Source organism: Taudactylus pleione, unplaced genomic scaffold (genome assembly GCF_031769625.1).
Source record: "Taudactylus pleione unplaced genomic scaffold, aTauple2 ptg000367l, whole genome shotgun sequence".
NCBI classification, from domain to species: domain Eukaryota; kingdom Metazoa; phylum Chordata; class Amphibia; order Anura; family Myobatrachidae; genus Taudactylus; species Taudactylus pleione.
Genome location: NW_028284768.1, coordinates 1,358,733 through 1,502,911, shown reverse-complemented (window position 1 = coordinate 1,502,911; position 144,179 = coordinate 1,358,733). Strand labels below are relative to the sequence as shown.

Below are 144,179 nucleotides of genomic sequence, written 5' to 3'. Positions count from 1 at the left end.
GTCTACAATGCCCTTCATAACCTCACCTTTGTTCATCCCAAACATCTTAAAATATTCTCCCTTGACCTGACCTGTTCCCTCACTCCTCTTGGATTACTTCTGCTTGCAACACTTCTCCCATGTCACTATCCACTGATAGAATGACCTACTGTGGGCCTGATTTATTATCGGTGGTCTGTGCAGGTGTGTGAATCGCGCTGTGCATGTGTCAAGTTTCGTTACTGACGTTGCTCATATGAGGACTTCTTTGCAAAGTGATTAACAAGCAGAGGCCATTTGTGTGCAGCAACAGGGAGGTAGCACTAGCAACCCAAGCGCAGTCGTGTCACAACTGTTTTCGGGGCGTGTCCCTGCCTGCGACTGCGATTTAGTACGCAGTTAAATTGGCTCCGGTGTCTCAGTTCCTACGGACATTCTGCGTCACCACAGGGTTACTCAGAAGTATGATAATCGACTGAAATACGAACAGAGCTGCCTCTTCATACCCAGTCGCTTGGATTTGTGAAGCCACTAGTGGGCGTCTCAAATCAATTCCCGGGGCCTGCGACATTTGCATATTTTGCACAACCGCTGCGTACAATTCGCAGCTGTGGAAACATTAGCTCCATCTCTGAATCAGGCCCTATGACTGATCAGTCTCGCCCCAGCCTTCAAATCTTCAAACACTCTCTGAGAGCCACCTCCTTAGTAGAGCCAACCCTACTCCCATCTATAGTATATTACTCCCACTGTTATACCGTAGCTGTTGTCCCAATCTCCACTCTGAGACAATCTCACTCCTCTAGTGTCAGCTCTGTCCTTTCCCACCAAATTGTAAGCTCTCAATATCAAGGGTTATTACTGCCACTGATTTATGTACAGTATCTTCCCCATTCTATGGGGTCAATCCAATTCGGTGCAAATTGCGAGTTGCGACTTTGTTTCTTGAAACTCGCAGACTTCACACTAATGCGCGCTGCCGACAATTCTCCAATCCAATTAAAATCCCTATTCATGGTACTCACAGCGAAGGTTTGTGAAATGACTGCCAAATGAGATGTGAGAGAAGTGCATGAAAAAGTGGATCCCCCAAAATGTATAATTTCATTAGCCGGACCCTATAGAAGGCTGTTTGTGGGCATTCGGAAGTTACTGTAGGTTTTTAAATGGTGTCAAATGGCTGATTTGTGGGGTTCTTTTTATTAAATGCAAGAAAATTATTAAAAAAAAGAAATAACTTTTTTTGTTTCATCTCAAACGAAGTAAACGAAAAATGTAAAAAAAAAAGTAGAAAAAAAAAAGGTGATTTGGGGTACTTTGAGGGCACCCTGAATTTTTTTTTTTTTAAAAGGATAAAAAAACAATTACTTTTCAATGAAAAAAATATAGTAATTAAATTTGGAGTGCCTAAACTAACGGAAAAGTTGATTTGGGGATAATTTGAGGACAATTTTTTTTTTTTTACCCCAAAAAATGACATGTAATTATAGGACTAATTAAGCTAATTGGAAACTTACAATTGCCTAATTAGTCATTAAGGGGCATGTCCAAGGGGTTCAGCACAGTGACTTGTAAGGCACTGTGGCGCCTTACAAGTCAGTGACAGTAATAATAGAAACCATCAGTGAGGTTTGACTAACAATCACAAATATGTATTTGCATGATGTCATTTCAGTCTTTTGCATAGTTATAGTGGTGGATTTACCAATATCCAGATTCTTGCCCAATAAGTTTCATTTATTATCGCAGTTTATCGTGGTAATAAGAAATGTTGTATCAGGGTAATTTGCCAAAGCTTTCTTGCCATGACCAAGCTCTGAAAAGAGCCCTTGTCGGTGAAGGCTAATCTCTTTACTTCCAGGTTCTGATTCGACTGAGCAACTGATTAATGCGCATGACAGCCCATAGACTTGGTAAATAGGGCATTTTCGCAGTCCCCATATAAACTTATGAGTTCAGGATTTGTGATCATAAAGACGTGGGACTGCAGCAGAAATCTCCAGTACCTGCTGTGGGACCCGTTGGAATTTAACAATATTGGATCAGAACCTCTATGTACCCCTGCCTGTACCTTCTAAAATCCTTCCTATAAACCTCTAAGGATGACGCTAATTTGTGTACGCAGTTACACCATAAATAAAGACTTAGACATAGAACCTGTGGTTCCAAAGCACAAGTGATATTCAGGTAAAAGTTCAGACAGTTACACGCAATTGATCAAGACACAATTTAGGCACAAAAGTAAATCATACAGACCACAAGTACAGTATACGTACGTAGGCGCTTCTGGACCCAGAGATAGGCTTCAGCAAGAGACCCCTCGTCATTCAGCATTCAGCACAAAGAATCCCAAATAGTGTCCGTGCACCCATACTTATACCCCCCCAGTATAAACAAGACAAAAGGTATGTCTGTTGCTGATGTCATTGGTTCTCAGAGGTGAAGCATCTGTTACAGTGCATCTAACAGGCTGGTTTAAACAGACTTTCCCTGCCTCTAACAGCTAGGGGTCTTCCTCCTCACGCCTTCTTCAGCATCCTAACAGTTGAATCTAAAATATACATTTTGGTTGCTTGTAGGTTCTGCGGTCCATAACTCGAGAATGCATAATGCGATCTCCTCACCGATAGCACCGGGAAACTGTGGAAAGAGTATGCATCAGAACAACTCCAAGAATGACGTGTTTATCTTGTATAATTCCTTAGTTAACAAATATCTTTATTTCTTAGCATTTAAACTAACTGAACCTTCTTGAATCATACACTTTAAAGCTTATTGAACCTTATGTATGAATATGAAATGTGTGGGTATTCAGGGTTTGGTATAAAGACATTTAATGTGTGTATGAAAATGCATTTGTCTCTAACTGAGTGAACATTTTAGCAGTGTGGCATGCTGGGTTAGATAGTTCTACATGTCCTGTCAGCAGCCCCCCCCCCCCACCACCACCACCACCTTTCCTGTGTTCAAAGGGAAAGTACCTCCTGTGTGAAAATGCAAACTACAAGAGACATTCTAGCCAGACCACCCGTAGTGAGCAAACACTATGCAGGAAACTTATCTACACAAGCCAGTTGTCACCTGGCCACTTGCTTATCAATACTATAAAGCCATTTCTGGAATATATCCTTTATAATACGTAAAGTAATGAAATAGGCTTTTAGTGATTCACCGTAACATATGATAATGGTCACAGATGCATTCATATGATGCTAATGGTATTATCGCCACATGTACTAAAATGTGAGTTTATCTAAAATGGCGCTTAGGCAGCCATTTCGCAAAATGGCGTCTTGCGGCCAGTCGCAAGATGGTGTCGCTGCGATTCAATTTTAAACTGAACTTGTCTCAGCCAATTATTCAAATTGCAGCTGAGAACTGCGGCAGTTCACCAAAAACAAAATTCTACAGAGGATTTACCGTATTTTTGGGCTTAATAAATAAGCCCCATAGTTCCGTATGTGGGTTTGTGTCCAAAGAGTCTGAATGTTTTCAAACTTGGAATGACACCCTCTATGGGAATATGTGGTATTGTGAAATGGTACAGGACTTTCTTATTTATTAATGGCATACACTGGGATCTAAGTGGCTTAGCCGGAGGCTTCCAGCATCTGCCTAAGATTACAAGTGCGAAGAACAAAAGATACTGCTGGATCGTCACTCAATCAAAGAACACAACAGAACAAGGGTAGAGGGACCTTACTGTATACATGTGTAAGCATTTCAGTTGGAAATAATGTTTTCATGTGTAATAAACTCAGTGAACAATGTTGAATTGTGTCATTTGACGTCTTACTCTAATGGCTAAAGTCTACGGTAACTCAAGAAGCTTTCCCATTCATTATCACTTATGGGACCAAGGTCATCCTGCGCCTTCATGTACAGTACTTAGTGAGAAGTCCAGCGCACATGTCAGGTCTAATCCTCAGGGGTTGTCTGACAATATGTCACCACGCCATCACAGTCAGTCTACCATAATTGATTTTGTCATGTTGCTTTGGATCTTCAGGAGAGCGATCCTAGCAGCAATAAGCGGATGAATGTGGAAACACACTACGTACATCAGAAGAAATATCACTAAAATGATTATTATTATGAACAGTAGATAGTGCAGTAAGACTGGATACACAAACTATTTTATTTTGATTTCTACTCTACTGTATGTCTCATTCTTGGGTATTTTTATCAGCATAGAAGTCTTTTGAAATGTACCATTCAGTAATGAATACACATGTACACCACCTAGGAGTTCTGGAAAACATGCATTGTAAGGGGTCCCCAAGGAGTAAATTTGGGAATCACTGCTATAGACCATCTATGGTATTGATTAATGCTGTATTACGGGATGCAGTCTGGAAGCCGACTGTCAAATCCCGGCAAGGTACTAATGACAGGCGTCATTTAGGCTCCGGGGAAGGGGGGGTTAGGTTTAGGCACTTAGAGGGGGGTAAGGGTTAGGCACTAGGGAGGGAGGTTAGGGTTAGGCACCCCTAAAGGAGGGTTAGGTGGGGGGGGTAAGGTTAGTTAATGCTTACCTTTGGAGCTGTCGGTATCTTCATTGGTGCCGGTCTTCCGGCGTCAGGATTTGAACTGATCCCTGTATTACATATGCTATCCAGTGTATAACAAGACCAACATGTGTATACATATCCAGCGCCAGTGCTAGGTTTTTCCTCCTTCTTCTTGAATGGAGATGAACAATTGAGGATAAAGAAATGCAGAGTTGGGTGACAAGATAGATAAATTACACACAGGGCCGGCTCTAGGGGTGTTCAAACAGGGGCGCCACCCATATAGTAGGGTCCCGCTGTTCCACCCGTGGGCCGAAGTGGCCCACGGGTGGTCAAATCATGGGGTTGGGGACCCCCACCACCGCAGCTGTGCGGCGATGCCAGGATCCCGGAGTCTGAATGGATGCTGCGCGCATGCGCACAGCATCCATTCAGTGCCATGAGAGGGCTGGGGGAAGCCCAGCTAGTGAGGCTCCCCCCAGCCTAATGTTATTTGGAGATGTGCCATGCGGGCACGCCCCTCAGATTACACAGATCGTGTGAGAGCATCCCTATTGGGGAGACATTGGAAGACACCAACGAGTTGGAGAATCAGTTTGGTGTTGGAAAATATATATATGGCTGATTCATGCTGCTGCGTCTTGCGATTTTTATCATGGTGCGTTCTCCCTGGCTGAGCATATGCGAGTACGAGATACAGTATATAAAAGCGAGAGAGTGGTGCTATAATACAAAGTAGCTCTGCTGTGATAATGACGACAATCCAAGATTCAATCACCAAAATATAAAGTCTATGAAGCATATAAAGAAAAAATGTGTAAGACAAGTACCATAAGCATTAAAGAATTCTAAAAGTATGACGCATCAATAGACCAAATACAGAATGCTAAAATATAGATGTAAATATATTTCTTTCTATAAGTCAGAAAGGTAATCCAAAGACGGTATAACTTCAAAAGGAGTACTCAGTGTTAATATACCATATAGATCTCATGTAAAAAAAAATTCAAATGAGCAACAATGTATTAAATTGGTACATCCAGATCACATTCAGTCCGCCATAATAAGAATATGTAACATGACATATGGTAATATATATAGATCAGAAAATCACCTGATTAACTGCTTGCTCCGTTTGGGAGATCAGAACGGGGATGATGGTGTGTCCAAAATTTTCAGTGTTGGAAATTATGTGTGTGCTGGTGTTGATATTACAGAGTTATGTAGGCACACACCAGCGGATGACTCAAACTACGAGCAGCCCAGTTACTTAACCAGTGGTGTTGGTTTATTGATAGATTGGAGGTTCAGCTGTACTCACTTTTACATGTACACTGGTAATGGAGCGGAGCAGGGTTCTATACAATTCACAAGCTAGTGAGTCTATGCTGAAAACGGGTAGCAGTGCAAGGATGCTGGAACAGTTTTAAATGCAGCTATTAACCAGGGCTCTCGGTTACACAGTACAGACAAGATAGCCATGCACATACTCAGTAGTGATCACAGTGGCCATCTTGGGACTGGGCAAGAAGTCTCCCTGGAGAACAGGATGACTGGAGTCTGAGCAGTAGCATACTCCTCTTTGAACACCCCCGCCCCTTGCTACAAGCTTCTGCATGTTACAAAGACACTTTCGTCTTTTCTCCTGTGGTATATGCACATAGGCCAACCTTCCAAAGGTTTTGAAATGGCTTACACCTGGTTTTCGTTTTAACCACTCGTCAATAGGTGTTTTGTCCTTTAGGGCAACGGCAGGAGAACAGTTCTTGAGATAAACTGCTGTGGACACAGCTTCCACCTAAAACTGGTAGTCTAGGCCTGCGTCCTTCAGCATGTCTTACTCTCTCTACTTGTGTATGGTTTGCTCGTTCACTGACACCATTTTTCTCAGGAGTATAGACTCTATTCCTTATGGAATAGAGCATCAATGGGCCATCTTGAAGATGCTCCGGGCACTGCTGCATTTCTGGGTGCTGGCTATTGCACATAAGCGGTTATCAGACCCCACAGGTGCAAGCAGTCAGTGCCATATAGGAATCCTTTGAATCCCTCTCCCAGTAAACTGTTTGGAAACTAGCCCACAGTCTATAATGGGTAACGCATTTCGGAGTATGATAATTTTGATATTTTAGCAGCCCCTATAGAAACCAATGGAGACTGCTTTTGCATTTGATATCTGCTGCAGTCCTCCCTACATCATGCATGCTGATTATTGGCACAGCAGGGTGCATGGCTCAGCGTAGGTGGGTGGTGCGGGGGCATGGTGGCGCATTTGTGTCATTGTCGCCAATATACAGTGTCGAGAATACAGCCATTGTAAAGCGGGGCCATGATGATGCGATTCAGTGCAAAACGTATCATTCCTCCCCCTCCGCCCGGCCTGCCCGCATGCTCAATAAGTGGATGACTGCGGAGACTTGCCTACCCTTCCAGGCAGCTGGGAGCACCACCCAATTTCTGGGAGAGTAGACACTGGCAGGTATGCCCTACATACATCCCAGGATGCTTAATGTTTGCAGGGAACTTTGGTACACGGGGACTTTTGGGGGATATCAGGAACGTATTTTTTTTATAAATATAGCCCAGAGAAAAGTCTGACAGAAATATATATTCAATCTACCACTTTCCCTGTATTCTTAGTAAATAGGGGGTGACTACTATTAGGAAGCAGAACAGTGAGGTGACTTTTTTTTTTACACTTTGTACCTTTGGCATTTATAAATGCATTCACTAAATTAAGCACATTCTCCTTTCTTTTACAACTGCAGTTCCCAAAAGCAGAATGTGGTAGTGCTCCATATTCTTTTTGCAAAAAACGAAGGGCCTGATTCAGAGCTGCTCGCAGTTTTTTTTTTTTGTATTTATTTTTTTCTCCTGCCCGCTCACTTAGCTGTGGGTGCCCACCCACAGCTTGTGGGAGTGGGCTGGAGATGGTCGCGATTATCGCGACCATCGGGCTTGCGAGGAGACCCTGTGGTAGGGTCTTGGCTCCCGCAAGTCCGAGTGGACTTCCTGCTCTAATAGACCAGGAAGTCCACTACAGAAAACACGTTTGTGCAGCCAACCCACCCTCCCCGCCTACAAAACGGGGCGAGCTGTCACTCACCATCGACAGCCGCCCCGTCTTGTAGCGAGCCTCGCTCGGTGAGGTTTGCGCTTGCGCACGCCAGATGCGGCGCATGCACAGGGGCCAAACATCGACCCGCTTGCGAGCGCTATGCGCTTGCGAGCGGGTCTGAATCAGGCCCTAAATGCACTGTGCTTTCTGATATTTTCAGGTTTTAAATGCCAATTACAAAAAAATAAATCTCTATTCTACATAAATAAGTCCTAGTGTCTGGTATCGAAGCAGAAGCGCTAGGCATGTGGTATGGAGCTGGAGTGCCATCAAGTGGACATTTCTAGGTATAGCACTACAGAATTTGTACAGGCTGTGAGCTTTTTTTTGCATCATAATTATTGTATCATAAATTTGAAAATTAAAAATGTACATTTGTCATATTGTTATGGATTGGAAAAAGGAGATATATATATATATATACACATATATACACACACAATCTGCAAATGCCGACATTCCCTATTCTCTTGCAGATCAATATGCGTCCAGTGCCTTCCAATTACCTTTGCTCCAAAAGAGAAGGAAAATTATAACACACTCACTCGGTGGCACTCCAGGATGTCTTATAATGAAAACACTTTAACAACGTTTGAGAACTATATTTCCAGTTCTTTCATTAGGTAACCTGATGAAAGAACTGAGAGAATTGTTCTGAAACGTTAAAATAAGGCTCAGTGTGTTCATTATAAGACGTCCTGGAGTGATACTGAGTGAGTGTGTTTACTCGTATAAGCTGTGTTAGGGCTACAGCTCAGAGTCTCATTACCTAGGGATATCAAGCAGTCAAGCTTGTTCAAGGGACACTGTGACATACCCTTTGTAAGTACTGTGCATATGCCTATGTTGCGGTGAGGGCAAAAGGCCCTGCCATGTTGAGAGAGGGAACCTGTTTGTTTAGTTAGTGCCCAGATGGGCTAGGATTTATTTTTGTTATTTAGTTTTTATAATGCACAATAAAATCTAGCTCCGGCTAGCTTGCACGAAAACCCTGGACTGGTGTGCTGTTTTCTGGCTGCTGTATGTTAGGAGGTGTCCAACTACCCCAGGAGAGAGACCCCCTACCCCGATCTTATTACAAATGGTGGAAAATACGGGCAATACACACTGAAAATTGCAACAAGAGGAAAAGTTCTAAATCTAAAATTGAAAGTGACAGACACCAATTTATCATTTTGAATATCAACTCATGTTCTGTGAAGTCTATGGAGGTGGCATTGGCAGATGCTTAGGGAAGCCAGATTCTGCTTCAAACCTACACCCAAAAACAACATGGAGGACATTGTTAATGCCTTGCTCGACGCTATGGCAGCTCAGCAGGAAGCTACCAGGGCTCAGCAAGAATCCACCAGAGTGCAACTGTTGGCCTTTGAGGCATCCCAGAGGCAACAACAAGTGGCCATAGAGGAGAACCATCAGGCCTTAAGAGACGTGGTACAGCAGCTGGTAGCCAGGTCTGGAGATGCTTCCAATGACGTTCCAACTAACACTCGCTCAATACGGGCCAGCCACTTTCTGCAAAAGATGACCCAGAGTAATGATGTGGAAGCGTATCTTACGGTCTGTGAAAGAACAGCTGAAATAGAGAATTGGCCTAAAGAGCAGTGGGCAAGTCTTGTGGCACTCTTCCTGTCTGGAGAGCCACAAAAAGTACACTTTGACCTGTGCCTGACTGATGCTAAAAACTATGATAAACCAAAACAAGAAATCCTAACTTGATTGGGAGTCACAGTGTTTGTTCGTGCCCAAGGAGTCGACCGCTGGGAGTTCCAAACCGAAATGCCCCCACACTCTCAAATGCATGACCTCATCCATCTGACTACAAAATTGCTGCAGGCAGAGACTCTAACAGAACCACAGATTGTGGAAAGGGTAATTAATTATTGATCGATACCTACGATCTCCTGCAACTCTGCGCAAGTGGGTGAGCCATGTGGACCCTAAAACAGCAGACCAATTGTTTGAACTGGTGGAGAGGTATGTGGTGGCTGAGGAACTGTTGAGTGTGCTCCACCGAGACCCAATTCCGCAATGGCGATCTCTCGTGATCACTGGTAAGAATGTTCCAGGGGAGATGGGTGCTGGGCAGTGGAATGAACCTAAGACTGTAGGTTTGGAACCTGTAAATAGGCCAGCAGTGCCAGGAAGGTTCCTACCCCGTAAAAGACTTGATAATAATGATACAATGAGGTGGTATAGGCCATATTGCTGCTACTTGTTCGCTTACCTCTGAACCTATGCAATGTGATACTGCTTATGTCAATCGCAGGGTATCTTTCTTTGCACAACCAGTCTGTACTGCTGACTGACAGGCTGAAACAGATAAGCAAATGTGTATATATATATAGAAGGCAACCGGGTAGAGACTCTGTTAGATTCTGGTAGCCCGGTTACTCTTATGAAAGCTGAACTGGTGAACCGCTTAAATCGTAAAGGAAAAACTGTTGTTGCTGTGACTTGCATACATGGGGATACTCTGTATTATGTTACTGTGGAAGTGAACATAGACACGCAGTGTGGTTCCACTGTAGTCTCTGTGGGTTTGGTTCATGGCTTGATGTATGATGCAATATTGGGGAGAGACTTTGCTCACTTCTGGAAGTTGTGGGAAAGCCGATTTGTTACAGAAGTAAATAACCCCGACCCATTTGAGAAGGTTGCTGACACAGTGGCAGTGGGAGTTTCTCCCGAGTCTGAGATGTTCCTTTTTTCTAGCATGATTGGTGAACTAGAGAATACCGAGAGTGATGGTGGGTTGCCGAATGATGTGCTTCCCACTGAGATAGAAATGTTGTTGAACCAGTTGGTCATCTGCCTGATCTTGAAGTCAGAAAAGAGATCTTTGACGTGGAGTAGTTAAATGACCCTACTCTGGTAAAAGCCAGGGAGAATGTAAAAGTAATTGATGGTAACCCCGACCATGATAGTCAGTTGTCATATCCTCACATGGCAGTACACCAGGATTTTTTGTATCTGGTAACAGAAAAATGGGAAGATATTGTGGAACATTAGTAGTTCCCAAGGCATATAGAAGAACAGTGTTAGACTTGGCTCATGGTCACATAACCGCAGGTCACGTAGGGGTAGAGAAAACCATCAAGCAAATTTTACAGAGGTTTTTCTGGCCCAGAGTCCATAAAGAGGTATCTGAATATTGTGCATCCTGCCCTGAATATCAGTATCATGCTCCAAGGCCACATTTTAAAGTCCACTTGTCCCATTACCATTATTGAGGTTCTGTTTGAAAGAATAGCTATGGATTTGGTTGGACTTTTAATGAAATCTGCCCGGGGCCATCAATATATTCTGGTGATAATGGATTACGCTACCAGGAAAACTGGAAGTGATACCATTGTACGTCAACAAAGACCATTGCTAGAGAATTAATATATAGAGCACAGTGTAACCTTGGACGCCTTAACACTTTATCAGCAGCAGATCGGTTATTAATGGTTATATCCAACAATAACCAATCAAATTGGAAAGAACAGTGATTATAACAATAGCTAATCAGCGCTAGTGTCATAAACTCTATTCAAAAAGATATAGGATACTTCCCTTAATTCTTTATATTTAAATCATAAGTAGTCTGTGTTCATTCCAGATATATAGTTCATGTAAAACATAAAATCATACATAAAACCATAGTGCAATAAGGTTAACAGATTTATTTCTTCTAAAATATAAGGTTCCAATGTTAAAACATCAATGTGCAAATGATGCTAAAGTGCATAAAATGTAATCTGATGCTAAGTAAGATAATATGATGGGGAATTACCAGATATTCCTCATAAAAAGGGCACGTAGTTGGTATAGGTTGGAGGCCTCCTGAAACCTTGTGAGGACACCTTCTATCCGAGGAAAAGCTGGAATCCTTCAGTCCTTCAATACAGTCAACTCTAACCAACGCGTTTCGAGAGGTTCAACTTCTCTTCTTCAAGGTAGTGAAGAGAGGTTGAACCTCTCAAAACCCTGTCTGCTGTTCAACAGCAGGAAGTTAAAGAATTTCAGATCAGAAATAGGGTTTTGTTTTCAGACATACCGGGTAAAACTACAGTCATTAAACATGACATAATCACTGACCCAGGGGTTAAGATTAACCTAATTGCCAGAAGCCCAAAGGGAATCAGTGTCCAAGAAATAAATAAAAAAATAAATTAGGTATAATTGAAGAATCGCATAGTGATTAGTGATGGCACCTGGAAGAGGCTCATATCAGCTGTGTTAGGGCTCTGACTCAGAGTCTCATTACCTGGGGAGATCAAGCAGTCAGGCTTGTTCAAGAGACACTGTGATATACCCTTTGTAAGTACTGTGCATATGCCTAAGTTGTGGTGAGGGCAGTAGGTCTTACCATGTTGAGAGAGGGAACCTGTTTGTTTAGTTAGTGCCCAGACGGGCTAGGAGCTCCTGCCAGCTTGCATGAAAACCATGGCCTGGTGTGCTGTTTGCTGGCTGCTGTGTGTAAAGAGGTGTCCAACTACCCCAGGAGAGGGACCTCCTACCTCGATCTTGTTTCTCTCTCTCTCCCTCTCTCTCTATATATATATCTATATATATATATATATATATTTTAAAGTTCTTGTTAAAACTGTTAATATTCAGTCCATTCAATTTGCATGCAGTGCCATTATTGGGTTTTGGGCAATGCCTCTAATGCACCTAAGGCATAATACTGAGTTGGGCGCAATGGCTATATTCATGCAAATTGTTGATGAGCCAAACAGTCGCGCAATGAATGCGTGCCATGGTGTGTATGCAGAGAGTCACACTATCCTATCAGAGTTATGGTACGTGTTATGGAATATTGCAGGCATGTGGCATAGCTAGTGGAGAACTCAAATGCTTACACTGGACTCCATACTATATACATGGGGCAGGTGCTAGTTTCGATGCGTCTGATCGTAGCCCTAAGAAGCACCAAGCAAGATAGTTACATGTAAAGATGCACAAATTTGGCATCTCAGTCCTTGCACATTCAGATGCACGGCTGTACACCAGGGGAGGGCTTTTACTAGCATTAGCTCAAAGTCGCGGACATGATTATGGTAAATGACGCTAAAGAGGTAGCAACAGCGCGTGACTTAGAATCAGTCCCCTAGAAAATATGACTGTTCATTACTTGTGTTGCGATTCCTAGGCGGAATCAAAGCTGAATATAATTGAGTGGAGGTCTGTGCAAGGATGATGGTTGGGGTATCCTTTGAGGAAAGAAGAATAGATAAGGTCACTGGTTGAAAGAGGAATTGATTGTTGATAATTGATGGTTGATAATTGATGCTTGATATTGATAGTTGATAATAGATACAGCCTCTGGCCTGAGTAGTGGTGAAATTCAGAGCTCTGATTTGGGATCTAGTCTTGCAACAGCCTTGAGGGCTGGAACCCATGGCGAGTAGTGGCCTTTACAGTCTTGAGGGCTAGAAAACCTTGGCAAATTGAAGCCTTTGGGCCGTGAAGCTGAATGTGACCTTTGGGCCATGTAGCAGCCTTGAAGGCTGAGAGACTTGGCGAGTTGTCGCTGATGTGTGACTTTTGCCCCAAAGGTTGACAGAAGCAGCAGTTCACTGGCTTGCGTAAACCTGACGCTGAATTACGACTTGTTCCGCCGGATGTTACAGGCAGAAGTACACTGGTTTGCATCCCCTTGACGCTTGATGTGCAGCTTGTGCCGCCGGGTTGACACAAGCAGCAGTACACTAGCTTGTGTATCCTTGATGCTGATGTGCGACCTGTGCCGCCGGGTTGACACAAGCGGCAAGTATGCTGGTTACGTACATTTGCCACTGCAGGATGGCTTGTGCCGCCAGGTTCACACAAGCGATAGCATGCTGGCTTGCGCACACTTGATGCTGCAGTGTGGCCTGTGCCGCCGGGTTGACACAAGCAGCCACACGCTGGAGACAAAACACTGAGTGCCGAGGCTAATGCCATCTGGATGTTACAAACGGCAGGAGACTGAGGTGCGGACTGTGCCGCCTGGATGACACAAGTGGCAGGAGCAAAACAACATAGACTGAGGGAACTGGGTATTCGCCTGGAACAGGAGACTCACAGCAGAACCGGAAACACGGGAAATGCTATAACCGGCACCTAAGCAAGGCACCAGCAGGGTAGAAAAAAGGAGGACGCACCAATCCTGTCCCAGCAAAGATGATGTCAGCCAGAAGGGAGGACTTTACAAGCTTACAGCGTGGCATCTCCATCTCCCAGCAACCGGCCTGTGAGAGTCGTTATCCAACAGGAGGTGACTGCGGCTTGTGACAACTCGCCTATACTCCTGGAACAGCTGTGAGGCTCCTGGTGGCCCTACTAGCCGCCTGCAAAAGCAACCAAGTCTCCCGGGGCGGCTGCTCCTACCCCGGCCCGCGTCTCACCACTTCCCAAGTAAAGTGGACGGCATTCGTGGTGAATCATGTCATCTTGGCTCCCGCCCCCGCTTTACAATGCTAGTAATCTCGGCATTGTCTAGCAGGGGGGGGGGGGCGAGGCCCAGATTATGCGTTTGCACGGCCCTGGCATCACCCACTTCAGATGCTCCATGCCCCCTGGCAGCCTATAGCTTGGCAGGTATGCAAAGTGCACTTTATAGCCCTGTGTTCTGTAATTACATCATACCCTTGTGATGATGCCGGGACTGTACATACAGTATGATATTATGTTGTATTTACAGCTATGATTATTGGTTGCCGGGTGACATTATGTGGTAGATGTTTCCATATTTGTATCCTGAATCGATAGAAACCACACAACGCTAGGGGGCTCATTCATTAATGATCGAATTTGCAATGCGATCTGGGCACAATAATAGCGCCCATGATCACATTGCAGGATGCGATCACAGGGCTGGAATGTAACAAAGAGCACCCGCAGGGACTGGGAACCCGGAAAGAAGCCCGTCCCCTGTGATGTTCAGGGAGTGAAGTGACCATGCCAGCTTATTATTATTATTATTATCCTTTATTTATATGGCACCACAAGGGTTCCGTAGTGCTTTACACAGTACAGAAACAAATGAGCACACAAGACAAGAGTTATTAACAGTACAGACGATGCAGGACAAGTACATGATTTATAAACAATGCTGTATAACATCTAAATAAGCAGAAGGGTGTCAGTAACCAAGTTTTAGGTGCCATTGTAAATGAAAGTAAAAGGCAAGAAGAAGCACGTGAGGGAAGAGGGCCCTGCTCGCGAGAGCTTACATTCTAAAGGGGAGGGTCAGACAAAAAGGGGTGACACAGATGGGCTAGATAGTGAGGAAGGAGCATAGAGTAGTGGGTTAGGATGAGCACTGGAAAGCATTGAGGAAGAAATGGGTCTTGAGAGCCCATTTGAAGATTAAGAACTAGGAAGCCAAGTGATGGAGGAATTTTGAGAGAATGCCAGGGAAACGAAAAAAGGCAGCTACTCGAAGAAGTTGGAAGAGGCAAATGTCATGAGTGTCGAATAGAAAGAATGAGATGGAGGGTTTAGAAGGTAAGAGTTGGTAGGACTGACCCAAGTGTCACAGCCCGCAACAGAGACCTCAGACTCAGACCCCGACACTTACCTTTGCGGGTCCAATCCCGCTGCGCTTTCCGGCTCCCACGACGTGCAGCGCTGCCCACTGTCCTCTCTGATGGATCCTGCTGTCTTCTCTCCTCCACGCCGGCTACAGATGGCCACTCCGGCTCCAATACTGCACGCTGAAACATGCTGTCCTCCGGTCCATGGACACGGCCATCTTGGATTGCCCATGTGACGCGATCTCCTCCAATGAACATCCAGCACTCCCTATAAAAGGATCTCCACTTCTCCCAGCAAGTGGCCAGTGCAACAAGTCCCCTAGTTTAACTAGTGAGCCTCACCACTGCGCTCCATAGGTGTTGTCGCTGCTCCAAGTAGCGTCCGAGCTACCGCCGTCTCCATATGGCTACCCAGCCACTCCAAGTAGCTTCCAAGCTACCACCATCTCCATACGGCTACCCAGCCATTCCAAGTAGCGTCCGAGCTACCACCGTCTCCATACGGCTACCCAGCTGCTCCAAGTAGCGTCCGAGCTACCATCGTCTCCATACGGCTACCCAGCCGCTCCAAGTAGCGTCCGAGCTACCACCATCTCCATACAGCTAACTAGCCGCTCCAAGTAGCGTCCGAGTTACCACTGTCTCCATACAACTACCCAGCCACTCCAAGTAGCTTCCACGCTACCACCGTCTCCATACGGCTACCCAGACCTCCAAAACTTTGCCACGAACTGTACACCTCTGTCAGAGATGATTTCTTGTGGTAGACCATGAAGTCGAAAGATCTCCTTTATGAAATTCTGGGCCAGTAGAGATGCAGACGGAAGCCCAGTAAGGGGTACAAAGTGGGCCATTTTAGAAAACCTGTCCACAATAACCCAGATTGTGTTGTGACCCAGAGATGGAGGAAGGTCAGTGATGAAATCCATCGACAAGTGTGTCCATGGCTGGGAAGGAGCGGCCAATGGTTGGAGTTGTCTGGAAGGAACCTGCCGAGGTACTTTGTGCTGAGCACACTTCACACATGAAGAAATATAGGAGACAACGTCCGCTTTCATTGAAGGCCACCAAAAAGATCGCCGAACGAATTCAAGAGTTTTCTCAATACCATAGTGTCCAGAGAAATGAGACGCATGTGCCCACTGTAACAACTTTTTGCGGAGATGAGATGCAACAAACATTTTTCCGACAGAAGGCGTCAAGAAGATGCTGGCAGTAGCAAAGGACCTTGGATCCAGGATGGGATGACACTGCTCAGGAAGCTGCTTGGAATCGCTTTCCATGGAACGAGAAAGAGCATCAGCTTTACAATTTTGTTATCTGGGACGATAGGAGAGTTTGTAGTTGAACCTAGAAAAGAACATCGCTCATCTGGCCTGCCGAGGATTCAAACAGTTAGCAGATTTTAAATAAAGTAAATTCTTGTGGTCTGTGTAAATAGTGATCAGGTATAGAGCCCCTTCCAGAAGATATCGCCATTCCTCGAGAGCCAATTTCATGGCGAGTAACTCTTGGTCACCGATGGAATAATTCCTCTCCGCTGGTAGAAATTTCCGGGAATAAAATGCACAAGGATGGAGTTTTTCATCTTCAAGACGTTGAGAGATGACGGCTCCAACTCCCTCAGAAGAGGCATCGACCTCCAGAATGAAGGGTCATGTTAAATCTGGCTGTTTCAATACGGGGGCAGAGATGAACGCCTGTTTCAGAAGTTGAAAGGCCGAGGCAGCTTCCACAGACCAAATGGTTGGATCCGCTCCTTTGTGGGTGAGAGCGTTGATGGGAGCCACCAACATGGAGAACCCTTTTACAAACTTGTGGTAGTAGTTGGCAAATCCTAAAAACCGCTGTATCGATTTCAGAGATGTTGGAGCAGTCCAATCGAGGACGGCTTGAAGTTTCACAGTGTCCATCTGAAGATTAGTTCCGGAGATGATGTAACCCAGAAATGGCACACTGGTTACTTCGAATACACATTTTTCCAATTTGCAGAAGCGTTGATTGGAGCATAACCTCAGGAGGACTCTTTCACTTGGATCCGATGGGTCGTCAAATCCCGAGAGAAGATCAGGATGTCAGCCAAGTAGACGACCACACTCTTGTATAGGAGATCCCGGAAGATTTTGTTGACGAAGAATTGAAAAACAGCTGGGCATTACAAAGGCCGAAGGGCATGACGAGATACTCGTAGTGCCCATCTCTGGTGTTGAAAGCTGTTTTCCACTCATCTCCCCGGGACAAATACGGATCAAATTTAGGCCCCTCTTAAATCAAGCTTCGTGAAGATTGTGGCCCTTTTGACTCTGTCAAATAATTCAGTTATGAGAGGAAGAGGGTAACGATTTTTGATGGTTATATCGTTGAGCCCACGATAGTCAATGCACGGACGTAATCCCCCATCTTTTTTTTTTTCCGAAGAAAAATCCGGCCCCTGCTGGGGACAAAGAGGGCCGAATAAATCCTTTGTTTAAATTTTCTGCGATGTACTCAGACATGGCTTGAGTTTCAGGGAGTAAAAGCAGATAGGTGCATCCTCGCGGAGGATTCTTCTGAGGAATTAAATCTATGGGACAGACTAGGGGATGAGAGGCTTTAGGAATCACTAGGAAAGACAAATTGTCAGAGTGGAGAACCCCGATGGTAAGTTCAAGTGGCATGGTGCGATGGGTGATGGTTCCACCATTAATTCGACTACCATCAATGGCTGTCAAAGTGATGACATGTGATAGTGCTTCGACAGGAATCCGATATTTATGGATGAAGTCCGTAGTCATAAAATTTTGTGCCGCTCCAGAATCTAGAAGAGCTGGAACAACTTTAGGACCCTGTGGGAGTCTCAATTGAGCCTGGATAGTGGAATCTGATTTCCTGGGTGATTCGATGACTACTCCTAACTTAACCTCTCTGTGATAAGTTAGGAGGAAGTGTTTCTCCATACGGCTAACCAGCCACTCCAAGTAGCTTCCACGCTACCACCGTCTTCATAAGGCTTCCCAGCCGCTCCAAGTAGCGTCTGAGCTACCACCATCTCCATAAGGCTACCCAGCCGCTCCAAGTAGTGTCCGAGTTACCACCATCTCCATACGGCTACCCAGCTGCTCCAAGTAGCGTCCGAGCCACCACTGTCTCCATACGACTACCCAGCCACTCCAAGTAGCTTTCACGCTACCACCATCTTCATACGGCTACCCAGCCACTCCAAGTAGTGTCCAAGCTACCACCGTCTCCATATGGCTACCCAGCCGCTAGAAGTAGCGTCCAAGCTACCACCGTCTCCATACGACTACCCAGCCGCTCCAAGTAGCTTCCACGCTACCACCATCTCCATACGGCTACCCAGCCACTCCAAGTAGCATCCAAGCTGCCACCATCTCCATACGGCTACCCAGCCGCTCCAAGTAGCGTCCAAGCTACCACCATCTCCATACGGCCACCTAGCTGCTCCAAGTAGCGTCCGAGCCACCACTGTCTCCATACGACTACCCAGCCACTCCAAGTAGCTTTCACGCTACCACCATCTTCATACGGCTACCCAGCCACTCCAAGTAGCGTCCAAGCTACCACCGTCTCCATATGGCTACCCAGCCGCTAGAAGTAGCGTCCAAGCTACCACCGTCTCCATACGACTACCCAGCCGCTCCAAGTAGCTTCCACGCTACCACCATCTCCATACGGCTACCCAGCCACTCCAAGTAGCATCCAAGCTGCCACCGTCTCCATACGGCTACCCAGCCGCTCCAAGTAGCGTCCAAGCTACCACCATCTCCATACGGCCACCTAGCCACTCCAAGTAGCGTCCAAGCTACCACCGTCTCCATACAGCTACCCAGCCGCTCCAAGTAGTTTCCACGCTACCACCATCTCCATACGGCTACTCAGCCACACCCAGCAGCCCGTGCTGCCATCTTTATCATATGGCTCCTTAGCTGCACCTAGCAGTCCGTGCTTCCACCATCCACTACACGGCTTTCCAGCCGTATCAAGCAACTCCCATGCTCTATCAACCCTCTACCAGTCTTCTGCATCCTCTCATGCAGAGGAACTTCATCAAACCTAGTCTCCTCCAGCGAGCATCTGAGCTAAGTAATACAGGTCCAAGGCCCAGCTTGGGAACACAGGGCTTAATTCAGAGGCGGCCGTATGGTCTACGACCGCACGGCCGCCTCGATGTTTGGCCAGTGCGCATGCGCACGAGGGAGCCGGCTCCCTCGTGCGCATGCGTGAGACCCGCTACGACCGACAGTGCCGGTCGTAGCGGGTCTCTTTCCAAAGGAGGAAGGCGTTTGGAAGGCGGGCCAGGGGGGTGGCAGCCCAAACCCACATAGTGATGTCAGTGGAGAGCTTCCGGCTCTGACAGAGCCAGAAGCTCTCCGGGGCTTACGACAAGTGAGACCCTACCCTAGGGTCTCGTCGTAAGCACCGATGGTCGCGATGGTCTCTGACCATCGCGACCATCACCCGAGCGGTCGTTAGAGCTGTGGGTGTAAACCCACAGCCTAACGACTGAAACAGAGGTGGGCGGTCAGGATGCAAGCGGCCACCCAGTTTCTGAGCGACCGCTTGCATCCTCCGACCGCCTCTGAATGAGGCCCACAGTCCCAGAATCCCACGACTCTGACACCAAGGATAGAAGGACCCCAAGACCACCACCATGGAAACCTCCAGGCCAGGGTGTGTGAGAGAATGTGAGGCCTCCAAAGGAGATAGCTGCAGGATTGGTACATCCAGGGTTTGGTGATGGCAAGGAGAATCAAGGCGTTGCAGATAAAGCGCTCATGAACAGGGACCAGTTTATTATAGACAGAACTGGCTTTCCAGAGGGAACAGGAGAGAGGGACAGATTTAAGAGGCGGATTGGAGAATGAGATTATTAGGGTTGATGTAGTGTGGTGGTGATATTGATCTAGAGCAGGGGATGTGGGGGTATGTGGCTGGCTTCTGAATGAGGAAGGGTGACAAAAGGTGGTGGGTAAGGTGGAGGTTTAGTGTGATGTGGGGGGAGAAGAGGACAGGTAACTTGGAGAAAAGAGAGGGTGCAGGATTTAGTGGTGGTGCAGCAGGACCATGGTGGAAGAGAAGTGAATAATACTGGAGTTGTGGGAGATGCAGTGGAGAGACTTATATCTGATGAAGAGAGACAGAGGAGGGGAAGGAGTGGAAGAAGGTAGAGGGGACTATGGATGGAGAAAAGAGGTGAAAATTGGTGGTAGAGGAGAAAATTATTTAGCTGCTGAGTGAGGGAGGAGTAGAAGAAAAGAGACAAAGACCCTCATTCAGACCCGCTCGCAAGCGGGCCGATGGTGGGGCACTGCGCACGCGCCGCGTGCACAAGCCCCGGAGCGAGAGAGAAATTCACTCGCTCCGGGGCTCGCTACAAACGGGGTGGCTGTCAATGTTGATCCACAGCTCGACCCGTTTTGTAGGCGGGGAGGGGGGGTGGCTGGCCAAATGGAGGCGTTCCCGAAGGAACGCCTGCCATTTGGGGGCGACCCTACTGACATTACAAGTGATGTCTGTAGTGAGCTTACGGCTCTATTAGAGCCGAAAGCTCACTGGGGCTTGCGGCAGACGAGACCCTACAACAAGGGTTGCGTCGCAAGCCCCGATGGTCAAGACCATCACGACCATCACCTGGCCGCTCGCTAAAGCTGTGGGTGGTCACCCACAGCTTAGCGAGTGGCCAGGAGGCCGGTTTAAAAAAAAAAAGCGTCCACCCTCATTCAGAGCGAGTGCTTGGTTTTTTTGCGGCTCTGAATGAGGGCCATAGTGTAGATGAGGCAGTTGGGGGGGGGGGGGAAAGTCAGTAGTAGTAATGAGTGTGAGATACAGGATCAGTACAGTTCAAGTGTCAAAATCAAATAAAAGGAAGAACAGTGCTGGAAGATGTAAAGGAAGATATAACAGTGTACAAAACATAGCTTCAGCTGTGGGTAATGGATGGGGTTCCTCAAACTATCAAAGCTGAATTGAGACTCAGGGTAAATCTGTGAAATATACTTTACCTTCATGGTTTACATATATAAATGCAAATGTTGGGGTTGCAGTGTTATACACTGTGCTGCAACGATGGAACCAGTGACCAGCATGGGACTAGAGCAGAGGTTCCCAAACACGATCCTCAAGGCACCCTAACAGTCCAGCTTTTAAGGATATCCATGCTTGACCACAGGTGACTTAATTAATACCTCAGTCAATTTGATTTAATCACCTGTGCCCAACCATGGATATTCTCAAAACCTGGACTGTTAGGGTGACTTGAGGACCGAATTTAGGAACCTCAGTCTGGACTGGTCTTCTAGAAGCCACAGGTGCACGATTGCTCTAATCCCACCAGCAAGAAGGTTGAACATTTTGCTGTACTAGAGATAATCCCATAATACTAGAGCAATACAGAAAGGTCGGTGTAGAGCTATAAATATACCACCACCCTATAATTATCAGCTTCTGATGCAGGCCTCAGTGTACTGTCTATCATTCATCTCTTTATGTAGAGTTTTATTTTTTTTCAACAAAAATGACTTGTTGTATGTAACTGATAATGTCAGTGCTGATAAAAAAGAAAACGCTGTTCTAAATAGAAAGTCCACATTGTGCTTCAGCCATTCAGCCACGCACGAACAACAACATATACACCTCTGTAATAACACAGGGTAACCTATCTGCAGAACAGGCTTAGCCGAGACCTCTCACACACAGCGACTCCTCAGTGCGCCTATGGGTACATTTAGGGGCATATTCAATTACCGGCAAAGTTGAGAAGCGATGTGCGGCTGCACTGTCAATATTTATGGCAGCCCAGCATCATTCATTTTACCGTGTACCCCTATAAGTCCATTTTTACGGATGGATCTGCAATTTCTAGCAACTGCCCATGCGCAGAGCGGCACACAGCTCGGTCGCACCTCACTTGGAGCTAAATGGTCTAAACTGGGTGGCATCAGAGTTTTCATACATAGGCAGTTGACAGTATGTAAATCATACTTGCCTACTTTTGAAAATGACTTGCATAAGGTCAATCCTTACTGAGAAATTGCTAACCTCATCGCATGCAGTGAAAGGCCAAGCTGCGTATGGCATCGCAGTGAATAATTTATCCACCCCCCTGCAATGGCGCTCAAATGCACTGGCATGCCTGCGTTTCACCAACCAACCCCGTCACCTTCCACAAACGTAGTCACTGCGATCGTAGTGGCTGGTTTGCGCACGTGTACTGAGATGCATGCGCAGGACTCGACAATCAGTCGAATCAGGCCCAATGATCCCTATGGCTACATGCATATTCTAAAAAGTATCACTGTTTTCATCAACATGGAGATCTTCCAGCTTTGGGGCTCATTTACATGTTTATGTAAGTCAATGTTATGACACGCCTCTCAGATGTAGCAGTACACGCCCACTTTACCGACACGCTCATAGGTGCTGCTGTCACAATTTCCCTGAAATGTATTTTCAAAATTAGGCAAATATGACATGCACAAATCTCCGGGTGCCATGTTTTCTGGTGATTTATGTCTGCAGTGTCGGGTGATGCAGGACCCCGGAGAGGTAAGAATAATTGTGTGCACTGTGGGCCCCCTGGACAAAGGGGTCCCGTGTGCTCCGCACAGCCTGCACCTATTATAGATATATGCCAATGCATCAGGGCATGGTCTAAAAAAGTATTATTCAAATAAAAATAACTTTTAGTTAGAACAAATATTACACAAAATGACATATAAGCCATTTATAGAAAACTATTTACATATTTCAGAACTTTGTACGAACCTAGGGCCTAATTCACTATGGAACGCAACTGCGAATGCAATAGTGATTACGCACACAGTTCAACTGCGATAGTATGCTAATCCATTGCGATCTCTATGCCGCCGCAGCACTACATAGGGACGCCCACCTTACCTTACATACTTCAGTAATGTTTAGCAAGACTGCAAAACCATCGGTACAATCAAGTACCATCGCAGCCTCACACACACTTGCACAAGCTCTGACCTTACTCAGGAATTGCTAACAACCACGCACGCTATGAGACCTCAGGCTGCGTAGGCCATCGCAGTGGCTAATTCATGCGCGCCCCTGCAACATCACTGAAATACACTGGAAAGCCTGCGTTCAGCCGACCACCCCCCTGTTACCACCCACAAACGGCACTTCCTGTCAATCACCATGCAATGGGTCTGCGTAGTCACTGCAATCGCATTCCCAATCGCAATGGCTAGATTCCGCACGCGCATTGCGATGCATGCGCAGCACGCAACAATCGGCTGATTGCGTGCATGTTAGCAACTGCAATCCAAGCTGAATCAGGCCCCTAGCAAACATCTTTATTATACCTAGGTTTAATAAATGATGAACAATCTTAGGCAGAGTTCCTTTGCTTGGTTTATGTAATGGTGCCATCTAGTGGACATTTCAGATTTTAGTGCCTTGCACAACAGCAGCTCCTGTGTTTAAGACGTAATAACCATATAAAGAGGGAGATAATTTATCAAATCTTACAGAAAGATAAAATGGAGAGAGATAAATTACCAACCAATAAGCTCCTAACTGTCATTTTACAGGCTGTGTTTGAAAAACGATAGTTAGAAGCTGATTGGCTGGCACTTTATCTCTGTCTACTTGATCTATCTACAAGGTGCCCATTCATCCATAATCACATACTCATTGCAATCTGAGCACAATATTATTAGTGCCCACGATCACATTGCAGTATGCCCAGGATCACATTCCAGTATGCCCAGGATCACATTGCAGTATGCCTATGATCACATTGCAATATGCCCAGGATCACATTGCAGTATGCCCACGATCACATTGCAGTATGCTTATGATCACATTGCAATATGCCCAGGATCACATTGCAGTATGCCCACGATCACATTGCAGTATGCCTATGATCACATTGCAATATGCCCAGGATCACATTGCAGTATGCCCAGGATCACATTACAGTATGCCCACGATCACATTGCAGTATGCGATCATATCGGCCAAATGTATAAAAGAGCACCTGAAGCCTGTCCCTGTGATGTGTACTTGTTCCTGTGCTGGTAGTCCTGCACATGTGTGGCTGCAGCCTTTGGCGGGGGGAGGAGGAATGAACCTATCCCGGTCAGATGTGTGGCCATAGGCTACAGCAGCACAACACCATATTTAGATGCTGTTAGCTGCGGGGGCCAAACTCCAGAATAACCTAACAGCATTGCATGCCCATAGAAGCCTATGGGGGTTGCAGTGATAGTGTAAATGGGGGGACAGCAGCAGCATATGTGGGAGATACCTGCTGTGCTGCCTCCACAATACATCTGGGGGATACTAATAATTTGTGGTTATACCCTGAAAGCGGGGAATATGCTGCAAATAGTTACTGATAAATGGACCCGCAAGCCTTGATAAATCTCCCCCTAAGTATTATATTAGTAATGTCATATTGCCATGTCCAATTATTATTGTAACATGACAAGTGTGTATTTATAGTGTAGTCCATACTTACCGACTGAGCGTATCCTCCATGTTTTAGATCTGCACATTCTCCGGAGGTAAGTGTACGCAGGCACAAGTGCAGCTGCATCGTACGTACTTCAATCTGAACATGGGACTGATAAGACATAACTGGGCTGTAATGGGACAGCGCCACGTAGGCAAAGGTCGGTGAAAGCGCGTCTATGGAAATGCGGGCTGTGCAGAGTTGGGCAGAAGCGTATCATTTACCTAAAGGATAGGCTGGTGTAAGTGTGCCGTGCTGATGGGTAACTAGCCATCCGTGCTGACAGGTACGGGCACATTGCAAAGGGGATGCAGTCAATAAGCCGGCGGTCGGCATTTCGACCGCCGGCTTCCCGACTCTCAAATCTCGGCAGGGGACTAATGACAGGCGTCAAAATCCCGACGCCTGTCATTATATCTATGCCGGGAGCCCGACGCCCAGCATACCGAATGAAGGTAAGCCGGGTGCTGGGTGCGAACAGCTGCGGGGGGAAAGGGTTAGGTTAGGGGCTCCTGGTGGGAATTTAAGGTTATGCACCCCCTGGGAGGGTTGGGGTTAGGCTAGGGGAAGGGGGGGTTAGGGTTAGGCACCCCCGGGGTGGAGGTTAGGGTTAGGCACCCCGCCAGGAGACTTAGGTTTAAGCTGCGGGGAAGGGGGGATAGGTTTAGGCACTTGGGGGGGGGGGTTAGGCACCAGGGGGGGAAGTTAGGGTTCGGCACCCCTAAGGGTGGGTTAGGGTTAGGGGGGGAAAGGGTTAGCGATAGAAAAAAACTTACCTTGTCGGGATCTTCATCTTCGACCTTCCAGCGTCGGTATTAGGTCTGCCGGGCTCACGTCCGGAGGTATTTAATACCGATTCCCTGCAAGGATGCGTACAGTTCTGCATACAGGAAAATATCCACATAAAGATCTGTGCATGTAATGCTCTACCAAAATCCAAACACGTAATCTTACATGTGCATGTGATGACCACATGTGGCTTCTTGAAGGGCTCTGTGTGCGCCCCAGATCACCTGTATTGGACCAGAAAAGACATGTGGTCTCATCTGAAACTGGAGTGCTGTGCAGCGGATCATGAGAAACTTGGGCCATGGCCTAATGGTCTGGAAACTTTGGTAGGTTACCCTGTTAAACCTCCCAGTAGTCATGTTCTGCTGACCTAATGTGGTCTCACATGGAAAGAGTGATGCCCAGACCAATTCGAGGATGTGACTTAATGATTTCTGATTATCCATTAGGGAATGTTGAGGGGGTATGATCCATCTATCTACTAGGGATGGGTATAGGAAGCCGATAGTTAGTAATCACTGATGTTCCCGAGCCATAAGATGCAGCTTTCCGAATTCCAATCCGCTGGCTAGCTGCTTCTGTGCAGCTGCGGACACCTAGAAGTGGTGTTTACAGCTAATGGGCACTGCTCTGAATGCTTCTGCACATGTGCACAGTAAAACCATTAATTGTTATATCATCAAATCAACCATTTTAGTGTGATGGCTATAAGCCATCGTATCCAGGGGCGCAGAGAGATGATGGAGTAGGTACTAATTACCCAGTCCTAGACTTGTTGCAGGGGCCCAACGTGGGCTTGGGTCTACGGCACCCCCACCCTTCCTACCTGTCAGAGGGTCCAGGGGGGCCGCTGCCACTGAGCGAAGTAGCCGTCTCCTCTGCTTGCGCCTGCATGATGTGTGTGTGTGGGAGGGGAAGGAGGGGGTTAAGGGAGTGATCACACTGATCGCCCCCCCCCACCCCCCCCCCTGAGTCCACTGAGGGACAACCCGCACCACTGTGCAACGGCAAACATATTATTTTTTCATAGTTTTTTTTTTGGAGTGGGCGTGGCCATGCCTTCTTGATTAGGCTACGCCTCCAACAGTACCTGGGCCTGGCCCAACTCTCTACTGCCCCGATCACATCTCTGGCTTTAATGTCGGTAGCCCGACAACCATTCCATGCCAGACTTCCGATGTCCGTCCCTATTATCTACCAATCCAGGGAAGAAGTTTTTTGGTAAAAAAAAAACCTTTTGTATTGTTAAATTATATCTTGCTACTACAAACAGAAATAAAGGTACAGAGCAGCGTTATGCGATGGCTTCTAAGCTAAAGTGCAGATAAACACTACAGAGTAAATTAACTATTGCTGCCAAATAATATTGAATACGGTTATCTGAATGATATGCCACAGTGCCAAGACAATCTGGCATTAAGATTAGGGGAACCTATCTGGCACAAATATCTTAACGCAACATTATACAAATATTGTATCACTAACCCCTAAACAAAATGGCATTCATGATCCAAAATACATTGCTCTTTCTAATAATGTCAGATCTGATAAGAAACATTTGTATTAGCTGCCAAAATACAGGGTCAACAAATTCTAGTTATCCTCCAGCACAAGGCTGCATTATAACACCTGGCTACAACACCGGCATTTGGTGTTAGATAAGAAATGACAGCAAGTAACACACATCAGCCCCTGCACAACACTATCTGTATTAACTCAAAATCTCAGTCATCAAAGCCCTTATTTATTATTTTCAGACAAAAGTAAAAGTCTTAAAAATCAACCAGAAATGACAGAATTGATGCTGGAAATGAAACACTGCCCTCTTGTGGATAGTTTGCATATTAAATTGTAAATGTTGAATGGGCTAAACCAGCGATTGTTACCAGGGGCGTAACCAGAACAATATGGGCCCCAGCAACATTTTTAAGGGGCTCTAGCAGTTGTTCATGTTACACCTCATATAATTGGAAAATTGGAACAACATATTGTCCATATCGCTGAGTGTGTACCCTCAATCGTGCGTTCATGTACGTCGTCAACGATGTCGTACCATCTGAGGTGCTGCACGTCAGATGGGCCGACCATGCTGATGACAGCATGCAGGAAAATGGGGGACTGAAGGTTATATCGTGCAGTCGTACACTGGATTGTGCAGTGTGTATAGCCGCACGATATATCCTTCCATCGGGCGTCAAGTTGGCTAGGGCACGTTCTGATGTGCATCCAGCCCAAGTTGATGTGTTATACCCATAGTAGTGCCCTAGTTAATGTTATGCCCCACAGTAGCGCCCTTGTTAATTTTTTGCCTTTCATTTATCAACTTATTTGAAATGGTGATGCTTCAAGTGCTCTATCCTTAATGAATCTTATACAATAGCCCTACATCTGCAGGACAGAGAAAATCGCAGTTTACAGGTCCTACCTGAGGGAGATACTTCCTAGTGCAGGAGATTGAGTGGAAAACTTCTTAAATTTGTAACACTGCCCCTTCCTAGGACAGTTCTAATCTCGAAGCTCAAACTCCACCTCCCAACTCATTTCACATAGGCTGTAATCAGGGAGAAGTCATCACTCCAGTTCTGGGCTCACTGATTAGCACAGCTTGTGCCTGTGGGGGTGAAATGTGAGTGTGGGAGATGGATCCTATCAGTGTAGAGCTTTATGCCACGTACACTAGGCGATTTAAATGAGCGATTGAACGATTACTACATCGTAATCATTCAATCGCTCATTACTCGTGCATTAATCGTGCACTATAATGTCGGAAACGACAAGCGATGCCCGCTCCCGCTGGTCATTTCCAGCATCAATCATCACCTGAATATTTCGGTCAGTCGGCTGATAACGACAGATTGGGCATGTTTGGGGATGATGGAGGGTGCCTGCACTGAACGACATATGGTTTAGTGTAGGCACTGCACATTATGATTAGAGATGAGCGGTTCGGATTCTGTGGAATCCGAACCGCTCCGAACATTGGGGATCCGAGTCCACCCGAACCCTGTTCGGGTGTTCACCGCCTGACTCGGATCCCCGTTCGGGGCCGAACGGCGGCCGCCTGATGTCGGATTCTCACTAGAGAATCCGACATCAGGTCTCCTCGCGTGTAGGGCAGAGCGCAGTGATAGCGCTCTGCCCTACACAGACACAGACACACAGCCGCCAGCGGCAGCTGTGTGTTTGTTACAGCAGCCAATGAGAGTCACACAGACTCTCATTGGCTGCTGCACGGAGGGAGCCGGCTGGAGCTCACACATGAGCTCCGTCTTCCGGCTCCCTCCTCAGCGTGTGACAGAGCGGACGGCGCGGGAGCGGGGAATCAGGTAAGTTTTATTATTTTTATTTTTTTACTTGTCAAAGGTCCGGGGGCGCTACTGGGGGGGGGTCTGCACTACTGGGGGGGTCTGCTACTGGGGGGGGCTATACTACTGGGGGGGCCATACTACAGAGGGGCCTGCTACTGGGGGGGGCTATACTACTGGGGGGGGTCTGCACTACTGGGGGGGGTCTGCTACTGGGGGGGGCAATACTACTGGGGGGGCCATACTACAGAGGGGCCTGCTACTGGGGGGGCTATACTACTGGGGGGGTCTGCTACTGGGGGGGCCATACTACTGGGGGGGATCTGCACTATTGGGGGGCCATACTACAGAGGGGCCTGCTACTGGGGGGGGCTATACTACTGGGGGGGTCTGCACTACTGGGGGGGTCTGCTACTAGGCGGGGCTATACTACTGGGGGGGCTATACTACAGAGGGGCCTGCTACTGGGGGGGGCTATACTACTGGGGGGGTCTGCTACTGGGGGGGCCATACTACTGAGGGCCTGCTACTGGGGGGGCTTACTACTACTGGGGGGGCTGCTACTGGGGCAGCCTACTACAGGGGGGGCCATACTACAGGGGGGGCCCATACTACAGGGGGGCTACTACTGGGGCAGCCTACTACTGGGGGGGCCTGCTACTGGGGCAGCCTACTACTGGGGGAGCCATACTACTGGGGGGGCATACTACTGGGTGGCATGCTAATGGGGGGCATACTACTGGGGGGGGCTGCTAATGGGGGGCATACTACTGGGGGGGGCCTGCTAATGGGGGGCATACTACTGGGGGGCATTCTACTGGGGGCACTGCATAGTGGACCCTACTACTAAGGGGACTGCATAGGGGGCACCACTGCTGGGGGACATTGTGTAAGGGACACCGCTACTGTGGGCATTGTGTAAAAGGGTCACTACTGTGGGCATTGTGTAAAAGGGGCACTACTGTGTGTCGTAACATAAATAAGAGACACTACTTTATGGTGTAATGTGAATCAGGCCCTATGTGCGGTGTAATGCTAATAAGATTGTGCACTGTGACTCCTAGGGCCGTAGCCCACTTTGTAAACAAGTACTGTGACTCTGCTGGCCGTACCCCACTGGGTGGGTGCACTACTTTTCATTTCTGCCACTGCTGTGTGGCAATGTGTCATAGATGTGCTTTATACTGTGGTGTCGTTGTGCCGCTGCTTTGTCGCTTAGTAACCAGTCAGCTCACTGCAACCTTTGGCCAATAATGTTGAAAACAATATTATAAGCTGTGATATGGTCTAAATTGACTGGAAATTAATGTTATTGAGGTTAATAATACTCTAGGAAGAAAAAAAAGACCAATTTATGTGATTTTAGCTTTTTTTGTCAATTTTTGTAAAAAAATCCAAATCCAAATCCAAATCCAAATCCAAAGCCAGTCACCGCAGTTTGGCAAATCCAAATCCAAATCCAAAGCCGGACGACGAATTAGAACCAAATCCAAATCCAAATCCGGCAAAAATGGTCCGGCGCACATCCCTAATTATGATGAATGACTGTACGATTACAATGTTGTGGGAGTGCAGGGCGGGTGACGTCATGCAATGCGCGCCGTGCTACTCTGTGAACAGTTTACACTGGGCACAGGAACAGTTATTCTAGTGTCTAGATGTCTAGTTTTGTCTAGCCAGGCCACGTGTCCCTTGGGACACGCCGGGCCCTAGGCAGCCGCTTATGTTGCATTGTGGCAAATCCACCCCTGCTGGTTATATAGGCCCTTATACATATTCAGCCCCAAGCCCATGTGGCTCTTAATCCAGCCCTGGTCAGGACATATATACATATTGTACCCCACTACTTTCAGGACATAAACGCATGCTACACCCTGACTACATTTAGGACAGACATGCATTATGTACCACATCTATCTATCTATCTATCTATCTATCTATCTAATATCTATCTACCTATATATCTATCTATCTATCTAATATCTATCTAATATCTATCTATCTACCTATCTATCTCATATCTATCTACCTATCTATCTATCTATCTATCTCATATCTATCTCATATATTTCTATCTATCTATTTATCTCATATCTATCTATCTACCTACCTATCTATCTCATATCTATCTATCTATCTATCTCATATCTTTCTATCTATCTATCTAATATCATTCTATCTATCTATCAATCTATCTATCTCATATCTTTCTATCTATCTACCTATCTATCTCATATCTTTCTATCTATCTATCTATCTCATATATTTCTATCTACCTATCTATCTCATATCTATCTATCTATATATCTCATATCTATCTATCTACCTACCTATCTATCTCATATCTATCTCATATCTATCTATCTATCTATCTATCTATCTATCTATCTATCTATCTCTCCTATCTATCTATCTCATATCATTCTACCTACCTATCTATCATTATTGTCATATAACATTTACAGCATACTTGCCTACCCTCCCGATTCGGCCGTGAGCCTCCCGAAGAAAACGTGTGCCACTCCCGGCCCCCCGGAAAGGCAGGCAAGCCTCTATCTATCTATCTATCTATCTATCTATCTATCTATCTATCTATCTATCTATCTATCTCATTCTACCTATCTATCTACCTATCTATCTCATATCTATCTACCTATCTATTTATCTATCTACCTCATATCTTTCTACCTATCTATCTATCTATCTATCTATCTATCTATCTATCTCATATCATTCTACCTATCTATCTATCTCTCTTATATCTATCTATCTATCTATCTATCTATCTATGTTCCAAGCTCTTTTCCAAGAAAATCCCATTATCCCACTGCTATATACAGTACTGAAGGTGCATAAAAGTTTGATAGACCCTCCTGGCAGACCGATCATCTCTGCTAGGGGTCTTTGTTTCAACCAGTGGCAGAGTTCCTGCATGCGCTGCTTCAACTCCATGTAACTTGCCAACCTACATAACTTAAAGATACTACCACCTTCCTTAATCACCAGGCTAAGAGGGTCATTCAGACCAGCTCGCAAGCGCAGGACGCTCGCAAGCGGGTCGATGTTCCCCCACTGCGCATGCGCATGACAGAGGGAGCTCCGTCGTGCGCATATGCGAGACCCGGCAAGCGACGGGCTCTCCATCGCTCCGGGTCTCGCTCCAAAGGGGGCGTGCTGTCGATGTTGATTGACAGCACGCCCCCTTTGGTGGGTGTGCCAGAGGCGTGCCTGCCAGACGGAGGCGTTCCCATGGGAACGCCTACCGTCTGAAACCGGCCCCACTGACATCACTAGTGATGTCAGTGGGAGTGATTTTGGCTCTGATAGAGCCAAAATCACTCCAGGGCTTGCGGCAGCGAGACCCTACCGCAGGGTCTCCTTCGCAAGCCCGATGGTGGCGATGGTCAAGACCATTGCGACCATCATCATGGACGCTCGCATATGCTGTGGGTGGTCACCCACAGCTATGCGAGCGGCCAGGAGGCCGCTCCATTTTCATGGAGGAGGGCACTGATTCAGAGTGAGCGCTCTGGTCAGAGCGTTCAGCTCTGAATCAGGCCCTAAATTCCAGAATTTGAAGGACGATATTATTCTTTGTACTTTGGACGTTAGTTCATTATATACTTCAATTCCCCATGGAGAAGGTCTAACTGCAGTACAAAATTTTCTAGGCAGTTTGGATCATCAGTTCGAATTAGATAAAATTTTGTTCCTCCAGCTACTCAAGATCTTCCTTATGAACAATTATTTTTGGTATGATGGCAAATATTATAGGCAAACGAGCGGCTGTGCCATGGGCTCTAGCGTAGCTCCAGCATACGCGAATATATATGTTTGAAAAAGAAAAAAGCTTCTTTCTTGATAACGACAAGTACAAGAACCATATAGTTTGGTACATTAGATATATTGACGATCTTTTTATGAACTGGCAGGGTGAGAAAGATTTATTTGTATCCATGGTTGAAGAAATTAACCAGCGACCCACGCCTATTAAATTCACCTACAACTGTAGTAAAGTGTCAATCAACTACTTGGACGTTACAATACATCTAGAAGGGGGACAATTGAACACATCTCTGTTCCATAAAAACACAGATCACAATTCTCTATTGGACGCGAGCAGCCATCACCCGAAGGCTCTTAAGGAGGCATTACCATACTCGCAAATAAGTTTGTACAAAGAGGATATAGCCATCGATTATTGATGGATACATAGAACAAAGTTCTGAACCTGGACAGAGCAGATTTGCTGTTACCTAATGAGAAAGTTACTAAAGCGGATAGATTTATTTGGACAACCAAATTTTCTACATCTAGTCCCATCATTCCTCGAGCAACCAAGGCACTTTGGCCTATCATTTCCACGGATCAGAGCTTATCATCCCTTAAAAACACTAAACCTATGACGTGCTACAAAAGAGGGAGAAATTTACGCAACTTTTTAGTTAGAGCAGATGTTACAAATTATAATCCTCCTTTGGGTATCTTCGGTCAGAAAAAGAAACCAGGGTGCTATCGATGCCCCTCATGTACTACATGTAATTATTTAATAACAGGAACAGATTTCAAACACCCCCATAAAGATATTCGATTTGACATCAAATATGTATTGACATGTTCTTCTAGATATGTAATTTACTGTATTATTTGTCCATGCGGCCTATATTACACCGGGATGACCAGCCGCATGTTCAAAGAACGGATGGCGTAACATAGGTCGGCTGTGAGGTTGGCGCTATCAGGGAAATATAGCGACCAGCCAGTAGCTCGCTATTTCAAACTTAAACAACATCCACTGGCTACATTAAAATATCAAGTAATTGATAATGTACCGGAATCACCGAGAGGCGGGGATAGAAATGCAGCCTTATTACGATTGGAGTTCCGTTGGATCTATAAATTGGATACTATATACCCCAAAGGACTTAATGAACGTATTAATTGGAACGTTTTCCGTTAATTCATTAATTCACAGAATTATTATCTTATTTTTTTGTAGTTATGGTTATTATAGTAATACATCATAGTGGACTCTTTGGTTATAACATTAGCACTATATTTCAGCATGTATCCTTTATGTTAATCTCTTTGCATGGTTTCCAGTCATTATTTATTTTTGACTTTTCTATTATGTCACTAGAACATTGTGAGACCTAGCTGCTTGCTATATTTATTCCAGAGTAAGGTGATTTATGTTAATCATGCAGTCATCTATGTGCATGACAGAGTTATATCACATTGTTTCAATCAGCCGCATTCCGGAGCGGCTAGACGGCGTCAGGTTGCTTAGCAACCGGTTGACGCACAACACCCGCGCCACCGAGTGGCGTCATGGATATGCGCCCCGGTGAACATCTGGGCGTCTACAGTCTCCGGGACAGCGTGCTTCACAACAGGTGGGGATATAAGGTAAGACTGTTTGTATGTTTCTTCTTATGTGATTATTATGTGACAGCCTGAGGACAGGACCCTGCGCGGTCCAGAAACGTTGCTGCTGACATTTTGATATTTGAATACAGCATTTTGTATTAACTGCAGTGCCGAGCATGGTGTGTCCTTTTCTGTATACACCTACCAGGATTTCTATCTATCTATCTATCTATCTATTATCATTCTACCTATCTATCTATCTATCTATCTATCTATCTATCTCACATCTTTCTACCTATCTATCTATCTATCTCATATATTTCTATCTATCTACCTATCTCATATCTTTCTATCTATCTATCATTATTGTCATATAACATTTACAGCATACTTGCCTACCCTCCCGATTCGGCCGGGAGCCTCCCGAAGGTAAGCCTCCCGGCCCCAGCAAGCCGGTTGACGTGATTTGTGCTGAATCGCGTCATCATAGCCCCGCCCCCTGCCTCACAATGCCATTAATCTCGGCATTGTAAAGAGGGGATGGGGCCACGATGATGCTATCGCGCTGTCACGCTCTCCTATGCCCCGCCCCCAATGATGCGTTATGCTCCAGGCCACGCCCACTTTTCACCGCGACAAGCCCCCCCGTGTGGTTGCCCGACAGCTCCCTCCCAGAAGGAGGGAGCCAAATGTCGGCAACCCTGATTTACAGTAGGTTAACAAAACCTACCTTACCCAGAAACCCCCCTGACAAACTGGAGAACAGGCACCATGTTCTTAAGCCACGCCCCCTCGCTGCAAATTGCCGCAATTCAATATTGAGGAGGCGGAGCCAATATGACGCAATTTCATTAGAATTGTGTCATTTGGCCCCACCCCCTCCAGATTTATCCACAAATCACGCCATTTTGCAGTGAAGGGGAGGGGCCTAATTACGTGGTGCCAGCCTGCTAGGTCCTGTACTGATCAAATCTGCTGCAAGGTAAGTTTTTTTGTAATATATATGTGACATATGTATGTGTGTGTGTAAGATATGTGTGACATACTGTATGCATATATACGTATATATGTGCGTGTGTGTGTGTGTAAGGTATGTGTGACATACTGTATGCATGTGTGTGTATATATATGTGTGTATGTATATATGTGTGTATATCTATATGAGTCCCCCAATAAAAAACCTGCATTTGCCCCTGAGTCATACGATCAGTCTATTTAGGTTATTAATCACATCCTACCTACATTTCACCCATGCTATCTATCTATCTATCTATCTATCTATCTATCTATCTCTACCTACCTGCCTATCTATCTCATATACCTACCTATCTCATATCTACCTATCTATCTACCTACCTCATATCTTTCTATCTGCCTATCTGTATACCTACCTACCTATCTATCTCATATCTTTCTATCTATCTATCTATCTATCTATCTATCTATCTATCTATCTATCTATCTATCTGTATCTATCTACCTACCTATCTATCTCATACCTATCTATTTTATATCTATCTATCTTTATTTTCATACAACATTTAGGTTAAAATAATCATAACTTACATTGTGAGATGTCATATCAGCAGATCCAGTTGAGAACTGACAGTTGTCTACAAAATGGTGACGTTTCTACCAAAGCTAAGTGACATCACAAAGGCAGTATATCATGTAACAAGTCACATGGTCAGTAGTATACTGAGGTTTAGCAGCTCTGATTTCCACCTGCGTACGGTTTTGTGCTATCCCAAAAAACTGATTTCAAAACACATACCAAGCCGGTTTTCAATCCAACACTAATTGCTTTTCAGACCTCCCGCGATTAATCGCAACAACATCGTGGAGTCCCGTGACGGAGGAGAAGGCCATCGCCAATGTGGTCGAGTAATCCAGACCCTAAGCTGTGCGAGCATTTTGAAGGGAAAGAGGATCATCCAGTGACGTATGAGTCGGTCCGAACACATTATACGCTCGCATCTGCTAATGTATGTACGCCCCAAAAACGCCTCGCCACGCCTGCGTTTTTCCATCTCCACCCCGTCAACACCCAAAAACGCCCTGTTCTGTCAATCACATTTGACATGTCACTTCCTGTACGCTATTTGACGAACGAGACCAAAAAAGCTCGCAATCTGCCGTACGCACATGCGCAGTGTTACTCAACATCGGAACGCAACGAGCGTACTGCTGTTTGCGAGTGGCTCTGAATGAGGGCCAGTGTCAGGCACATATAACACCATATTGGCTAAAGAAGGGGAATATAACATGTATTAGCAGCACTGGACGCTTTCAGTGAAGGCAGACATTCAGCATTTGGTGGAGCAGAGGAATCAGAGAGGAGAGTTCAATAATAAAAGAAACGTTTCTCCTCTTATATACTATTCTGTGTAGTGAGAGACACTTAGGTATTTAGGTTAGTAGGTAGTTATGACTTTGGGCTCTATTTACTACAATCCACATTTGAAATGCGGTGTAGTGTGATATTTTCAACTAAATTCACATTGCGAATTTAGGCAATATCCCAGGGATTAATCAAAAATCCCTTGCAGGGACAGAGGGCCTAATTCAGCCCCGCTCGCGAGCGTAGGACGCTCACAAGCGGGTCGATGGTGCCCTAATGCGCACGACGGAGGGAGCTCCGTCGTGCGCATGCGCGAGACCCGCATAGCGACAGCCAAGCTGTCGCTCCGGGTCTCGCACCAAAGGGGGCGTGCTGTCGATGGTGACTGACAGCACGCCCCCTTTGGTGGGTGTGCTGGGGGCGTGGCTGCCAGATGGAGGCGTTCCCATGGGAACGCCTACCGTCTGGGTCCGGCCCCACTGACATCACTAGTGATGTCAGTGGGAGTGATTTTGGCTCTGATAGAGCCAAAATCACTCCAGGGCCTGCGGCCACGAGACTCTACCGCAGGGTCTCGTCGCAAGCCCGATGGTCGCGATGGTCTTGACCATCGCGACCATCATCATGGACGCTCGCATAAGCTGTGGGTGGTAACCCACAGCTATGCGAGCGTCCAAGAGGCCGCTCCATTTTTAGGTAGGAGGGCCATGATTCAGAGTGAGCGCTCTGGTCAGAGCGTCCGGCTCTGAATCAGGCCCAGAGCTACCGATAAAGCTCTGTCCCTGCGAATCCCCTCCGCAGTCTTATCACGGTATTTTTACCAAAAAATACATTGAAAAGGTGCCGCACATGCACTGAACGGCTCGAATAACACTCCCACCCCCACGCGACCCACCCCGCGATTGTCACCCCCCCATGATCATTCCCCCCCCAGCGACACCACCGCGATAGCATCCCCCTCGCAACCCCCCCCCTCATACTGTCACTTGTCTCCGGTGATCGTTGCACCGGTGATTACCTCCCCGTGGCTCCGGTCAGCTGGTCTCCCATCTCCTGCACTGTGACCTTGCCTGTTAGAGCAGAGCAGAAGTCGGGAGAACCGGGGCAAACCTGGATAACGTCATCTCCAGGTGGCATTATCATCAAGGGGCTTCCGCCGGTAATTTTTCACAATTTATTTTTAGTAACATCTCCCATTACAATTATGAGAAATGGGAAATGTGATCTGCTTACTAAAAATATGTGATAATTAGGGCTTGGAGTAGAATTTTATGAATTCTACTCCAATTGTCCTTTAGTAACTTTATGTTAAAATAAAATAATGTGAAAAGGGTGTGAAAACACAAAACACCCTTTTTCACTTTATTTTAGTAAATATAATAATAAATAATGTTAATAAATAAAGCTCTTAAAGAGAACTCTGGGCCTGATTCATCATGGATCGCAATTGCAACCGCTACACAGATCAGTCGATAGTGCGTACTGCGCATGCACCGCAGTGACCTGGCGCGCAACAGCATTGCAATCGCACTGCGATCACACATGCAGATAGAAAGCCATCGCAGAGTGAGTGACAGGACGTCAGCATTTGAACACCGTTACATGGGCGAGCATAAATTAGCCACTGCGACGACATACACACAGAGCCGGCCCTAGGCATAGACATTCTAAGCAAATGCCTAGGGCGACTGGAATGCCTAGGGGCATCCACGGCTCTGCATCTCTTCCTCCCCCCGCTGCCGCGAACGGAGCTTGGCTCCGATCGGGCAGCGCAGCAGTCAGCCAGATAGGCAGTCAGGTGACTGTGTTGACAGCTGAGCCATAGCCCCCTTGTCTGCCATTCCCCTCTGCTCAAAGCACCACCGGCCATATCTTGAAGGCTGGAGGCAGAGCACAGCACTCTGCACCCTGTCACTCCACCTCAGCCACACAGCACCGTGCACATTGCGTTCCACTCCTCCTTCCTCTACACTGCCCGCCGGGGGGAGGGGGAATATACCGAGGCTGTCATTTTCGGCGATTTCTTTTTAAATACTTTAAATAGTGGGGCTGCCGGGTGGCTGTTTCCCCTGCTGCTACTGGCAGCCCCCCCGGGGAAAATAGCTTAGCAGCTTCAGCAGCATGCTCGGAGGCTGAGCAGCTCCACCTCCTTGAGCTCTGCAAGCTGCTTGTAGTACGCAGACGTTATGTCGCGCATACTGTCAGTGTGAAGAGGGGAGCCGCCAGCGGTCTTGCAGCTGCTGCTGCTCAGTGCCACGTCCATCAACCTTCACCTTGAAGTGTTTAAGAATAAGGAACACAGGCAGCACTCGTTTTGAGTATGACTTCACGACCGCAGCCCCGCCTCCTTATGCAGTAGAGCCAGTGACTCCTCCTCTGCTCTCTAAAGTTGGCTGGCCGCTGGCCTGAATAACAGGCATGGAAGTCAAAGTAACTGATTTCCACTTATCTGCCTGCCCTGCTTTCTGAAATCTGATTGTGCACTGACAGGGCCGCAGTGCTCAGTACAGGAAGAGGCGTGATTAGCAACTAAAGAGTCACCAGATGTCCCCGTCTGCTCCAAGTCCAGCCCGCCCACACATGAGCCCAAATGCCCTGATCCGTTTATCCAAGCCCACACCTGACTCTTGCATGCTTGTCTGTCTAACCAACTGTCTGTGTCCACCACTCCCTGCCCCTACCCCCCCCTCCTCCGTGTCACCCACTGCCTCTCTCTCTCCCTTAACTCTTCATCAAAAATTTTGTATTTGCACTTGTCTCCATCTGTACCTACCCATGTGTGTCTGTATCTGTACCCATATATGTCTTTGCTTAGCCATCTGTGCCACTGCCTGTACCCATGTGTGCCTGTGTCCGTAGATATGTCATTCCTCTGCCGGTACCCATGTGTGCCACAGCTCGTACTCACATGTGCCTGCCTGTAGCTATATGTTCCTCTGCCCGTACCCACTTGTGCCTCTAGTTGTGTTCCTCTGCCTGTACCCATGTGTGCCTCTACCTGTACCCATGTGTGTCTCTGCCCATACTCATGTGTCTCTGCCCATACCCACGTGTGCCTGTGTCTGTAGCTATATGTTCCTGTACCCACGTGTACTTGTGTCTGTAGTCATGTGTTCCTCTCCCTGTACCCACGTGTGCATCTGCCCGTACCCATGTCTGTCTCTGCCCATACTCATGTGTGCCTATATCCATGTGCTCCTGTGTCCGTAGCTATATGTTCATCTGCCCTTACCCATGTGTGCTTGTGTCTGTAGTTATGTGTTAACGTATAAACACTAATAGGGGTATTCAATATGGGAGCGAAAACATCGTTTTTGCATTAATATCGCACTTTTGACGTCATGATCGCAGGTTTGACTTTTACACCGTATTCAATTTCAAAGACTTATCGCAGGTTCGAAAACTCTTTGATCAAAAATGGGGATAACTTTTCACCATTGAATAGGTGTCGAAAAAAAGTGCAGAATTGGGGTTTAGGGTTGCAGGCTTAAAAAAAATAGCCTGCACCCCTGGGAATGACATTTAAAAAAGAACTGTGTCAAAAAAAGTTTTAAAAAAAATAGGGACACCCCAAAAAATGTATTTAAAAATTGGGGTGAAAAAAAAAATGGGAAAAAATTGTATAACAATAGGGAAATTGGTTCAGGGCTATTCTGCAAGTATGCGGCAGGTGTTTTCTAGAATAGATTTATAGCGACAGGTGCACAAATGCAGAATTTTTAAAAACTTACTTTAGGGACTTAAAAATATGCTAGTACCCATTTTCATGTACCCCAAATTTGATGGGACCACTTAAAAAAAACGAAAAAAATAACCTAAGTGCTCTTCTGCATCACTTCTTCAATGTCGGGAAAAAACACCTGCTGCGGCTATTTAAATCCCCGACTTTCAATTACAGGCTAAAACGGGGGTACCGATAGTGACCCCCCATGTTTTTACAACTTTAGGGGGGTCCTACAATTTTTTTAAGGAAAAATTAATAACTTTACGCAAATCCAACTTCGGAGTTTCCCGTTTTCGTTAATTTCGGGGATAAGCAGGCGCGCGCCCGATACTTTAATGCAGGTAAAAACTCCGATATGAAACGTAAACTTCGACAGCGAAGTTTACGTTTCATATTGAATACCCCTCTAAGATTTTTGGTGGGATGATCTGCTAGGGGGCACCAAATTGGCTAGGGCCGGCTCTGCATACACAGCTTTAGTACAGTGAGTACTAAAGCTGTGTATGCAGAGCGACGAGGCTTGCAATTTCTGGAACAGGTCAGACCTGCTGTAATTCTGCATGAGGGTCCGATGTTACTCGATGTTACCTATGTATGCGCAAGACTGCGAGGTCTTACGGATGTGAGAAAGTGGTAGTGGGCGTCTCTGTGCTGGCTAAGCGGTTGCAATCATTAGCATGTTTTCGCAGCAGACTGTGGGTCTCATTCAGACCCGCTCGCGAGCGCAGGACGCTCGCAAGCGGGTCGATGGTACCCAAATGCGCATGCGCACGACGGAGGCTGCTCGATGGTGAGTGACAGCACGCCCCCTTTGGTGGGCGTGCCGGGGCGTGGCTGCCCAGACGGAGGCGTTCCCATGGGAACGCCTACCGTCTGGGTCCGGCCCCACTGACATCACTAGTGATGTCTGATAGAGCCAAAATCACTCCAGGGCTTGCGGAAGCGAGACTCTACCGCAGGGTTTCGTCGCAAGCACGATGGTCGCGATGGTCTTGACCATTGCGACCATCATCATGGACGCTCGCATAAGCTGTGGGTGGTAACCCACAGCTATGCGAGCGTCCAGGAGGACGCACCAAAAAAAACCAAAAAAACGCCCTGATTCAGAGCGGGTGTTCGTTCAGAGCGTCTGGCTCTGAATCAGGCCCTGTGTGCATACTTGCAGCTGTGATCACAATAGCGATCCGTGATGAATTAGGCCCTCTGCTAATATATATAGACCCAGAGCATCGAAATAAGGAACAACCAATAACTAAATAGAAACTGGATTTGCATCATACAGCAGACAGTTATATTGTTTGATTAAAAAATAACACCATTACAAACAGTACTTACCGACAAACTATGGTCCATTAATAATCACCATATATTAATAACCAAAGACAAAACTACACGTTTTAAACTATTCAAGATTTCCAGCTTCTAGAAAGTTATATGAATGATATTATCTACAAACTGTTTATCTAGATGAGAAATCGGACTGATAAAGTGCTGATGTTAAATATTCATACTTATTATTATTATTATTGTTATTATTATTATTATTATTATTATTATCCTTTTTTATATGGTGTCAGTAGGGAGAGTATCTTAATTAATTTTTTGAGACTCTGTATAACCATATAACTGTCTATCCAATAAATTAAATCTATGTGCAGTTTCCTATGGTTTCAGAAGTGACAAATTATTAAATCACTATTAATAAACTTTCCAGAAATTGTGTGGAGTCAATTTACTATTGAAGAGAGGAAAGGTAAATTACCGTAACAAAATACTAGGGGCTTGATTCACCATGGAATGCAACTGCGAATGCAATAGCGATTACGCGCGCAGTTCAACTGCGATAGTATGCTAATCCATTGCGATCGCTACATAAGGACGCCCACCTTACCTTACACACATCCGTAATGTTTAGCAAGACGGCGTAACCATCGGTAACATTGAGTACCATCGCAGCCTCACGCACACTTGCACAAGCTCTGACTTTACTCAGGAATTGCTAACCTCAGCTCACGCTATGAGTCCTCAGGCTGCGTATGGCATCGCAGTGGATAATTTATGCACGCCCCTGCAATGGCGTTTTGCTGACCACCCCCCCGTCACCACCCACAAATGGCACTTCCTTTCAATCACTCTGCGATGAGTCTCCGTAGCCTCTGCGATCGCAGCCCAGATTGCAGTGGCTAGTTTGCGCTCTGCAATGCATACGCATGCGCAGAATGCAACATTCGGCCGATTGCGTGCGTATCAGCAACTGCGTTCCTTGCTGAATCAGGCCCTAGGTCAGAGGTATAGTGCGGAGCCATGGCGTCCAGAGCAAGGACATACTCTCACACAACCCTCTCCCAATTTTATATATATACATATATATATATATATACAGTCAGGTGCATATATATTGGGACATTGACAGAATTTTCATATTTTGGCCTCTATTCACCAGTGGCTTTGAAATGAAACAAACAAGATGTGCTTTAACTGCAGACTTTCAGATTTAATTTGAGGGTAATTACATCCAAATCAGGTGAACGGTGTAGGAATTACAACGGTTTCTATATGTGCCTCCCACTTTTTAAGGGGCCAAAAGTAATGGGAAAAACTAAACTATCCTAAATCTAACTTTCACTTTTTAATACTTTGTTGCAAATCCTTTGCAGGCAATTGCAGCCTGAAGTCTGGAACGCATAGACATAACCAGACGCTGGGTTTCATCCCTGGTGATGCTCTGCCAGGCCTCTACTGCAAATGTCTTCAGTTCCTGCTTGTTCTTGGGGCATTTTCCCTTCAGTTTTGTCTTCATCAAGTGAAATGCATGCTCAATCAGATTCAGGTCAGGGGATTTGCAATCACACTGCAAATAAATACTCGCTGCGAGTGATATACGGTAATGTACCTTCACACATATGCAGTGTGACTCAGACACGCGTGCGGACGGCCGATAATCTCTCAGCTGCGAAAGCATCCTCACAGCGTACATCTCTGCATTAGGCCCCAGGCTCGTTGTGTGCTTGTGCATACAGCTTTTATTGTGTTATTTTGTTCTAAATTGTAAAAAAGCGATTTGGGAATTACTAAGGGTTTCTCTCCGCGCTGCACCTATTTTCCTTTTCTGCTTACTCCTGGGGAGTTTTTTTCTCCCTTGCAGTTGGCAGCTGCGTCATTAACCCCTTCATGTATCAGTGCCTTAAGATTGTTCTCTTTCTTTCTGAAACGTACACATGCGTTCTGGATGCCAAATTTAGACATATCTCCTGCACCTAGCGAGGGGTCTGCGTAGGTCCCGATGATAATGATGCGGTGCGCGCTCTTAAGTGCATTACGCATATACGCCTTAAGATGTGCGTATAGTTGCATTAACACTCTGTTTACATTTCTGTTGCATGCCATTGCGGGTGACCAGAGTTGCGTTCCCGTTAAGTACGACTCCGGCCCTCATTCTGGAGAGATGGTTGTATCTCCCATGGGACAATCCCCCCAGTTTTCTCTTCCTGCTGTAGCGGGAGGGAGAGAACCATTGAGGGAAGGGAAGCTTCATACAAGCTGGACATTGGGTTATTATCATTATTACATGTTATTTATAGGGCGGCACAAGTGGTCCGCAGCGCCGTACATACATCAATAGTAGGACAGTACAGGGTACAAAGAACATTACAATACAGTAACCAAAATATAAACAGAGCACAAGTAACAATTAGCAACACAATTCTCCATACACAATACAGCTGGGAAGCTGAGGGCTGTCATAGAAGTGCTAGAGAAGAGGGCTATGAGACGGTAGGGAGGAGGACCCTGCTCCTAGGAGCTTACAATCTAGGGGAGAGGGGAGACAGACAGATGACATGAGGCATGAGTGTGTAGATGGGGACCTGAGGGCAGGACGTAGGCAAGGTGGAGATGGCTGAGACAGGATGGTTGGTAGAGCGACCTGGTGACGTGGTTATGTGGTGGAAGGGTACGCTTTGATGAACACGTGGGTTTTTCACGTCTGAAGCTCTGCAAGGTCCTTGTGTTGTATTAAACCCAGATAGTCTGTAATAAATGACAGGTGAGATGTGACTGGAAGAAGGTGATTCTGTTGTCAACTTCTATATTTTAGTGAAACAAACAGCAGGAGCCTAAGTGCCACCCAAAGACACCAAGTGACGTACATAAGGCTCAGACATGTGTAATACAAACAGACATTTAAACAAAAAAACCCTCTAATAGCAGTTACAGGAATTGCTGTGCGAAGGAGCATTATATTTCATGTACTACACTAAGAACATAATGATGTCTCCTCAGAGGTTACAGTTACACATTAATTAGAACTATGACATTTGCCAGCATTCAAAGTAATATTATTATTATTATTATTATTATTATTATTATTATTATTATTATCATTGTTTATTTTTATGGCTCCACCTAAATCAACAGTTTCTTACAGCGGGGAAATAGAGCATATTGCAAAGACATAAAGAACAAACTGGAAAAGTATTGGACAGTCCAGAAGAATAAAACTGTAAATAAGACGTAATAAGTAGCATGAGAACCAACTTTTGTAAGGTTATTGGGAGTGCTCACATTACATCCACCTTGTGACTCATAAATGCTATGCATAGACATGACTGCGGGGAGCTCAGGTGTAGGGGTTACTCGAGCACCCACAGACCTGGGTCCTACGACAGGCTGCGGGCATAAACAGTGACATAAAAAAACATGCAGAAGGTATGTCATATCGGCCATTCAAATGAAAGGGCCGATGTATCCTGTGTGTGTCGGCTAGTGTGTACAGACGATATGTCTGTGAGCGATCACAGACATATTGCGTTGACTATGCAGCACAACCGATGCCCAATATATCATGCTGTGTGTGTTGGCGGTCAGTCGACCAGTGACTGACATCACAACTGGGCTGGCACATGTAAATGACTGCCCAGTTGTGATGTCAGTCACGGCACATTGGGTCGATGATTGGTAAGTGTGTATGCACTTACCAATCATCAGATAATGATGGCGGATTGGCCGAATGAGATGGGAGCAACCTACAAGACAGGAGGAGCAAGGGCAAGGGTAGGGGATAGACTGAAACAAGAGAGGGTGACACATTGGGAGGTTTGGAGAGTAAAGGAAGGGAAAGTGACGATATCTGCTTTATATACACGCTGAGCATTAGGTAACGTTGGGCCATCCATGAGGATTAATCAGGAGACAGATATGTAAGGCAGAAGAGAAGGGGTAGGAGGGGTAGATTTGGATGTCATGAGCATAGCATTGGCACTGAAGAGTGAATAAGTTGATTAATCCACCAAGGGGCCAACGTACAGCAGTGTTGAATTCAAATCTACTTTACAGACAGATCTTGAAGCTTTTAGCACTTTGCATGCATCGGAGCCAACTGTATGCTCTGTAAGCCTCTACGGTGATGCAAACACTTTGTGACACCTTATAAATAAAAGTTAATAATAATTGAGAGCCTGGATATACAGGGAGACAGCCAATATGGGGCATAGCTGAGTGGCGATAGGAGTGGTTAAGTGTGGAAGGTGACAGTGGAATCACAATGTTGCTGAATATGTATGGATTTGTGTAGGTGGAGCAGAAGAATCTTGTGGTCAGAGCATGGGCGTTTCTAGAGAGGAGGGGGCCCGTGTGCAGTCTCCGACACGGGCCACCTCCTCTCCGCCCGGCGGCCAGCAGCTCACTGAACTGTGCGCGGCCAGCGCCGCAGTTATAGACGCTGGGCACTAGAGTGTGCCCAGAGTCTATAGTGTTGGACAGGTCACCGAGAAAATGGCTGCGGTGGCCATTTTCCCTGTACTGCACATGCGCAAGCTACGGGAAAATGGCCGCTGCGGCCATTTTCCAGTCGTTTTACAGCACCAGATGTGGGACTCCAGAGAGGTAAGTAATATTATGGGTGCAGGGTGTGCGGTGTGGGGCCCCCCTGGAACCAGGGGCCCATGTTCCCCGCACACCCTGCACCCATTATAGATACGCCCCTGGGTCAGAGATCAGAAAGGGTGAGTTGCACAAAGGGTTCAAAAGATAAAGTCCACTTAGACAAAGTTTGGTGACAGCAGATTTATTAATAGGTATATAGAGATACCCCACAACAAGGGAGTGAAAAGCAGTAACGTTATGGAAGATTTGGAGGCAGGACTGGGGGAATGGTGGATAATTCAACTCATGCAGATACCGCCCACTTCCCTTTACTCAAATCCTGAGTAGTCCGCAAGACAGCGGAAACATTGGTAACTTCGAGAACCATCTGAACCATACGCACAATAGAGGTTGACCTGAAGTCGTGCAGCGCCTTACATAGTACATAAACAAATAATTTGACTTACAGTACAATACAATATAGGACAAGGACATGGATAATATACATTGCTACATAAGTGACCTTAACACCTAGATATGCAACAGAGCGTAAGAAACCAAGTGTTAGGTGCCCTGGTGGGGGGTAAGAAGAAGTAGATGAAAGTAAAGTAAGGAGAAGCACAAGAGGGGAGAGGGCCCTGCTCGTAACAGCTTACATTCTAAATGCCACCGCACTGCCTTAATTATGCACGCCCCCATAACGGTGTCCCAACGCACAGGCAAGCCTGCATTCGCCCAACCACTCCCCCGTCACCATCCACAAACGACACTTCCTGTCAATCAATATTGGAAGGGTTTGCATGCACAATGCGTGTAGATTGCGTACCCTTACCCGATCGCACTGGCTAGTTCGCACAAGCGCAGTGCGAAGCACATGCATGTGCAGTGCGAAAACATCGACCGAGTGCGTGCGTTCTCTCCCTTGCATTCCTTGCTGAATCAGACCCTTAAGCTGGCCACACACTAGAACAACTTACATCCAACCAGCCAACTTGTTGATTGGTTGGAATGAAAATCTGGTAAGGTATGGGAGTAAATGATGAACAGCAATTTACTCCTAAATGCCAGAAAACAGATGAAAATAGTCAGTCAGACAAGTTTGTTAAATGTTTGATCTAAACTATTTGTTCATACAACAGTTTTGGTCCGTTTTTCAGCAAGTTGCTGATTGTGTTCCTTACCAGAACCATCTTGACCATCGCGACCATCGCCAGTGCGACCAGAAGCCTGTGGTCGGGTTTTTTGACCACAAGCCCTGGAGTGATTTTGGCTCTATCAGAGCCAAAATCACTCCCACTGACATCACTAGTGATGTCAGTGGGGCCGGCTTCAGACGGTAGGCGTTCCCTTGGGAATGCCTCCGTCTGGCAGGCATACCCCTGGCACGCCCACCAAAGGGGGCATGCTGTCAATCAACATCGACAGCACGCCCCCTTTGATCAGACACAACGAGCGAAGGAGTCCTTCGCTCGTCGCGTCTGGTGCATGCGCACGACGGAGCTCCCTCCATCGTGCGCATGTGCAGTGCACACCATCGACCCACTTGCGAGCGGACAGCCGCTTGCGAGTGGGTCTGAATGAGGCCCTTAGTTTGAATGTAGTATACTAAAGAGGGAAAGCTTTCACAAGGGACACAGAAGTCATTCACACCTGAATAACAATGCAATTTAGGAGTAAATGACAGTGCAGGCAGGCATATTCTGTGACTGTTTTGAATAGGGTATATCAGGAGCAGAGTGACTTATACCCCTTTTAGACATACAACCCGGGAAATTTCCTGCTCAGACCCGGGAATTTCTCCTGTGCAAATTCCCGGGTATTTGGTCGAGACCCCCCTTTCACACTACAGTGTCTACCCGGGAAATTCCCAGGTAGACCCCTTTCAGACAAGAGCAGGGTTTTTCTGCTTACCTGCCTCTTCTCTGCCGTCTGCTCCTCCCAGCCAAAAGCCGACCAATCGTAATGCAGTTTTTTTTTTAAATTATAATTTTTTTAACATTTATTTTAATTCCCTGGTGGTCCAGCGGGAGTGCGGGCGGCCCGCTGTGGCACAGCCGGCCGTTGCTGGGGGTGGTGAGCAGCAGCGCTGAGCGTCCTATAAGACGCTCTGCGCTGTCAACTCAAACAAAGCAGCAGCACTAAGCGTCCTACAGGACGCTCTGCGCTGTCAGCTAAAAGCAGCAGCGCTGAGCGTCCTATAGGACGCTCTGTGCTGTCAGCTCAAAGCAGCAGCGCTGAGCGTCCTATAGGACGCTCAGCGCTATCAGCTACATGTCAAAGCTGCTTGGTGCTGCCCGGGAGTAGTAAATTCCCGGGTAGCACCATTCAGACAGAAGCAGGGTAATTTCCCGGGACTTAAGTCCTCAGAAAAACCCTGGTCGATTGCAGGGGCGGCTACCCGGGAACGTGTTCCCAGGTAGGTACCTTTCACACAGACATGAGACCCGGGAATTTTGGCCGAGGCAGGCCAAAATCCCGGGAATCTCAGTATGTCTGAAAGGGGTATTACAGGACAGGTATCAGTAAAGCTTCCCAAATCACTGTGGTTTCAGAAATAAGTGCACAAAAGAAATCAGTGCAGAGCAGAAACATTGAGAAATCTCTGCAGACCAACACTGGAGACCATGGCATATGAAAATGTGCTTGGAGGAAATGAGTAACTGTCAGTGCAGGTGCAGTGTGTCAGTTGATCCTCCGACTCACTGCTCTTCTGTTGGAGCTCTGCCTGCCCTCCACTGGTACATATCAGCCTGTGCCTTCAGATCAGTGCAGTTTTAAGTACTGGAAGACATCCTGAGCGAACTCGCTTAAACCAAAATTTGAAATAAAAAGACTCCACGGCCTACTTGGTGGGCACCATGTACACCTCCATGACCCTGGCGAATTTAAAACACAGCCAAGCACCTAATCCTGGTCAAATTACACCACCATGCCAGATTTGGTAAAGCTAGGTACAAAACTCTGGCCTTGCATAAAGAACAAACACACTTTCTCGCTCATTATATATATAAGAAAGGGATCAAAAAGAAATGACATGATTAAAAACCAAACAGTGAAATAATAATACAACAGAATGAGGTACAGGTATAACAGGAGCAATCTGTTATCCTATGCCTGGGAAGGGCATACAGAGGGGATCAGAGCCCCTGACTGTAACCCTGCAAATGAGGTTAGAAGGCCCTGCTCGAGCAAGGCAATAGTCTATGGAGATGAAGAGATCTTGAATGGAGCTCTGTTTATTGCAAACAGAGGGGAAAAGGGGAAGGGGAGAGAAGGAAGTGAGCAAAATATGTTTTTGGGTGGAGTTCATTAGGTTAAATTATAATACAGCATATTAGATACCTGGATCCTGAAGATGCTGCAGGTCCTCCAATATGTGGGACAGTCCTGCTTTGCTTTCCTAACACCTCCTTCTAGGCATAGCAGCAATGCCACCATCACAACATGACTTGCAATGACATGTAGCCATCACAAGGTAACTACGGATGGTTTGACCATCAATGGTTATTTGGTGTACATTCGTAGTCGACATCGGAAATTGACACATGTGCAAAGGTGCTGTGCTGCGGACACCGCTTCCAGTTGTCCACTACTGAATTGAAGATGTCCACCATCGTATGGCCATCGGAAGGAGGTGTGTAATGGTTGGCAACCTTTACAATCCTAGCATCAAATGGAAAAAAAACATTTCCATTGAGCAGGGAACATCAATGGTTTCCATCCATTGGCTTCTGATGTCCATCCCCACTTCCTTCCTTTAAACACTATGGGCCTGCTCTGAGTCGGACGCACTCCCAATGTCGGACGTAGTTGAGATATTTAATTTTCTGCTGAGCCTGGAGTCCGTGCGCACAGAGGGCCTGATTCAGACCCGCTCGCAACCGCTCGCAAGCTGGTCGATGTTTGCCCAGTGCGCATGCGCACGACGGAGCAGGCTCCGTCGTGCGCATGCATGAGACCCGGATAGCGACGGGCAAGCCGTTGCTCTGGGTCTCCTACCAAAGGGGGCGTGCTGTCGATGGTGAGCCCACCCCTTTGGTGGGCGTGCCGGGGGCGTGGGTGCCCAGACGGAGGCGTTCCCATGGGAACACCTACCATCTGGGGCCGGCCCCACTGACATCACAAGTGATGTCAGTGGGAGTGCTTTCGGCTCTGATAGAGCCAAAAGCACTCCAGGGCTTGTGGCAACGAGACACTACCACAAGGGTCTCGTCGCAAGTCCAATGGTTGCGATGGTCTTGACCATCGCGACCATCTTCCTGGCCGCTCGCTATAGCTGTGGGTGGTCACCCACAGCTATACAAGTGGCCAGGAGGCCGCTCTAAAAATTAAGAAGGACGGCCCTGATTCAGAGCGAGCACTCTGTCAGAGCGTCCGGCTCTGAATCAGGGCCAGAGTCGCAGTTGCAATTGAGACTCAGAAATGTCGTTACAGGTTGATTGTTAATGGCCTGACTCCATGAGCATCTTCCCATTCACATGAGGCTTTGTATAAAAGTGCCGTCTGCTCTACAGAAGCAGTGAGGAGAGTGTAGCTGGATCAATACAGGCATGAGGGGAACCCACCAGCCCTGAGAGATCTCCAGACCCCAGACAAGCAAGCAATATTCAGTATTATTGTTTAATGAATAAACTCCATCAAAAACTTATGCTTCAATAAACAGAAGTGCAAAACTATTATTGCATCTGACATGCCACACAGCCCTGGTCACAATATATCTGTGAGAGACAATTTTTACAGATATATCAGGTGTATACACACTGGTCGATGGCCGGGACGATATATAATTCGTTGGCTGCACAAACTATATATATCGGCCAGTGTGTACCCACCATTATTTGTGTGAAATAAAAAGACCATATTTTGTTTAAAAAGAATATACCTTGTTCAGTCTTAAACCGACTTCACTGCAATAAACCCCCATTTCTAGCCATTAAGGGGGGATGTATCAAACCTTCTTAAGAGGACAGGTGGAGAATTTGACCTTAGCAACCAGTCAGCTCCTAGATGTCATTTTATTGACTGTACTTAATATAATATATATTATAATTATAGCTTGAAGCTGATTAGTTGCTATGGGCAACTTCTCTACTTATTTTCAAAGTACAGTCCCAAAGTGGCCTGCCATCCCCGTTCACTGTACATTCATCAAACTTCAAAGATTAAAAGTTTTCAAAGTTTGATTGCAGGAACTGACGCCATCTCCAGATGGCTTTAATTCCTGGAGCCCCACTCCTCCTTATGGGAATGAGGTCTCGGTTGAGGGATCCGTTTGGAACTGAGGGCCTGATCCAGCACAGGAGAGAATGCACGCACTTGACCAATGTTTTTGCACTGCACATGCGTATGCATCGCAATGTGCATGTGCAAACTAGCCAGTGCGATTAGGTTAGGGTACGCAGGCTACATGCAGTGTGTACGCAGACCCTTCCGAAATTGATTGACAGGAAGTGCCGTTTGTGGGCGGTGGGGGGGTCAGGCAAACGCTGGCGTTCCTGTGCATTGGGACGCTGCTATAGGGGCGTGCATAATTAAGGCAGTGCGGCAGCATATGCAGCCATACCGTCAGCTGTACACAGGAAGCGGCCAAAATCCTGCGACAGGTCCGGTCAACCACTAATATGCTAATGGTTCCGATGGTTCTCGATGTTACCGATGTCTACGCTATCTTGCGTACTGATCAGGCTGTGAGTAAAGGGAGATGGGCGGTTTAATATGCCGCTGGGCGTCTGCATGTTGCGCTGCAGTCTCCGTGCATATGCATTGATTAGCATATTCTCGCAGCAGATGGGTGCGTGTGTTCTCTCCTGTGTGCTCCTTGCTGAATCAGACCCTGAGTTCACTAATGCCCAGTAACACTGTCGGGTAAAACACGGCAGTGTAAACTTTCGCCCTAATTATTAGCACTTAAAGTAGTGCGAGAGGGCTCACAGCGACAGCTGCTTTTCAGAATAGCTGTTCCCGCACTGGGGCAATATTGCATTGCTCAGACAGATTGGTATCCTCTGCAGCAACACGCAGTGAGTTGGATACCAAAGTCATTAAGGGACGAAAGGGCACAAGGATAAATATGGGCTTAAGTGAATTGTTCAATATATACACTAGCTGAAGTACCCACCGTTGCCCAGGTTTAAATCTTCAAGTTATTACGTTAGGCATCCCAGGCCAATTGTCACCCCTCTGAAGTTTTCATACAAATCCATCCACTGGAAGGCCCAGAACAGGCACCCCGGGTCAAAGTTCTGCCCAGCGTACACCAATGGGAGGTCCGATGGGGACCCTAAGCCCCCTAAACCTGGCCAGCATCCAACTGGACCACCTCGCATTGGTTTCATCCCAATCGGTGCAGGGGTGTCCAAATGCATAACCAGACAGACAAACAGACCAATTAACTTTATATATAAGATGTAGTTAATATATGATAGATACACAAACTCAGGGCCGTAACTAGGGGTGTGCGAGTGGCGCGGCTGCACAGAGCGCAGTACTCTGTGGGCGGCACCGCTGCTCCCCCACAGCTCCTCCATCCTGTAATGGCACACTTCAGCCAGAATCTCTGCAGCAGTGCTGCCTGGAGCGTCCTTAGGATGCTCTAGACCAGGGATGGGGAACCTCAGGCCCGGGGGTAATATAAGGCCCGCGGGATCATTCAGTATGACCCTCTGAGCTTTTTCCTGCTAGCCTCATCTAGCTAGCAGGGTGCCTAGAATGGCACCCTGCAGCCAGAATCTTTGCAACAGTGCCATCTGGAGCTTCCTTAGGATGCTTCAGACGGTCACACTGCTGCCCTTACAGCATTGCCGTAATCACCGGCGCTTGTGGCCCGCCCCGTGTGACATCACACGGAGGGTCATGGCCTGCACCGGGCCCACGAATAATGTTATAAATATCAAAATGGCCCTCGGCAGAAAAAAGGTTCCCCATCCCTGCTCTAGAACGTCATAACGCTGCCCTTATAGCACCCTGGAGCTTCCTGAGGCATTGCTGTAATCACTCGCTCCCGACACCAGGTGCAGACCACGCCCCTTCCATGTGACATCATATGGAGGGGGGGTGTCCTGCACCGGGCAGCGGGAGGGCTAGCTACAGCACTGCACAATCTAAAAAAATAAATGTACAGTCACAAAAAAGACATAAATCGGTCTGATCGCATGATCACACCTTCTAGCAAGCTCATAATACAAATCTGGTCACGGTATCATAAACGATTTGCAGTGTGTACGAGCCGATGACCAATTTGTCGACAGAGCTTCAGATAGTTCTGGGCCTGTCAATGTAAATCTGCGCAGTGTGTACAGGGACATGATCTTTCCTTTCGATCATTAGGACAGATAAATAGGAGGATCGGAGGAAACAACTGTATAGTGTGTACACCTGAATGTTAGAGGTTTAATCGTATGAACAAATCATAAGATCATTGCATCTTACGTAAAAATTGTACCGTGTGTGTCCAGTTTAAGAAACAGGGCACAAGAAGTAATAGTAATAATGGTGGTAAACCATACTTGCCAACTTTCCCAGACCCTCCAACATGATCCGTTCCAACTTCCATCAGGTACAAAATGCTCTGCTCCTGGACTTCCCACCTAATTTATGATTACAACCTGTGTTGAAACATCTGTCTCATCAGTTAACTACTTCAACACAGGTGACTGCAATCATCAATTAAGTGGAAAGTCCAGGAGCAGAGCATTTTGTACCTGATGGAACGGGTCATGTTGGAAGGTAGGCTCTACTTCATTGTAAGGGAGACTCCTTGAAATAGTAGCAATCTCCCTGACTCCCTGAAGAGTGTAGCAATCTCCCTGATCGCGGTGGCGGACCCAGGGGGGGGGGGTGATCGCCCCCCGTTACACACAGCCACTGTACACAGGACTGGCAGCCTGAGTGATCTGCTCAGGATACCTCCATTCACGCCGCTTGGAGCCCGGGAAACCAGGGACATGACACACGCACTATGCTGCAAAAAGTGTGTTTTTCCCCTAATGGGGCGTGACCACGCCGCCCGCAACTAGGCCACGTCCCCTTCCCAGCGACCCGTGCCAGCTCTCCAAGTACCAGGTGTCGAAGCTGGATAATTGGCTGAGACAAGACCAGCTTAAAATTAGTTCGTAACGACGCCATCTTGTGACTGGCCGCAAGACGCCATCTTGTAAATCAGATCGCAAAACGCCATTTTGCGAATGGCCGCCCAGCGCCATTTTAGCTAAACTCACACTTAAGTACATATAGCGATGTTACTATTAGCATCATGCGTTTGCATCTTACACCATTTCTCATACACACATAAATACGCACAATTGCGCTGTTAACTAGTCGCATATTAGCGAATGCATAAGATCCTGTATAAAAACGCTGTTTGTTAGCTTCATGCGCACGCATCTGCCCCAAGTTAACTAGCGTCTTTATATCAAACCCCAAATACTTACACAGTACATATTCACATAAAAGGTCTCATAAGCTTTAAAGTATAAGTTTCAAGTTTGTTTATTTATTATGATTGCTGTGAAATAAAGGTTATTTGGTAGCTAAGGTTTAATACATGATAAGTAAGTCATGTTTGATATTATACTGATCTGCACTCTTTCAACAGCATTCTGGTAACATCAGTGTGAAGATCGCAACATGCATTCCCAACTTATGGACCGCAGAGACTTAAAGCACCTAAATGTACATTATATGACCAACTGTTAGGATGTGCATGAGGCAGGAAACCAGAGACAACCAGTTGTTAGAGGCTGGACTGTGTCTATTTGAATCAACCTGTTAAATGCTCTGCAACAGATGCATCCTCCTTGGAAACCAATGGCACCAGCGACAAGCCTCTCTATTGTGTTGTCTGTTTCTGTGAGAGTATAAACGTGTGCGTAGTGACCCCAGTCTGAGTCTTCTTGCTGAATGCTGATAGACGGGGGTTTCTTGCTAATGCCTACATCTGGTCCAGAGAGCTGCATATGTATAACTGTACTTGGGTCTGTATAATTCTTTGCGCTAAATTGTACTTAGATCATATCGTGTAACTGACTGTACTTTTACTTGAAATGTCACTTTGTGCTTTGGAACCACAGGTTCTAGGTCTGGAGTCTTTATTTACTATATGACTGCGTACGCAAAATAGCGTCATCCTTAGAGGTTTATAGACAGGATATTAGAAGGTATAGGCAGGAGTGTATAGAGGTTCTAATTCAATATTCTTACAGGTTACAGACAGAGACAGGTAGGTTGCGGGGGTTATGTGTGCGGGAGGAGGGCTGAGGTAGATGACTAGTGGAGTACGGGGGTATGCTATCATCATGGATATATATATATACACACATATATATATGTATATATACAGGGCCGGATTATAGGTGGGGCAGACGGGGCGGTCGCCCAGGGGCCCCCCACACCGCCGCAAATATTGGCTGGAACCTGGGTACTCTAAACACTTCCTGGCCGGCTCCTTGCAGCATTACACACACATCCCACTGCCAGCCACACTCACTGATGGACCGGTGGTCGGTGGACCAGACGGAGTCCGTCAACGTGATTGACTATGGACCAGGGTTGCCTACCTTTAACATTCTCTTCCCGGGAGAAGCCCGGGTAAGAGATGCAGCAGGGGGCTGACGGGGGCGGGGCTTGACGATTTGTGCCACTAAGCCCCGCCCCCTCGTGGTAAACTTGCCGCGATTGGGCACAATTTACATAGGGGGCGGGGCCAAATGCAGAATCCCCTTCACGGAGACCCACGATTGCCGCGGGTATTCTGCTAATTCTGCCCACTTCACTAGGAAGTGGGCAGAATGCGGGAGAAATGCCTACCCTTCCGGGGGTGCGGGGGGTTACCCGAAAAATCGGGAGCCTCCCGCGAAAACCGGGAGGGTAGGCATGTATGCTATGGACACCCTGCCCCCATAATACCGCGATTCGCGGGTGTACAGGTAGGGGGCGGGGCCTATTGCCACAAAGTGCCCGCCCCCATCAGAAAGCTGATGCTGCTGCAGCTGCTGAAACAGGTACTGTGTGCTCTTTTTCTGTCCCTTCCTCCCTCCCTCTCTTCCACTTCCTCTCTCACTCCCTGTCCGTTTATTCCTCTCTCTCTCTACCTCCTTTTCTCTCCCCTTCCTCCCTCTCTCTATCTCTCTCCATGTCCCTCTGTCTCCTCCCTCCCTCTCTCTCTTCTCCCTCTCTTTCTCTCCCTTCCCCCTCTCTGTCTGTATCTCTTCCTGTCCCTTCCTCCCTCTCTCAACCTTCCCCCTTCTCTCTCACTCTTTCTCTATACAGTATATCTCTATCTATATGTCTGTCTATCTATCTATCTCTTATCTATCTATCTATCTATCTATCTATCTCATATCTATTTATCTATCTATCTATCTATCTATCTATCTATCTCATATCTATCTGTCTATCTCATATCTATCTATCTATCTATCTATCTATCTATCTATCTATCCCATATCTATCTATCTCATATCTATCTGTCTATCTCATATCTATCTATCTATCTATCTATCTATCTATCTATCTATCTCATATCTAACTATCTCGTATCTATCTATCTATCTATCTCATATCTAACTATCTCGTATCTATCTATCTATCTATCTCATATCTAACTATCTCGTATCTATCTGTCTATCTATCTATCTCATATCTAACTATCTATCTCATATCTATCTATCTATCTATCTATCTCATATCTATCTATCTATCTATCTATCTATCTATCCCATATCTATCTATCTCATATCTGTCTATCTCATATCTATCTATCTATCTCATATCTAACTATCTCGTATCTATCTATCTATCTCATATCTAACCATCTCGTATCTATCTATCTATCTATCTATCTATCTATCTATCTCATATCTAACTATCTCGTATCTATCTATCTATCTATCTATCTCATATCTAACTATCTCCTATCTATCTATCTATCTATCTATCTATCTATCTATCTATCTATCCATCGCTCTTGCAATGGGCTCTATTTACCAACACATTTTTACACTAAAGATATTTGTCACTAGCGCTTGCCGAAATTATTTTTAAATTCAGAAATCATCATTGAGGCGCTCGCTGGCAAGCGCTAGTATCATATAACCCACCAGCTTCTGTTTCTCTCTTTAAACAGCGCTGCCGAGTGAAGTTGATATTTTCGTGTGTGAATTGTGTGCATGCGTAGTCAAGCAGACTAGACGCAGAGGAGATCTGGGAGGGGAGCCATATTATTTGTGCGCACGTTTAGCTGTCCCTGGCTGCCTCTCCTCTAGGGTAACTGAGCTGTAATGGAAGCCAGTTATCCGCATCAGTCCGCAGAAACAAGCCTGGCCGCGGTGACAACCTCTTTTGGGTGGGGGCGCTGGATGGTGTGTACTGGGGGAGGGAGGGGTTGAGGGTCGGTCGGACGCTGCTGGGGATGGGGGTCCGCAGGGTGCTTTCTGGGTGAATGGAATGCTGCTGTGTACTGGGAAAAGGGGGTACACTGGATGATGTGCACGTTAGAGAGAATGGGGTAGGGTGGGAATGGATGGAGAGGTGCTGTGTACCGGGGGAAGGGAATCTGCTCACGCTCTGCATTCTGGGTAGACTCGGATGCCGGCTCAGACAGCCTGGAGCATAGATTACAACTGCAGCAGGACAGAGAAATCATGTCCACTATGCTGCCAGGAGTCGGTTCCCAACAGTGTCGCAGACACGATTTATTATGCTGCCACCTTGCCGGTCAGTGGAGAATCCAGTGGCGAGGTAAGGGGCATAGTAGTCGCTGCGTGAGGCCGCGACAATTATATTGATGGGGCCCCCACAACTTAGTTTCCCCGGGGCCCCCACAAGCCTTAATCCGGCCCTGTATATATATATATATATATAATATATATATATACACACACACCGCCCCCCCTAAAGCAAGAGTCTAGATCCGCTCCTGCCTGATCGCACCTTATCCCCATTATGAAGCTGTTATATTAAAAAAAAAGATATATATATATATTCAAATGGGATCATTAGTATAATTTCCATGCATTGGTTATAAGGCACAATGATCCCTATGGCTATATGCATTTTCTGAAAAGTATCAGTGGACATTTTCTTCAACAAGTAGATCTTACTAACTGCTTTGGGGCTCATTTACATGTGGATGTCAGTCAATGTTAGGACACGCCCCTCAGATGTAGCAGTACACGCCCACTGTAACGTGTGCCCATAGGTGCTGCTTTCACAATCTCCCTGAAATGCTTTTTCAAAATTAGGCAAGTATGTGATAAACCCTAAGAAGTGGGGAAATGGATTACAAAATCTGTAGTCCTAGGACTTGGAATCCCGACAGGGTCAGATAAGTACCCTAATCCTCTCCCCTCCTAACCCTCCTTTGGTGGTGCTTAACAATAAGCTCCCCCCGATGGTACCTAACCCTAACCACCCCCTTCCCCTACCCTAAACCTAACCAGGGGGTGCCTAACCCTAATCCACCCGGGGAGGTTCCTAAACCTACCCTCCCCCCCATCCCCGGGCTAAGTGTAATACTTACCCGCATCCTTACGTTCGGGATGCCGGCGGTCGGGATGCCGGACGTCAGTATTATGATTTGTGTTCGGCATGACGGTGTCGGCATTATTCCGGGCGTCGGGATTCCGGCGTTGGTATATCGATTTCCGGGATCCCGTCTGCCGGCATTTTAAACGTATCCCAGAGCTTGGACCCTGCTCCATGTGCATGTTGTATTTTTGCATATCATGTAATATGTGATGCTAATGTGCGTAACTTGTGCCACCATGGCGAACGGCACGTATCATAATCAGATGCTTCCAGCAACTTCTGCAGTGTGCTTCTTAGACTGTACTTTTTTCTACTACACCAAGTAGATGTAATACCGCTTTTCTACCTAAGTCCTGGGTCTGACCCAAAATTTGGAACACAGGGCCTGATTCACTACTGTACGCAACTGCGATTACACACGCAATCGACCGATTGTTGCATACTGCGCAAACTAGTCATTGCGATCGGGACTGCGATCGCAGTGACTACGGAGACCCATCATAGAGTGACTGACAGGAAGTGCTGTTTGGGAGGTGAGGGGGTCGGGCGAATGCAGGTGTGCCACTGCGTTTCAAGGCTTGTGCAAGTGTGCATGAGGCTGCGATGGTCCTCGATTGTACCAATGGTTTCACAGTCTTGCTAAACACTATAGATGTGTAGGGTAAGGTGGGCGTCCTTATGTAATGCTGCATATGGCATTGTGATCGCAATGGATTAGCATACTATAGCAGATGAACTGCGTGCGTAATCGCTATTGCATTGGGAGTTGCGTTCCATAGTGAATCAGGCCCACAGTTCCAAAAAGGGTCAGACCCAGGACAGACTCCTTTTCTATTGTGTCGCCGATCTGAATTTTTCCCGGATTGGCGCCATTCATACTGCACACACAGGTCAGACCCCTTTTCTACTGTGGTGCCGATCCGGATTATTCCCAGATCGGTGCCATTCACACTGCACATGGTGCCGTGGAACACTCCTCCTAGTGCTTAGAGACATCATCTCCAAGCGCCGAGTAACCCGGAAGTCCCCATGCTGTAAGCTGCACCCGGGTCGGACGACCCGGGTTACCCGTTTACACTGCAGGGTTGCACGGGTCGTTCCCATGTTAAACCTTGCAAGCAAGCCAGGTTGGATTGCCGGGTCACTCGACCCGGGAATCCAACACTTGCCCCTTTTATATCGAGCAGCAACCCGGGTTCACCCTGCAATCAGGGGCGTATCTACCCATTGGCCAGGATGGCACTCGCCAGGAGCACCGGCCAAAGGGGAGGCGCCCTTCAGCAGTGCCACCAGCAGCCAGTGGGTGGACTACCCCAGGGGCTTGAACTAGCCCCGCTAGTCCCCCGGGCCCCACAAGTGTAGGGCAGACCCTAGTGAGAGCGGTCTCCCCTACACAGTAACAAACACATAGCAGACAGACTCTCATTGGCTGCTGCTTCCACAGAGGGAGTCGGCTGGAGCTCACTCATGACCTCTGCCTTCCGGCTCCCCCCCCCCCTGCAGCGGGTGATGGGAGAGACGTCATGATGTCTCTCCCATCACATAGTGCAGAGCGAGAGTGGGCCCAGAGGAGTGGACAGCGACGGCCGTCGGCAGGAGCGGGGATCAGGTAAGTTGCTTTTTTTTTTTTCTGTGTGTGTGTGTGTGTGTTTTTTTTCTGGCACACCACAGGGTGGTACTGTGGCTACTATGGGGCACTGTATAGGGGGTGGCCATTACTGGGGGCACATTATGGGGGGATGGGTGCACTGTATTGTGGGGGCCACTACTGGGGGCACGTTATGGGGGGATGGCCGCTACTGAGGACACTGTATAGGGGGGACTACTACTGGGGGCACTCTATAGGGGGGACTACTACTGGGGGCAATGCATAAGGGGGACTAATACTGGGGGCAATGCATAAGGGGCACTACTACTGGGGGCACTGTATAGGGGGGACTACTACTGGGGGCACTGCATAGGGGGGACTACTACTGGCGGCACTTCCTGAAATTATGGGGAGAGGGGGGCACCAGTCCATTACCTTGCCGGGGGCGTTCGGATCTCTAGATACACCACTGCCTGCAATAACCTGAATTTTAGCTGTGGTGTAAAAGGGGTATAACTTGTACGCTTGCCATCCAAGCACTAACTTGTTCGTTGGTAATTACTGTATTAAGATGTTTAATTTACTTAAGCTTTAATGCAATTTTACGGGAGGATGTATTATTTAGCTATTTAGCTTGCGTCCGTGCTCATTTCAGGTTTTGCTAATTTGCAGACCCCTACGGAAAACTTTTTATTACTCCCCCCCCCCCCATCAAGTGCATTTAAGCTGTGGTATTGCCAGCCATTGGCACTGTAAGTGAATAAGCCCTGTAGGAAATAATACTCTAATGACAAATTCTCTTTAGCCTGTATGTATAAAGCCTCATTTGTAACTTTATATTTTTTTATGTTTTTAATTATTCCCTATTTTCCCACCCTCCTTTGTTTGCAAAATATCAGCGCAGTCACATGAGATAATACGATAAGTGAGTAATTGCATGCTGTAGAGGAAAGCAGATAAGAGGAAAGGGCAGCGATAGGAGACCACAGGGGGGCGGGTCACCTACTGGGTCCAAATCATCATCTGCTAAAGCAAAGTAACCCAGCATCCACGCCCACAATCCTATTATGACGTCACGGCGTCCTGTCCTGGTCACGCCCCACGACTGCCCGTCGCCCGCCGCTTGGCCAATCAGATTCCCCCAGCTCGCTCTGACAGAGAGTCACCGGGCCTGCGCTACCCGGCCGCCCCTGATTGGCTATATTAACGATGGGACTCTCGGGGTAACCAATGGACAGCGGACACGGCGGAAGGTGACTGTGTAGCTCTGAGTCGGTGAGGCAGCGAGAAGAAGCAGACACCACACAGCGCACACCGAGCCGCGGAGGGACGTCACCGGGAGAAGAAGGATGGCCGGGACTCTGCTGGGTAAGCTCGGGGCCCACTCCAGTCCTCACTGAGCTGCATCAGTATGTAGCTCATGTGTCACATTGTACAGCCATGCTCTGTGTATCATCTATATCTGTCTGTACCCAACTGCAGGCAGCCTCATACACACAGGGGGTTCCCATAGTGCTATAGTTACATTAATAGTCCATGCACGTCTATATGTGATATAATCTATATCAGTCTATATACACCTACTGCAGGCCGGGTGCTCATATATACATAGAGGGGTTCCCATATTGCTGTAGTTACATTATATGCACCTCTTGTGTCTCATACATCCATAGTCCATGTATGTCTGAGTGATCATCTATGTACACTTACTACAGGCTGGGTGCTCAAATACAGGGTTGCTGTAGTTACATTATATTCTACATTGTTGCAGTGCATGTCATTTGCTCCCCCTCAGTTGTTGTTAGAGCCATGCTGCAGTATAGTCTACTATACCCTCTACATAGTGCTGTGACACCGTCCTCCCCGTAGTTTGCTGTGACACCGTCCTCCCCGTAGTTTGCTGTGACACCGTCCTCCCCTTGGTACACCCGTAGTTTGCTGTGACTCCGTCCTCCCCGTGGTACACCCGTAGTTTCCATCCAGCCTTACCAGCTGTGAATACTTCAGGCAGCCCTGACCATGGCAATCCCCCTGTCACAGCGATTGTGTGTGTGTGTGTGTGTGTGTGTGTGTGTGTGTGTGTGTGTGTGTGTGTGTGTGTGTGTGTGTGTGTGTGTGTGTGTGTGTGTGTGTGTGTGTGTGTGTGTGTGTGTGTTCTTGTGCTTACATTCCGCTGGTCAGTCTGCTGCACCTTCTAATGACCTCCTGTCTTCTCATGAGACCTACATATCAGTAGATTCTCTTGAAGTCCTGCTACACAACAAGATTCTTCCCATTAAGTGCTGAGCATTGATCTTCTGTAGTCGTAGTGTTTGGTGTAGTAAATTTTGCATGAATGGTATCTTGACATGTAACTTTCTAAACATCATAGTTAGCCCTCCTGTACACACTCTCCAGTGACTACCTACAGCTTAGAGTCACAGGCTCTGTCTTCTCCAGGCTGGAAGAACTTCCACCATTGGTGCACGTGGAATTTCTTCTACAGTCCTACACCAGTTAATGTTTACTCCCGGGTATGCCAGGTGTTCCACTTCCAAGTGATATAACCTGTAGATTGTGCACCATTGCAGTCTTGTGCTTTATAGTCTCTGTGATGCCTTCTATGTTAGTATCTATCTGTACTGCGCCTCTAGTTCTTACGGTTAGTTTTGTTTTCTATGTGTAACTTCTTTTTTTTTTTTTTTTTTTTTTTGTATTTTGTCTCCTTGCAGGTGCAGTGATTAGCTCACTGTTTCTTGCAGTGAAATGTATGTACTCTGCCAGTGATGACGTTGTCACGTTAACCCCCTCTAATTTCAACAGAGAAGTTATCCAGAGTGACAGCTTATGGCTTGTGGAGTTCTATGCTCCATGGTGAGTGCTATATACAGTCCTGTTTCTGTGGCCATAAGGGCCTGTAATGTACAGTATGTATTTAATAACAGACAGAAAAAGAGGACCTCATTCAGAGTCGGTCGTAAGGGAAAAGGGGCCGGATATGCAAATGAAGCGCTCGCAAGTTGCGTCGTTAAGATGGGATCGTTAGCTGGACGAGCGAGGGGAGGATACGGCCGTAAGACTAAAACCATGCCACCTTCTAGTTCACAATACACATCATCTCCGGGCATATAAGAATTAATCGAGACCATCGGGAACCATCGGAGCTGGTCGTAGACCTTAAGGTTGACCATACCCTCTCTTAAGCACTACGATCATGTCAGTGTAAAATCCTCCCATGTCACATGTGCCATGACACTACTTAGTTAATTATGCACTCCCATAAAACGCTGTTTGCATAGTCAGGCACGCCTGCGTTCGGATCTCCACTCCCCCGTTCACAAGCACCTTCCCCTGTTACCACCCACAAACGCCTCATCCTGTCACTCAAACTAACGACCTGGCCAAGTTGAAGGAGAGAAAAATTTCCGACCGCAACAGCTAGTTTGCACACGCGCATTGTGAAACTTACGCATGCGCTGTTTTGTGAACATCGCTGGGTACGACTGAGCAGCCGCTTACTCTGAATGAGCTCCAGAGTCCCGACAATAAATTAATCATGGACAGAGGTGCTATACTTAACTGCATTTGTCCTATTTGCAAAGGATTGAAATTTAGTTTTGGGACTATTTCTTGGCTTATAAATATCATGCATACCAACAGCATTCTCTACTTGTATAGGTTACAATCCTTATACTGCTCTGTATGTACTCTGCACAGTGTGGTGGACGATGTAAACAGACAGGTTTTTGAGGCTAGTAGATCTATAGATCTAACACTATCAGGGGAAGTACTTTGAATTTCTTATTATTGGTTGACACATCTGATTTTTGTAGGACCAACATAACCGTGAATAAAAGGGATTCTCGCTGTATTGTCACTTACGTACAAGCGCAGAAACTTGTTTATTTTTTTTCATGGCTAAATGACTAGAAAACTAAGGAGTAAGTGGACATATGAAATGTGATGGAACCACAGAAAATAAATTAAATTGACTTATATTGATTTAAAATACAATTGAGACTTGGGAAGCATCTACCAGGTAAACTGTACAATAATAACGACAATTATGTGTGTAAAAGTTGCGGCTCTCTCGCAGGACTGAGTGTGATGTTTTCTTTAGGTGCGGACACTGTAAGAAACTGACTCCTGACTGGAAGAAAGCAGCCACTGCCTTGACGGTAAATATAAATTTACAACCAAGGAGGTTATCTGCAAGATTGAACAAGTTTCCAAATGGACCTTTCTCCATACAAAGAGTGTAAATCACATGTAGGAATATGTAATTTTTTATTTTATTTTTTTTCACCTTTTTTTAATTATTTGTTTGTAAATTAGCAAACCACCATTATTTGCGTCTCCCAGCGCTGCTTCATATGATGAAAGCATATAGCCAATATCAGTGTGGTTCCAATTCTTAACTGACAAGGTTAATAAATAAGCTTTATCTTAAAAAAAAAAAAAAAAAAATGTAGAACCGAGCAAATTCCAGGAGGGGCAGCTGGCGAGTCCTCCCGGCCATGCGCTGCTATAGCAGAAAAATCTATATTTTCAATTTAACCAACACCTGATAAAACTGAAGTGTATTCTGGTTGTGGAGATAAAAAAATACTACTCGTCAGAAGGCGTTTAAGAGCCTCTCAAACCACTTCTGGTTCTTTCAGACAGGCAAAAAACCCGGCATTTGCATGCCAGGTTTTTTGCCATTATCTGTCTTGTACCCCTTTCACACTGAAAATGAAATTACCTGGTAATTCACTTTTACCGGGTAATTTACCAAACAAACCGGGTTTTTTTTTTTTTTTTCTTCCTGTGTGAAAGGTTCATCCCAGGACATAATTCCCAGGTCTTCCACCCTGCAAAAAACCAGGGTCGAACACCTGGGCATTATATCCCGGGATGACCCTTTCACACAGGAAAAAAACCCTGGCTGTTTAGCAAATTACCGGGTAAAAGTGAATTACCCGGTAATTTAATTTTCACTTTGAAAGGAGTAGAACTGATTCATCTGCTATATTTCGGGTCTCTAGTATTGTGTAAACATTGTTCAGTGCTGCCGTTCACAAAGATGTAATATTCTTTAAGAAAATCCTCTTTGCTTGGCACCAATATGAGCTTAATGTTTTGAACTATGTGTAGGATGTGGTTGACACAGATGTTTTATGTTGGTGATAGGGAATTGTGAAGCTGGGAGCTGTTGATTGTGATGCACACCCGTCTATGAGTTCTCAGTATGGTGTGCGCGGCTTCCCCACCATCAAAGTGTTTGGCGCTAATAAGAACAAGCCAGAAGAATATACAGGTAAATGGGGTTTTTGTTTGGTGGTATATTATGTTGACTATTAGAATTCTGACAGCATAATGTCAGCATTCACTGTCGCCAGTTTTAATGTCGACAATGGGATTTTACATGTAAAACCAACTCTGAGACTAACCCCAATTGCTGCCTAACCCTAAAATTATGTTGACTTTCAGTGATGAAATTATGACTACATTCCCTGCCAAGCAACTTTCTCTATAATGTTACTAACCAAAATGAATAGCTTTATATCTGCACCTTTTTATGTTTTACTATCTGAAGTACCCAGCGTTGGGCTGAAGTACCCAGCGGGTTTAAATCTTAAAGTTATTAAGTTATCAATGAGTTGGATGTAACTGTCAACATTTTAAAAATAATTAGCAGCTTAGCCGCAGTTCAAACACACCTATGAGGGAAGTTCTGCCCGGCGCACACAGTCGTCAGGTCCGACCTGGACCCCATCCACTCCCATTAGGCATCCCTGACCAATTTCCACCCCTCTGAAGTTTTCATCCAAATCCTTCCAGTGGAAGGCCCCAAACAGGCTCCCCGGGTCAAAGTTCTGCTCAGCGTACACAAACGGGTGGTCCGACCGGGACCCTAACCCCCTTAAAACCTGGCCAGGATTTAACGGAACCACCACACGTTGCTTTCATCCCAATCTGTGCAGGGGTGTCCAAATGCATCACCAGACATTCAGACGGACAAACCAATGAGTTTTCTATAGGATTCAGTTTCTACAGAAATAAAATCTAAATCGTTGGCAGAAAGTCATAATGAAATTATACTTTTAGTAATTAATGGTGGTCTTATGTTAAAAGCGTAATAAAAACAATATACATATTTATTCCACACAAACTATTACTGAACTCATCGTGTGGCTCTATGGTCATGTCTCTCCATAACACTCCAGCTGATTAACAAGAACACGCACATATATTGTCTTGCAGCGCAATAGCTTGTGAACTTTATTTTTTTACCGAAGAGTCCAATGAATAAACTTCTATGGTTGCTGTCTATGTATTCCTGTGCATATAATTACACTGAAAACTCCTGATTTAACGTCTTGTTCAGATCACTCATCTGAGCTACAGATCTGAAATATGTTGTCCACTTGAAGTCTGTATCGTCAATAAGTCTTGGCCACCTTTTTATAAGTGGAAATCTTGCAAGTAGCCTGTCCCCTTTCTTACTTTCCAATGCATTAATAGGTGTCACTCCACTGCACTGTTAGGAACCATGATTCAATTTGGATCTGATGTACAAGTAGGCTGAGGGTCCAGATAAGGGAGGCAAGGGTGGTAATTGTTTAAGATTTGCACTCTTCACCCTAAAATAGGAGAAAAAGGGGTTCCAGTAAGATTAAATCACCAGGTATTCTAATAACTGTACAATGTTCTCTATCGCCGTGCCCACCATGGGCAAACTGTAATGGGGTGAGAGTTTAGCAGTAATCTCACTATTGCAATAGTCAAGTTTTATCAAAATGGGAAAACATGATCTGGATGAGCGTTTAAATCGTGAGATTTTTTTTTTTTTGGTCTGAAAAACATACGAGTTTGCCTGTTTTCTGACTCTTACATTGGACAAGTTTGAAAAGTGTGAGTTTACTGCTAAACCTTTCTAAACTCTCACCCTATTACATTTGGCCCCATATGCTGGTTTGTGTATGCGTTGAAGTAAGTCGGCCCCTGATATTTTCACCAAGCTGAAGTTACTGGTACATCCCATGTTTTGCAATGATGTGCTCTTGTTTATACGCGTCACTGAGCACATGTGTGAGCACACAATTCTGGGTGATATTTGAAAGTGTCATTAAAAAAAAGGGCATAATATGAAGAAGAAAAAAAGATACTCCAATAATAAAACACAGTGGGGCTGATTCTGCGAAGATCGCAATACAGCGTACGCATGCAGTTTTACTATGCATTTATGCTAATCCTTAGCAACTCCATAAGGACGCCAACTTCACTTACACATCCTTTAATGTTTAGCAAGACTGCGAAAACATCGGTACCATCGCAGCTTCACGCACAGTTAAGACATGTCAGACCTTCAGCGCACGCTACGAGGCTTTGGCTTGCATATCGTAGCGCAGTGGCTAATTTATGCACACCCGTGCAACGCCGTTGAAAAGCACCACCCCAAACGGCACTTCATATCCATCACTTTGCGATAGGTTTGCGTAGTCGCTGCGCAAGCAGTCCCGATTGCAATGACTGGTTCGCACACTGCGATGCATGCGCAGTACGCAACAATCGGACGATTGCATGCATATAGGCACCTGCGTTCCTTGCTGAATTAGGCCCAGTAGCTGCACTCCAAAATATTACCCTATAGCGAGACATGGGGCTATTTAGAGGGACATAATAAAAGATGGCAATTCACAGCGGGACCTCAGTGTGATAGTCCAGGCAAAATGATAGCAGAATGGTTTTAAAATGCTGGTGCACACTGTGGTAAGGGAGCGCTATACCCATATTGGTATGTAATCTATACATATTCATATACCCCTATACAGGAGGCAGAACGAGTGAGAGCATAGTGGATTCTGCAATAAATGCGCTCCGGTCAATGGCGAAGGACAGGCTGAGCGGAAAGGGAGGTGGATATGATTCTGGAAAACAGGTAGGTATCAAAGCCAATCTTTGTGCATAGCCCTGCTTGTTTTGTAGAGTGAGCTGCAGAGGTAGCGTATGGTAATGGCTAGATAACCACTGCTGGCCTGAACAGAATAGGGGGGATTAATGCTGGGAAATGTGAGCGCAGTTACAATGACCGGTCTTCTCTTCCAAAAATATCACCAATGGCATTCTTAAGAGTACAGCCGCCAAAAATAACTTACTGCATGTACGATGTGAAGTCCCATTGTATCTTGTCTATTTATGTAGCCTACCTGTACAAAGAGCTTTATATCTGAAATAAATACATAGTTTAACAACTTTAAATATATCGTTCAAAGCTGCCGATGATTTCCGGAAAGTAATATACCCCAAAGTCTCATAGCTTTTTCCACTCTGTCCATCTTAAAAGATGTATAGTTGTTTAAACAGAAAACAAAAAAACTAGATTATGCTGCAATAAAGGAGTCTCCTTTTATTTTTTGTATTAAAAATGGCCTATAAACCGGCACCTGTCTACAGTATATTGACATTACAACTAGCATTGTTCCCTTCTGTTATGCCTGACTGGACATTGCATTTAGTCTGTTAGAGAGTGATGAAATTAGAAAGTGAAAATGTACTAATACATGGACTATTTATGGTGCTACTTTAGTGGTGTAACAAATATGTTTTGCTTTTCTGAAATGCTGACATCAGCATAGAGCATTTTGTAGAGTGGTGTTTCAGTCCTTGTCTCTTGCTCCTTTTCTATGCTGGGGGTATGATGATGCAGAAACAGTATTTGCAGGGACAACAAAAAGGAACCTTCAATCGGCAATATGCACAGCAGCAGCAGCCCCACCAACAACAACCATGGCAAACTCGGCCTCCACTGGCACACCAACCAAGGTATCAACCTCAATAACGGCCTCCGTGGGTACAGCAACCAAGGTCATGTCAACAATCCGCCCGTGAAGCCTCAGTATCGAGCGCAATGCGAGCAGCCGAGCCTTTCCACTGTTTTAATTGTTCAAATGATCCCTTGAGCTGAAAGTTTCTATGTGTTGATTGGGATCCTCTTTAAATCCAGGGCAGTCTTGCCCATGTTGTACAGTCTGCTCTCTGAATGACGAAAGCAGAAGCAAGTCTCCGCTGTGCACTGGATGAAGTTGTGCTCTGCAGAGCGGATTGGGGTACGATCATGCTCCTTTTCGTTACTTGAAGATTACTTAGTTTTATTACGGGCCATGTGGCCCTATTCATCTGCAATTACTGCTGTCTTTTTACTAACTCTGATATTTAGATAACATAAATCTTCCTTTGAATGCAGTCTGATACAGTTGTAGAGTTCTTGTGTAACTAGATCATAGATGGAATAGCAGAAAGTTTGGACAAGCACACCATGAGAATACTGGTTGTGGGAGAGCCTGTAACACAAACTCCATGTAAATGAATGATGTGAGGGTACTGGATACACACACCGCTAGAAAACTTTATTTTGGAACAACGCAATGTTTCTGTGATACTTTGACCTTTTCTCATTGCCCCAGTCTGCCCATACACATAGTAGGTCTTCCTTCCTTGGCTTACTGTCCCGTGTAACTCCCCTTCCTACTTTCCTGCCTTTGGACAGGAGAGATGGCAAATACTTTAAACGTGATATTTAATGTGAATACATCCATACACTGACATCCTAAAGTATTGCTTTAAGAAAATGTACCCTTAAATGCAATAAGGGGCATAAAAAAAATGAGTTCCAGTACTAATCTAGTGGAACAATGAAACATGTTGGATGTAACATGGTTTCATGTAACAAACTGTGGCTTTGCTGTTGGGAGAGCCTCCTCCTTCCATGGTATAACCGTACCTGGTTACCGGCTTTGCTCCGATCACCTGCTCACACCATGACACTGGTATATGCCCTCCGCAACATAACGACATGGGTCATTGCTTCCAGCAACGCCTGCAAACTGCTAACCCCTTACTACCAACGTTCTGATGACCTCCGTCTCTGTCCACTTCCGAAATGGGGATGGGGGTTGTGCAGGAGATGAAGACTGACTAACATCCAAGCACTCTGTCTGCAAAGAATGAAAAGGAAAAAAAAAAGTTTTTTTTATTTCCTTATAATAAATACAATCTTAAGATCTTCCTCTCCTCCTATGAAGTAGCCATACCAGACTATTCAGAGTTACAATTCTGACCAATAGCTATTCTCCCTTCTCACCATTCCTCGCACTGTGTCTGATGACCCAAAATTCAAGTGCCATTTGCATTCACAGAAAAAAACAATATGCATGTATATGGAAAGTTAGGATACGTGCAGTTCGGCAGCAGTTGCTCATGCACTCAGAGTACACCAAGCCTACATCACGTTTACAGCCATTTGTTTTCTTTGCAAAGTATGCATTCACTATTAGGCATCCATTAAAACTGCAGATGCTTCTCTGACATCAGAAACCATTCCCTGTCTTGTGTAAGGGGGATAAAAAAAAAAAAAATGGCTTAAACACGCACACAAGCCCAATACATGACCGAGTGCCGATGAAACCAACAAGCCGTGTCAGCACTGCATTAACAAACACACAAAGTGCTGACGTCTGCCACCGTCTTCCAGTTTCTGCACTTCCCCCTTTACCACCTGCAAATAATAGGACTTTCTTAGGCAAATATATCTGTGGCTCAACCCTTGGTGACCTTGCCCTGTGTTGGAACACCTCTTCCTCACTAGGTTCCGCCACTGTAGGTGGGCAAAATTGACAGAATCGCGCACACCCCCATAGGTTCACTTATGTCCGCATTCTTTGCATGTGCAGAGGGAACTCTCACAAGGTACTCTCTGCAAGCTGATGTAATGCTCGCTCTCCATCAGACCTTATTCTTTGGAATATCCAAGAACAACTAAGAAGACCCCTTTGAACCTTCTACATGGTGCTTAGCATATAGTGGTTAGGGAGTAATGACTGAAGGCTATAATGTGTCACTGCTCATGCTGACCTTTCCTGCTTTGTCTGCCCAGCAGATGGAGATAATAGAAAAATACACTGACCAGCCCTATCCTGACCTTCCACTTCTGTAAGCGGTAAATTTTACTAAAGTGAGAGTTTTTAGAAGTGGAGATGTTGCCCATAGCAACCAATCAGATTCTAGCCATTATCTTCTAGATGATGCTAGTTAAATGTTAAGTAAAATCTGGTTGCTATGTGCAACATCTCCACTTCTGAAAACTCTCACCTTAGACTAAGACTCTGGAGTGTTTTCTTTCCCTTTCATTTCAAAAGACCTATTTGGCAATGTTGGTGCCTATATTGGACAAAGCTCAAATAGCAGGGCAAGCGTACTTCTATTTACTATTTTATATTTTATTTAGTCTGTTTTAACCATATTAAAATCCAATGTACGGAGATTTGGTCTTCGGATTCTGCGCCAGAGAGTTGTGCTGTTGGAAAGCTAATCTCACCCCACCCCCAACCGCTGTTTGGAGGTGACTGCTGCTGTTTTAGCTTGACTTGGAAATGGCTACTCCACTTGCAGAGTTTAATATCTAATACACAATGACTGTACACCCTTGTATTACTCCCGCTGCTGCTGTCTGTGGAGATGCCTGATCTACTGCTCTAATCGCTAAGATTTGTCGGGTTCACACAATTCCTGCTGCTTTTTGTGGGTTCTGCAGCCGCCGTTCAATGGATCTCTGGATCAATTATTTGTTGATTGTAAGAATGCAATCAGAGAAACAAATAAACCTTTTCAGTGACATCATTTTGAATACACTACGCTGTATAAAACATCTTGCAGTGTTCTCCCCAGGCTGTTTTTGGCGGGTGCACCACCCGGCAAGAATCAGCCTACCACCCGGCACTTCGGGAGCCTGCAAGTGGGGACAGTATCTGGGAGCTGTATAAAAAGGACCAGATCTTACAGACTTTGCAGTTTGTTGATAATCAGACGACTGGGCCTCTAATAATAAGAGGAGAATTAATATATAAAATGTTATTTCAAATCATTATAAGGTCCGGGTTTAAAACATTTTATTAATGCGAAGGCCCCCACCCGGCTACTACTTGATGCCACCCGGCTGGAAAAATTTTCTAGGGGGAATACTATCTTGGATATTAGCAGTGGTTGATGAAGCGTTAATTCCCTTAAATGCATAGATGGGAGGATTAATTCAAGTATTTATGATGTGATGTCCTCCAGGCAGAGCACTACTTTCTGGTTTAGCTTAGGGGTATATAGCGCAAACTGACCATTGTAAGCTATATAAAGTGGTTTGCTTCTATGGACATTTTACCCCAGACAACATAAGGAAACCCGCTGTTGACATGATTCCATGGAACCTGCCTAACCTGGCCTTGTAACTAGACTTTGGTACATGATCCTCTCACCCATACATTGAAACCCAGAAGTTGCGGGGGATCCCTGGTGACACTATTGTGTATGCAGTATATCCTGAACTGGCTGCCAGGCCAGTCCTTTATCTGAATCCCAAGGATCTGTTGCTTTTACCACCATACCTCCCGTCTGCATAATTCCTTAGGATGTGTTTCTCCAACCCATGCTAGCAGCCACGATGTTACATACATGGTTCTTGGAACACGTCGAACGGATAATATCTCCTTTTAATCCTGGTACTTGATGGCTGCAAATTGTGCCGCTTAGAAATGTTTGGTGTCAGCCATGTGTCATGGATTAACAACACCATACTCTTATTATATTTGTATGATACTTTGTACATGAAGTATATCAATTTATGCGGCAGCTTGGACCCAATAACAGGGCGGAATTATTCGCACTTTACCTGTTACTTGTGGAACCACTTCTCTTGATTTAAAAACCAAATAAAAAAAAAATAACCCTTGTCCAAATAGATCAAGATTCAAATGGCATAATACAGATCAAATATACATATTTCCTATAAGACATAGGGTGTTCTGTATTGCACACTTATGCCGTACTAGCTGAAGTACCCGACGTTGCCCAGGTTTAAATCTTAAAGTGATTAAGTTGGGCATCCCAGACCAATTGCCCCCTCTCTGAAGTTTTAATCCAAATCCATCCAGTGGAAGGCCCAGAACAGGCACCCCGGGTTATAGTTCTGCCCAGCGAGCACCAACGGGAGGTCTGACCGGGACTCTAACCCCCCCCTAAAACCTAGCCAGGATCGAACTGGACCACCTCGCATCGGTTTCATCCCAATCGGTGCAGGGGTGTCCGAATGCATAACCAGACAGACAAACAAACTGACCAATGGATTTTATATATAAGCTAGAAGCTGTAGAAATGTGATGAAGATAGGCGATAATGTTTGATCAAAGAGTAGTGATCCGGAATGATCTTCCACTGTCTGTATGTTTACTGTAAAGCTGCATGCATGAAATGTATTAAGCTGGATGTGCACGTGTTGACTTCATTCCAGAAATAAATACATTAATATTTTTATCTTATGTCATTTTGGTTTGTTACAGTGTTGTACAGTCAGGGACCTATAATATTGTTACAGGATCATGTACAATAGGTCGTGAAAGGAACTTTCTGGACTTTATAAAATGATCTAACCTAGTAAATAGACAAAGTATTCCAATATTTCTACTGTGAGGTGCACTATATTTAATGAAAGTTCATCTTGGCTTTTTGCATAAGAAAAAGTACAAGTCCTATCCTTTCCTAAACCCTCTGGACACTCCCATCCAGCATTTTTATCATGCTGGGCTAAGTAAAGAGAGATGGACTATATTCCAGGCTAATGACACAAGTGAACTTTTTTTTTTTTTTTCTGTTGAGAAATGTGATGTTTGCGTCACTGTGATCAACATTTGTACCCAGTTAACCTTGCAGCGGGTGAGCTGAAGACACTGGTCTTGGGCGCGTGTGGGTAGTCTAAGGTCACGGAGAGATCTCTTTGTTGTTTATTCATGTCCCATATTTTATGCTAGCTGTCGCCCACGGTGAAATCGCTTCTGTCAACTTTTTTATTTGAGTTGGTCTCGTTTGTATTGCTTGGCATATGAACCCTGTCGTGGGAGTGGCCGCCCATGTGACCAGCAGACTGGTGGTAACAGCACCGTCACCATGTCTCACACCAATGTCACTGGGTGCCCTGTGCACACTATGTAGCCTATCCTATTCACGTGACCGCAGGCCCAAAGCACCTCTCTCCATACCGGCCACGCTCATGGGGCCACACCTATCTCTTGCATTGATGAGGTCAATACATTTTGTTGATCTTGCTCAGCTTGACCATGACGGGTCTAGATGAAACACAGTGCAGGTTATATCTAGGTGTTTCCACTAACAAAAAATGATGCGCTTCAATCTGTTCTGCAGATTTTGAGCCAACTTGGGACAAACAGACGCCCAACATTCTTATAATACTAGTATAGATAATATTGTGAGTACCTGTAAGCTAGAAATGTTTCCCTATTTACTAGAACTATTTATTTATTTTTTCAATTCTTGTTCAGCAGAGAAGCAGCGGTGGTGGCAGCGGTGGTGGCACGGGTGGTGGTGGCAGCGGTGGAAGTAAAAAGGACGTTGTTGAACTAACTGATGACAATTTTGACAAACAAGTAATAAACGGTGACGATGTATGGCTTGTGGAGTTCTACGCTCCGTGGTGCGGGCACTGTAAGAAGTAAGTGCCCACTTATACTCCCCTACCCGCATGACGATGATTTAAGTAACAGTAACTGCTAAGTAAGTTTTTGTTAATCCTAGGGGAAAATGTTACAATGGCATCATAAAAAATAAAATAGATCTATCTGATATATAAAAGATCTTGCTTCCCACTGCAAGGCATGGCCATGTTTATAGCCGATCTTTCTTCCCACTGCAAGGCATGGCCACGTTTATAGCATAGCTTACTTCCCACTGCAAGGCATGGCCACGTTTATAGCATAGCTTGCTCCCCACTGCAAGGCATGGCCACGTGTATAGCATAGCTTGCTCCCCACTGCAGGGCATGGCCACGTGTATAGCATAGCTTGCTCCCCACTGCAGGGCATGGCCACGTGTATAGCATAGCTTGCTCCCCACTGCAAGGCATGGCCATGCTTACTGTCCCAAGGAGGAATGTGGTGAACCTGATATCTGCTAATCTTCATTTTGAATTCATATTTTTTAGGGATCTTGTTTGTTTGTAGATCAGTCAGCCGTATTGCTGATGCCCAGGAGTAGAACTAGTATGCACTGGTTTTGCAAAGCCAACGATGATCCACTGCTTTGACCAGTGGATTATAGAGGGCAATAGAAATTTGTGCTAAATCAGGCTTGTTTAGCACTAATTACTATTGTCCTTTTTGAAGTCGGCAAAAGCCATCAATCGGCGGCCTTGAAAATCGAACGCACAGTCAGTCTACCTCCTAGTGTTTGGTAGAGCAAGGACTTCCCTGCCCTTCCCAGCACCATTCATTTTCCATATTTATTATTATTATTGCCTTTTGAAGATGCATTTATCTCCTGGCACAGTGAGTATTTAGTGCCAGGCCTCATGGGTAGTGATGCTGGGTGGGGAATGCATTTAGGGCTTGTGGAACTCTGTTTTGGCTGCAGGCACCAATGCATTCCTTTTTTATTTTTTATTTTATTTTAACCAATGTCTTATAAAATTGCTTTATAGACGACTTATAAGATTGCTTTATAGACGACATTACTTGTTTTTCCTCCTGGCGTCGAATTATGTTAAACCTATTTTCAACTTTTTTTTTTCACCCAAAATGGTCTGAGATGGTGAAACATTTTTGCCTGTTTCACACTATCCGATTATCGTGGATGCGATTTCGGCACTTATCGCACCTAATTGAAGACGGCCCTTAATGTTGATCTGACACTCAAAAGGGCCACGTAAAGTTGTCCATGATAAAGTCTCCATTTAGGTCAACTCCATCCACGTTAAGTGTCTGTCCCTGTGCTTTATTTATTGTCATGCCAAAGCAGACTCTTACCGGGAATTGGATTAGTTTGAAATTAAAGAATCGTTCGTCACATAAATGTAATAGGACCAGTAAGAAAAAAGGGGGAAAACTGAATTCATATCAGTAAACGGGACTTACATCAATTTTTCTGGAGAAACTGCATAATACTTATCAATTTCTACATGGTATAAAATAAAGTCCATCGTTGTGATTTATATCTTTAGCTGTTTAGGCAGCGTAAGCCAAGAAAGTGCTCGGACATCCGTTGTATTGACTTGCTTCACCAAAATAGTTACCGCTCAGCTCCATTTGTCATACAGTAATGTATCATACACCTAAACCTTCACAAATGCTCTATAGAATAGTGACAACTGCATCAAATCTGTCCAGTTTAGCCCAGACACACCTCAGACACCTACCTGGGACTTTATTTTATACTATGTATAGATAAATGACAAGGAAAGTAAAAGCGGTTCGGCATTGTATTTTGTAGGTAAAATGTACTGCCCATAGCATGACAGAAGTGATGATACCTATGAGCAGAACAAACCTGTCCTGTAATAGTGATGTGTAGTAATATTTGATAGATGCACTTGTGCTGTCTGGTAACCAATTGTCCTCTGTACTAACTTCCATCATAGCTTGGAGCCTGAGTGGGCAGCTGCTGCCAGTGAAGTTAATGATCAAACCAAAGGGCGAGTTAAGTTGGGTGCAGTTGATGCAACTGTCCACCAAGGGCTGGCTACCCGTTATGGGGTGAGTATTACTAAAACTGAGCAGCTGTCAGTGAGGGAATGTTATAGCGTGTGCAGGCATCGGCATGATCTTGGCGAGTGTGCCCAATATTTATTTTCATTAACACAACGCTTTCATGTTTGTCTCTTTGTATAAATCTAGATCAGAGGCTTCCCCACGATAAAAATTTTCCGGAGGGGAGAGGAGCCCGTGGATTATGACGGTGGCCGGACAAGGGCCGACATTGTGGCTCGTGCTCTTGACTTGTTCTCCGATAATGCGGCAGCCCCCGAGATCCTGGAGGTCGGTGTTTTCTCTTCCCAAAGTTTTTTATGAGTGTGCTCAGTTATATTTGAGGGTTATTGATATTAATATTAATCTTTGTGGGTGTTTTTAGGGCTGCATTATTTTCTAGTAAGAAGTTGAGGGATATTAAATATCCCCCCCCCCCCCCCCCCCCCCGTAATTAAAAGATTAGTAAATATGAGCCCCTTGTTCTGTTATCTGCTGACAACCCACCACCTGCTCGATGGATAGATAAGCACTACCTGGATTATATTTATACAGTAATGTAAACGGAGTAGTAGCTAGTCGCACTTTACCACTGCTATTTGTACCTCTTGTGTTAGCTGACACCCAGAACCGGATGGGAATCTGCTATTAAATAAAAAGGTATTTTTTAAATGAACTTTGTATATAGCGACAGCAGTGCTTATATGTGATAGATTTTTATATAACAGTATAAAATGAATCAATAGATATACAGTGTCCTAATATAACAAATACAGTTAAGAAATATTAATAGTGTCAGTGCAATTAATAGATTATGGGGCATATCCAATAAACCCCGCCGCAAATTATCGGACAAAAGTCCCGCGATGCGGGGATTAGCTATTCAATTAAATGGCTTTTTCCCCCCGCTCCATCTGTACAGGATCCCCGCGCGAGAACACAATGATTCCGCGAGAATTATGGAATCAGTGTGTTATACCCGCTCGCGCGAGGCCGAATAGGACGGCCTCACGCACATTTTACCTCGCACCTACATGAGGTGTAAAGCAAAGTCCGACAGCGGGGGTCTCTGGGACACCCGCGCGTGGAATCCCCGCTAATTGAATCCCGACCAGCGCGATAATTAGCGGCAAATTGGATATGCCCCAAAGTAAAATTCTAAATATTCCAAAATAAATGCTACACCTGTGAGTGTGTTTTACCTTTAAAAATGTTCTCTAATGAATAAATGTATAAAAACTTGGGAAATGTAACCAATAATAATAAAGTGTCAGTGGAAATAATGCTATGAAGCATACACCTCTGTGTATGTAGTAAACCTGATGACGTGTCGTCTTTATAAATTAGAGAGAAGTGCTGTGTATAAATACAAAATGTTACCAATATTTATTAAGCTAATCAAAACAATTTATAAAAGGAGAGAACATAAAAACATACATATAACAAGAAATCAGTGTTTAAAAGAGGGATTTCATAGTAAACATAATAGACATTTCTAGTGCAAAGTGCCGAATGCTTATCTCGTTTATAAGTCTTTTGGGTAAGTTCATATGAGGCAGGTATGGAGCTTCCCAACGCGTTTCGTCCGTTCCACAGACTTCCTCAAGGGTAATGTGGCTTCACAGACCAATTGTTTGTTTTATTTACCATCACTTGTTTTACATTTTAGTGGGAAAGAAATACACAAATGACTACATTTTGCCACGTTGTTACCTTTTTTGTTCCCCGCCCCAAACCCCCCCCCACTAATTATTGTATGCCGGTTATTTTGCCCAGATGCTGAATGAGGACATTGTGCAGAAGACGTGTGATGAGCACCAGCTGTGTATAGTGTCTGTACTCCCTCACATCCTCGATACAGGTGATGATCAACAGCGGATCCTATGTTCTGTATCTGTTGCTTTTAGGCCACGGATAGTGGTTTGTAATAATTAAAATAATTAAATTCACATGCTGTGACTTTTTAATAATTTACTTAAAATAAACATATTTAAATAAATGTGGACATTTAACACTGTCTCTGTGAGGAGGCTCAAACTGCATGTATAGAACTTGTCTATTTTGATATATAGGGCCAAATGTAATAGGGTGAGAGTTTAGAAAATGTGAGAGTTTAGCAGTAAACTCTCACATTGGTTGAGTTTTATCTTCAAAATGGGAAAACATCTGAATGAGATTTTAAATCGTGAGAGTTTTTTAAGTCTAAAAAAACATGCAAGTTCGCTCTGTTACTTTGTTTTTGGACTTCATTACATTGGCAAAGTTTAAAAAGTGTCAGACTCTCACTTTTCTAAACTCTCACCCTATTACATTTGGCCCATAGTGTTTGTAGCCCCCTCTGTAGACATCACAGCCTTTTAGCCTTTACCTGCTGTGCTGTGTGTTTGTGAATGTAGGTTACCAGTGATGCACAAACAGTGGAAGAGGCAACTTCTAGTGATGCCGCTGCTGCCTAGTGAGTTTAGTTAGGTTGCACTTTCAAGACTGTCTTCAGTCTTTGGGCCGAATTCCATTAGCCGTGAAAAGCCGAGCCGCAATGTTTTTGCCTCCTTCGCCTGTTTTTAGGTGGTAGTTTTTTCCCTGCGTGCTTTCGCTTATCTCCGTATTCAATTCCAAAAGACACAAAGTCAAACAGGAGAAATTGTTGAAAAGTGAAACTGCCGAAAAGTCCCTAAGATTTTGGGGAAATTGGTCTGTACCCCAGAAAAAGTTGCACTAACATTAGAAATCAATATAGAAGTGTCCTGATAGCCCTAATAAAAGTGTCAGAATTGCCTGTTCTATGCTTATATGCATAAGTGCTGAAAAATTATAGGATTTTTTTGGGGGGGCAGAAATAAGTACCAAGGTTAAATTTGGGGTACATGAAAATGGGTACTAGCATATTTTGAAGTCTGTAAAGTGAAGATTTAATAAATCTGAAAAAAATACACCACCTGCAGCCTCGTGCAATTCCAAAAACACCTGTTCCATCCATATAGCTACCAAAGTACCAGGCCCCCCACGGTTTTTCCCATCACTTTTTTTTTTTTTTTTTTCATTTCCGACCCAAAAATGACATGTCATTTTTGGGGTCTGCTCCATAAATTTGTAAAGGGGTGTTTTTTTAATTTTTTTTTTTGGACTGATTACTCTGGATCAAATCCCCACATTTGCACCCCAGAATAGAGATTTTGCACTTCCAATTCGCCTGCCTATACATAGAGAACTTTTCTCCTGGTTTTTTTTTTTTTACCACTTAGGCGAAAACTCCTGCAATTGAATATGGAGATAAGTTAAAAACAGGCGAAAAGTCCAAATTGGCAAAAACTTTTCTCCAAATGGCAGTTTTCGCGGCTAATTGAATATGGTCTTTTGTGCCCAAACCAAACATTAAACTGGGATACAAATATATTTCTTACTCTGTTTACTGCAGCTTTTAGTTTTTTTTGCCCTGTGAATTCGTCCTATGGCTTGCAGTGCTCCAAATGTCCTGTGACGACCCTCTATGACTGCCCTGTCACTTTCAGTGCTTCAATTGTCCTATCACTTTATTGCAGGTGCTGCTGGGAGGAACTCCTATCTGGAAGTCATGCTGAAGATGGCTGACCGATACAAGAAAAAGATGTGGGGGTAAGTGTGGCTACTACAAACATTCACACACAGGGCCTCATTCAGAGGCGGTTGTAGGATGCAAGCGGTCACTCAGAAACAGGGCGGCCGCTTGCATTCTGAACGGCCGCCTCCATGTCGGTCATTAGGCTGTGGGTTAACACCCACAGCTCTAACGACCGCTAAGGGAGATGGTCGCGATGGTCAAGACCATCGCGACCATCGGGGCTTACGACGAGACCCTAGGGTAGGGTCTCGTCAACCTTAAGCCCCAGGGAGCTTCCTGCTGTGTTTCAGCAGGAAGCTCCCCACTGACATCACTAATGATGTCAGTGGGGCCGCCCCCAAACGGCTAGCGTTCCGGCGGGAACGCCTCCGTTTGGGCAGGCATGCCCCCTGCCCGCACACGGCAAACGGAGCGAGCTGTCAATCTACATCGACAGCTCACTCCGTCTGCTTCGAGCCCGCTAACGACTGATCACCCCGTCGTTAGCGGGGGCTCGCGCATGCGCACGACGGAGCTGTCTCCGTCGTGCGCTTGCCCAGTGGACCAACATCAAGTCGGTTGCGAGCGCTCAGCGCTCGCGACCGACTCTCAATAAGGTCCACAGTGCCTTGCAAAGGTATTCACCCCCCCTTTGCATTTTTCATGTTTTGTTTCCTCACAACCTGGAATTAAAATAGATTGTGTGAAGGTGTGCATCATTTCATTCACAGAACATGCCTACAACTGTGAAGTTGTGTTTTTTTAATATTGTGAATCAAACAACATTTAGGACAACATAACAGAAAACTTCAGCGTGCCTAACTGTTCACCTCTCTAAAGTCAGTACTTTTTCGAGCCACCTTTTGTGGCAATTACAGCTGCAAGTCGCTTTGGATAAGTCTCTATGAGCTTGCCACATCTTGCCGCTGGGATTTTTGCCCATTCTTCAAAGCAAAACTGCTCCAGCTCCATCATGTTGGATGGTTTCCGCTTGTGAACAGCAATCTTCCAGTCTGACCACAGATTCTCAATTGGATTGAGATCTGGGCTTTGACTAGGCCATTCCAACACATGTAAATGTTTCCCCTTAAACCACTCGAGTGTTGCTTTAGCAGTATGCTTCGTGCCATTGTCCTGCTGGAAGTCTCAAATCACAGGCAGACTGCAACAGGTTTTGCTCAAGAATATCCCTGTATTTAGCACCATCCATCTTTCCCTCGACTCTAATCAGTTTCCCAGTCCCTGCTGCTGAAAAACATCCCCACAGCATGATGCTGCCACCACCTTGTTTCACTGTGTGGATGGTGTTCTTGGGGTGATGGGATGTGTTGGGTTTGCGCCAGACATAGCGTTTTCCTTGGTGGTCGAAAAGTTAAATTTTAGTCTCATCTGACCAGAGCACCTTCCTCCATACATTTGGGCAGTCGCCCACATGCCTTTTGGCAAACTAAAATCGTGTCTTCTGGCGACTCTTCCATAAAGCCCAGCTCTATGTAGTGTACGGCTTATGGTGGTCACATGCACAGATACACCAGTCTCTGCTGTGGAACTCTGCAGCTCCTTCAGGGTTACCTTTGGTCTCTGTGCTGCCTCTCTGATTAATGCCCTCCTTGCCCGGTCTGTGAGTTTTGTTGGGCGGCCCTCTCTTGGCAGGTTTGTTGTGGTACCATGTTCTTTCCATTTGATGATGATGGATTTGATGGTACTCCGGGGGATCATCAAAGATTTGGATATTTTTTTCTTTTATAACCCATCCCAGAATTGTACTTCTAAACAACTTTGTCCCTGACTTGTTGGGAGAGCTCCTTGGTCTTCATGATGTGATGCCTCTTGCTTAGTGGTGTTGCAGCCTCTGGGGCCTCTCAGAAAAGGTGTGTTTATACTGACAGATCATGTGACACTTAGATTTCACACAGGTGAACTACATTTCACTAATTATGTGACTTCTGAAGGTAATTGGTTGCACCAGAACTTTTGAGGGGCTTCATAGCAAAGGGGGTGATTACATATGCACATGCCAATTTTCAGAATTTTATTTATAAAGATTCTTTTTTTATATATATTTTTTTTTTACTCATTTCACTTCACCAAATTAGACTATTTTGTGCAGATCCATCACATAAAATTCAGATAAAAAAAAAAAAAATAAATTACAGGTTGTAATGTAACAAAAAAGGTAAAAAGCCAAGAGAGGCGAATACTTTTGCAAGGCACTGTATGTACATGTAAAAATTGCAGGTACTTATGAAACTTCATATTACTGGGGTTTTCTTCTATACTGCAGACTGACAGCAATGTTCTAGACACATTCTTTCCCAAACCATAAATGGATGAACACAAAGAACATTTCCACCCATTGATTACACCTATGCCATACTTTATACAGTTACAAAGTTTCATAGTTGCATACAAATGTATTCAATCCTGCCCTGATGTCAGATTTTCTACATACATAAATACATTCATACCTTGTGCATATTATGTAAAGGCACACATCCACTAGACTGTTAAATTGAATGATATCGTTATCGTTCAATAATCGTTTGCACATCGTTAAAAAAAAAAAAAGTCTAAAACGACCCGCGATGCGCGCTCCCGCTGGTCGTTTAGACATCTATCATCGGGCAAATATGATGTACAACCTGATGATAACGTCAGGTTCCGCATGTTTGCAGATGATTGATGTGCTGCACTGAACGATTGGTGGGTCAGTGTAGGCATAGTACAGACTGACAAATGACTGCACGATTACAATGTCGTAATCGTGCAGTTGTTTTCATGTCTTTTAGTGGATATGTGCCTTAATGTCTTTTCCTAGTGGTACAGTTTGTTTATTACGTTTAGTTAAACATAACACTGGTTAGGAAGCACTGGCAGGGCTGCTGTTCTATCACTGTATATTCTGTTCCAGGTGGCTGTGGACAGAGGCTGGGGCACAGTTGGATCTGGAGACCTCTCTGGGGATCGGCGGCTTTGGTTACCCAGCGATGGCAGCTGTTAATGCCAGGAAAATGAAGTTTGCACTTCTGAAAGGCTCCTTCAGCGAGCAGGGAATCAATGAGTTCTTGCGGTAAGGATTTATTGTGTACAGTAGAGTTATCACCTTCATAAGCTTTGTTTTCTGTACTGACATCATTTGCTATATGGGGTATTCCTCCGTCTTCTAAAAATCTGTAATTTTATTTTACGACCATAAAGCCTGTTTGCCTTTTACTGTAACCAGGAATAGGGTAAATGATGTACCCAGGACTGATAACTTTATAACGAGAGGAAACTCTCAGGGGGAGATGTACTAAGCCTTGGAGAGGGATATTGTGGACGGAGATAAAGTACCAACCAATCGGCTACTGTCATTTTTCAAACACAGACTGTAACTTGACAGTTGGGAGCTAATTGGTTTGTAATTCATCTCTCCCCAAGGCTTAGTACATCTCCCCCTCTATATCCCTGACAAAATACGTTTTAAATAAAGTATTTTTGCAGTGCACATGGTTATCCCTAATGTAGTGCAAAACCGACTGGCACACGCTGACCGAATATGATGTGCTAGTTACTAAGAGCAGCCTGTCCTGGTGCTCTGTCTATGAAGCTGAGGAATAAATTGGTCTAATATATTTTTTTTTTCTTGAGGAACTAGTACTTAGTGTGTCTTCTTGCTGCACTTTGCATTCTGCTCTATTATACATGTGAAGCAGAGAAGATCTTTGTAGATGTTGCTGTATGGTGACGTCTTCCCTGCTGCAATTATATTCTCTATGTGGGTGTCTGTAACTACCTCTTCATGTAAAATCCTGCCAGTACGTTCACAGCCTAAAAGCTTCTTTGTTACATTTTTTTCTTTTTTCTGTAAATCCTGACTGTTTCTAAGGACACGGTAACACACTTTTTACTGTATTAGTGAGAGTAAAACACCTTTTATTAACTTTCTAACTAGTCCGATAAGGGAAGACAAGCTTTTTGATTGAAGAATGGAAGCGGCTTCTCGTCAGATATATTAAAAAGTGTTTTGTTTTTTTTTTGTTTTTTTTTTGTTTTTAGTGAAAGTGTTTCAAATAGCCAATTAGCAGCATTTGATGCCACCAATTTATTCATGAATATACAGATGCGTCCTTGCTCACCTAGCCTCAGTACGCCATGCAATGCTGTGCAAAAGAGTAGGACTTTATGTTCTAGGTAGCACTATGACCAACACCGTCTTCTAATTCTCTCCTACTATTGTAAATTTCAGGGAGCTCTCATTCGGCCGAGGCTCTACATCACCTGTTGGTGGCGGCGCGATTCCCAAGATTAACACCGTTGAAGCCTGGGACGGCAAAGATGGAGAGGTAAGATGTTGCCGCTGTTAATACTGTGCAATTACACTGCTGTGCATTCTACATCAGTAGTGACCTATTAGATCAAACTTCCCTTCGTAACGGTGAATGATGGATCACTGAGTCTTGTTCATGCCAAGGTTGGGCATTTAGCATTGATTTGTGTAGCACCAGTGTTGAAGAGCAATGAGTATCTGGGCACACTAATTACACCCGCAGACTGAGGCCAGCTGCTATTTTTCCTCTGCTAATCCACACTGACTCTCTGCTTCTCCTGCAGCTCCCAGCTGAGGACGACATTGACCTCAGTGATGTAGAACTTGATGACTTTGAGAAGGACGAACTGTGATGTGCAAGTATATACCTCCCTGTTGTATTGTTACATCCCTCTTCTTGGAGGAACTTTTGCAGCTGGTGGACTTCTACCCATACGGAATAATGGGTGGTTCTAGTCACGAATTCATTTTAATCTTAAGAAATCAACGTGCACTTGAAGAGAAGGATTTTCAATGATACCAATGAACGGTTCCTCTCGGGAGAACACTGAAAAATTCTATGAATTGTTGTAACAGTGAGTTTCATTGTATGCGGTTTAGATTTTGTGGGCGTCTGATGGTTGGTTTGGTTTTTTTAACGGGTTGGGAGGGCTTTTTTTGGGAATTAAGCATCTTGAAGGAGTTGTTGTCAATGCCCTTTTGGCTTTTATGGCCGTTCAGAAAGAGTCTCCTAAATGTTTCCTTGGCTGACACTGCAATGTTTATTTTGTTTAACGTATTTTCCTTCGCAAATTGATCGGCTTGACTCAATTTATGAATAAAATATTTTTTGACATTTTGTGTCCCCTTTTTCTAATTATTTATGCACGAATTCATTTTGATCTTAAGAAATCAACGTGCACTTGAAGAGAAGGATTTTCCATGATACCAATGAACGGTTCCTCTCGGGAGAACACTGAAACATTCTATGAATTGTTATGAAATTCTATGAATTTAATTCTTAAGATTAAAATGATTCTACCCACAAATCTTTTTATGCCTACCTAGTTTTATATAGGTGAATTTGCAGATTTGGTTTGGTGGCTATTTTTAAACTCCCTTATCACCTACAATCTTGTGCTTTTGTACATATTGTGTTTTGCACCAATGGTCCTAAAATGCCCTGCATGATGTATGAAGCAGTAAAAAGAGTTGGGAAGTTAGAACCGCTTCTACTATTTATTTTATAGACTGTACTCGATCAGTGCTACAGATGTGTCCTTATACATCTAGCCTACTTGCTCGTTTAAAACAGAGCGTATTTTCATGCAAATTTTTTCCTTAAACTTTGTGTCATTCACAAAGTCTTGCGAATAGGACGCACAGGGAGCTTCTGCTGATTAAAATGATATGCGGCATGCCTGTGTTCTGTGTGCGGGTGTATCTGCATACTGCTGACACTGTAACGTAGCATTTCGCATACAGATAGTCGCACACAGAATATAGGCATGCCGCATATCATTTTAATCGGCCTGTGCTTCCTATTCGCACCACTTTGTGGAATACGACAGATTTTAAGGGGAAATACGCTCTGCGCTACCGAGTTGCACGGCGCTTACTCGTTATGGTTTAACGCGACTTGTAAAGCACAGAGGGTGGATGTATATGGACACCTTTCCAAACTCTCCCTGTTAGAAAAAGCATCAATGTGTTTTTACACCGTTCTTGTTCCTTGACAGCTCGATCAGTGTTTTCACATGTAGTCCATACAATGCATTCTTCTGACGCTGGAGGAAGGAGTCCTCCTTACCTCCATACATCTACAACAGATGGCCAAAACGTTGATCACAATCTACCAGTATCTCGCAACCAACTTAACCTATGGTCTCCTTAATAACCTGCTGACAGCTATTGGGGCCGCAAAAGCCCAATTCCCAGTAGCGCAGCATGCGGATGACTTCACACGTGCTTTGAGGAGCCTACCACGCAGCAGACCCAGACTGAATCAGTCTGATTCAGGCAGCAGTCAGTTCACTGGTCACAGAGCGGGATTGAAGGTAAGTTAAGTGTTGTATGGAGGGAGAGGGGAGGATGCTGGCCATGTAATGTCACTGGGGGAAAGGAGATAATGCCGGCAGTGTGATAGCACTGGGGGAGAGCAGATAATGCCGGCCATGTAATGCCACAGCGGGAGAGGAGATAATGCTGGCGGTGTGATGGCACTGGGGGAGAGCAGATAATGCCGGCCATGTATTGCCACAGCGGGAGAGGAGATAATGCCGGCAGTGTGATGGCACTGGGGGAGAGGAGACAATGCCAGCAGTGTGATGCCAGTGAAGCAGAGAGGATGATGCCGGCAGTGTGGTGGCACTGAAGCAGAGAGGATGATGCCAGCAGTGTGATGGCACTGGGGGAGAGGAAATAATGCCAGCAGTGTGATGGTACTGGGGGAGAGGAGATAATGCCGGCAGTGTGATGGTACTGGGGGAGAGGAGATAATGCTGGTAATGTGATGTCACTGAAGCAGAGAGGATGATGCCAGCAGTGTGATGTCACTGGGGGAGAATAGAATGCTGATAGTGTGACTTCAATGGAGTGATAGGTGATGCTGGTAGTGTGACATTACTGGGGAGAGGGATGTTGCCAGTAGTATGATGTCATTAGGGGAGAGCAGATAATACTGGCAGTGTGATGTCACTGGTGAGCAGGATTTTGCTGGCAGTGTGATTTTACTGGAGGAGACGGGTTGATGCGTGCAGCGTGTTGTCATTGGCTGTAATATCTGTGGAAGTATGCTCCTGGATGTGTCTTTATAAAGCTTTTGGTAAGAGCTTTACATTTTATATTAAACAGCAGATACTGAGTTAAATCTTATCCTCCCATAATGCAGGTTTAAAGGGCATTTCTACTGGGTGGTCAGTATCCCTCCGTTCCCTGGCTGAGTGGTTATCACCCAATACCTGTCTGCACTTGCTGACTGGTTAGCACTCCTGCCATGGCTGGGTGGTTGGCACCCATTCCCTACATACCTCTCAACCATCCGGATTTTGGTGGGTCATGCCTTTTTGTGCATGCCATGCCCCATTATTGGGGTGCATGCACATGTCCCTAATTGGTAGGTTTCAGAAGACTTTCGGTCTTTAGAGTACATCACCAAGTCTGGCCCCTCCTGATCTACAAGATGTTTAAATCCTAATTCCACATACATTATTAGCTCCCCCAATTCTTTGTATTTGGTCACCACTTACAGCTCACAAGCCTGCCGTTATCCTTTGCTAAGGACTTTCAAGGTGCTAGTAGTACTTAAGGCTGCTCTCCGAATCATATTTCAGGACCGCATTATGGTGATCGGAAAGTTGAAGCATAAACGCAGGACAGCTCAGGCACTCTCGCTCCTACAGGAATTAAAACAACAAAAAGTCTCTCTTTCGTCTGGGCTGGGGGAAACTGGACCATGGGTTGTAGATGGGAAGGCGTGGATTTGGCACTAACACTGAAGTCTATAACTCCTCCCCTCTGCAACCCCTGACTTCAGCGTAAGTTTAGTGCCTGTGGAGAGAGACATGTTTTTTCAGGCCTGGATTAGCTTAAGGATTTTTTCCTTTATTTGTAATGCTATGTTTATTTGTTACTATAGGTACTGTGTGCTGCTTATAGCTTCCCCCATTCCACGCACTCCGGTCTCTGAAGAGGCCGTCTGGGCCCGGGGATAGCGCGCTGCTGTTAGCTGATAGAGGTGCAGGCAGTCAGCTTGGTCCTGGATCCTTCTTCCGGGCTCCATCTTGCCGGGTTTCTTGTTGGCGGCTCCTGTGTGGAGAGCGCCGACTACAGACGGACCGCAGGTGAGACCTACAGCAGCACCACGCTGGACATGCTGTCTTTGGAAGCTATGCAGTGTTGGGCCTGGTTAGTACTTGGATGGGAGACCACCTGGGAATACCAGGTGCTGTAGGTAAATTCAGGTCAGTCCAAGTGCTTTCCCCACTCAGGGGACTAACACTTGAAGGAAGGAGCAGTGAGGCTCGCTTCAGTATGATGGGGGGTAGGAGCCATGGCTGCTGGGTCCCCCTGCTCCAGTGGCAAAATGTAGGCTCCCATGAAGTCTGATCACAGCTTTTTAAACGATACAAGCCTGAACACATGGAGGGAGGACAGAGCAAGCTCCTTTCCCTCTGCAGCATACAAGTAGTTTCCAGTATTACTGTAATTGTTCTTGTGCCTGCTTGGAGTGATTGCATATTCATTGCCACTTGTTATATATATTTTTTTTTATTTTATTTTCCGGGCTGACTGCTGCGGCAGGGCTGCGCAGGAAGGGGGGTGCTCTAATGACGGACAAAAAGTCTACAAAGGGTCAGAACCCCACTATGGCTATATTTTTTACATGTGCCCAGTGTCAGGCTAAATTGCCGTGTGGACAACTGGATGGAGGGGCTTTGTGTATGGACTGTCAGCTGGGGCCCATGTGTGTGCAGCCAGCTGGGGGAGCCACTCCGCTTACGGAGGAGCCGGCATGGGCTCAGGCTATGAGCCGTTCACTCTCTGACCTGGTGACGTTGCTCCGCCGTAGAGAGGAATTAGCCCAAACAGCGCCAGCGCCTGTTTTGCCATCACCAGCTGCTGTTGCAGGGGGTGGTTACCAGGGTCCTGATCCTCGTTGGGTCCGTACCATGGAGCGCTCGGTGGTAGAGGTCGAGAAAGTATCGGCCTTTATGGAACGCTTCTTTGAGGAGCCTAAACTGCGCACTACGCATAAGCGTCCTCCATCCAGTGTCTTGTTGAAGTCAGATCCCGATAGGGAGGAGGAGGAGGGGGAACTCCAAGAGGAGGTTCTGCCCGACGAGGAAGGTTGAGACTCTGCGTCAAGTCAGGGCGTAGAGGACCTTATTATGGCAGTACGACAGTCTTTGGACTCTCAGGACCTTGACACCTCAGCTAGGGCGGAAGGGCAGTTTAAGCGGAGACGTAAGAGGGTCGTTTGTTTCCCAGTGTCTCAGGATCTTTCAGATCTGGTAGAGGAAGCCTGGAAGACCCCAGATGAAAAGTATGCTACTCCTTGTCCGTTTCCAGCCCTTTATCCCTTTCCACAGGAGCAGGTCGCTAAGTGGGAGATGCCTCCAAGAGTGGATGCAGCTGTGGCTCGTTTAGCAAAGCACACGGCTCTGCTAGTCCAAGGGACGGCCTCCTTTAAGGATCCGCTGGACAAAAAATTGGAGGGATACCTTAGGAGTATTTTTATGGGCACCGGAGTGGTTATTCGCCCATTATTGGCATCTGCATGGGTCTCTCGAGCCATGGAGAAGTGGGCTGACAAATTAGTGGCAGGCCTTGCCGTTGACTCATCCAGAGAGGACTTACTGGTACTGGCGGAACAGATACGTGCGGCTGCAGACTGTGTGTGAGGCCGCACAAGATGGAGCGCAGATTTCCTCTAGAGTCTCAGTCGTGGCATGCAGAGCACTCTGGCTTCGCGCCTGGGAGCCGGATGCCGAATCTAAACGCGCTTTAGAGTCTCTGCCTTTTTGTGGAGGCATCCTGTTCGGCTCTGAGCTTGATACTATTATATCCCAGGCGACCGGTTGAAAGAGCACTTTCTGCCTGTGGTTCCCCCAGAAGCTAAAGGGCTCATGTTTCCGAGTCTTCCGTTCTTCCTTTCGAGGACGGGGAATGATTAGAGATCAGGGGGCCGAGGGCGCTCTTTTCCCAGTAGGGGTTCTGCCCCCCGGGGTAGATTCTCCGGCACATTCAGGCACCCGGGTGCTAGGGCATCTGAGGAGCCGAGTGCCTGACAGGATCTCAGCCCATCCGGTCTCCGGGAAGGTAGGGGGCCGTCTCCTTCTTTTCCGAGGCAGGTGCGTAGCTTTGGGAGTAGATGCCTGGGTAAAGGGCATTGTCTCCCGAGGTTATGTGTTCGACCTAAGGAGGCAGCCGCCACAATGTTTCTTTGCTACAGCATTACCCAAGGAGCCGGAGAAGAGACAGTTCCCTCTGTTCAGAAGGGGTTATAGTTCCTGTTCCACAGTCTCAACAGGAACGGGTTTTACGCCAACTTGTTCCTAGTCCAGAAACCTAACGGCATTTATCGGACGATTTTGAATCTACAAGCCTTAAATGCCGGCCTGTGGTGGATCGGTTTCGCATGGAGTCACCCTGGATCACTGATCGGAGCATGTCGGCAAATGAGTTTCTGGCGTCTATCGACATCAGAGATGCATATCTCCACATACCGATTTGGGCGGGGCATCAGTCTCTACTCAGGTTCGCGGTCGGAAGAGCCCATTACCAGTTCCAGGCTCTGCTGTTCGGTTTGGCTACAGCTCCGCTGGTCTTCACAAAGATCATGGCAGCAATGGCACGCTTACTGCATTCTGAGGGACTAATGGTGATTCCCTATTTGGACAGTAAAGGCGGATTCCGCTGCCCAACTTCAGCTCCACCTGGATCACACGGTGCAGGTGTTAAAGCATCATGGGTGGATACTGAATCTCGAGAAGTCACCTCAGGCCGTGCCAGACGTTTTTGGGGGTGATCTTCGATACAGCACTGGAAAGGGTTTTCTTGCCTGGGCCCTTCAGGACTTAGTCAGGAAAGTGCTGTCTGCCCCTCGGCCATCTGTTTGGCTGGGCATGAGGTTACTAGGCACGATGGTCTCTACCTTCAAGACCATCCAGTACGGCCGCTTCCATTCATGGATTCTCCAGTGGGAGATTCTCAGGAATTGGACGGGCCGCTCAGACGACCTTTCTTCTCAGTTGCTGGTTCTGTCAGACAGCACTCGTCGGTCACTTCGCTGGTGGCTGATTACCGATCACCTTCTCCAGGGTCGGTCCCTGGTGACTCCCAACTGGATTATTGTCACAGATGCAAGTCTCAGATGTTGGGGAGCGGTGACTGAGAACCTCTGTCTCCAGGGACCCTGGTCGTCATTAGAGATAGGTTGCCCAATAAATATGCTGGAGCTCCGGGCCATTTATCGGGCACTGTGCGGGGCTCAGGCACTCCTGGCAGGCCGACCAGTGAGGAACCAATCAGACAACACCACGGCAGTGGCATATGTAAACCAACAGGGCGGAACCAAAAGTGCACTTGCCATTGCAGAGGCAAGTCTCATTCTCTTTTGGGCGGAGATGTTCCTCCAGGCAATTTCAGCAGTCTTCATACCAGGGGTGGAAAATTGGGAGGCAGACTACCTCAGCAGGACTACGTTCCTGCCAGGGGAGTGGTCTCTCCACCCGGAGGTTTTCCAACAGCTGGTCCAGAGATGGGGGCTGCCAGAGGTGGACCTGATAGGTCCCTCGATTTTGTGCAAGGTCCAGAGATCCTTTTGGCGTTTGCAGTGGATGCCATGACAGGTCCCTGGAACTTCCGTGTGCCCTACATTTTACCTCCAATTCCCATGTTACCAAGAGTACTCCGAGTCAGGGAGCAGCAGGTTTCAGTCATCCTAGTGGCTCCAAACTGGCCGTGCCGGTCATGGTTCGCCACGGTTCTCAGGCTAGCCGCTAGCTTGGAGTCTGCCTTTGCGTCCAGATCTTCTGATACAGGGGCCATTCTGTCACGAGGGCCTACCTCAGTTGGCTGTAATGGCCTGGCTGTTGAGACAGGGCTCTTGAAGGCCAGGGGTTTTTCTCCTTCAGTCATCAGGACCATGCTCCGGGCGCGGAAGCAGGTTTCCGCGCAGAACTACCACAGGGTTTGGAAAACCTATATTGTGTGGTGTGAGCAGCGGGGAGTGCATACTGCCCAGTTCCACGTGCCAAGGTTTTTAGCATTTCTGCAGGGCGGTCTGGAGGCCGGCTTACGGCTTTGATCTTTGAAGGTACAGATTTTGGCTCTTTCCATTTACTTTCAGCAGCGTTTGGCTCTCCTCCCAGAAGTGCAGACTTTTTTTTTTTTTTTTTTTACAGGGGGTCTTGCGAATACAACCTCCGGTTTAACCACCAGTAGCGCTATGGGAGTGCCACTGGTTCTGTCGGCTCTTAAGCAGACTCCGTTTCCTCTATCCACACGTTCGTGCGGTTCTACAGGTTTCATGTTTTTGCCTCCGGGGACGCCCATTTTGGGCGTACAGCTCTCCGGTCGGGCAATCTGAGCGTTCCCTCCCATGGGGGGTGACTTTTGAACATCCCATGGTCCAGTGTCCCCCAGCCCAGACGAAAGAGAAAATAGGATTTTTGGGAACTTACCGTTGAATCATTTTCTCTGAGTCAGGCTGGGGGACACTGCATTCTCTCCCTCATGCTCAGCGGTATTGAGTATGAGTTATGATTTTGGGTCGTATTGACAGTCAATTTCATTTTTATTTTTTGGAGTGACAGTGTCACAGAGTATTGCTTCTCCTTACCAGGCACTTTTGAAGTTGTACTGAAGTCAGGGGTTGCAGAGGGGAGGAGTTATAGATTTCAGTGTTAGTGCCAAAACTACGCCTTCCCACCTACAACCCATGGTCCAGTGTCCCCCAGCCTGACTCATAGAAAAGGATTCAACGGTAAGTACCCAAAAATCCTATTTTTGATGCCTTCTCAATGATGGGCATCACAGAAGGTGACTTCAAAATCTAGCAAATCAACTTTACTTTCAGCAAATTGTGCTAATGATGAATTGTCTTTATCGCCTCCACTTTATGTATTTTTCCTTGGGCAAGGTGGCGTATGCTAGATCTTCAAATTGACCTACTCACTCAGTGGGATCACAGTGCATCCTCCCTAGATGAGGTCATCAGACTTTCAAATGTCTCCATCAAATTCCTTGGAAGATGGCAGGATCCAAGACTAAAAGTTCATGTAATGGATTTTAATCACCACAGACTCCAGCTCCAATCCTTGGGGCTCTCATCTACTTAAAAAAGGAGTGTGGCTCCAACGCAAAAAGGGTCCTGTCTGTGAGCATTCTGGAATTGAGGGCATCATGGCATGCTATTCAGCTTTCAACATCTGAAGACAAATATCTCAGGACCTTATCTGACAAACAGTGGTTTCTTTCATAGGGGTAGATTTATAAAAGCTTTGAGAGAGATAAAGTACCAACCAATCGGCTCCTGTAATTTTTTTCAAATTCAGCCTGTAAAATGACAGAAGCTGATTGGTTAATATTTTCTCTCTCTCCACTTTATCTCTCTCTCCAAGCTTTGATAAATCTCCCCTAACTGCTAAAGGTGGCACAAGAAGTAAAACCACAATGGCAGGAGTGTTGACATGGGCATGAGACCATCCTTGGGCAAGAACCAATGATATCCGTTTATCTCAGTCTGTTACTAGGAATCTTTCTGTATTGTAAGACGGTCACTAGTATGCTCTCTGTATTGTGTGGTGGCCTCTAGGATGCTCTAGGTAGTGTGTATGTGTGTGTATATATATATATATATATATACACATACATATATATATACACACACATACATACACACACACACACACACACTCTCTCATTCACACTAATTCAATGCTTATAATGTATGACAATAAGTAGAATGCTCTTAATAGTACTCATGCTGCCCCCCATACAAGCACACAGGCAAGGTAGTAAGTGTGGGGAGGGGGTATTGCAAAAGTAATATGACTGGAGAATTGGATAGGACTAAGAGACTGGGCCCACATTTTCTGATGGCAGCCCTTGCATATATAATATTTTATTTTCATTGTATGTAAAAATTGTACATCAGGCATAATAAGGAAATGTTCCCATGATATAATTTACAAATAATAAATACAGCTCAGTGACGTCTTCTCTTTATACAAACTGTTAGGACGGCGGCTCTAGTTTTAGCATCTTGCCGGCTTGCTCCATGCAGTTTCTCTTTACATAGGACTTGATTACCAGTCCGGGGAGTTATAACATCCATTGTCTCTAGGCAGCAACATCTTAACCATGTGAAAGGATGGGTGGTGACTATAGAATGCACTATTCTATGTTACATCTTCTGCAGTTTATTGGAATAAACAATTACAGGATCTAGCCTTAAGGCTCGAAGTCCAAACTGCTCAGGTCAATCTTGAAGCAGACGTAGGGGTAATACTCTTGGTTGTTCAGTTGTAAGCCAGGAATGTCCATACCAACCTATGAAAACAAGTGACCTCTATAAGTATGGGGGAAAATAAGACCTTTGTTAAAGTGCAGCTGTTAAGGTGCCCATCCACTAGTAGATCAGGGAAAGACTGTACAATTGCGACATCGTAATTGTACCCCTAGGGGGTGCAGTGCCTACACTGAACAATTGATGGTTCTCTGTAGGCACATCAATCATCCCTGAACATGGCCAATCTGTCGTTATCGGCAGATTGGCCTGCGTGTTCGGCCCATGATTGATGTCGGAAACGACTAGCGGGAGCGTGCATGGCTGGTCGTTTCCGACATTTGGATGCATGATTTGTGCACAATTTGCGGCTGATTACTCAGCGATTGCACGATTACGATGTCTTAATCGTGCATTCGTACAGTGTAATCGGCTAGTGGATGGGCACCTTTACTGTCTTTCAAGCACTTCTTTATTCTGTTTTCTGGCTTCATTCTACAGCAGGGGTTCCCAACCACGGCTCTCAAGGCACACTAACAGTCCAGATTTTAGGGATAACCATACTTGAGCACAAGTGACTTAATTAGTACCTCAGTTATTTTGATTTAACTATCTGTGCACAATCATGGATATCACTAAAACCAGGACTGTTAGTGTGCCTTGAGGACCGAGGTTGGGAATCACTGTTCTACAGGTCTGATATATCTTGTCGACACTGCACCTGTAGGCATTTATCATGTCGTTTATGGTTATAGTCTCAAGGTGCGTACACACGGTACAATTAAAATGCACGATATTAACAATATCGTTATCGTTCATATCGTGCATTTTTCAGTGCCTCCAACGACCTGCAATGCGCGGGCACGTATGGACGATAAAGATATCGTCCATTGACCGTGCATGCAGGCCAACCTGGTTGATATCGACCAGGTAACTATAGGGACCAGCACATGCGGGAGATCGTCCAATGTTATCATTGACGATAGTCCCGTGTGTATGCACCATAATTCTATCTCTATTCCTAATCCTAAAGCAGGGTACACACTATGCACTATGTTGTCAGTTCAGCCGATGAACAATATAGTGCATCTGTGTGTACAGAAGATATGATTGTCCTTGCTGCACAGCTGATGACGATATATCGTTTCATCTGCATGTGTGTGCGGGCAACCCTCTGTCCAGCCCATAAGGTGGTTGCATGAGCTGCTGATAGTGACATCACAATTGGGCAGGCAAATGTAAATTCCCGGCCACTTGTGATGTCTGCACAGATATATCGAGCAGCCGATTGGTAAGTGTGTATAGCTTACCAAATCAGGCCCTCGGTCGGGGCGATAGCTGTCTGCTGATCAATCTTTCAGGTGTGTACCCAGCATAATCTTAATGGAAATGTCAACTTTATAATAAGGTAGACAGTCTTCTCACTTCCCAAGTGAAGCTGGTGGTCTGGGTGGCTTAATGACGTAATCTACATTGAATTGCGTAATGGTAGCCCCTTCTTACCTGCTTTACACAGCCGGAAATTACTAATTTGTATAGCAGGGATAGGACCACTACAACACTACAACTGGCTGTTATCCCCTCCCGGTAGGCGCACTTATTCACCATGCCATTAGTACCCTCTCCAGCACTATACTTACATCCTTCATATTTACAGCTGCTTCCTCGTCCAGGTGCCTGAAAATGGCATTTAACACATCTCGTAATCGTTTCATAGATTTCTTGTTAGGCTGTAAAATCACTGCGTGGAAGTTCACGGGTAAGCCATACCTGAAACACACAGGATTTTCCCTGTGACTTGTAAGGAATTACAAAACTATCACCAATGTCTGAAGAAAAGGGCCCAAAACAATATATTTATTTTTTTTGCAGTTCGGATTCAATTTAAACCTTAAGTACAGCTGCACAAAAAGCAAACACGAATTACCAACGAAAAATACTTTCATGAGTCAAGTTCCAGTAATGACAGATAATTTGACATAAAACATAACCATGAACACTTATTTCAAATTGATCCTAACAATTGCTGAGGGGGGAAAAATTCCTTTTTTAAAAACGTTGTACAACACATAATGGTTCTATAGCGCCTTCTAGAGGGCATTGGGATAAATAAAAAAAACTATTAGAATGGCTATTGTCACAATGCTAGCAGCCTTCCTAAGAATCCGTAAAGGTGCATACACACACAACGATTTTTTTAACGATATCGTTTATCGTTCAAAAAATTGTTCACTTTCTGAGTTAAAAAGATGAACGATTATCGTTCATGTTTGTAGTTCAGTCAGACTGACCAACTCAACGATTTTCATTAAGGGAATATGCAAAAATCGTTTGTAGTTAAAAAAAAATCGTTCATCACGTTTAGTAAATGAACGATTTTAGTAAACAATTTTCGTTAATTTTTCTCTTGAGAAAATGAACGAAAATCGTTTACTAAAATTGCTCATTTACAAAATCGTTGTGTGTGTGTATGCAGCTTTACTTATAAATACACTTGTTAAATAGGAGGGCACTCATTTATTGATTAAGGGAGCAAAAACAGTATTAACCTTATAGGGGCAAACATTATGAATGTATTAGGGGGGCAAAGTTGATATGTAATTATATCATGATGACAATGTTATTTTTACATTATTTTAAGGGGGCAATATTATCTATTAATTAAGTTACGGGAGGGGCAATACTTATTATTTGATGATGTTTGCACCATTTATAGTGTAGTGAAATAATTCTGAATAGTTTTTTTCACCACTTAATCAATAATGAATGCCCACATAATTAATAAACATATTAGGGTATATTAAATTGGCCGCGAGGTTCTACGCGGAAAAAACCTTGCGCCCCTCGCGGCCAATTTCGAAATCCTGCGGTATGCGAGTTCCCGATACCCGCGGGATTCAATTAAAAAAACAGTGGGCGTGGGGTTTTCATTACTGAAAACCACGCGCCGCGTAAATTTAAAAAAAAAAAAAAAATCACTTACCTGTCCGGGTCTCCGCAGCTCCCGGCGGCCTCCCCTCTCTCTTCTTACTGGAGAGGGGGCTGCTGGGAGTCCCGGGGGCTGATGGGAGGAGCAAGGGCTGCTGGGAGATGTAGTTCTCCCAGCGCCCATTCCTGGGGGCCACACACACTGCACCGGGTGTCACACACACACACCACACAGTCACTCATACACACGTACATACAGCACACACTGACATACTCACCGCTGCTGCAGAAGAGTCGGCTCCCGATGCTGGATGCAGAAGAAGATGCAGAAGACAGCGCTTCGGAAGGTGAGTAATTAAGGACTAATTAAGCTAATTGGATACTTCCAATTGCTTAATTAGTCCTTTGGGGAGGGAGGGGGGGGTTGTCAGAGCAAGTACACGTGATTTTTCCTAAGAACATTGATTTCTGGAAAAACCACGCTTGCTCAGGAGGTGCGCAAAAAAAAACCTCCCGGCGCGTGTTTTTTAAAAAAACACGCACCTAATAGAATAGCAAAAAACCCGCACCTGCAGGAAATACCTCGCAGGTGCGGGTTTTTGGCTTTTCTCGCAGCCTATTGAATATGCCCCATTGTGTCTCTCATGTTCTGATTGGCCACATAGCTTTTCTGCCATTTTTTTCCTGTAGTTTTGCCATTTATCCTCCAAAAGTAGTAAATGCAAAGATCTGGATGAGAACAGCTGGCGATATGTGGCGGCTTTAAATCCCCCCACAAGGTGTTTTAGCTCCATCCCATTCCTTAGTCCAGTGGTTCCCTAACTGTGCGCTGCTGCACCCTGGGGTGCCTCGGGACACTTGCAGGGGTGCCTCAGGTTGGTGGTCCAGCACCAAATCAAATTCTTTATGGTCAATGTAATTTAAATTCGTGCACAAAAGGAAGCACAAACCTGTCACCCGCTATATAACCAAACCTAAGGATGACAGGTCAGCACAATTTACTTCACTACATTTTTTTCTGAATTTCTCAATAACAAACTTTTGGCTTAGGGGTGGCGTGAAAACAATGCTGATGCACTAGGGTGCTGTGATTCAGAAAAGGTTGGGAACCACTGCCTTAAGCTGGGTGCACACTGGCAGATACATTGGCCGATCAATTGATCAGCCAATGTATCTGCTGCCCGTTGGGCAGTGTGCACCCCCGATATGTCGGTGAACGTCGGCGTTCACCGACATATCGCATTGGCTGTGCTGTACAGCCGATGGACAGATGTCTGCAGGCATATCTGGCCAGCGGCAGGTGTGTATGGGTGGTCTGCAGACCACCCGTACACACAGCGGCAGCTGCGAGGAGGCCGGGACACGCCCCCTGGCTGACGAGACCTGCAGGCAGGCATAGATGATGGTTGTTCAGTGTGTACAAACAACCATCATCTGCAGATAGATCTGCAAATCACTGGATCTGCAGATATATATGTATAGTGTGTACCCAGCATTAGTCCATGTTTCTGTTTATAGTGGAAATCATGCAGAGCAGCTGATAAATTCTGAAGATTGTGATTAGGACTAAAAAAAAACCCATCAGCCTGATGGAATTGTAACCAGATGCATACCGGCACAGGATTGCATACATGCCGTCAGTAGTAGGCAGTGAGATCTGCTAAACATATTACCATCTGCCAAAAAGCACCTAACCAGCAATAAATGTACCTTACCAGCTGGCTATACTGTATAATTTCTCACCTCAGAACAGACTCCACAAATACACGCAGGGCTTTGATGTGGATCCAAGCAATGAACGCTTCACTGAAGTTCACTTTCAGCCAGCGCAGGAGGGGCCCCTGTAATACAAGATGGGATAATCACCCAACAATATACTAACTTACAAAAGCTACCGCAGGCTTCGACAACTTGTGACTCTCCAGCTGTTGTGGAACTACAACTCCCAGCACGTAGTATATGTCAGCTGTCGTCTTGTATAGTCTTACTCTTTAGTGTTCAGTGTTTCCAGCTGCAATAACCATGTCTGGATTTATGAAATGGTGTTAAGAAATCCTTTGTCATCACTTCTAGTGGGTTGGGTACGGGATGCCGGTCGGAATCACAGGCGGGGTTGGGTACGGGATGCCGGTCAGAATCCAGGGACCGGCAGGCCAACGGGGTTAGAATACCAAGTACTCTAATACCCATTTAGCATATCCTGCTGCAGTGCCGGACTGGCCATCTGGCACTTCTGGCAAATGCCAAAAGGGCCAATGGCCTGATGGGCTGGTCCGGACTGAAAGCGGGCTGAGCAGCTCCACCTCCCAGTGCACTGCTCGGGCCGGGATACTGAGAGACAGGGACGTGTGGCGAGGCCACGTCCGATTTGCACGAGCGTACGTGTCTATGGTGTGCACACATTAATTAATGCCAGGACTGATATGGAGCCCCAGTCCGTCCCTGAACGAGTGATAACACTAAATGGTCCTCCAACCAATCAGCTTCTGTCACGTGTTTGGAAAATGACAATTAGGAGCTGATTTGTTGGAGCACCGTTTAAGATTAGTAACGAGTGATAAAATATCACTCGATGATAAATCTGAGCCATGGGCTGTTCTGTGGGGTTGGGTATGAAATCCTGGCTGTCGGGATGCCGCTGGTCAGAATACTGACAGCGGCATTCTGACAGCCAGAATCCCGACACCCATAGAGAACAGCGTAGAGTATTTTTCTAACCCCTAAACCTAACACTCCATCCCTGGTGCCTAAACCTAACCTCCCCTTCCCCGCACCCTAATCCTAGCACTCCCTCCCCGGTGCCTAACTCTCCCCCTAATGCCTAACCCTAACCCCACTACCTAACCACCTCCTAACACCCCGATACTTACCTTCGGGATACTGGTGCCGGGACCCCGACCTGTTGGGATTTGGGCGTCTGTATTCAGACCGTCGGGATGCCGACTACATCCCGTTCTGTGAGTATAGACTGAGGGGTCTATTTACAAAGCCTGTGACATGACAGTTAGGAGCTGGTTGGCTGGTACTTTATCTTCATTCACTTTCTCTCCATCCAAGGCTTAGTAAATAGACCCCTAAGGGGTTTGGAGGAAGCATGTTGGGTGCAATTAATAAAAGACACATGGAGAATTCAGAGATAGATGAATATATAGCATTACGGCTGATCATACATTAGGGGCGTACATATATGAGACTTACATACTGCTGCTTCTTGTCTGCCTCCAGCTTAATGATCTCATCTTTCTCCGACTGAAGTTCTCTCTCATTAAATAAAAACTCCCGTACAATGAACCTGGAACCAGGAGAGCACAGGGGTATTATTATTAAACTGTACAGTAATATTACAGACTCATTTCCGTGAATAGTCATTTAATATTGCAGTAAAGTATCACCTCACATATAACAGGCGGCTGCAGTGGCCTCTGATAGGTGGGCAGTTATATCCAAAAATCCATCCAGCCTGGGACTGAAATCACAGCATCCATGATATGACTGGCGCAGTATACTGTACTTCAGGAGTGGACAGGCTGTGGCTTTCCAGCTGTTGTGGAACTACAAGTCCCACCAATAGTAAATTTTAGCTGCCATCTTGGTTCACATTACAATTCTTGTGGGACTTGTAGTTCTACAATAGCTAAGTAGCCATATGTTCCTTAACTTTACTATATCGATTTATGTCTACCATGGTGCTGGCTGGCAGGGCCGGCTCTAGGAGTGTTTGACCCATGGGCCCCATAGAGGGAGCACCCCTCCCCAACATCCCAATTTCAGCATTCCACCTGTGGGCCGAAGTGGCCCGTGGGTGGTGAAATCGGGAGGCTGGGGACCCCCACCGCCGCAGCTGTGTGGCGGTGCCGGAGACCCCCGGAGTGTGAATGGATGCAGCACGCATGCGTGAGGCATCCATTCACAGATGGGAGAGGGCTGGGGGAAACCCAGCCAGTGACAGAGGGCTGGGCTTTGCCCCCAGCCTGACGTTATTTGGAGGCGTGCCATGCGGGCACGCCTCCAAATAACGTCACGTAGGGGGTGTGGCCTATGGTGATGAGGCCACGCCCCAAATTTCGGCCCCGCGCAGGGCGCAGCGTACCGGGCCGGCACAGGGTGCTCAGACCCTTGGAGCCGGCCCTGCTGGCTGGTGTAATACTCTGGGCACTGTCTGCAGGAATAAGTGACTCCACCATAATCTGACTGCAGGCTAGAATTATTCCCAATTCCGTCAATGTTCATTGCAAATCAATTAAGTTTTTTGTATGCAGACACCTAGTCCACCTATTATATTCATCTTATTCATTATCTCCTGTTCCAGAAGGAGACAAGAAAAAAATGTTTATAAAAAATTGTTTCTCCTCTGTAGGACTAAATGCAGCGTACCAACCTGTTTATACAGAATACCTAATGGCATGTTCCTAGAGCCCCATTTCTCAAAAGACATTGGGTACAGCATGCAGGCGCTCGGGATTCCAGCGGTCAGAATCCAGACGCCGGCGTCCCGACAGGGTTAGGATACAGATACCTGCTGGTCGGTATTCTAACCCTCCCTTCTTCTCTCCTGTGCCCCATTGGTTTCTGAATCATTAATACAGTATACACAGAGGGCCTGATTCAGAGCCGGATGCTCTTTGAGAGCGCTTGCTCTGAATCAGGGCGTCCCTGTTTTTTTTTTAAAGACGGCCTCCTGGCCGCTCGCTAAGCTGTGGGTGACCACCCACAGCTTTAGCGAGCGGCCAGGTGATGGTCATGACCATCGTGACCATCAGGGCTTGCGACGAGACCCTTGTGGTAGGGTCTCGTTCACGCAAGCCGCAGTGAGCTTTCGGCTCTAATAGAGCCGGAAGCTCACCCACTGACATCACTCGTGATGTCAGTGGGGCCGCCCCCAAACGGCAGGCGTTCCTTTGGAAACGCCTCTGTTTGGCCAGCCAACCCCCCGCCCGCCTCCAAAACGGGGCAAGCTGTCAATCACAATCGACAGCTGCCCGCTTTGGTGCAAGACCCATAGCGACGGAGCGCCCGACACTGGTCGGGTCTTGTGCATGCGCACGCCGGAGCCGACTCCAGCGTGCGCATGCGCAGTGGGGGACCATCGACCCGCTTGCGAGCGCTGTGCGCTCGCGAGTGGGTCTGAATCAGGCCCAGAGTACACTATAGGCATTAGTATTGCGCAGCAGAATTGACAACATTGGCCCTCATTCAGAGCCGTACGCTCTGAGCAGAGCGCACGCTCTGAATGAGGGCCGGGCTCCATTTTCATGGAGCGTCCTCCTGGACGCTCGTATAGCTGTGGGTCACCACCCACAGGCTATACAAGCGTGCTTTGTGATGGCCGCGATGGTCGAGACCATCGCGACCATCGAATTTGCGAGCCGGAGCCTGCGGTTGAGGTTTTCAACCGCAAGCTCCGGAGTGATTTTGGCTCTATCAGAGCCAAAATCACTCCCACTGACATCACTAGTGATGTCAGTGGGCCGGCTTCTGACGGGAGGCGTTCCCGTGGGAACGCCCCCGTCAGGGAGGCATGCCCACCAAAGGGGGCGTGCTATCAATCAACATTGACAGCACGCCCCCTTTGATCGGACACAACGAGCGAAGGACTTTCCTTCGCTCGTCGCGTCTGGCGCATGCGCACGACGGAGCTACCTCCGTCGTGCGCATGCTCAGTGCATAACATCGACCCACTTGCGAGCGGACAGCCGCTCGCGAGTGGGTCTGAATCAGGCCCATTGTTTTCCCCAATATGATTACATGGATAAATCAGATTGTGCCTACTTATGTGCACTTGTTTTATCCTAGATGTTTCCTTTTGAAATCCTTTGAAATAATGGTAAATGTAAATATACTGTTGTGCAGTGCCACCAATAACCCTTGTGCTTGCTGTCCCCATGGGCGAAAGCGATCAACACAATTACACATCTCACTTGTTTTCTCGAGCTTTTGATTTAAATTCATCAATCACTTTTCGGAAGAGGGTGACTGTAAACAGACCTCCTTCTGCGTCCTCTGCGACCAACCTCCAAAACAAAGAGACAGCACAATGATCAACAGGGCAAGACTTGCCAATCCCCGCTGACCCAGAGTGACTCTAACCAGCATCCTGGCTGTCACTACAGCAGCCTCTCACTAATCATTTTCCCTAAATAGAGACGAGTTTGGTCTCTTGTAGCTTAAAACATAGGTTCCCAAAGGTGATCTTCAAGGCACCCCAACAGTTCAGGTTTTAGAGATATCCATGGTTGAGCACAGGTGGTTAAATCAAATTGACTGAGGTACTATTAAGTCACCTGTGGTCAAACATGGATATCCTTAAAACCTGGACTATTAGGATACCTTCAGAACAGAGTTTGTGAATCTCCAGCTTAAAGAATAACTATTACGAGATTCAAATGAAGCTTTTTACATATTCCAAATACACACACACACCACAATCTCCAGTGCCCTCAGGTAACTTTAATAGCAAAACCTGATTTAATCAGAATATCTATAATCTGTATATGGTTAGGGCTACATAAATAAACGCCCTATCACATAAACATTTATCTTGTTCGGCTGGGGGACTCTGCAGCCATGGGAACTAATCAGCAGCCGGGCCCATATCCTACCCTGGGGTGCACTCTTTCTATGGTCAGATTTACATCCTGCCTCCAAGTCTCCTGGCTAATTGCAATAGGTGCCGCTGAGGGCTTCCAGATTGTCACGACTTACTTGGTTGAGCGAGGTACAACCATATCAGACATTGATTCGTAGGTTTTCTGCCATGCAGCATAGCTTGATCTTCAAAGCAAAAGAAAGTAAAATAAATGCTAAGGACACAGATATTGGTCTGCTTCTCGCTTTAGTTATTGCTGGAATGAACAGAGCTTAACAAATCATTAGGAGACTCCACTCAGAAAGTCCAATTTGTACATAAGGTCTTTGGTCTAATCATATTTATTAAAAGTTACTTATGTAGCACACATACTACGCAGCGCTTCAGTCATTCACCTCAGTCCCTGTTCCAGTGAAGCTAACAATCTATATCACACACTAGGTTTATTTATCTTTTGTTATAAGCCAGTTCATCTACTAGTATGTTTTTGGAGTGTTGGTGTGAACCAGGGCACCCCCACGTAAACACGAGGAGAACATACAGACTACACACTAAAAGAGCTTTGGTCAGGACCTTAGGGTTGTGAGGCGTTAATGCTGACCACTACACACCACTGTGCTGTGCTTGCCAGTATAAATCTAAATATGGCGTGCAAACTAAAATACTGCCAGCAGTGTTTTTTTAAAAATTATATTTTGATTGTGTTCATCCTTTTAGTATTAGTAAAGCATGTTATAGCAATTCGTATGTTCATTAGGTGATTTATGGTGGGGTGTTCTTTACATCTGAAGTGACAGGAAAATGAATCTCCCGATTGAGCTATAATGATACCACGTACGGAAAAATGGGTTTGGTAAGAAATGCTGATGGCCGGGAAGCCGTCACCCTAAACCTAACCCTCCTGGGAGGGGTGCCTGACCCTGACCCCCCCCCCCCCTCCCCCGTGGCTAAGCGCTAACAGTGCCCGGCTTACCTTTGTACGGGAAGCCGCCTGTCTAGATCCCGGCGTCGGGGTTTACACGCCAGGATTTAGTCAGACGGCTTCCCGGCCATCGGCATTTTGACCGCATCCTAAGTAGGCGAGAGGAAGGCTGACTGGACACTCATGGCCATGGTCATAGTGGAAATTGGTTACACTGTAACACCTACCCCAATAGTAGTGCAAATTTGGAATTTCAATAGATCCACTAAATAAGGTTTCACTGGGGAAACAAACAATGTACAGTAGGTTTGGCCATAGACAGGCTAACCATCAATGCTACAGGGCTGTGCATGCACAAAGGACCAGAGACTGTGGACAAACATGCGTGATACAGAAGAGTGGTGGACTTTTACCATAGGACCTTGCCCATCGATGGTAAAACCATCATCAACCATGGAGAGGAAACTATAGATGGTAGATGGCCAAAACTACAGAGTTATATAATAATAAACAAACAGGTAAAGTGTTACTTTAATAAGTGGTGGGGTGAAATAAATTAACTCAGACAGTCCTTAGGCTTTGTACATGGAATTAAAGCAGGTAGTGTGTTGTATTGTGCTTAGCGCAGACAAAAAGTAGGCACATAACAATAGTCATAGGTTTTGTCCAGTGTTGGCCCGTTGTAAAGAATCCCCATAATCTATAACTAAAGACTCTACCTAGCCAACAGCACAGCCAGTAATAGGAGCAGCCTATGGAGACAATCTTACTTTGGAACAACCACTAAAAGTGTGATGAGATATTCTGAGTTCAGAACAAAGTCTTCTTTATGTACAATGTCAGCTAAAGTCCGGGTGAGGAGGTTGCCCCTGTGGAATAATAATGGAGAAAGCAATCGTTGTGAAAGGGTGACACAGCTATTTTTTTACATAGGAACATTTGCCTACATTAAAGCAGCAATATGGGAACTATTGACAGGATTTAGATGTGGTTACAGACATTGAGGTTTGGCTTGGATGTGTATAAGGGTGGCTTGTGATCTAACACATACTGGGATATATTTTTTAAAACTAGTATACAGGAATTGTAGTGTTATCCATAGCAACAATCAGATTTACCAAAAATGATACCTATAACCTTATTGGCTGCTATGGGCAATGCAATAGCTTTCCTGTGCACTGATTTATATAAATAGGCCCAATTGTCTAGTAAGCCGGAATTGTGTGATGCAATAAAATTGCAGTTTTCTTTAAAAGCAAATATATATGTATATATATATATATATATATATATAGTAAATAATTAAAATTAAATAATTAAATACATTCATATATTCATCTGGTAATGTGTGTGATTATTAGTATACTGCCAAGTTTATTCTACCTTTGCATCATCAATAGCTAATAGGAGAAAAGTACTGTCCAGTACCTACATAGAAGAAACGTCCTCTGTCCCTACTATAATTTCCATCCAACTGTGAATATTGTTATTAATGACAAATATACACTGAAACGCATGCAAAGCATAAACTTCTATACTTACACCGTTTTCCTCTCCAGGCTGTGAAGGTTGCCTTTGATGTTATTGTATGTAAGAGCTCTTGACTTTAGGTCGGTTTCTATTTGTGTCATTTGCTATAATAAAAAATAAAGTATTCAGAATACTTATTAATCCAATCAGTCTTATCGTCAGACCCAGCCCATGGCATCACTACGTAAAGCTTTGTGTGGAGTTATCCCTTTAACAGACCAAATAATAATATTCTCCATGACTGATTTTTTAAATATATTTCTCCTTCAACTTGATTTAACGGTTAAGGTCAACTGCGGCTTCTGCCCAACCACAGATGGCTGTAGTGCACTGACACTCCTGCCAAGTACATTACCTGTCACCCACTGAACCCTGACAGTAAATGCACTATGCAGAATAGGAAGCTAAAACCATGAGACTGGTCTTTTATTCACTGATAGCATTCGGTTTCCTGACTTCAATATCACTCCAAGGGGGAGATGTATCAAACCGTGGCGAGAGATAACGTACCAACCAATCCACTCCTGTCACTTTACAGGCTGTGTTTGAAAAAAATGACAGGAGCTGATTGGTTAATACTTTATCTCTCTCCAAGGTTTGATACATCTCCTCTCAAGTCACTGTTATCATTCAGTGTAGGAGTAGAAACAGAGCTACTACATTGTACACAGGTGACCAGCCGTTGGGTTTAGTATTGTACACAAAGGGTTCTATTCATTATCCCTTCTACAACTGTAGATGAAAATTAAAATTTTCACTTACTTTTGTATAAATGAAGTATTGGGGCTATGTATTATAAAGGTAAGGTAATATCACGGATATCTCCTGCTTTCCTTTCAGTCCCGTTTGGCCCGCTGATCCCATACTATAGTTCCGGAACCAAAATTCATTAAGCTCCTAACGGGAACCTTTGCTATCTTCAGATGGCGCTGATTCTCTGACCACCGCTTCTCCCTGTTGGAAGGAGGTCCGGGCTGCAAAAAGGGATCCTTTTGGATTCATCAGCCCCCGTTCGGATCTCTCCGATGGATGCCAGCTTCTGCATGCCCATGCGCGAAGCCTAGATGACGCATGCACACGAGCACTGCTGAGTTAGATTTGGCAGTGCTAAGTTTCACTGCTTTCAAAGTAGCGTTGATAGGAATAGTGGGGACAGCTAATCTTCAGTTCAGCTGTTGCACCAAAGCAATGTTGAATTGCTATGATGGATGCTTAATGAGTGATGATGAGTGCTCAATAAATAGACATAAAGGACTAGAAGGGAGATGTATCAAGCCTCCTAAATAGTGGAGAAGTTGCCCATAGCAACCAATCAGCTCCTACATATTTTATAGAATGTACTTGATAAATGCTAGCTGATTGATTGCTGTGGGCAATGTCTCCACTCTGTAGAAGGTTTGATTCAGCTCCTCCTAGGTTCTGTATTGTACACTGACCACCAGAGACTGTGTGCCACATGACACCCCTAGCCACTAGTGACTGGGCAATATACTATACACTGGCCACCAGAGACATGACACCCCTAGCCACTAGTGACTGGGCAATATACTATACACTGACCACCAGAGACTGTGTGCCACATGACACCCCTAGCCACTAGTGACTGGGCAATATACTATACACTGGCTACCAGAGACTGTGTGCCACATGACACCCCTGGCCACTAGTGACTGGGCAATATACTATACACTGACCACCAGAGATTGTGTGCCAAATGACACCCCTGGCCACTAGTGACTGGGCAATATACTATACACTGACCACCAGAGACTGTGTGCCAAATGACACCCCTGGCCACTATACACTGACCACCAGAGACTGTGTGCCAAATGACACCCCTGGCCACTATACACTGACCACCAGAGACTGTGTGCCAAATGACACCCCTGGCCACTATACACTGACCACCAGAGACTGTGTGCCAAATGACACCCCTGGCCACTAGTGACTGGGCAATATACTATACACTGGCCACCAGAGACTGTGTGCCATATGACACACCTAGCCACTAGTGACTGGGCAATATACTATACACTGGCCACCAGAGACTGTGTGCCATATGACACCCCTGGCCACTAGTGACTTGGAAATATACTATACACTGGCCACCAGAGACTGTGTGCCGAATGACACCCCTGGCCACTAGTGACTGGGCAATATACTATACACTGGCCACCAGAGACTGTGTGCCATATGACACCCCTGGCCACTAGTGACTGGGCAATATACTATACACTGGCCACCAGAGACTGTGTGCCATATGACACCCCTGGCCACTGGTGACTGGGCAATATACTATACACTGGCCACCAGAGACTGTGTGCCAAATGACACCCCTGGCCACTAGTGACTGGGCAATATACCTGTACTATACACTGGTCACCAGAGACTGTGTGCCAAATGACACCCCTGGCCACTAGTGACTGGGCAATATACTATACACTGGCCACCAGAGACTGTGCCGAATGACACCCCTGGCCACTAGTGACTGGGCAACATACTATACACTGGCCACCAGAGACTGTGCACCATATGACACCCCTGGCCACTGGTGAATGGGCAATATACTATACACTGGCCACCAGAGACTGTGTGCCATATTACACCCCTGGCCACTAGTGAATGGGCAATATACCTATACTATACACTGGCCACCAGAGACTGTGCTCCATATTACACCCCCGGCCACTGGTGAATTGGCAATATACATGTACTATACACTGGCCACCAGAGACTGTGCACCACATTACACCCCTGGCCACTAGTGACTGGGCAATATACTATACACTGGCCACCAGAGACTGTGTGCCATATGAAACCCCTGGCCACTGGTGACTGGGCAATATACTATACACTGGCCACCAGAGACTGTGCACCATATGAAACCCCTGGCCACTGGTGACTGGGCAATACACTATACACTGGCCACCAGAGACTGTGTGCCATATGACACCCCTGGCCACTGGTGACTGGGCAATATACTATACACTGGCCACCAGAGACTGTGTGCCATATGACACCCCTGGCCACTGGTGACTGGGCAATATATTATACACTGGCCACCAGAGACTGTGCGCCATATGACACCCCTGGACACTAGTGACTGGGAAATATACTATACACTGGCCACCAGAGACTGTGTGCCATATGACACCCCTGGCCACTAGTGACTGGGCAATATACTATACACTGGCCACCAGAGACTGTGCGCTATATTACACCCCTGGCCACTAGTGAATTGGCAATATACATGTACTATACACTGGCCACCAGAGACTGTGCACCATATTACACCCCTGGCCACTGGGGCCACTTGTGAATGGGCAATATACTATACACTGGCCACCAGAGACTGTGCACCATATTACACCCCCGGCCACTGGTGAATAGGCAATATACATGTACTATACACTGGCCACCAGAGACTGTGCACCATATTACACCCCTGGCTACTGGGGCCACTTGTGAATCAGCAATATACTATACACTGGCTACCAGAGACTGTGCACCATATTATACCCCTTGCCACTGGTGAATGGGCAATATACTATACACTGGCCACCAGAGACTGTGCTCCACATTACACCCCTGGCCACTGGTGACTGGGCAATATACTATACACTGGCCACCAGAGACTGTGCGCCATATGACACCCCTGGCCACTGGTGACTGGGCAATATACTATACACTGGCCACCAGAGACTGTGTGCCATATGACACCCCTGGCCACTAGTGACTGGGCAATATACTATACACTGGCCACCAGAGACTGTGCGCCATATGACACCCCTGGCCACTGGTGACTGGGCAATATATTATATAATATTTTCTCATGCATGTGTATATTAATCATTGCATATGCAATTAGGTGTATTGTTAATGTTAGATTTTTAGGTTCCAAATAATACATTTAACCTTAAAGCTTCACTACAGATGCATAAGTTTTTCCCTGAAGATAGTGCAGTACAGAACCAGCAAATAAATATGAAAGTCCATTGGATGCACACAATTGAGGCAGCCATTTTGTTCAAATGAAAGCAGTTCCTAAATATACTTGACAATGAGGTACCTCAGTGGTGTCAGGCTCAGCGATGTCCCTGAGATGCACTTTACATTTTTGCACTTATTAAAGAAATGATAAATGACTGCAAGTTAGATGAGCCACTGCTGCTGCATATTATAATGGGTCAGCTGTCTTCACATGTGGAAAGGGGACAGACATAGTGCTATATTACATATACTTATGTGCAAAGTGAATGTAAATGATAAATAACACAATCTCCTCATCCTCACCTTGGTCAGAGAATCGGTTATGTTGTTCAGTGACTGCTTCACAGGATATTTAGCCATGTCCCACTCAAAACGGGATAAATAACTGATAAGATCAACTGCAATAACCAAAAAAACATAAATCAGGCGTGCAAAATGCAATATATACCAATGTGCAGCAGGATACAACTTCCAAGCAGTTATTCCATAACTTTGTCATGCAGCTCCTAGCCAAGGCAGAAATGAATGATGATATATATCTGTTCTCTGGGCAAAGCACTCAACTCACTATGGGCTTGACTCAGCAAGGATTACAACTGCGTTTGCAATAGTTATTACGCAGGCAGTCTCACTGTGATAGTATGCTAATCCTCTGTGATCGCTATGCTGTTGCAGCATAACATAAGGACACCCACCTTACACACATTGATAATTCTTTGCAAGTCTGCAAAAACATCGGTAAGATCGAGTACTATCGCAGCCTCACACACACTTGCACAAGGTCTGACCTTACTCAGGAATCATTAACCTCATCGCACGCAATGAAAGGCCAAGCTGCGTATGGCATTGCAGTGGACAATTTATGCACGCCCCTGCAACAGTGTTCAAACGCACTGACACGCCTGCGTTTCCCCGATCACACCCCCATCACCTACCCCAAATGGTACGTCCCGTCAATCACTCTGCGATGGCTCTGCGTAGTCACTGTGGACAGAGATGGGACGTGTGTTTCAGTCGGATCTTTTGCACCCAGCATGGGGCTGGTGTAAGGCTGGGTACACACCTAAAGATTTTCTGTCCAACTATCCAACTAGTTGATTGGTTGGAATGAAAATCTGGTAACGTATGGGAGTAACTGATGATCAGCAATTTGCTCCTAAATGCCAGAAAACAGATGAAAATGGTCGTTCAGACAAGTTTGTTAAATGTTTGATCGAAACAATTTGTTCAAACAACAGTTTTGCCCATTTTCCGGCGTTTGGGAGCAAATTAATGATTGTCATTTGCTTTCATACCTTACCAGATTTTCATTCCAACCAATCAACTAGTTGGCTGGTTGGACGGAAAATCTTTACGTGTGTATGCAGCTGCGGACACAAGAACAGTGGGAGGGATAGGCTTCCACATGAAGCTGCATGGATTTTTATTATACAAAGGGGATTTTTGCATTACCATAATGTAGAAAGCAGATATCTGTGGCCAGAGAGAAAAGTGGCTGCAGATTTGTCCGACTCAAAAACAGCCCCCGAGTGCACAGTGTTTTATTCTCAGTGTAATGGAGCGTACACACGGTCAGATTTGTCAGATTTGTCAGATGAACGACTGAACGATTAAACGATTTGAACGATTGAACGATTTTTGACTGCATTAAAATGAATGGAATCGTCCAAGTCTGACTGCAAACCCATCAGATGTCAGATATCGTTATCTGACAAACGGGAACGCGCATCGTTGATCGTCCATCGTTCAGGCATGTCAGATATGAACGATTTTCCATCAGATATGAACGACTGAACGATTTTTAAATAGTTATCGTCCATATCTGAAGAAAAAATCTGATCGTGTGTATGCACCATAAAGCTGCATATACACGTAACGATTTTCTGTCCAACCATCCAACTAGTTCATTGGTTGGAATGAAAATCTGGTAATGTATGGGAGTAACTGTTGATCAGCAATTTGCTCCTAAATGCCAGAAAACAGATGAAAATGGTCGGTCAGACAAGTTTGTTAAATGTTTGATCTAAACAATTTGTTCAAACAACAGTTTTTGTCCATTTTCCGGCGTTTGGGAGCAAATTGCTGATTGTCATTTGCTTTCATTCCTTACCAGATTTTCATTCCAACCAATCAGCTAGTTGGATGGTTGGACAGAAAATCTTTACGTGTGTATGCAGCTTTAGAGTTCATTTTTATGGTTGTTGAAAAGATTAGGAAAACTGGGGGTCTATACCGCTTTCCAATGCTTCTACTCTGTATACTGTATGATCAGGGGCATATTAAGCCCATGTGCAGGTTTTGTCCATGGCCCCCTCCTTTCTACCCAGTGGCTGGCAGTGCACTGAGCACAGCAGTAGACTCAGGGCAGGTTAACGGGGAAATGGCGCGGTAGCCATTTTCTCTGCAATTTCTCTACTGCACATGCACAAAATGCTGGGAAAATGCCCACTGTGCCATTTTGCCGGTGATTTGTACAGCGCTGCTACCGCCGACACGAGACTCCAGAGAGGTTAGTATTGAATAAATGGGTGCTGGGTGTGCGGTGTGGGCCCCCTTGGACCCAGGGGCCCATGTGCACCGTACACCCTGCACCCATTATAGATACGTCCGTTGTGTATGATAGCCGTCATGCCTTCTGTATCATTTATTTCTGGTGTGAGCTCCATCTAGTGGTCAGCCTCATATCCCAGACAATTGCTAGTAAATAGTCTCTTGTAGGCTTCCACTAGAAGCAATACAAGTGTTTTCTGTGAGCAATGAACATTGGGCCTGATCTGAGGTGCGCACTATGGCAGCCGCAACTGCGTCCCCATGCTAATGCCACACCCAGTGGTTTTCGGATCGAGACACCCATTGGCTGCAGCACTAATCCGCCGCTGTGTGCATTAAGGTTCACCATCAGCCGCACAAAAGCCAAAGCTGCGGCGTGTGCGAGATTTATGCAAATAAATACTGAGAAAATATTGATGTAGAAAAAGGTTTGCAACAAAAACAATGGGAGAACCCATGGTGGGGGCACAACTTTGCAAATGAGTAATGAAATAATATGTATATATATAAGATGCTAAACTGTCACTTTCATTAGGTCAGATTAAAAGGTATGAAGGAAAGAGCACATCTGTAAAATTACAACTACAGAGATGTGGTAACAATTAGCAGATTAGCAGGTTCTGCTAAATCAAAATGTATTTCTAATATCAAGAGACACAAACATTTTTGATAAATAACTGTAAGTGTGTCTAATTTTTCAGAAACAATGTTTCAATTGACTGGGTGAACATATTCAATTATTAAGTGTCTGGGAACCACTGTACAGGTCTATTTCTAAAACACGATTCATATGTACTTACAGTATATTTGTCTTTTTTATGTACAAATAGCCCATGTTTTAGTGTATGTGCAGCAGGAAGAGGCCTGCTAATGGCGTGTATGCTTTGAGCCCATGAAAGGCGATGGTGTTACATTGACAACCGCATTCTTTTCTTAATGTTACTAGCCAAAATAGCAGGGGGTCTTCCTGTGTAAGGGGGTACTAGTGGGGAGCAGCAAGCATTATTTTATGCATAGGCCCACTGGCTTCATAGGCCCCTGTGCACAAGTCCCTATCTAGCCGCAATTGCCATAACAGGTCATTTGTTTTACAGGTTAATATACTTTAACTAAAATATTATAATGGGGTCCTAAATAAACAATAAAGTCTAAATAAAATACAACAGAATGCATTGAAAGTTAAATGCAACTATTGTGTTAACATGCATAGGGTTACTCAGTATTACTCATAAACATTACAACATTGCCTCAGTGCATTGTTTGGCTGCCTGTGAAGTACAAATGACAGTATAGAGTTAAAGGGCCTGCTGTCGTGGGGAGGAGCATGATCTGAGCTGGGCATAGGGTTGTCTCTTCTCACTGATAGCTCACCCTAACTATTGCTTTTCCATCTCAGGTATTAGGAGTCATGAAACTGATACCACTTGCAAAGGGCACCAACTGTTCAGTGTTTCCATTCCTCTAAAAGTGGGATGATCAGTAGTCAACCTGTCATTCTCCAGCTGAACTACAACTCCCAGCATGCTATGCACAATAGATTGCAGTCACAGGTTGTCCATGCTGTTCATTTTAATTAAGTTAAAATATTTAATTTTCCATAAGCTGTGAAGTCTAGATTTAATGTTTGTGGACTCATTTATTACACTTACTTAGAGTTCAGCAAGGAACGCAGTTGCTAATATGCACGCAATCGGCTGATTGTGGCGTACTGCGTATGCGTATGCATCGCAGTGCACATGCGCGAACGATCGGGATTGCGATCTCAATGGCTACTCAGACCCATCGCAGAGTGATTGACAGGAAGTGCCGTTTGTGGGTGGTGACGGGGGGTGTTGCAGCCGAACACAGATGTGCCAGTGCATTTCAACACCGTTGCAGGGGCGTGCATAAAATATTCACTGTGATGGCCTACGCAGCCTGAGGCCTCATAGCGTCTGATGAGGTTAGCAATTTCTGAGTAAGGTCAGGGCTTGTGCAAGTGTGCGTGAGGCTGCGATGGTACTCGACTGTACCGATGGTTTCGCAGTCTTGCTAAACATTACGGATGTGTGCTAAATAAAGTGGGCACCCTTGTGTAGAGCTGCGATCGCAATGGATTAGCATACTATTGCAGTTGAACTGCGTGCATAATCGTTATTGCTCGCAGTAGCGTTCCATAGTGGCCTTAGTCCATATCACTTAATATACTGACAATGAAATACAATCTATAAGCCAAACATACTGTAATTAAAATGATGTGACTTCCTGGTAAAAAGTCATATACATTTTCTGTTTGTATAGCTGTGAGAGAGTTACATCTGTGGTATGGAATGCATGGCATTACATACGGGCACTTACATCTGAGGCGCATTTCCCCGACCTGATACGTTCCGACCAACCGCAGATCAGAAACGCCATCAATGGTCGGATGATCCTTTGGGGAATCGGGGAAATTCTGCATGTTAAAAATCCCAGATTTGCCGATTCTTTCAATATGTTGAATATCCATCGTAGATGTATGGGGGCCATAATACCAAACCTGCTGCACTAACCAGCTTATATACAATAGTGAAAACTTATGGTTACAGTTGAGTCACATTGTTGATCATTATTGAGACATTGTTGCAAACTAGATAATTTTTCTGTCAAATTTCAGACACAGTGGAGTAATTTCATCCCAGACGCCCGGAGGCAAGTTATAACTTCTCAGCAGGCAAACTAGGAACATGACACAGAGCTGGCCCTGACCAATCTTGTACCCTAAGCAAGATTTTATTTGGTGCCCATTACAGGAAATGGTGGTGGGCCACCAAGCCTGATGGGCACCCATCTTGGGCAATGGTGCCCCAGGCATTTGCCTATATAGCGTATACCCAGGGCCAGCCCACTACTATTCAGAGGGGCAACACACAAATTTCTTATGTAAATTGTTTTTCTTTTCCTTTTCATAATTTGCTATTTGATCTTTGCCAACCGCCTGTTCTACATTTTCTTGGTGCCTCTTTACATGTTGCCAATATGACTTCAATTTATCATGTTACATTTCATGTGTACCTGTAAGGGAAGAATGGAAAAACTCATAACACAAAGCAGGGACGTTATCTAAGTCATACGGATATCGTGAGCAGACTACGAGGCCGTAATGTCACACATCCATCGTAACCTGATCACTGTACCCCTACAACTAGAGCAACAATCTCTCACGCAGCCCGAACCTGGAAAATCCATGCTGAAAGAAAACACACAGCACACAAAAACCATTTACATACTGTGCACGCGTTTCACTTTCTTCTGTTTCCCTGGGAAAAGACCAGCTGTGAGACTCAAGTATATTTTAAACTAAATGAACCAGGAAACACATAACACAGTTATAGTCCTACGTATGCATTCCAGTGCAAGACACCAAGGATGCTTCAAGGCTCTCAGTTATCTCACTGTGATCAGCCTCCCAGCTACCCTCCACTATCCCCCTGACCCACATTTATATTCCACAGTAGGACGCTCAAGCGTCCTATGGAAATGTGTCTGTACTGGAAATGTACCAAGAATAACAAGACAATCCTTCAAAAACGTACATACTGTAGAGGACTATTAAAATTGCTCCTCTGAAAAAATTGCTCTCCCTAGCAGTATAGCCCATTGGGACTAATATAGACAATAATATAAACTAAAAAAAAAAGGTCACTAAAAGAGACACCAGCCACTATGAGGAACTTGCAGTTGCTGTAACTGGAGAAGTTATTTTTCAGTACACAATGTTCACTATCTAAGTAGGGCTTAAATATTTAGATTTTGGGGAAGCTAGATTAACAGTAAAACCCAGCAGAGGAACCAGCATGTCACTATTTTTGTTTTGGGAGAATGGTTGTGAGTCAGGATGTGAAATTGACAACTATATAAATCATTTATTTAATCAAGCCTGCCAGGGGCGCAGAGATGGGGTGTGGCGGGGTACTATTTACCCAGGCCCGGGCCTGTTGAAGGGGCCCGGCGGGGGTCCTGGTCCTGCAGACCACCCCCCGCCCCAGCCACCGCCGCTGTTAAATTTGGGCAGGGAGAGAGAGGACTGACTGCTGATGCAGCAGCTTCTCTCCCCAGCCCAGCGCACACACTGCTCTCACACTGGGTGCTGGGCTAGGGAAAGAGGCTGCTGCAGCAGCAGTCAGTTCTTTCTCTCCTTGCGTTATATGTGGGAGGGGGGAGTGATTGTGCCCCCAGCCCCGGACACCTGCTCCCACTGTGCACTTCGCGGCCACAAATATATATATATATATATACACAGTCAGGTGCATAAGTATTGGGACATTGACAGAATTTTCATATTTTGGCCTCTATTCACCACCACAATGACTTTGAAATGAAACAAACAAGATGTGCTTTAACTGCAGACTTTCAGATTTAATTTGAGGGTAATTACATCCAAATCAGGTGAACGGTGTAGGAATTACAACGGTTTCTATATGTGCCTCCCACTTTTTAAGGGACCAAAAGTAATGGGACAAACTAAACAATCCTAAATCTAACTTTCACTTTTTAATACTTTGTTGCAAATCCTTTGCAGGCAATTACAGCCTGAAGTCTGGAATGCATAGACATCACCAGATGCTGGGTTTCATCCCTGGTGATGCTCTGCCAGGCCTCTACTGCAAATGTCTTCAGTTCCTACTTGTTCTTGGGGCATTTTCCCTTCAGTTTTGTCTTCATCAAGTGAAATGCATGCTCAATCGGATTCAGGTCAGGGGATTGACTTGGCCATTGCATAACATTCCACTTTTTAGCCTTAAAAAACTCTTTGGTTGCTTTTGCAGTATGCTTCGGGTCATTGTCCATCTGCACTGTGAAGCGCCGTCCAATGAGTTCTGAAGCATTTGACTGAATATGAGCATATAATATTGCCCGAAACACTTCAGAATTCATTCTGCTGCTTTTGTCAGCAGTCACATCATCAATAAATACAAGGGAACCAGTTCCATTGGCAGCCATACATCCCCACGCCATGACACTACCACCACCATGCTTCACTGATGAGGTGATATGTTTTGGATCATGAGCAGTTGCTTTCCTTCTCCATACTCTTCTCTTCCCATCACTCTGGTACAAGTTGATATTTGTCTCATCTGTCCATAGGATATTGTTCCAGAACTGTAATGGCTTTTTTAGATGTTGTTTGGCAAATTCTAATCTGGTCTTCCTGTTTTTGAGGCTCACCAATGGTTTACATCTTGTGGTGAACCCTCTATATTCACTCTTGTGAAGTCTTCTCTTGATTGTTGACTTTGACACATATACACCTACCTCCTGGAGAGTGTTCTTGATTTGGCCAACTGTTGTGAAGGGGTTTTTCTTCACCAGGGAAATAATTCTTCTGTCATCCACCACAGTTGTTTTCCGTGGTCTTCCGGGTCTTTTGGTGTTGCTGAGCTCTCCGATGCGTTCTTTCTTTTTAAGAATGTTCCAAACAGTTGATTTGGCCACACCTAATGTTTTTGCTATCTCTCTGATGGGTTTGTTTTGATTTTTCAGCCTAATGATGCCTTGCTTCACTGATAGTGACAGCTCTTTGGATCTCATATTGAGAGTCGACAGCAACTGATTCCAAATGCAAATGTCACACCTAGAATCAACTCCAGACCTTTTACCTGCTTAATTGATAATGAAATAACGAGGTAATAGCCCACACCTGTCCATGAAATAGCTTTTGAGTTGATAGTCCCATTACTTTTGGCCCCTTAAAACGTGGGAGGCACATATAGAAACCGTTGTAATTCCTACATCGTTCTCAGGATTTGGATGTAATTACCCTCAAATTAAATCTGAAAGTCTGCAGTTAAAGCACATCTTGTTTGTTTCATTTCAAAGCCATTGTGGTGGTGAATAGAGGCCAAAATATGAAAATTCTGTCAATGTCCCAATATTTATGCACCTGACTGTATATATACTGTATATATATATATTTTTTTTTTTTTTAAAGGAGGGGATCTGGCCACACCTCCCTGGTTGGCCACGCCCAATACCTGTACCTGGGTCCGCTAGAGCTGTTGGCAGCCCTGCTAATAGTAATCATTACTGGATGCTTTTCCGGAATGGCATCTAATGCATTGGCCAGTAGCATAGGTGCATTTATAATGGGTGCAGGGAGTGCAGTGCCCATGGGCCTCTGGGTTTGCAGCCATCGTGATTCTGGCGCCGGGATTCTGACCATCGGCATTGTGTGAGACGGGATGTCGACTACATTCCGCCATAGACATCGCCCCATTTGAGTTAAAGTGGGCTGCACAGCTTCAGTCAGCTCTGTTTTCAGTAAATTAGTCGCAGGCTACAGCCACTGTTTATTTTGCATATGGATCTAATTACAGTACTATGATGGGTTGGGACTGCTGCCATAAATAAACACAACTGCAAGCTGTCCTGTGATTGGTGGAGCCATCTGGGACATATGTAGTCCAAGCTATTTTTCTCGTATTGATTTCTGGCATGTACACCAATATGGAATATATACCCAGGAATATTGTACTTATGTCTGTCCACTTTTTACATCCTTGTTGGAGACTGACTAGATGTTGTGCATTGTCAGCAAGTAGGTTATCTGGGTACCTGAAGTCATCACTCTATGCTGCCTGTATCCCGATGTCATTAACCGGCACACATTGAAATAGTGAAGCATCAATATTTGACTCACCTCCATTGGCCAGTAAGTTCTCCTGGGCTTTCTCAGCAGAATCATTCATGACTTCCCCAATATACTGAGCAATCTTCTTAATTACACTGGATGAGGAGGAGGAAAAAGCACAGGAAGATTACTTACTACAAGAGATAATCACCTGTACAAGAGAAATTTGGGCTTTGGGAGCACCACCAACAACGTGCTATGTTATAATTTAAATAATAAGATACAAAATGGTTGGTTAGAAACAATTTACTGACAATAGAAGGTTCTGTGTGGCACCTTCCCCTTTCTTTTTGTTACAAAGATAATCACCTGTATACAGCTCAGACAAAAGCAGGAATAGTAGCAGCAAATATCAGGATAGTCTACTGTACATGTTAGTTCCTAGTGAATTAATGAGCTGCGCCCTTGTAAAATATTGGTTCATATCACACATTGGGCCTGATTCAGAGTTAGGAGCAAATAAAAAAAAAATCTTAAATTAAGCTAGACACACCTCTTCCCAACTATAAACCTCTCTGCACATTTTAAATCTGCCCTCCAATCAGTGACGTGCGGTTAGGGCAATGGCTGTGGAGGCACACATGGAGATGGGTCTGAGTGCTGTGGGGCTGGCTCACCTCCTACTCACTGTAACTCTCCCCACACTACACTAAGGGGTGTATTTACTAAATTGAGAGTTTTTAAAAGTGGAGTTGTTGCCCATAGCCACCAATCAGATTCTAGCTATTATCTTCCAGAACGTGCTAAATGTTAAGTAGAATCTGGTTGTTATGGGCAACATCTACACTTCTAAAAACTTTCACTTTTGTAAATATACCCCTAAGCTTCAATGTCCATGATTCTCCTATCTGCACTATGTATTCTCTTGCTGCTGCTGGCTGAGCATTGATCTCTAAACACTGCAGTGCACTTCCTGGTCATCTGACACTCTCCTACCTGCATCACTGTGTCTTCTATTGCTGCTGCTAACTGATCTCTGATCTCTAATCATTGCAGTGCACTTCCTGGTCACCTGACACATCCAGGAGGCATGCCTAGATTAGCTCTCTTTCTGTGCAGCTTACTGCCCATGGTGTGGCCCCGCCCCCAGCTCTGCAAGCAGTATCTGACTATACAGAAGTGAGGCTGAGCTGTTGCTGCCTCATCTCTCGTCTCGCTGCAGTCCCAGGGAGCTCCACAAAGCTGGTGAGTGTTAACTATAAAAATGAGTACATTAAATGAAGTAGATGTTTATAAGTTATAAATATTTTCTTTGTATTATTCTAATACTTTTTATATCAAATCTCAGGAGTATGACAGGGGAGGCTCTGCCTACACTGACTGCACGTCCCTGCCTCCAATGTGAATGATTCTGCATCTCTGTACTCAGCCACTATCAGCGACACACACATGACAATCCCATAACCTGCCCATGACACTCCCATAATACGCCCATGACACTCCCATAACACTCCCATAACACATCCATGACACTCCCATAACACGCCCATGACACTCCTATACCGTGCCCATGACACTCCCATAATGCGCCCATGACACTCCCATAACACATCCATGACACTCACATAACACACCCATGACATGCCCATGACACTCCCATAACATGCCCATGACACTCCCATAACACACCCATGACACTCCCATAACACACTCGTGACACTCCCATAACACACCTATGACACTCCCATAACATGCCCATGACACTCCCATAACACGCCCATGACACTCCCATAACACGCCCATAACACACCTATGACACTCCCATAACACACCCTTGACACTCCCATAACACACCCATGACACTCCCATAACACACCCTTGACACTCCCATAACACGCCCATGACACTCCCATAACACATCCATGACACTCCCATAACACACCCATGACATGCCCATGACACTCCCATAACATGCCCATGACACTCCCATAACACGCCCATGACACTCCCATAACACACTCGTGACACTCCCATAACACACCTATGACACTCCCATAACATGCCCATGACACTCCCATAACACGCCCATGACACTCCCATAACACGCCCATAACACACCTATGACACTCCCATAACACACCCTTGACACTCCCATAACACACCCATGACACTCCCATAACACACCCTTGACACTCCCATAACACACCCATGACACTCCCATAACACACCCTTGACACTCCCATAACACGCCCATGACACTCCCATAACATGTCCAAAAGCTGGATCATCTCCATTGCGTAGCACCTCCCAGTCACCGCCCAGGAATGCCAAATACATATTTTAAAACAGAGATTTGTGTGTCTCCCGTGCGCCTCAGTTGCATCTCTGACTCTGTGCATACAGGATATAGATGCATGCGTCCTACATTATATTTATATAAATGACACAAGTTCAGGTTTCCAGAGTTTTCCTTATTAGGTGTCATGTCAGTTTGCTGAGTGAGATAATGACAAGTATGTATGAAATATATGTGAAGGGGCAAATGTAGATGTTTAAAGGTGAATTTGCTCTTATTAATCTGGAATGGCAAATGCTTCAATCCTAATTTACAAAGACTTGTGTTTTACATTACATTACATTGTCAAACAGCATTAACCACAACGTGGGATTATTCACCCATTATGACAAATGTGCATGATCTACAATGTCGCTGTTTAGAAGTGCATGTGCTACGCATGTGTGAGAGGGCGCTGACATGCTGTCTTCCATAGAAGAGAATCCTTGGCCATAGCTCTGCGACACAGCAATGCTCACCACTATGCCACCCCCAAAGCAGGCATCCTAACACATCCCATGACAGTTATGCTTGTATCTCTAGTTTTACGACACTGCCCCAAACGAATATGAACACATAAGTGTATTTAATAGATAAAAAATTGTTTGGGAACATTAATTAAAACATGCACAGGGGTAATTTGAATAAGTGATTCTACTTAACATTTATCTAGCACAATATAGAAGATAATAGCTAGAACCCGATTGGTTGCTATTGGCAACATCTCCACTTTAGTAAATATACCCCTAAAGTGTAGTTGTAGTGTGTGCAGACAGGTTAAGTAGAAGTGAGCTGAAGTGGAACATAACATTAAGCCTCAAGGACTCCCTTACTGTCCAAGGGTGACATGGAAAAACTCTCAAAGTCAAAAGACTGCCCAAGGTAAATAAATAATGACAGGAGATGAGACAGCCGCCTGAGCTCCTCTACCCCTCTCACTCCTGCTGACTAGGGACAGCGCTGACAGGTTCTAGCTGCCTGTTATACCAGCACTGCTCCTGTGTATCCCATAACATAACCCTGGATCCTGGCTGCAGAGAGTCTATTTGCCAAACACGTGTTCAAAGCCACCTCACAGTCCAGGTTTGAAGGATATCCATGCACAAGCACATATGCATTTTAAGAGAGGAGTGGGCCCATGTGCAGTCTCTGTGCAGGCCACCCCCCTCTCCCACTAACACATGCGCATATCTCAGGGAAAATGGCGCTGCAACCTGCACCCATAGGCCCTCATTCAGAGGCGTTCGCAAGAAGCGAGCGCTCGTTCTGAATGAGGGCGGCCGCTTCTATTTTTAAGTGCCGCCTCCTGGTCGCTAGCTAAGCTGTGGGTTACCACCCACAGCTTAGCGACCGACCAGGGTGATGGTCGCGATGGTCAAGACCATCGCGACCATCGGGGCTTGCCACGAGACCCAAAGGTTGGGTCTCGGCAGCCGCAAGCCCCAGGGAGCTTCCTGCTCTGATCGAAGCTCTCCACTGACTGCTGATGTCAGTGCGGCCGCCCACAAAACGGCAGGCGTTCCTTAAGGAACGCCACCATTTGTGAAACCATCCCCCCGCCACGCCTACAAAATGGGTCAAGCTGTCGATCAACATCGACAGCCGCCCCTTTTGTAGTGAGCTCCGGAGCGAGAGAGTTTATCTCTCGTTCCGGGGCTTGTGCACACGCAGTGCGGCCGCTGCGCGTGCACAGGGCCTTAACATGAACCCGGTTGCGAGCGCTCAGCGCTTGCGCCCGGGTCTGAATGAGGATTATAGACTATACATAACTGTCTGCCAGGTCTGCAGAAAGGTATGCATAGTAGTCTGTGGTTGGAGGGTGAGCAGTGTGGGCCCCCGTTAACTCAGGGGGCCCGTGTGCATCACATACCCTGCACCCAGTGTAGATAAGCAACTCTCAAAATGGCTGAAGTACTGCACTAATTAAATCACCTGTGCTCAAGCATGGATATCCTTCAAGCCTGGAGTGTATGGTGGCTTTGAGGACAGAGGGTCTGTTTCAGAGATGGACACTAATGCTAATGTGTGCAAAGATCACCCAAGCATAAAGACGCCCACTGCTGCCTTCTTACCTGCGTGTGACGTTGCATACCTGCGTAAATATCGGTAACATCGGTGGCCATCTTGACTTTGGGAGCTCTACTGACAGGCAGAGCTGCGTCGGAGATCACAAGGACTAATATATGCACGCCTATGTAACAGTGTTCAGTCAGACACGCCTGCGTTTTTCTGACCACTCCCTGTTACCACCCCAAACGCTGACAACATGTCACTCACTTTGCGATGGATCCTATGTGCGTCCGTAATGGCAGTGCGATCGGTGTACATGCGCAGTACGGCTTATAACATGCACGATGGTAAACAATCGCTCAATCTGTGTGAGAATCGCATTAGCATCCATCTCTGAATCAGCCCCAGAGTTTGGAGATGCTGGGCTAAAGCTTTTTGCACACATTGGGGTAGATGTATGATAGCGGCACTTAACGTGCCGCTATACCGCTTCCTGCTTCGCCTCTTTACTGAGGCGAAGAATGAAGCACTACCGATGAGATGTAAGAACATCTCATCAGCCTTACATCTCATCAGCCGGAGAGGGGGAGCGTTAACTCCCCCCTCCGGCGCTACCCGCTAGAGACAGCAGCGCATCAGCCTAGTGCGGTATGACCGTTTGTACATGGCCCTGCCGCTCGGTGCTGCTATCTTGTAGATAGCAGCGCCCATAATGACAGGGGTGCATAGCGCCCCTGTCATTTACCGCCCAGACCCCCGATCATATATCGGGGAGAAGTGGTATCAGCGCACATAACGTGCGCTGATACCGCTTCAATAATTTTTATGGATTTCATTTCAATAATCTAAAAAATATTTAAATCTAAAATACTTGAGATGTCAAACAAGTGAAATAAAAAGATAAAAGTAAAAAAATATATATTGTTAAATGGTAATTCTATTTTTTTTGTATAAATTCTGTAATAAATCTAATATTAACTCATAAAAATTTGGTTTTTAGTCGTTGTTTTATTATTGTGCCACAAAAATACCACTTCTAGACGTTTCTGTGGATTTCGGGTCGGATTCAGCTTGGATCGCAGTTGCTAATATGCAAGCAATTGGCCGATTGTTGCATACTGTGTATGCATCGCAGCGTGTGTGCGCGAAACGGCTACTTCGATCGGGACTACGATCGCAGTGACTACGCAGACCCATCGCAGAGTGATTGACAGGAAGTGCCGTTTGTGGGTGGTGATGGGGGAGTGGCCTGCGAAACGCAGGTGCGCCAGTGCATTTGAATGCCGTTGCATGATCATGGATAAATTATCCACTGCGATGCCCTACGCAGCCTGAGGCCTGATAGTGTACATGGTTGTTAGCAATTTCTGAGTAAGGTCAGGCCTTGTGCAGGTGTGTGTGAGGCCGCGATGGTACTCGATTGCACCGATGGTTACGCAGTCTTGCTAAACATTATGGAGGGATGTAGTCATGTTGCTGGCAGACGGAAAGCCGGGCTTCGATATACCGCCGACCGAATCCCGCCGCCCGTCAATATGCCGATGCCGATATCCCGAATGTGAACAGGATACCAACGGCGGCATCTCCAAGAGCAGGAATCCCGATTGTCCGGACGGGTAAATAACTGCTCTGTCCCCTGTGAAGGGGGGGGGTTAGGCTTAAGCACCCCTGGGGGGAGGTTAGGGTTAGGCACCCCCCGGGAGGGTTAGGTTTAGGGTGCGGGAGGGGGGTTAGGGTTAGGCACCACCGGGGGGAGGTTAGGGTTAGGCATCTCCTGGGGAGGGGGAGGTTAGAGTACTTACCTACCGCTATTGAGATTCTGAACCAGGCGGCCTTCCACTGGCGGGATTTCAGTCGGCGGCTGCTTATTATACCGATTCCATTACGGATGTGTGTAAGGTAAAGTGGGCGTCCTTATGTAGTGCTGCGACTGCATAGCGATCGCAATTAATTAGCATACAATCGCAGTTGAACTGCGTGCGTAATCGCAGCTGCGATCGCAATAGCGATACAAGCTGAATCAGGCCCTTCAATAACACTTTTCTGTTATCCCGTCCTGGGCCATCGCGGGCAATGATTGAAGCAATAAACTACACCTCCCATCATCTGCTAGCATAACAACACTGCTGTTTGTCTCAGGTATCCTATGACATTATCATGCCTGCCGTGTGATTGCATCCAGTGATCTAACACCTGCAGAGGAGGTAACACAAAATGGAGTTTGAAGCTGGGGGGGGGAACAAACCATACAATCTTAACTTTCCACAGTTACCCACGGTATTTATTTTTTAACAATTCTTTATATAGCGCACACATTTTACGAAGCACATTACAGAGAATATATCAGTCACTCATATCAGTCCATGCCCCGGTGGGTCTAACACTCTAAGGACACACATACACACTAGGGTTATTTATTATTTTAATTTTTTTCAGAAGCCAATTAACCCACAAGTGTGTTTTTGAAGTGTGGGATGAAATATGAGCACCTGGGGGAAACCCAGCAAACACATGGAGAACATACAAACTCCATACCATGGTCAGTAACTGAACTCGTGACCTCAGGGGTGTGAGGCAATAATGGTAGCCGAGTGTGCTACCATATTGTTTCTGCTCACACTCCATACAGTTGCAACCAAAAACGAGCAAGGTCTCCCTCCAGCAATTACACGCAATGTGCGCAGTGTGTTTTCTTGCATCTGCCACATAGTGATAATTGCAATCTCATGTAAATATGTCCAGTACTCTGAGGCATAACATTCCTTTCGTGTTACTGCTAACGCAGCAGGAATTCTAAATGAAACACAAGTGCGGCTTCCCGAGCAGTAGTGTAACTGTAATGATATGTGCTGATGATGATGATGATGACCTCCAATATGCATCTTTATTGGTGTAAAAGCGAAGTATAACCAACACCAGCGCTTATAGTTGCAGACTATGGGGGTCATTCAGACCCACTCGCGAGCAAAGTTCGCTCGCTAGCGGGTCGATGTTGTTAGACTGCGCATGCGCATGACGGAGGGAGCTCCGTCGTGCGCATGCGCGAGACCCGGCGAGCGACGAGAAATACGTCGCTCGGGGTCTCGCACCAAAGGGGGCGTGCTGTCGATGGTGACTGACAGCACGCCCCCTTTGGTGGGCGTGGGCGTGGCGGCCAGACGGAGGCGTTCCCATGGGAACGCCTACCATCTGAGTCCGGCCCCACTGACATCAGTAATGATGTCAGTGGGAGTGACTTTGGCTCTGATAGAGCCAAAATCACTCCTGGGCTTGCGGCAGCGAGACCCTACCGCAGGGTCTCGTCGCAAGCCCGGTGGTCGCGATGGTAGTTAAAGTAACACTAACAACCAATCAGCTCTTGTCATTTTTCAAACACAGGGGTCTGTTTACTAAGCAGTGTTAGGAGACAGAGTGAAAAGTGATAAGGTGCCAGCCAATCAGCTCCTAACTGTCATCTCACAGGCTGTGTTTGAAAAATGACAGTTGGGAGCTGATTGGCTGGCACCTTATCACTTTTCACTCTGTCTCCTAACACTACTTAGTAAATAGACCCCATAGTCTGTAACGTGACAGTTAGGAGCTGATTGGTTGGTACTTTAGAGTCTATTTACTAAAAGTAAAAAAAAAAGTTTTAAAGTACCAGCCAACCAGCTCCAAACTGTAATATTTGAAACACAGCCTGTGACATGGCAGTTAGGAGCTGATTGGCTGGTACTTTCTCTCTGTTCACCTTATCTCCATCCAAGGCTTAGTACATAGATCCCATAGAATGAACTTCATGTATACCCCATTCATTTCTCACACTGCAGCCAATGAGAGGTAAGCTACTCTTATTGGCTATTCATGTGAACAAACCCCCCGTGAACTAGCCAATAGGAAGTTGACAATTATGTTACATGTCTTATAGACAGACAACACTAATTTCAAAATACTACATGGATTAATTCTTGGATGGTTGAGAGTACAGCTTCTCAATCAGGAATGGAGACGCATTATAAAATAAATGTAGAAAAATAGATAATGTGCAATATGTGTGACTGGTCAGTTGTCAGAGACCTGGATGAGCTCAGTGACTAACCTCATTTTACCTCTGTCCCAAATAGGATCCCTGAATATTTTCCTTATAAAATATTAAGGAGTCTACTTTCATAGTAAGCATTTCACAATGCTCAGGGTAAGGAGAGTTCAGCCTGCCGCCTAACAACAACCGGATACTCTATCCACATGTAACCACTAGTGATGGCAGTCTAGTCACAATTAATTCAGTGCACGGTGGCTCCATAAAATAGCGCACACACAGAGGGCTTCATTCAGAGCCGCTCGTTAGCGAATGATGTTCGCACATCTGCGCATGCGTACGGATTGTAATGCGCATGCGCGAACCAGTTAGTGCGGCCGAAAATCGTGTGCTCGCTAAATAGCGAATGCCTGCTAATTTGAGTGACAGGATGAGGCGTTTGTGGGTGGTAACAGAGGAAAGTGCTTTGAAACAGGGAGTGAAGATCAGAACGCAGGCGTGCCTAAAGGTCAAAACGGGCGTTTTAAGGGTGTGCATAATTAATAAAGCAGCGTCATCGACCACGTCACTTGGTTGTTTTATAGTCAGAACTGCTCGCATGATTGCGGTAGGAAAAAGCAACCACAAGAATAGCGAGCAGTTCAAACGCCGTTCGATGTACTGTATTAATCTAATAAATAGCGGACATGACGTATGATGCGAGCAGCCAGGGGGGCGTTTTTTCCGCATGTTTTGTTAGCTCGTTCAGACATAGAGGCGTGAACAGACCGCAAAGAGCGAACGGTTAATTTAAATAGCCACCCCCTTTTTCTGACCGAGCGAGCGCAAATAGCGTCCGGCTCTGAATCAGACCCCGAGAGAGTAATGAATCTCACTACGTTACATGGGAGAACCGGATGTCTAATTGCAATGAGTGCAATGTTTTAATTTTGTTTTTCCAACAAAGAAACGTTCTTAAACATTCATAATTATTCAAATAGGTCGTGAAGTAGATAAAGGGACACATTACACAATACTTGTCTTTTGACCTATTTAAATACTGGGCCTGATTCAGACCCGCTTGCAAGTTTTGTCTTCATAATGTGAAATGCATGCTCAATCGGATTGACTTGGCCATTGCATAACATCCACTTTTTAGCCTTAAAAAACTCTTTGGTTGCTTTTGCAGCATGCTACGGGTCATTGTCCATCTGCACTGTGAAGCGCCGTCCAATGAGTTCTGAAGCATTGGACTGAATATGAGCATATAATATTGCCTGAAACACTTCAATATTCATTCTGCTGCTTTTGTCAGCAGTCACATCATCAATAAATACAAGGGAATCAGTTCCATTGGCAGCCATACATGCCCACGCCATGACACTACCACCACCATGCTTCACTGATGAGGTGGTATGTTTTGTATCATGAGCAGTTCCTTTCCTTCTCCATACTCTTCTCTTCCCATCACTCTGGTGCAAGTTGATCTTTGTCTCATCTGTCCATAGGATGTTTTTCCAGAACTGTAATGGCTTTTTTAGATGTTGTTTGGCAAACTCTAATCTGGTCTTCCTGTTTTTGAGGCTCACCAATGGTTTACATCTTGTGGTGAACCCTCTATATTCACTCTTGTGAAGTCTTCTCTTGATTGTTGACTTTGACACATATACACCTACCTCCTGAACAGTGTTCTTGATTTGGCCAACTGTTGTGAAGGGGTTTTTCTTCACCAGGGAAATAATTCTTCTGTCATCCACCACAGTTGTTTTCCGTGGTCTTCCGGGTCTTTTGGTGTTGCTGAGCTCTCCGATGCGTTCTTTCTTTTTAAGAATGTGCCAAACAGTTGATTTGGCCACACTTAATGTTTTTGCTGTCTCACTGATGGGTTTGTTTTGATTTTTCAGCCTAATGATGGCTTACTTCACTGATCGTGACAGCTCTTTGGATCTCATATTGAGAGTAGACAACAACTGATTCCAAATGCAAATGTCACACCTAGAATCAACTTCAGACCTTTTACCTGCTTAATTGATAATGAAATAACGAGGGAATAGCCCACACCTGTCCATGAAATAGCTTTTGAGTTGATAGTCCCATTACTTTTGGCTCCTTAAAAAGTGGGAGGCACATATAGAAACCATTGTAATTCCTACACCGGTCACCTGATTTGGATGTAATTACCCTCAAATTAAATCTGAAAGTCTGCAGTTAAAGCACATCTTGTTTGTTTCATTTCAAAGCCATTGTGGTGGTGAATAGAGGACAAAATATGAAAATTCTGTCAATGTCCCAATATTTATGCACCTGACTGTATGTCAGCGTGTGTCAGTCGTATGTCCGGGACTGGCAGGGATCTGCCGGGGAGTTCAAGGGAAAATGTAAGATGAATCTTATCTTATGCAGGTCGTACTAGTGTATGGCCAGCATAAACCTAACCATAACACTAAACCTACCCATAACCCTGACTATAACACTAAACCTAACCATAACCCTACCCGTAACACTAAACCTAACCCTAACCATTACAGTAACCCTAAACCTAACCATAACCCTAACACTAAACCTAACCATAAAACTGAACCTAACCCTAACCATTACAGTAACCCTAAACCTAACCCTAACCATTACAGTAACCCTAAACCTAACCCTATCCATAACACTAAACCTAACCATAACCCTAACACTAAACCTAACCATAACACTAAACCTAACCCTAACCATTACAGTAACCCTAAACCTAACCCTATCCATAACACTAAACCTAACCATAACCCTAACACTAAACCTAACCATAACACTAAACCTAACCCTAACAGGAACCCTAAACCTAACCCTAACCATTACAGTAACCCTAAACCTAACCCTAACCATTACAGTAACCCTAAACCTAACCGTAAAAATAACACAAAAATTTACATGTCAACATTATGAATATGTCAACATTTCAATCATGTCGACATTCGTGAATGTAGACATTTTTCTTGTCGCCCCTATGTCCATGTCAACATTGTGACTGTTAACATTCAGAACCTGTCGACATTCTGGTGTCTACATTCTGACTGTGAACATTCTGACTGGATCCTCTCTTGTCCCTCTCTGGCACTGGGGCCAATGTTGGAATACAGCATGCTGCTTTTTTATGGACCAAGTGAATGAAAAATTACATGTAAAAGCTGTATGCTCTAGCAAAATGTATGGAGAAAGTCAGTCCTTGGAAATTACACGGCATTAGGGATAATTCACTGACGTTGCACTTAGGTACAAAATTTACAATGAACAACATTAATCGACAAATAGCTTTAATCTATCTATTGGTGAATAGAGGACAAAATATGAAAATTCTGTCAATGTCCCAATATTTATGCACCTGACTGTATGTCAGCGTGTGTCAGTCGTATGTCCGGGACTGGCAGGGATCTGCCGGGGAGTTCAAGGGAAAATGTAAGATGAATCTTATCTTATGCAGGTCGTACTAGTGTATGGCCAGCATAAACCTATGCAAGTAAATATCTGATTGGTTACTGAGGCCAGTGCAAATTTTGCTGCCAAATGAAGTTTCAGTAAATGACCCATAATGTTCATGATAATATGATTTATTTACTGACAGCAAAGGAAATGTTATGATAACAGAAGTACTTTGCTCTTATTGTCTGTTTATACGCAGACAGGTATGGTAAGTAAAAAAATATATGGGAAAAGCCTGGGACATAGTTTTGCACAAATATGGTATCAATTGTGAGCAACTTCTGAATAATAAACATAACTGTTCTGAGATTCAAGAAAAGGCAATACATGTATTTTTTTTTTGCTCATTTATATACACACCACTTTCCAGGGAATATTGAATCACTCGTAGGGGTCAATCCAATTAGTTACGAGTTGGGTCCTGCAAGCCATTCTCACTGCGAACTCGCACACTGAAATTCATTTGCAATCCAATTCAAAACTCACATTGATTTTTCAGAGTAAATTCGAGGTTTTTGTGCGCACCCCCCAAGCAGGTGAAAAGTTAGTGAAAAATCTTTATTTTAAGGTAAAAATGTCGGGACACAGTGCAGAACCTCTGGTACGCCCCTCCTAATAAGTGATCATGCACTTGGAGGGGTTTAAATTGCATAATTTGGCCAATAAAGAAATACCAGTTTTCAGGTGAATTCTCTAAAAAGCTCAATAATGGGTTAAATGATGTGGGACAGGTATGTGGAGGTGCAAATGATGGGGGATAGGTACTGTATGTGGAGGTGTAAATAATGGGGGACAGGTATGTGGAGATGTAAATTATGTGGGACAGGTATGTGGAGATGTAAATTATGTGGGACAGGTATGTGGAGGTGCAAATGATGGGGGACAGGTATGTGGAGGTGCAAATGATGGGGGACAGGTATGTGGAGGTGCAAATGATGGGGGACAGATATGTGGAGGTGTAAATGATGGGGGACAGGTATGTGGAGATGTAAATGATGTGGGACAGGTATGTGGAGGTGCAAATGATGGGGGACAGGTATGTGGAGGTGCAAATGATGGGGGACAGGTATGTGGAGATGTAAATGATGTGGGACAGGTATGTGGAGGTGCAAATTATGTGGGACAGGTATGTGGAGGTGTAAATGATGAGGGACAGGTATGTGGAGGTGTAAATGATGTGGGACAGGTATGTGGAGGTGTAAGTGATGTGGGATAGGTATGTGGAGGTGTAAATGATGTGGGACAGGTATGTGGAGGTGTAAATGACGTGGGACAGGTATGTGGAGGTGTAAATGATGTGGGATAGGTATGTGGAGGTGCAAATGATGTGGGACAGGTATGTGGAGATGTAAATGATGTGGGACAGGTATGTGGAGGTGTAAATGATGTGGGACAGGTATGTGGAGGTGTAAATGATGGGGGACAGGTATGTGTAAGTGTAAATGATGGGGGACAGGTATGTGGAGGTGTAAATAATGTGGGACAGGCATATGGATGTGTTAATGATGGGGTACACGTATGTGGAGGTGTAAATGATGGGGTACACGTATGTGGAGGGGTAAATTATATTGCACAGGTATGTGGAAGTGTAAATAATGTGGGACAGGTACATGAAGGTGTTGTATTGATGGTAGATGGGTTTTTGAACTTGCAGATGAGAGGTAAAAGTGGTTATTCCAACTTTTTACAAACTTGAATAAAAATCTTTAAAAATTACTCTACAGACATTTTTCTGTACAAAATATGCTGAAAAAACACTCACTCAATATCATTTTTCAACCATTAATAAAAAGTACAAACATCAGCCTTTTGACACTTTTTAAAAACCTCCAGTACTTTCCTTATGGCCACTAACAGCCTTCTATATGGTCCTGCTATCTCAGTTGCCTCTTTTTTGCCCACTTTTTCACACATTTCTCCCAGGGTGCAGTTATTATTATTATCATCATCATCATTTATTTATATGGCACCACAAGTGTTCCACAGCGCCTTACAAAGTACATAGACAAATAAGTAACCAGTGACTTACATTACAATACAATACAGGACATGGATAATAAACATTGCTATATTAGTGACCTTTACGCCCACATAAGCAGTCAAGTGTTAGTTGCCCTAGTGGGGAGTAAGATAAATTAAATTACAGCAGGGAGAAGCACAAGAGGGTAGAGGGCCCTGCTCGAAAGAGCTTACATTCTTTAAGGGAGGGGTAGACAAACAGGAGTGACACAGAATGGGGTAGGCGGGGAGAAAGGAAGATGTAGCAGCAAGTTAGGATGACAGCTGGAAGGCTTTAATGAAGAAGTGGGTCTTAAGAGCTTGTTTCAATGATTGCAGAGAGGTGCAGAGTCTGATGGGGAGAGGGAGGGAGTTCCAAAGGTGGGGAGCAGCACGGGCACAATCTTGGAGGCGGGAGTGGGAGGAAGTAATCAATTGGCATGAAAGGCGGCGTCTATTAAGTGAACGAAGAGGGCGACTTAACATTCCTAATTGGATCTCATATTACTCGAGTGCACACATTCATGCGATGTCTACGACTTCCATAAAAAACACTCGCACCTAATTGGATTGAGTGTCCATAGTCTGCCCTGCCACACTGGAGCTCACAGTCACAATTCCCTACAACACAGACATCTGCCCACTTTTTTCTGAGGTCAATTAAACTACTTTTATATTTTTGGACTGTGGAAAGAAACCTGCACAAACACAGAAAGAACATACAAATGCAACACAGATAGTGTCATGGTGGGAATCAAACCCATGACACCAGCACCTCGAAGCAGCAATGCTAACCACTGTGCCACCATACCAGTACAATCTATGACAATATTTCTTTTTAATTGAGTTCCACTTTTAATTACATGATAAAGGGACTATAGCAAATATTCGCCCCAAATTTGATTAAAATCAACCTGAACATTTTTTTGAAAGAAACATTGACAACTGATTCTCAATAGCATTAATATACTGTGCATATTTTTACTAAAGTGTGATTAGTATACACAGACATGTAAACAAGCTTGTGACTGACTCCAGCCACTTCTGTTTAGTTCTAGATCCAGAGACAGTCAAGCAAGGGGTTGGTTAAGACAAGATCTTTGTGTATATATAACAGTATGTCTTATGACATTGTGTGCAGTAAACAGAGGACGTGTACCTTTCAGCAAAGACATCCACCTTCCCCAGATCATCCGACAGTCCAACCAGCGAGTCTAGAGTACCCACCTAATAGGGGAAAAATATTCACATGTTTAATGACCTTAGCAGCACAACTATGAGTAAATATTATGCGTGTATGAATGTGTATGTACATATATATATATATATATATATATATATATAAAAATAAATACAGATGTGTATATAAACTATTCTATGGCCTGACAATGAACAGAGGGCAATGATGATTAGGTCTTCCATTGTTTTTATTGCAAAGTATTCCACAACAAATGAAGTTGTGTTTTTAAGTACGGTACTCGTCTTTCGGGAATGAATGAAATTTAAACACAGAGACCATATGCAATTTTATTTCTGTTTCCTGTATACAGTCATCTCAGAGACTTCAAAATATGTGTGTCCGCTATCAGACCCTAAGAGCCCAGTCCTGTCTCGTTGGTAGCTTTTAACTGTCACATAAAAAAATACAATGTTGTATTTTACCCTAATAGATAGGGGCAGCCTAAAGTTTTTAAGATTTGTTCCCTGATTTTTTTTTTCTTTGCATATGAAACTATTTCTCTATCATTCTATGCAAACTGGAATGACTTTTTTTTATTTACAAATGAGCCCCAATATTCTTTATAACACTTTTAAATATTCTAGTTTAGTACAAAAATAAAAATAAAACAAATTCAATAATGGTGACGTATTGTGGGGTCATCTGATGAAAGCATTGGACTTGATTCTGAGTTACACGCAATTTCGAATGCAGCCGCATCTAGCGATTTTTCACATGCTGCGCATACGCCGCAAGATGCGTACGTATCTCTGCCAGCGTACACGTGTGATTCAGAGTCATGTGCATCTCAGCCATTTCCCTGCAGAGACTAAATTGGGGTTTCTGGGTGGTAACGGGGAGACGACAATGCGAACGCACGTAAGAGAACCATTTTGTGGGGTGATCTGTGTGTGTCATGGCCGTGTAACCAGAGTTACATGCTAGTCGTGTATAGGCAATAAGGATGCCAAATTGCACCTAGCATGGGATAAAAGTAAGTGCAGGTGATAGTGATGACCAGGGCTGTAACTAGGGGTGTGCGAGTGGTTCGGCCGCACAGAGCCCTGTGGGGGGCACCGCCGGTCACCCACTGCTCCTCCTTAGGACGCTTCAGACTTGACCACACCTCTGCCCTTACAGCCCCCAAAGCATCCTGAGGGGAGATGGCCTGCACCGGGCACCGCCAGCCATAGTTACGGCTTTGGTGATGATGACTGCTCTCGCGACCGGGGAATGTTGCGATCACATAGATGCGTACAAATCAGAATAAGGGTGTCTAGTTCCATTATCATTCCATCCGCAGCGGGGCATCCGGAGTCATGTTTGCATTAAGTACGACTAACAATCACAGTTAATTGTCCTCACTATGACAATAGAGAATTTAATATCACTTTTCTATGAGCCATCAAGGTAATTGCTAGACATATTCATGAACAGCACAACTACAAATTGCTTTAATTATTGGCATTGATAGAGATACTGTAAGACTGGAGGGGGTCAGATCAATGGCAAATATGTTTGAGCTCTGATCTGGTAAAATAGAACATCTCCCCCCTTTTATACAGCCTTGTATGGATCTTGAATGACCAACATCTGTTATTATACAGGTGACACACGAAGAAGCTGTAACTACATGTAAGCCTAGAATATGATGGCATTTGCAGAAAGCATAATTATTATAATAATAATAATAATAATAATAATTATTATTATTATTATTATTAATTAATAATAATAATAATAATAATAATACAAATAATAATACAAATAATAATAATACAAAAAATAATAATAATAATAATAATAATAATATTTATCAGATTATTAGCCACTAAAATCATATCAACACCATAAACCAGACCTGATGTAGCATATACATCATTATTAGACAGTGCTCATCTTGCTATCTATCCCAAGCTACACAAATATCTGAAATAAAATGAGCTTCATAGGTTTGTCTTTTTCCCATATTTTACCCTATTTTACATGACTGACAAAACAGTTATAATTGGGAGTTTCTTAAAAATGGAGCAAATAAAAATCTCCCTAAAGTCAGGCATCAGATTTTGGTAGTGTATTATAATATATTTCTATGTACCAATCATTTTCTAAACAAAAATAAAAATCCCACTTTAAAAGCTAATTGTTCTCTTTCATTTAGTAAACGTATAAAAGCCGGTGATCACACCTCATTTCACAGTGATCTGGTTCTATAACACTGTCTGAATTAGGAGCAGTTTGTTGGAGTCCTTTCCCCCAGTTTGTCAAAACCACCAGCAGCTGCATAGAGAGAACCATGGTGCCCTTACCTTCAGGTCAGGTATGACGAATTTGGCATTGTTGGACAGATTGGCTTTAGAGGTGACTGTGTTCATCCTCTCCAGAGATGCCAAATTGGTCTTATCTCCGGGGACCGAAATCAGCCAAAACTCAGACATCTTCCACCTCTAGAGTGAGCTCCCAATACTGCAAATAGTGATTAGAAAATGTTACTGTAAACTTTCCATACTGACAAATGACACAACTCCTGGAGCAACATGGGTTCGTTACAATAAGACAAGGTATCAATTCATATTGCATTGCTATAAAGCAGAGTATCACTTCATAGATTCTATTTCTGAACTATATTTTACAGGATTTAAAGTACAGTATGAAACTAATCACTATCCCAGTGTGATCAGCTGCAGAAAGCAAGTGACATAAAAGTTACTGAATGTACAATCCACCTCTCACCGGGAGAACAGATCAGGTGTCTTCTACCTGTGATATTACCTGGGTTTGGGATTACTGACATCTGCAGCTAGACAGAGGTGTCAGAGCCCTGGATCATGTGACATAGGTATTAAAGGCTGGCTTTAAAAATAAATCATGTGCATCTCAAATTATTGGAAAACTACAAGTCCCAGAATGGCTTTGGAAATGTTGAAACAGCAGGACAGCACAGGTTACCTGCCCTTGATAGAAAAAAAAATGATACTATTGCCATTTCCACCTTCTAAATGTGTAGATAAAAGATACAGATACACAATCACTCAGCTGTTACACTGTGCAAGAGACCCTACAGTGAGATGTGAGATAAGCTGTCTACACAGCACTATAGACAGGACCACTATCCTAGGCAGACCTGGCATTCACATCTGTGCAATGCTGCCTGCAGCTAATTCACATACTTGCATGGATCAGTAGTTGCTATATCTGAACCACGACCACCCACTTAGCCTAAAAGCCGTTTCTTACCTGAGTGTATGTGCCAGGCCTGTGCCAGTCTGGAGGATGCTCTGAGAAGCCCTCTCTTCTCCTCCCAGGTAGCTCAGGTGCTCCCTTTATGTCAGGCTCAGGTAGGTGGCACCTGTGACGTGTGATCTAGCTCTGGGCTATCCCTGCAGGATTAGCCAGCTCTTCTTGCATTGATGTCACTCACCCAGAGTCACCCTGATAACCATGGGCTGCCGCTGGCTGTTACAACTTTTACAAAGGAAAAAAGTACTTTATGCCAATATTAACTTGATGCATATTGCTGACATAGAAATTAGAGGGACACTAAACATAAAATAATACAGACCCAATAAAGAAAGACACATTGTGGCAAAGTAAAACTTCCCATATGATAACATGATAGTGTAATGTGCAGCTACACAAACACACAATTTTAACACTTCCCAGAATATAGAGACACTGACAGTAACACTTACAATCCTTTGCTCAATGGAGTTCACAGAATAGCATGTTGTAAGTTGTGTTATTGTTGTCATATGCATTACACTGTCCTCTGATAGCAGCAATTGTAAGCTCAGGTATCTGCAACATTTTTCATAGTGTCTTATTGCAAGGCAGTAGGAACATGGCTCCTGCTGCTGTCCTATCAGATATCTGGCTGAAACATTTGCAATTAGTAAATAATTTAGATTAAAATAAAATTACAGTTAAGGTGAGTACACACTAGACGATTTGCTCCATGAGCGCCATCGTCTAGTGTGTCCGCGGCAGGGGTAGGCAGGGGTGTGCTCAGTGTCGTTAACGACACTGAGCATAAACACTGAACAATATCATGAACGATATTGTTCAGTACCGGGCTCCCTCCCTCATTCCCGAACATGCAACAACCTAACAATATTGTCAGGTTGGCCTGCATTTCCAGGCGATGAATGTCAAAGACCAAAGACCAGCGGGAGCGCGCATCGCTGGTCATTATTGATGAGCGTTTTTGTGCAAAAACTGAACAATATTTTGGAAGACTGAATGATAACAATATCGTTATTGTTCCGTCGTCCAAAATTTCGCCCAGTGTGTACGCACCTTTTGGTGTAGTGATGCTTTACATTTCATATAGCCATTATTGAGTTATTTGACATAAAATATAATAATAATAATAATAATAATAATAATAAGGACCCCACTGTTTGCTAATATGCATGCAAATAGTGGTGTAACTACTGTGGATGCAAGGGGTGCTGCTGCTATGGTGCCCAAGCTGTGGCCCGCCACTCCCCTGCACCCAGGCACGCATACAAGGTGGTCTGGTCCAGGCAGGGCCACTGAGGGGGCCCCGGGTGTCAGCAATGTAGATTTGGTGCCAGATTGCCAGCTGGCAGGCAGTCATGGAGAGACAGCGCCACCATTCGCAAGACAATCAGAGCTTGCGGACTGGCAGCCAATCAGCAGTGATGGTGCCTGATTGGCTGCTGGTCCACGAGCTCCGATTGGTTCAAGACCTGCGCCAAATTCAAATTGCGCTGATGCTGTATGTCCGTCTGCCTATTGGTGTGCCAGCTGTAAATAGCTGGTGGCCCGGCCCCAAATCCACACCTGCTGGCTGCTGATGGCACACAGGGGGAGGCGAGATGCTGATGGAAGGAAACGGGAAGGTGAGTTGCTGGGGGAGGGCATAATGTGTAAGGGCACTAGTATTGTGTAGAATAATGTGATATATGGGGCACTACCATTATGTGGCATAGTCTGTAAAGGCAATACTGTGTGGTTAAATGTGTAAGGGGCATTACTGTGTACTGTGTAGTGTAAGGAGCATTACTGTGTAGTTCCAATGTATAAGGGGCACTACTACTGCGTGGCATAATGTGTATAAGGGGTACTACTGTGTGGCATAACCTGAATGGGCTCTGTGAATAATAATCTGAACAAACAGACAGACAGACAGACAAGCTTTCTCGCTTATTATCTAGATTATAAGTCTCTGCACAAGGAATAGTTGGGGGCAGAAGTAAGAACAAGATGTCAAGTTGGGAGCTGGAGCCAGGGGCAGACAGTCCAGATTACATCAGATAAGATTCCTCTTCCTCTCCCCACCCTCTCTCCTCCTTTTCCCTACCCTCTCCCCTCACTCCACAGCAACCAGGAGGCAGGGCAGGTGGATGGAGATTTATGTGCAGCTCCAGTGTCGGACTGGGACATGAAGGGCCCACCAGTGGAAGGCAGTGCTAGGGGCCCATGCTTAAAATTTGTGGCCAGCCACCACAGAGCTTAGCCAACCATTATAGAGGACACAACCTACAGACAGCATGGATAGTACAGTGCATGGTCTTGTATATTCCTGTTCTACCAGGTAACTGATCAGAAAAAATCAGAAGAGGAGGTGGGGCCCCCAGGCAGTGAGGCCTCCCAGGGATTTTCCCTGACAGTCCAACCCTGTGCAGCTCCCTGCATGAAGCATGGTGCCCTACACGCCAGCGTACTGTGCGTAATGGTCGGACTGGCGCTGGCTGGTGCCTGAGTCATGCGTTGGTTGTGCCTACAAGCTCAGTTTCTGTTTGCTTAGATGTCAGGGCAAATAGATTTGTGAGTGGCGCTTCATCTGCCAGTGATTCACTATTCTTGCCAGCTCTTAACTAGAGTAAGGGCCTGCCCACTGTATTACCATCTACAGCCATCATCATTAGAATAGGTGCTGGGTGCAAGAGATCTGGCGCCAAAAACAAGCATCCCATCTCCATCCGCTGACAGGAGCGTGCACAGAAGTGGAACGATGTCTACATGGAAGAACACTGAAACAGAAAAAGTAGAGAGATCACGACAAAACTCCTGGCTCTGAGTATTAAATTTAAATAATAATGACGAGATAAATATCAATAAATATTACATAAAACATAAAACAATATTACATAAAAAAAACATTGTCAAAACCTGCAGCAAGTGTAAGAAGTTGAGCAAAAACTTCGGAATGATGAAAAGAATCATAGAATGAGATACACTGCGCTGGATCAATGTTCAAATGTGATAGTACTACATGAACAATAAGGCTCAAATATTATGGTAAAAATAAATAAATTAATTTATTTTATTTATTTATTAACAGTTTCTCACATAGTGCAGCATATTCCATTGCGCTTTACAATTGGAAGCATTAATAGAACAAAACTGGGTAGTAACAGACATATAAGTAGGAAGGCCCTGCTCGCAAGCTTACAATCTATAGGGAACTAGGAATTGACACACAAGGATAGGTGCTATATATAGCATTTTGGTCCAGCCAGAATGCAAAGCAAATGATTTTACTATTGGACTGCAACAAACACAACAATGTAACAATGATTAAAATTACATCACAATAAGTATCCAGAGTTGAACCAGTGTCTCTAGTTTCTTTTAATCAATTAGTTTAAAAAAGAACTGCACTATCTTAATAAGTGGGATCTTAATAATAATATACTTCCACCAGTGCAAAATAACTGTTGTCCTCAGTATAGAGATGCATAATAGTGAGTTTTAGCAACCAATGAAATAGCGAGGGATGTTAGTCTCAATGTATTACCTCTGCAGAGTTGTAGTGGCCTGTGCTGGCGTCCCGGCAGAGACAGTAGATGTCCGACTGACAATCAGAATCAGCCCCTTCATTGCCAAATACAGGCAGCAGCAAAGGGTGAAAAGTCCAATCGCTGCTTCTGGATACTCCCTTTCATACTCCCTCCCCTATCATGCTCCAGAGTTTTGATATAAAAACTGTGTTTTTATACATGTGTACCTCCCCAGCTATTGACCTCACCGCACGTCACTGTTTATTAACTACCCCCCAACGCCTACTGTGATGTATGCAGCTTGATCTATGACCTGCAAACCTGCAAATTCATTTGTTCTGAGGAATGGGATTGCCAGCAAGCCTCCCAACTAGCTGTATGCAGGGGAAAGGGAAAGAAATTTCACTCCCCTACCTGCTCTAACTGTGGGGGAGATGTATCAAACTATTGAGAGAGATAAAGTGGAGAAGTTGCCCATAACAGCCAACTAGCTTCTACCTATAATAAGCTGATTGGCTGCTATGGGTAACTTCTCCACTTTATCTATTTGATACATCTCACCAGTGGTGTAACTAGGGCAGGGCCTCTGGGGCTCGTGCCCTGGGTGCCGTGGGACCAGTGGCGCGGGGGCCCCCACCGGCCACGGTACAGGCCCGACCTAGTCAGCCAGTGTAGTGCAGACACATTTACACACACATTGCCACCGGCGCCGGTACTACCTGGCGGCGATGTGTGTGTTAGGCAGCCAATGAGAGTTAGACAGACTCTCATTGGCTGCTGCGCCCACTGCCAGAGCTGGGCTGGAGCTCATTCATGAGCTCCGCCTTCCGGCTCCTGCAGTAGGTGATGGGAGAGACGTCATGATGTCTCTCCCATAATGCAGAGCGGGACCGAGCGGGAGGATGGAGACGGAGGAGCAGCGGCAGGAGCGGGGATTCAGGCAAGCCTGTTTTTTATGTTTTATGTATGTTTGTATGTATGTATGTATGTATGTGATAACTACTGGGGGCCTGCATAAGGGGTACCACTACTGGGGGGGCACTGTGTAAGGGGCACTAATGGGGGCCTGGCTGCATAAGGGGGACCACTGGAAACTAATGGGGGCCTGCATAAGGGGGACCACTACTGGGGGAACTGTATAAGGTGGACCACTACTGGGGTACTGTATAAGAGGCACTACTGGAGGCCTGCATAAGGGGGAGTACTACTGGGGGCACTGCATAGGGGGCACTGCATTAAGGTGCATATGGAATGGAATGGAATGTTCCCAGAGTGACGAGAAAGGGGTGTGTAATGTTGACACGCCCCATTTTTCAGTGGCCTCGTCTCTTGTGGCATGTGGCCATGCCCATTTTGCACACATATAGGGCGGCTCCTTTTTTAAATTTGCCCTGGGCTCCAAATACCCTAGTTACACCTCTGCATCTCACCTTGTGGGAACAGATATGGTGCCACGTGCATGCCCATAGTCACATGATCTCACATAAATGCTCCCAAAGGACAGATTTGGAAGCTTGCTGATGGAAAATCACATCCAGATCAATTTTCATTCCACAAGGTAGGAATATAGGACATGAATTACTAACGCGCTCTGTAAACAATAGCAGCTGTTTACTGAACAGTGACTAATGGAAATGGCACAATTGTCACTATCATAGAGAACTATTAGTGGCAAAGGTGTTAATAGCATAGCTCAACCCTCCTTGAAAGAAGAAACCAGGAGACTATTCTCTGTAACTGTGGAGAGTAGCTGAAAAACTAAACTTTCAGTATTGAGGCTGTAATGTCAAATAATGGCCCTCATTCAGACCCACTCGCAAGCGGGCGCACGTACATTAGGCGTACGTACAAAAATATTTAAATTCAATGGCTCGCTCGTATTTTCGTTCGCATCTAAAATTCCTCCCTAAACTCTGACGACCCCTCCTCTAACTAATGAGCGTACGAAATAGCGAGCGTACATCCCCGAAATGGCTTGAAAGGAACGCACGCACAAGTATAAACAGGAAGTGGCCTTGTCAGATGTCGATTACCTGCTCCTTTATTCTGCCTACCTCCATCAATCGTATCATGCCAATCAATGTATCAATTAGCTTAATTGTTTGTTTTTTTCAACACAATGCAAGAAACTTTACTCTTGTCCGTGTTTGTGTTTACCCGCAGAATACGTACGGATGAAACATTCGCTTTTATTGTTCAAAAAACATGTGAACCACAATTAAACAATTGTACTATTGCTGTGTATCCCCGCATATTTCCCTGGGTTCATTTCTTTATTTAAATTTGCTTACGCATGTCACTGCATCAAGCCTATCATAACTCTCCAGAGATTTCTGGCCCTGTCGAACACATGACTCATACACTAACCAATAAAATTGCTCCTGTTAATTTCCAAAATACATTAGCCAATCAGAAATTTTTTACACACTTTATCAAAAATGTTTTTTACGAAAAACACCATTGCCATCATGAGAGCCTCCGCATTCACCAGGCGCGAGCTGCTGGTGCTTACGGAGGTCATGGATCGTCGGATCACCAGTCAACCTCAACCCATGACCAACCGGCAGAAGCGCTCCGCGTATGCGGAGGCACGGTCCCGCCTGCGGTCCTTCGGCTCACGCCGCAACATCGGGCAGCTGGAGCGCAGGTGGTCCGACCTGCAACGGCGAACGCCCCGCTTGCTGGCATGCTTTCGCATGCAGATCCTGGCAAGTAAGTGTTATGTATTGTGGTTGAAATGTTTGTGTTTGTGGGGCAAACTGCGTGTGCATGTTTTCCTGTCTGTCCTATTT

The 144,179-nt window shown here is 45.3% G+C and overlaps 2 protein-coding genes across 3 annotated transcripts; one reads left to right on the top strand and one right to left on the bottom strand.

Moving 5' to 3' along the window:
* The first annotated feature begins 61,263 nt into the window (after window positions 1-61,263).
* PDIA6 (protein disulfide isomerase family A member 6) lies at window positions 61,264-85,366 on the top strand. Of its 2 annotated transcripts, none has more exons than XM_088444602.1 (13): window positions 61,264-61,472; window positions 62,816-62,957; window positions 64,204-64,261; window positions 65,256-65,382; window positions 67,901-68,007; window positions 74,450-74,616; window positions 76,537-76,651; window positions 76,793-76,933; window positions 78,419-78,503; window positions 80,182-80,254; window positions 83,131-83,289; window positions 84,448-84,544; window positions 84,813-85,366. In XM_088444602.1, the coding sequence occupies exons 1-13, from the start codon at window positions 61,454-61,456 to the stop codon at window positions 84,879-84,881; spliced, it is 1,359 nt and encodes a 452-aa protein (XP_088300728.1). In that variant the 5' UTR covers window positions 61,264-61,453; the 3' UTR covers window positions 84,882-85,366. The 2 variants fall into 2 exon arrangements, with proteins under 2 accessions (XP_088300728.1, XP_088300727.1); XM_088444601.1 differs by having other exon boundaries at window positions 74,447-74,616.
* Window positions 85,367-94,102: 8,736 nt separating this feature from the next.
* Window positions 94,103-137,932, bottom strand: ATP6V1C2 (ATPase H+ transporting V1 subunit C2). Its single transcript, XM_088444591.1, has 13 exons — window positions 137,876-137,932; window positions 136,948-137,104; window positions 134,579-134,646; window positions 119,684-119,769; window positions 110,779-110,873; window positions 106,498-106,589; window positions 105,726-105,824; window positions 104,150-104,218; window positions 103,366-103,458; window positions 100,646-100,739; window positions 99,191-99,288; window positions 96,160-96,289; window positions 94,103-94,563 (listed from the first exon to the last, which is right to left on the bottom strand). Exons 2-13 carry the CDS (start codon window positions 137,074-137,076, stop codon window positions 94,465-94,467), a joined length of 1,152 nt encoding a protein of 383 aa, XP_088300717.1. The 5' UTR covers window positions 137,077-137,104; window positions 137,876-137,932; the 3' UTR covers window positions 94,103-94,464.
* Between the last annotated feature and the right edge of the window lie 6,247 nt (window positions 137,933-144,179).

Bases quoted from the DNA above. Each gene is read 5' to 3' on its own strand.
- PDIA6 (XM_088444601.1), top strand. The intron at 64,262-65,255 runs GTAAATATAAAT...TGTTGGTGATAG, and splicing joins AAGCAGCCACTGCCTTGACG to GGAATTGTGAAGCTGGGAGC. The intron at 76,652-76,792 runs GTGAGTATTACT...GTATAAATCTAG, and splicing joins GGCTGGCTACCCGTTATGGG to ATCAGAGGCTTCCCCACGAT.
- ATP6V1C2 (XM_088444591.1), bottom strand. From the start codon at position 137,076: ATGTCTGAGTTTTGGCTGATTTCGGTCCCCGGAGATAAGACCAATTTG. The intron at 106,590-110,778 runs GTGAGGATGAGG...TTTTTATTATAG, and splicing joins TAACCGATTCTCTGACCAAG to CAAATGACACAAATAGAAAC. The intron at 105,825-106,497 runs GTAAGTATAGAA...ATTATTCCACAG, and splicing joins AGCCTGGAGAGGAAAACGGT to GGGCAACCTCCTCACCCGGA.